Genomic DNA, 113,448 nt, shown 5'->3' on the forward strand with positions numbered 1-113,448 from the left:
CTAGGACAGCAAGGCTACACAGAGAAACCCTGTCTCTGTATAGATGGTTGTGAGCCACCATGTGGTCGCTAGGAATTGACTTCAGACGGTGCTCTTAACCTCTGAGCCATCTCTCTAGCCCCAGAATAGAATGTTTTACCTCTCTTTACAACATCCTGTATCTTAAGGAGTAAGGAGCTTCCCTCCAAGATGGAAAGGTATCTCTTAGAAGAACTGGCTATGTCAGGCGTGGTGGCGCACGCCTTTAATCCCAGCACTCAGGAGGCAGAAGCAAGCAGATCTCTGTGAGTTCAAGGCCAGCCTGGTCTACAAAGTGAGTCCAGGACAGCCAAGGCTACACAGAGAAACCCTGTCTTGGGGAGGGGGCACAGTCATCGTTGGCTACACAAAGCCCAGACCTTGGCCTGAGGCTAAGGAAAACCATTGCCACTAGACTTGTAAGCCATCCTGTCTCCCTAGCTGGGGTAGCACCTTATGAGCCCACTGAGATTACTCCCTAAGGAATGTGCAGCTAGGAGATAGTGGGCTCAAGTCCTACCCAATTTTCAGACATCTAATTAGCCACATAGCTTGGTAGAGGGCCCTATCCCTGAGACTTTCAGACTATATAGATCAAAAGCCAGTAGACCCAAATTTCAACTTAAAACCAAAAGCTAAAGAGCTAGGGTTTTAGTTTGATGCTGACCTGACAGCCTGTGTTCCAGATACTGGAATACCACAAGGATATAGAGGTATCTATATCTGTAGCTGCTAAGGCAAGCAGTTTAGAGTGGATTTCATGTAGTAAGGAACCCCAACAGACTTCTCTGAGAAGTGCTGTCTCAAGATGGCTCCGGGTTTCCAGCTTTCCACCACCCTGCTGATAATGAAGGACTGCTGTGGACCATGGTACACACACCACCAGCACAGACACTTGATAAAAGCTCAGTGCATAAAGCCGAGGTTAAGCCAGGGGTAGTGGTGCACTCCTGTAATCCCAGCCCAGGTGGATCTCCAAGTATGAGGCCAGCCTGGTCTACAAAGTCAGTCCAGAACAGCCAAGTCCGCACAGAGAAACCCTGTCTTTAGAAACCAAAAAATTAAAAACAGGTTAAGTAGACCATTTCAAGTCAAGCCGCAATCAGGGTTAGTACCTCAGAAGAAAGAACCCATCATGTGTGCTACCCTGGCCTTGTAGTACAAGAGTGGGGCTAGGGACACAGTGTGGTGAGGAGTCCTCGACAGGCCCAGGAACTCCACAGAGTCCAGCCTCTCTCTGGTCCTAATCTCAGCTGTGGCCTAGTCGCCTGCTGGGACCAACCAGCAAGAATGCAGAGGAGGTCTGCATGTCTGGGTGGGAGAAAATAAGTACAGCTCATGTTTCCCCAAAAAACTTGCCCTTGCTGTATGGGCTACAGCACAGTGTATGGAGACAGATGTCCAGGCCTATGGTTGAACCTGAGGCAATGTTTCCTCTCAATAGGGAATGAATGTGGGTCCCAACCAGAGAGACCCAAGCCAAGGTCCCCATTCCAGAAGTAAGCACCCTTTAACCAGGCCCACAGTCACAGGACCTGCTGTGAAAACTCCCTGCTAGTCTACAGCCGCAGACTGGAGGTCCTCCTGTAGTTACCAACAGGTGTTAAAGCCAGTCCTGAAGATGGGCATGGTGGCGCACGCCTTTAATCCAGCACTCGGGAGGCAGAGGTAGGCGGATCACTGTCCTGGACTCGCTTTGTAGACCAGGCTGGCCTCAGACTCAGAGTGATGTGTCTGCCAAGCCTACACAGACCCTATGGGGGGTGGGGGGGAGAGCCAGTTGTGGGCCACAATACATGGACAAGAAGGATGATGCTGTGCAGGGTAGGTGGGATTGAGGTCAAGAATCTGGGTGAGCAGCCGGGCGTGGTGGTGCCTGTCTTTAGTCCCAGCACTGGGAGGCAGAGGCAGGTGGATCTCTGAGTTTGAAGCCAGTCTATAAAGAGAAGCCAAGACAACCAAGGCTATTACACAGAGAACCCCTGTCCTGAAAAACCAAAAATAAAAGAATCCGGGTGAGCTGCCATAGAGGTAAATGGGGGCCTTTGCAGAACAGACTCAGAAGCCCAGAGGAGGCCGATGTTGGACCTTTTTGGAGGATAGCATCTTGCCAAGTAGAGCTAGATAAGGCATTCCTAGGGCAGATACCTGACCAGCCTTGTGGGGCTTTAGGCCTCCCTCAGGCCAAGTTACCATGTTCTTCATGTTCTTCCAGATCATGGGACTGCCTGACTAGTCTCTTAGGACCATGCCACTAACCCCTTGCCAAAGACCCCCCTACACACACACACACACACACACACACACACACACACACACACACACACACACACACACACACACACACACACACACACACACACAGAGCAGCCCTAACAAGAGAAGAAGCAGGCAGACTTCCACCCAGAGGCTTCTTAGTTGCTGAGCATGGCAGAGCCAGCCAGGCTCACTTCACAGACAAGGGAGCTGAGTTCCAGTGAAACAGCACTCACTGACTGAGAAAGGCTAACCAGATACAGTACATGGCAGCACTTCTCTCGCCAGGTCGGGTAGGACCTGAAGCCTTGGAGCTGACCTGCTACCCACATGCAGGGCAACAATATGGCTGTAAGGGTTTCCTGTTACTTGGGGATACTGTTATGGAGGCCTTGAGAGGTAGAGCGCTGTAGCCAGGCTGCCTCACTGGGTCCTGTCTGGCCTCTCCAGTCCCTCGCAGAACTGCCCTATCCCCTGCTGGGGCCTCTCCCAGCCAAGCCAGAGTCTACCCAGAGAAAGTCCTGTAGGGCAGCTGGATGCATTAGGGTAGCCAGCCTGGCCTGGGGCCATGCTGAGGACACCGGCAGCCCAGCAGCAGCTTGGGCCGAGCCACTCCAGGACAAAGGAGCCTTGTATGGCTGAATGGGCATTTATCCTGGGGGCTGAAGGGGGCCCTGGCACTGGTCCTCCGTGAGTAAACATGACCCTAGCTGGGCACATAGCAGCAGGGCCAGACTTCCGTAGCCCTGTGTCCCTTGACATTACACAGTGGGTGCTTGTGGGCCTCTTGCCAGGGTAGAACATGGGAACAGGGGAAGCCCTGAGGCAACGGGAAGGACGAGCGTTACCAGTGCACCGAAGGAAAGCACCAGAGCAGCCCTTCCCACCGAGCCACGGTTGCTGTTGAAGATAAAATGAGTTTCCCTAAAAATGTATACGCCAAAGCCCAAGTCCCCAACATGGTGTGAAGAGGTGAGGCCTTAGTAATTTAAGTATCTGAGATCGTGAGAGTAAAAGAGGAGAGTTAACCAGGCACGGTGCACGCCTTTAATCCCAGCACTTGGGAGGCAGCAGCAGGCAGATCTCTTGTGAGCTTGAGGCCAGGCTGGTCTACATAGTGACATCCAGAACAGCCAAAGCCACAAAGTGAGAACTTGTCTCAAACCACTGCACCCTACCGCCCAAAAACGGAGAGCTGAGCTCTGCCATATGACTGTGGGTAGTACAGGCCAGGGAAACTGCTTTCCCAGACATCCCTAGCTTCCAGCCTCAGGGATCGCTGTCCTGTTAAGTCCCCTCCCCAGCCCATGGTGACCTATTTTTGCAAGCCTAGTAAAAGAAGCTCACCATCAGAGGTGCATCCTGGGAGCTTGAGCCCCACCAGTGGAAACCCACTCACCTCTGAGGTTCCAAGACCACATAAGAATGTTGGAGCCACCGGGCGTGGTGGCGCATGCCTTTAATCCCAGCACTTGGGAGGCAGAGGCAGGTGGATCACTGTGAGTTCGAGACCAGCCTGGTCTACAAAGCAAGTCTAGGACAGCCAAGGCTACACAGAGAAACCCTGTCTCAAAAGAAAACCAAACCAAAAAAAAAAAAAAAAAAGAATGTTGGAGCTGCCGGGCGGTGGTGGCACACGCCTTCAATCCTAGCACTCGGGTGGGGTGGGGGGAAGCAGAGGCAGGTGGATCACTATGAGTTTGAGGCCAGCCTGGTCTACAAAGTGAGTCCAGGACAGCCAAGGCTACACAGAGAAACCTTGTCTTTTTTTTTTTTTTTTTTTTAGATTTTTCCGAGACAGGGTTTCTCTGTGTAGCCTTGGCTGTCCTGGACTCGCTTTGTAAACCAGGCTGGCCTCAAACTCACAGCGATCCGCCTGTCTCTGCCTCCCGAGTGCTGGGATTAAAGGTGTGTACCACCACAGCCCGGCCAAAACCTTGTCTTAAAAAAATAAAAAAATAATTTTTTTTAAAAAAAAAGGACACATACAAGTTGGCATGGTGACACACACCTTTAATCCCAGCACTCAGGAGGCAGAGGCAGACAGATCTCTGAGTTCGAGGCCAGCCTGATCTACAAAGTGAGTCCAGGACAGCCAGAGCTACAAAGAGAAACTCTGTCTCGAAAACAAAACAAAAGACACAGACACCTTTTAAATAAGCCTTATTTTACTTGGGGGCTAGGCAGATATTAACCGCCTATCAAAACCACCTTTACCTCCCAGCTCCACATCCCATGCCAATTGCTCTAATAATTTCTTTTTTTTTTTTTTTTTTTTTGGGGGGGGGGTTTCGAGATAGGGTTTCTCTGTGTAGCCTTGGCCATCTTGGACTCACTTTGTAGACCAAACTGGCCTCGAACTCACAGCGATCCGCCTGCCTCTGCCTCCCGAGTGCTGGGATTAAAGGCGTGCGCCACCACGCCCGGCTAATAATTTCTATCTGGGCTACTTCCCATCCATAATTCCATAAATGAGGTAGAGCAAGGTTCACACAACAAGGACAGGTGTACATGAGAATGCGCTCTAGTGGCCAGCAACCAGATCTCAGGGAGCAAAATAACAATCAACACAAAGCACTAGACCATGCTGTTACAGATGTGCTCAAGGATAGATCACAAGGTGAGCTATGTCCAAGGAGTACAGGGACTCCCCGTGGTGGCCCTATGGACATAGGGACAGCCACAAATATGCCAATACTACACCAGTGGCCCCTGTTCCCTGACCCCAGGAATTGATACCAAGCCTTTCAGTTATCAGCCATCAGGTCAGGCAGCCTGCAGGGGGCACCACTGGACAGGCCTGACCCCTCATGAAGCCCATAGGCGTTGTCTCTACCAACCCTACTCCCAGGCTCCTGCACGTGAGTGTCTAGTCTCATACCTTGGGGCACTGAGGACCTCCTAGCCCTCCCATTAGACCCTCACCAGCTAACTGTAGCTCTGATCATGAATGCCCTCGCCAACTCACACCTCCCCTTCATCAGGAAAACCACATGCCAGGCCACAGCGAAGCGGTTCCAGGCCCTGAAGGGTGGGAACCAGTCATAGCAGGCACCATCACATAGAGGTCCAGAAGCAAAGGAAACCTGGCCCAGGGCTCAGTGGTAAGCAAATATGGATACTGCATCTCAATACCCTGAACCACCAGGTCCCCCAAACTCACCCATTCCTCCTCATCTATGCAGGGCTTGCTACCCTGCGCTCCTTCACATTCTGAGGGAGGAGGCCAGAAACCCCAGAAAACCTGGCACCGAGCTCCAGACTGAAAGATCACAAGACACTCACACCCACAAGCTTGTCTCTTCCACTCAGGCCAGCAAGGGTAGGTGAGAACATCATGCCTCAGCAGGTCAGACTCCTAAAAGAGGCCGCCTGAAGGCCAGCATCCCTGTATCCTAGGGGTCCTCAGCATTGGGAGCACAGAGGTCCTTGCACCCACAGACACGCAGGGAAACTAGGAATGCTCACCAGGAAGATAAAATACCTGTACTCTACCCAGAAAGCTGAGAGTGGATATTGTTAACTAGCTGGTGACCTTCTGCTATCTGTGGAGGCAGACCTCACCCATCTTGTGCTATACAAACTGACATCACCCAAATTCCCCAGAATGTTTAACCAGACTCTCCCTCCCTAGCTCCCAGTTAACTCCTAATCTCCTGCCCTAGGGAAGATGTCACACAGAATGCTGACCACACTAGATTCTAGGCCTTTTAGCTACAGAAGCCACCCTCATGGTCACTTGTACTTAGTAAAAGAGTTTCCAAGTAGTCATACCTTAAGCGTCATTGTGCACTTAGACTTGGTATGAGTGTTGCCTGAAAACTTTTCCCCAAGTTGTTCTTTGTTTTAAATACACTGGTGGTGCACACCTTTAATCCCAGCACTTGGGAGACAGAGGCAGGTGGATCACTGTGAGTTTGAGGCCAGCATGGTCTACAGAGTGAGTTCCAGGACAGCCAGAGCTGTTATAAAGAGAAACCCTGTCTCAAAAGACCAAATAAACAAACAAACAAACAAACTGACAATGGCCGGGCACTTGCCTGTAATCCCAGCACTCAGTGAGGCAAAGGCAGGCAGATGGATCTCTGTGAGCTTGAGGCCAGCCTGGTCTACAGAGTGAGTTCCAGGACAGCCAAGGCTATAAAGAGAAACCCTGTCTCAGAAAACAAAAATAAAATAAAAAATACTGACAATGAACTCTACCTGGCATTAGCTGATCCTGGTTGACGAAGTCAGTCTGAACCAAGTTTTCATTCTCATTTCTTCACAGGTCACTTCCTTGTCGTGACCACCTGCAAGGTCTCCCCCACCTCTGTAGCCCTCCACCCATTCTGCCTACCCCTCAAGCCCTCCCAGAGCCAAGAGCCTCAATCTGGGCTAGCCTCAGGCTAAGGAGCTGCCTTCACAAAAAGAGGTGGCAGGGGTGCAGCCAGAGCCATGGGAGGAAGGATAAACTCATGGGACAGTGAGCCCACAGCAAGTGAGCCGAACAAGGGGAGCTGTTAGCTCAGTGTGATATTCACCAGGAGCCTTCTAGAAAAGAACCCCATGTGGTAGACAAGCCACTGCTGATGGCAGCCCTGTGATGAAGGCATTTCTGTCATCTGGCCTCTAGATTGCCAAGGTATATCCTGGAGGACCAGGGGTCTTGTGGGGAGACTTGGGGGGCTATGCCTGAGGGGATGATCTAGCTGCAGTGTGAGCAGAAGCCCAGGCCCTCTCCACGGTGCTTGCTAAGGCACAGAGATTGACAGCATCCTGGAATCCTTTATGTTGAGTAGGATGAGCTAGGGTGGAGCTGGGTTACAGATAATCAGTGGGAATCCCCTAGAGAAAACTCTCTGAGCCTTACTGTAGTACACCATACACCCATCTGACAGGACTATTCCAGAGCAGAGCCCATGAGGCCAGCACTGCATATCTGAAGCCTGGTAGGGCTGGCCCTTCCACCTGGGGTATCTGTCCAGGCCTTGGGCTGTCTGCCCACACAATGCCAGCAGTGTCTTCTACCCAACCTTTAAGCAACTTACCCATAGTCACATAAGGGTAGGACCCAATGACAGGAACTTTGGGACTTCCAGTCTCACAGTGTCTACCACGGACATGCCAGTCCATCTACCATTTAGCTAGTGTTATTAATTCCGCTGGCCGGGAAGACCTGGGCCTGGAGTTTTCAGGAAGTCTTTCTACCCTCCCCCAAGCTCCAGGGTGAATGTCCAGATATTCAGCAGGGCTGGATGAAGATCAGAAAATGACATTCCTTGTCCAGGGCTTGGGTCAGGCAGGGCCAGCCATAGACCCTCACCAGAAACCCAGGTACCTATCATATAATAAGGGCTGGACCTCAAGACTCTAAGAGTCCTGACGTACTTGACCTTTCATTCCCATGCCATGTGTGAGCGCCACGCAAGTGTGAAGGGGGCAGAAGAGAAAAGGAGATACATTTGGGACATGTTCACAGGACATGTCGCAAGGACCAGGGTAGAAAGAAGAGGGCAATTTTAGGTCTCTCTCTTTGTGGCCACTGATGTCCTCAGTCTTCTCCTCATTGTGTCCACTGACCCCAACCAATGCCTACTACTGAAGGCTCATCACTTCTCCACTCTTGGGCTACACTGATGGCTCCTCTACCTGTAACAGCCAACACAGACTCCAAGGCACCTGGGTATTCAAGGCCAGAACAACAGTGGAGCGTAGGAGAGAACTTTCCCAACCAGGGAGAGGCTGGCTGGGGAACCTAGCAAGACCCAGCTTCCCACAGCATGCTGGGAAACAACAGCTCCAATTAGCCCAGGGTCCAAGCAGCAGTGGGTAGGAACGGCAGCTGCTCTCCATCTGGAAGTTCAGCTGGGTAGGGTCCACCCACTTCATACTCTGCCCTGGGATATGTGACGCTTAGGTTCCTCTGGACCAGAGTCCACCCCTACTCCCCACCCTAGACACATAGAGGCCACTGAGTACCAGCCAAAGCAGCCTGGCACTGGGTAGACCCAAGTCAGAGTGCCTCTTGTTTCACTGAGGAGGCACCAGAAATCAGAAACATGTGGCCATCAGTGTCTCCCACCCAGCTCTTGAGCAACTTATCCACAGACACATAAGGGTGGGACCCAATATGACAGGGCTGCTGGGTCTTCCAGTCTCCCAGTGCCTGTCCACCAGGGACACACAAGCCCACCTACCATTGAGCTTATCTTACTAGCTGCCCTGGCCTAGAGGACCTGGGCCTGGAGTCTTCAGGAAGTCTCCCTGCCCTGTGCATTTTTTGTTGTTGTTGTTGTTTGTTTGTTTTTGAGACAGGGTTCCTCTGTGTCACCCTGGCTGTCCTGGATTCACTCAGTAGACTAGGCTGGCCTTGAACTCACAGTGATCCGCCTGCCTCTGCCTCTTGAGTGCTGGGATTAAAGGTGTGTGCCACCATGCTCGGCTTGTTTGTTTGTTTTTTGAGACAGCGTTTCTCTTTACACTAGAGATGAAACACCAGTGGCAGAAACAAGGCCTGTTCTTTACCCACCCTGAACAGGGGACAGGACCAGCCAGACTAGTGTGTAGGAGTTGGGGGGGGGGGGGCGCGCAGTGGGAGCTTCCCAGAGTGGAGAGAAGAAAGCCTGCAGGGTGAGGGCCTTTCTTCTAGAAGAAGCTTGAGGGAAGCCTCACTTGTCCAACCTCTGAGTCTCCAAGGGATCCACTGAGTCTCTGGGAGGCCCTGCCTGGCACCAGGACTGCCCAAGGCAGGAGGGCTGGGCCAGATCTGTGCTGCCCCAACGTGCCTACTTGCTCCCTCAGGAGGCCTGATGCATCAAGTGCTGCTCCTCTGCCAGGAACATGAGCTCACCTTGACCCTGGGGCAGGATGGGAGAGGCGTCCCCACCCCATAGGCAACGTGACTTGCCGGAGGTCACAAAGCCATCTCTTTGGCTCCCCACCCTGCCCTAGATGCCCACCCCCTGCCACTTCCTGGAACACTCCAGGGGGTCTGAACCTGTTAAGTTTCTCATTGAAGTCCTGGCTTCTCATGTGTGGTGGTATTGCCAGTCAGCTCTGACAGGGAGCCAGGGACATCAGGGAGGGTCCTGTAGGCTAACTAAATGGGTCCAGTAAGCTGAGCCCTAACTAAAGATACCAAAAGATGTGAAGGCAGGATGTCCGGTCCAAAGCATGGGATGCCAGGACCCCTTGGATCAGGCATAGGAGCCCAGGCTCCGGCAAAACCACTTCAGGCCCAGTGCAGAGGGGGCTCCGTACAAACACAAGCCAGCAGTTCTGGTTGCTGTTGTTGACACATTTCACCTCTGCTTCTGCTAGCCAAGCAGGAAGTGCCAGGGGCTCTCCCTGCAGGCTGACAGCCAGGCCTCCTTGCTGTTTCTGGGAACCCCCCCCCCCCCGCCGCTCCCCACACACCCAGAAAACAGGAATGTACCCTTGCCCTGAGTCTAGGCTTGTCTGGCTCCAGGTGTCCCACCAGGCCCTGCTGCAGTGTCCCCCTCCTTCAAGCTGGGGACAACTGGGTGAGGCCAGAGCAGCCAGCAGAAAAGGTTTCCTATAATAGGAAGCATCAAACCAAAAAAGAGGTGTAGTGAGAGTTTTGGTTTCTTTAAAACACGCAGATATGTAACCGAGTGCAGTGGTACACGCCTGTAATCCCGGCACTCAGGGAGGCAGAGGCAGGCGGATCGCTGTGAGTTCGAGGCCAGCCTGGTCTACAAAGCGAGTCCAGGACAGCCAGGGCTACACAGAGAAACCCTGTCTGGAAAAAACAAAAACAAGCAAACAGTTATGTGACTATGTTTTTGTTTTAATCCCAGGCGTTGGGTAGGAGGCTGCTCACTGCAGTGGTTATGATTTGCCTCATGCATAGCGGGGCCAGGGCACTCTGAAGGAGGAGGAGGCTGCTGATCCCCTGCTGCTCCTGGCTGTTTCAGTTTGACGAGAAGAAGTTGGAGATGTCCTGAGGAAGATTGGGCTTCCCTTAGGAACCGGAGGACCTTGATCAGCAGAAGTAGTCTAAAGAGGCCTACACCCCCTCTCCCCACTAACCTTCTTTCTCAACTACCTGGTGTTGGGGGGTTGGAAGAGATTAGGGTGGAGAGGGCAATAGATAGAAGGACCCAAATAACTATTTTTTAAAAAAAACCAAACAAACAAACAAAAAAACCCTACACCAACAGAGAGGTGTAGACTGGGCCCATAAAGGACGCTAGAGAGAGGATTGGTTCATACTGAGGAAAGGTGAAAAAGCCAAAGAAATGCAGGTGTGGGGCCTAGACTGGAGCACTTCCTATTTTCCTTAGTAGTTTCCCCGTGTTCTGTAACCCTCCTTCCTAACAATCCCAAACCTCAACCTCAAAATCCAAACCCCTAACCTTTATACAGCCTCTTTTGTTTTTGTTGTTGTTTGGTTGTTTGGTTTTATTCTGTATTTTGTGTTTTGTTTTTTGAGACAGGGTCTCTCTGTGTAGCCTTGGCTGTCCTGGACTCGCTTTTGTAGACCAAGCTGGTCTCCGAACTCACAGGGATCCGCTTGCCTCTGCCTCCCTGAGTGCTGGGGTTACAGGCATGCGCCACCACGCCTGGTTCACGCAGCCTCTTTAGAGCAACAACAGTATGTGGAAAGAAGAGCCAGCACACACGGGGACAACTCCTGTGAGGCTGGACCCACTTCTGGTCACTAGCCTCCATGGGGTGAGGAAGGACCCGCTACCTGTACCTTCAGCACCATGAGAGGTTTCAAGACCCTTGTTGCCAGCCATGTAATCACCTACCAAATAGGTAGCCCTTGGAGGAGCCTGAGTCCAGAACCTTCTCTCTGGCAGAATTCATAGCTTCAGGCCATAAGAGCACTTCCTGCTAAGGAACCTATGGGCGCCTCCTGGCCTTAGACAGGCACTTCCACACAATGGGACCAGAAACTGAGACAGGCTCAGGAACAGACTACAGATAGAAGCTTGAACTTGAGGTAGAAGGGGTTGGGGTGAGCTTTCTGGCGGCAGGTCACAGATGGGACCATAGGGGTGTTCAAACAGGAAGACTTAAGTCCAAAGAGGTGACAGGCCTCAAGGAGCTCCATGGATATGCTAGGAGCCATCTGGGCTGGTCACAGTGGTCCCTGAGGTCTGAACTGTTTGGTGCTGGGAATGGGGGGCGGAGAGCAGTTCCTCTGTGCCCTCTTTAAGTTAAGGAGTCATGAGCCTGAGAGTAGCAGCTGCCAAGAAGCTCTGAGTCTCAAACACTAGGTGGAGCTCTCCTCCTGGCCACGCGGAGCAGGCACCGCAACCCTATAGGGAGGTGGGTGTCCTCACCCCAATCCTTGCTGGGAGAATTGCTCAGTGCTCTGCCATCCAAGGACTTCTTCCTGTGAGGAAAGCCAAGCTCTGGAGCCCTCGGGTTGCTGGAAGGTTAGTGAGGGACACAGCCACTGAGGGTTTGCCACCAGTTCTCTGGTTTGAAAGACAATGGGAGGGGGCTGGAGGGACAGTTCAGCTGTTAAAAGCACTGGACCCAGGTTCAAATCCCAGTACCTACCTGACAGTACCTGTCTGTAATTCCAGTTCCAAGGGATCAGACACCTTCACACAGACATACATAGGGGCAGAACACCAATGTAAATACCTTTTTAAAAGAAAGAAAGGCTGGGCTTGGTGGTGCACGCCTTTAACCCCAGCACTCAGGAGGCAAAGGCAAGCAGGTCGCTGTGAGTTCGAGGCCAGCCTGGTCTACAAAGTGAGTCCAGGATGGCTAAGGCTACACAGGGAAACCCTGTCTCAAAAAAACCAAAAATAAAAAAAAATAAATAAAAAAGAAAGAAAGACAGACTGTGGGAGAAGGATAATAGTCATTTTAGGACTTGCTTCTGAGCCAGGTGACTGGGGAGGAGGGCTGGCATGTGAGGGGAGGAGCTTCACCTGGACACAGTCAGCACTTAGCAGGAATAGCTTTCTCTTTGGGGTCTGGAATTGAGCTAGTTTGTCAACTGCCGCTGTCTGAGGAACACAGGACCAAGGGGAACAAAGCTGTGGAGAGGAACATCTTGGTAAAGATTATACTGGAGGCCTGGTGGTGACACACGCTTTTAATCCCAGCACTCAGGAGGCAGAGGCAGGCGATCTCTGTGAGTTCCAGGACAGAGCGAGTTCTAGGACAGCCAGGGCTACACAGAGAAACCCTGTCCCAAAACAAACAAACTGGAAAGCTGCCCCCAGCAAGAATGGTGATGTCCTCCTGGTCACTCCCTCATGGCCCCGAGTTGAGGGCTGGAGGTTATGAGGGACCATAGACCACTGAAACCTGAGCTAGGGGTCTCATGAGGATGCTGTAGGCTTGAGGGATGGGAAGAACCTTCAGGCTGTTAGGCAACTCAAGAGAGGAGGGTCTGCTAAACACAAGCCAGGATCCTACCAAGCGCCCATTCCTTCAGCTCCCCCAGCAGGTGCTTCCAGTGGTTAAGAAGCACCTAGGGGAGGCTGGAAAGATGGCTCAGAGGTTAAGAGCACTGGCTGCTCATCTAGAGGTCCTGAGTTCAATTCCCAGCACCCACATGGTGGCTCACAACCATCTATAATGTAATATGATGCCCTCTTCTGGCCTGCAGGTGTACATGCAGACAGAGTACTGTATACATAATAAATAAACAAATCTTTATTTTGAAGAAGAAGAAGAAGAAGAAGAAGAAGAAGAAGAAGAAGAAGAAGAAGAAGAAGAAGAAGAAGAAGAAGAAGAAGAAGAAGAAGAAGAAGAAAGAAGAAGAAGAAGAAGAAGAAGAAGGTGCCGCCCAGCCAAAGGCCAGGGGTAGCCATCCCTCCTGATGCTGAGAGTACAGGCTTCCCATAGGGAGCACGGCAACTGCCTCAGATGTTTCAGGCATGAATCCTTGCCCTTGTCCCTGCCGGTGAACACCAGTTTGTTGGGGGCCAGGCCCTTTGTCGCCAAGAAGCCCTGGCTATTCTCCCAGGGGGCATCATAGTAAAAGACAGCCGTGAAGTCAGCCAAGCCAGAAAAGCTCTCTATGTCCGCGTGCCCCTATGCTTGATGTCAGCATGATCTGATTTCATAACTAGTCTGGATTCTGCCCCAGTGGAGAATGGAGCACACAACTCAATATATTTTAATTATATATTTGAACACCACCAGTACAATTGTTTCCAGATGGAGACCCTGAATGGGCACTCTTCCCAGCAAACTAGGGTGGAGGAGGGGACATAGACCACAAACCCACCCCACACTGACCATGGCCCCTGGCACAGAGTTTGCACCAGTGTTTGCCAAGAAGTCTGTGCTGGCTAGGAGTGGCTGTTACCCTCAGTCATACTTTCCATTTGACAGGTGGGGAAACTGAGGCTCAGGGAATCAACTTTGGAGGAGCTGACCCGTCTGGGCAACACAGTTAAGATATGGCAGTTGGTACCCTGACCTCAGGCCAGAGACTGCTAGGGTGAACTAAGCCAGACCCCAGAAAAGTGACAGGCAGAGCCCAAGATAGCATCTCATGCAACCTGCTTAGAAGGACTGACCCAAGGGTTCCATACACAGGTGGATGGCTCCAATTCTCATCTTAGCTGGGCAGGAGGGAGGTCACTAGACAATCAGTAATGGAAACCTCAGAAGACTGTCAGCTAATAAGAGCTGCCCACTTGCCAGGCACCTTTAATCCCAGCACTCGGGAGGCAGAGGCAGGCGGATCGCTGTGAGTTCGAGGCCAGCCTGGTCTACAAAGTGAGTCCAGGATGGCCAAGGCTACACAGAGAAACCCTGTCTCGAAAAAACCAAAAAAAAAAAAAAAAAAAAAAAAAAGAGATCTGCCCACTCTGTCTTCCTGTCACTTCCCATGGAGGGGCTGCCTGGACTAGAGGTGCTTCATCCTGCCTGGCTATACCTCACCCCACTCCAGCCTGACAGGACTGAGGCTGAGCACTGACCCAGTTCTATACACAGAGGATGGACGGACAGTTAGGGACCAGAAGGTCTTCCAGGAGACCCCATCCCAACTCCTGTCCAGAAGAGGGTGGCCAGCTAGGCTAAGGAGGACAGGATAGCTTTGAAGAGTAGAAGGGAACTGGAGCTACAAAGCCTTGGAGGTAGAACTGGTCTGGGGTTCAGGGTGTGACTACTGTGTGCTTGGGGAGTGGAAGAGCCCTGCCCTTAGCCTCAGTCCAATCCTCAGGATGCTAACCCACATAGGGTGGACCAGCTCAGGGTTCAGAGTCAGTGCTGCAGACATCCCTGCCTGCCTCCCCTCCAGTCAGTGATCCTGAGGGCATGGTGGTGCACACCTTTAATCCCAGCACTTGGGAGGCAGAAGCAGGTGGATCGCTGTGAGTTCGAGGCCAGCCTGGTCTACAAAGCGAGTCCAGGACTGACAAGGCTACATAGAGAAACCCTGTCTCAAAAAAACAAAAAACAAAAACAAAGCAAAATAGAAGAGGTAGTCAGGGAACCCAGTGGTACCTTTAGGTTACAAACACAGGGGTCCCCAACAATAACATCTAGGCCATGGCCTTGCTCATGGGGCAAGCTCTGCTGCCCTTGTTTGCCCAAGGCTAGCAACCCTGAAGTAAACTTATCCCTCAGACCTCGTAAGGTCTGGGGCTCCTTATGAGCCTCTACCAGGGGACCAGAGGAGAGAGGAACATTTGGCCATGGTCGACAGGACAACCTGGTGGCGAATTGCGGAGCTCAGCGGTGCCTAGCGCTGCCCACAGTAGGTTTTGGGGGGAGGGAGGGTGGGGTTCCAGCCTGAAGGTGATTGATTGGCTTGTCGGGTGGGTAGGTAGACCCTATTCTATCTCCTTCACGCGGCTCTACTTTCCCTGTGACCCCAAAATGACCTGAGTGAATATTGGCTGCCAGGGTCAAGGCATAGGCACACTGTGCCCTGGGCCCTGGGCTCCAGGCCAGTTCACTCTCTTACCGCCAGGCCCGGGGCACCCACAACAGACATGACTTCATCTTTCTTCAGCCTCACGCCTGCTGGGTGCAGAAGAGGTGGGGGCACCTACTGGACCCACCAAGGCAAGCGTGGGTGCTTCTTTGTACGGGCTTTCCAAGGCAATGACTCATCTCTCTCCACCCACTGAATGCCCCTGTCCTAGGTAGGGGGAGACAGAGGCAATCCTGCCTGTGCCAGGTATCCTCAGGCCAGCCTCTCAGTGTCTCTGAGTGAGACTTCTGCTCTCTGTAGCTTTCCTGAGGCCCCTTTCTACTAATATCAAGAGCACAAGAAGGAGTTGAGTTACACTTGGACTGAGTGGCCTGCCTGCCTCTCCTTGTCCATGGCGAGCAGCTCAGAAACCATACATACCTGCAGGTGCCAGGATCTCTGGAGATGCCAACTCCACCCTCTACAGTCCCATCACCCATCCTCTTATCCCTGTCATAACCTGCAAGTGCCAGCTCCCAGGAACCCCAAAAATGCCAACCCCAGGCCGGGAGAGACGGCTGGGTTAAGAGCACTATCTGCTCTTCCAAAGGTTCTGAGTTCAATTCCCAGCAACCACATCCATCTCACAGCCATCCATCATGAGATATGGTGCCCTTTTCTAGCCTGCAGGGGGCCCATAGAGGTGCAGGTAGAACACTGTATACATAGTAAAATAAATAAATCTTTTTTTAAAATGCCAACTCCATTTCCACTCTGTCCTCCACACCTCCATTTCGCCTTACCCTATGACCCTTCTCCCCATATATGATTCCTAACAGGCGCTCACCCCATCTTCCTTCTAAATCCTCTCTTCCCACATATTTGACCTGTCATGAGTTCTCCCGACCACTTAGGGACATTGAAGACATTTGCCAACTATTGGCTCCTCCAGGCCTCTGGCCACCACACCTGCACTCCAAGCCCCATCCCTATGGAACCTACCCACCATATCCTCCTCTTGTCCCCAGTCTTAGCCAACCTTGTGCATGTCCATCCTGCTCACTCCACCCCCACTCCCAGATCACCCTGTCCACCTGCTGGTGGTCCGTCCATTTATCTGCTGGCAAACATTTACCAACTGTGTATACTGTCCCCACGTTGTTGGGAAGAAGCCAAGTTCTCATTGGAGCTTGCCCCTGCCTGGGTAATGTTGTCAATAAATAAGCCAGATGGAGTGGCCACCAGCTGGCAGTGAGGGGTGTCCTGGGGATCATTATGGGTGGGTGTGGTGGGAGAGTTAAAGAGGACGTCAGGTGTCAGGGGGAGGGAGTCCATGAAGGAACGCATTTAGAGAGATAGTCCTAGGGCAGAACACCTGAGTGTCTACTATATACCCAAAGTCAGGGCTCCCAGGCAAGAGGCTGAGGGCCCACTGGAAAGCTTCTGGGTCTGCAGGAGAAACACTGAACAGAATTCGGGGGGGGGGGGACTTGTACTATATTGGGGCTGCTTGGAGGCATCAGTGATGGAAGGGACACAGGAGCCCTTTGCTCAGTACTATGCAGGTAGAGTGGCAGTTCACACCCGCTCACTGCCACCTCCATCTGCCTTGGCCTTCAACAGCCAGTGAAAGCACCAGCATCTTCACTGTGGCCCCACTTCTGCTGCTGCTGGCCTCCAGCTGGGCGCGAAATTTCAGGGTCCTCGGCCCATCCTCCCTAAATTGCTCATGACACTTAAAACCTGGTACTACTGGTGGATTTCTGGCTTGGGCAAGGAGAACAGCTTTGCACAAACTCAAAAAGCCCTCACCCCTTAGGGGGCCATATGCACCTCTGGTGGCTAGATCTTCTCAGGACATCAGCATCAGATAAGGATGGGCTAGCCTCTGCGTGCTAGCCTGTGTCCTCTGCTTTAGATCTGGCAAAAGGAGAGCATGACTCTGCACAGTCATGTCCGGTGTCCCTCCCCCACCCAGGGTGGTGAGTAGGGTCCAGCCTAACCCAGTACTCTCTACCCACAGTGAGCCTGGGGTAGGGTAAGAAGACTCTCCCTCATCTCATCTTCTCTGGGCATCTCAGCCATGTTCACCTACCTCCCAGGCCGTGGTGATAAGTCACTGAGGCTAAGGTCAAGCTAAGCTGGGATCCTGGGGGCTCTACCATTGCACTCCAGGGGCCTGTTAAGGAGCTGCCGGGCTTTGGCTCCAGTGTCACTACTGGGAGGGAAGAAAGGCTGGCTCAGTCCCACAGAGAGGCTGGAGGCCCTGGAGACCCATCCACACCCCTGCCCACTGACTGACTCCCTTCCCCAACTCCCAAGGCTCTTGCCAGAAGACAGGCTCAGAGATAAGGTCTGAGGGAGAAAACAAAACAAAAAGCTAGTGGCCCGCCCCGGGCCTGATTAGTTGCAAATCCCAGGAAGTTTCCACCCCATCCTGAAACCCCATCTCACTGCTGTAATCCCACTGTCATCATCCCTGTTACCACCCGTCAGCCTCTAGCACCCACCTCCTCTCCAGGAGCTCACAGTCTCACTTTAGAGTGGAACCAAGCAAGGCAGCAACTGACCATATTGGCTTTAAAACATAAGAGAAGTCCCCCTCTATCTCAGCTCTTGCCAGCCCTGCGTGGTCCAGCCAGATGTCTCTGTTGCAGCTTGCTTCCCACCATGTCAGACTCCACAAGTGAGGCAGGGCCTGCAGGGATGAATCTGCTTGACTGGATTGGGGAAACTGGAGATCCTCCAGGTCCCAGAGGTGGACAGGCAGGACTACAGAAAAGACAGATGGGGCCAGATACCTGAACAAAGTGGCTGTGTGCCCACCAGCTGCCCTGCTCAGTCCTCCAGCTTTGGGGGTGACAGCTGTTGAGACAGCAGGGCTGCAGAGCACAGCCAGAGAGCTGCAGACACCTTAGACTTTGGGGATGGCTAGATACTTTCCCCAGCCCATCATGCATCCTGAGCCCTGAGGACATGGGTCCGGTAATGACAGGCATTGGTAGGACACCATGGGCCCTGGGGCCAAGAAGCTACATGGGGACTGAGGAGACAGCTACCTCAGAGAAGGGGACAGAGCTGAGGACCTAGCCCAAGGCAGAAGGCTACACTGGCCACAGGGTGTGGGCAGGCCCAGCCCTCAAGTTGGCTGCACCGTGTGCATGGTGCCGTCGGGCAGATGACTTAATCACAGGCGGGCTTTATCCCTGGGCACTAGCCCCCCTGCCCAGATCCTCTGCCTGGCCTGGCGGCAGGCCGCACTCCCCACCCCCACCCCCTACCCGGGCTCCTAGCAACCTGCAGCCAAGCATGGGCAAATTCAGAAGGGCTGGGGGCTCTCACCAGGCCTGGGAACGATGCGGGGGTGGCCATGGGGTGCGGCCAGGGCGGATCCATCCAGAGCTGGACTCTAGAGACTCCCTCCCAGCCTGGCCCGTGCCAGCCCCAGAGGAGGGCATCCTGGGAGTGGCTATAGCTGGCATTTTAGCAGACAAGGCGCCGGGGCCAGGAGCCGGGGGGCTTTGTATGCTGCAGCCCCTTCTCTTCCTGGGGCCCCCACCCGCCTGATCCTGTCAGAGCCTTAGAAAGAGAGACAAAGGACCTGGGAGGCCCTGGAAGGGCTGGGACAGAAGCAGGAGATGGAGTTTTAATGACCACGCTATAATGGTGGGAGCAGAGGCAGCTAGTTAACCCTGTCAGGCCCTCATACTGGGCCTACCTGGTGCTAGCCAGGCCCCCAGCCAGCTCTTTTGCTGTACCCATCATTGACCAAATGAGACTCAGGAAACAAGGTGCAAATGTCACCTCTAGATACAGGGCCAGGGTCCCACCCTGTGTTTCCCAGCCACTGCCCAGTATAGAGCAGGCTGTGAAGTGGGTGGGTCACGCCTGGACCCAGGCCCAGAACACCGCACACCCATCCGCCATCACTTCCTTCTACACTTGTGACTTTCCCGTTTCCTGACCCTGGAACTCAAGTCCGGCCTGCGTGTCTCCTGTATGTGGGAACCTGCCCTCTTCCAGACTGAAAGCCCTGGCAGAGCCTGCCTGGGTGGGACTTTGAATGCTGGTGTTCCTCCCCCACCCCCGTTCACCCCCCAATCTCTGGAAGATCTGACTCTGGAAGGTAGAAGAAATTCAGATGTGAATGGATTCAAGAAAGTACCAATGCTTGCCACCAGTTTATGCCCCTAGGAGGACTCCAGGCCCTGCCTCACTTTCCCCACCTCTAATAGGGGAGTGTGACCAGGCAGCAGGCAGGTGTCTTAAGGAATGAATGAGAATAGTCCACCTTCAGTGTAGAGTTGGTGGCACAGGACACAGGGCGAGGTCTTGGTGTACATACAAGAAGCACTGGCGATCCTGATAGCCCTGCCTGAGCATGGAAGGCTGTATGGGGGGGGGGGGGGGCATGAGGTAGTTATAGGGGCAGCATTCAGCGACTGGAGGCTAAAAGGGACCAGTGGGTAGGCTGGTGGTGCTTATGGGGAGCCTTATGGGTAAAAGCCCTCAGAGGTGCTGATCTCCCCATACCCAGGACTGCACCCCAGCCAGCAGCCTTGAAATCAACAGCAGACAGGGAGATGAAAGCTCAGACAAAGCCGGGCATGGTGGCTCATACCTTTAATCCCAGTACTCGGGAGGCAGAGGCAGGTGGATTATGGTGAGTTCAAGGCCAGCCTGGTCTCCAAAGTGAGTCCAGGACAGCCAGGGCTGTTACACAGAGAAACTCTGTCTCGAAAAAACAAACAAACAAACAAAAAAAACAACCACCACCACCAACAACAAAAAAGCTCAGACAGAGCTGGGCGTGGTGGCGCACGCCTTTAATCCCAGCATTCGGGAGGCAGAGGCAGGCGGATCGCTGTGAGTTCGAGGCCAGCCTGGTCTACAAAGTGAGTCCAGGATGGCCAAGGCTACACAGAGAAACCCTGTCTTGAAAAACCAAAAAAAAAAAAAAAAAAAAAAAAAAGCTCAGACAGTGTGTGGTGTGCCCCTCGGGTCTTCTGCGTTGGCTTCAGGCACTGGTCTTTGTTCAGGAGGGCTGCTAAATCTGCCTGCCCCTCACACAGACTCAGGAAACAGGGAGAGCTTTGGTTTCTCCAATGTGGCTTGAGGGTCACAGGCCTACGATGATGAGGCCTGAGCAGGCAGCAGATGGTAGAACTATGAACAGCACCTCTGCCCTCAGGACCCCCAGCCTACTGGAGGGTGACCAGTAGGGGACCAGACCATGGGCAGTAAGGATAGACAAGATAAGTAGAGGACACCTGTGGTGGCTCAACAGGGTAGGGGAAGCCAGCCAGCGGAGAGAGGGCTGGAAAGCTGGGTGGGCAAGATTAGAAGAGTCTGGAGAGTAGGAGAACAGACGTGTCAGTGACTGAGTTTGGGACGGGTACACGTGGCAGCCACTTGTTGCTGTTGCAGACGATCTCAGCAGCCAGGTGGTGGCTCATACCTTTCTGTAACTCCAGTTCCGGGAGAGCCAATGTCTTCTTCTGACCTCCATGAGCACTGGGCACACGCTTGGTGCACACACATACATGTAGGCAAGACACTCATGCGCATACTGTAAAATAAAATTTTAAAAAAATCTAAAAGCACTTTTAAAAAACCGATGTCCATTAGTGAGATCCAAGTGCAGAAACTACATGGACAGACATGCTTGTCTGCATGAAGCGGGAAGCCTGTATGTGTCTATGTTAAACCACAGTTATGTGCCCAAATGTGTGACATGGGTAGGCCTTGGTGGCAGGCAACAATATCCAACCATGCCTTCTGGGTACTTGGGAGGTGAGCAATGCCTGTCAAAGGATCACAATGCTGGTTGTCCCTGGAGCTTCCCCAAGTTCTGGATACCCCCCCCCCCCAATTTCCAGGCTTCTCCCTCTGAAAGGAGGCCTGGCCCTAAGATAAGCACCTCACCCCTTCCTCTTTGGGGTGGTAGGTCGTGACACAGGGTGCAGGCCCCCAGGGGACCCAGTGTACATTAACCACTCAAATAGCTTAATTCAGGAAGCAGTACTTCAAAGCTTGGTCTTCTCACCTGTGGAACAAGCCAAGGGGCATCCATGACAAGGGGAGAGGGGTAACAGTGGGCCTCGAGGTCCAGAGGTGTGGCTGACTGCTGCCAAGGCACAAACAGCCAGGTTTGTTTTCACCCACGGGGTTCCGAGGGGTTTCCAAACGCCTGAATAACTAACGCTGCCGGGGAGGGAGCGTGCTGCTGTGAATGGAGCCTGTGAGCCATCCTGGGGCTGGCTGGGGGGCCAGGATAAAGGGCCCCAGTCATGCTGCCGGGCTGGCCCAGCGCGAGTGTGCTAAGTTGAAGCTATAAATTACCCACGGCCTCAGCCAGCGCCACCGCAGGGCGGGCGGGGCAGCCAGGAGGGGGCTCAGGCTCTGTAAATCGGCCCTTTCACCGCTGGAGGCCTCGCACGAAAGAAAAACTTTGTTTTATTAAAGCAACATCAGGGTTGTGGCCGCCAGGCCGAGAGGCGCCGACAGTAAGACTGGGCACCAGGCAGGCGGGGGCTCCTGCCGCACCGGGGCCTCACAGAAAGGCCCCTTCAGGAGTGGCAGGCTTCGAAAGAGGGCCAGGGGGTGCTCCCAGTTACACCACAGCCCAAGAAGCCCATGGCCTCACCCTTGCCCCAACAGGGAAGACCTTCTTTGGGTCTTTCAGTATTTCAAGCCAACCTATGTTTGGCCAGGATATCTAGGCCCAGAGCCACATCTGCCATGGGAGCTGCTGTGTCTCGCTTCTGTCCGAGATGGGTGCTAGAAAGGATGAAGTGAGACGTGAGGGTGGGGGAGTCCGGAGCTCAGCCTGCTGGGTAGTGTAAGCATTTGCCTATCCCAGCATCTGGAGGGACCAAGGGGGCCAGAGGAGGGAAAGTGAGGGTTGGGCACTTAGAATATTTAGACAATTTAAATGAAAATGAGTGAAATAACTATAAGATTTATCCCCGCTCCCCCTGTGGTGACCAGAGTCCTCTAGGATCTTGTAGATCCAGTAAGTAGATGGAGACCCAGGTAAAAGTGTGGCCCAGACCCACCGTTTACATGGTCCACATGCCAAGCCCAGCGTTTATCTCTGCAGCTGCTCTCTCAGAGTAAAGCTAGTCCTGTGCCCATCACCCTCAGTCCCTGCCTTCCTGCCCTACAAGCTAAAACAGGGGTCACTGCCTGTATGTAGCTGATCTCACTGTGGGTGGCATTCATTTGTACCCCTTCTTTCCTGCTTGTGCCACTGTAGGCACAGAAGCCTCGGCCCAGCAAGTGACCAGAGCACAACACTAATACAGAACAGGACGCCAGGGCCTCTCAGTCAAAGAGGATGCTGGTTCTGTGTCCAGTGCCCTAAGTGTGACCTTCTGCTTGCCCCCTCATCGCTCACGGTTCATAATTCACCTCTCCAGAGCCCCTGGTGACTAGGCCCTTCTGGGCTGCAGAGTGTCTTGGAGAAACACTGTCCCCTGGGGGCTTTGGGCTACTCTCCTAAGGAACAGAGAATATAGCATAAGCTGCTACTGTAAGTCAGGAGCAAACTGTGGAGCCAGGAGGGCTTCTGGGAGGAGGAGGCTCTTGGTTGTGTCTTCAGTGATGAGAAGTTAGGGTTGGTGGCTCTTAGGTGCACAGCACTGAGGTATTCTGGCCCTGGTGAGAAGAAAAAAGAAGCTGGCCCATGACTGGTATACAGTGGTATAGGGATGGGAGAGGGCTCTCTTGCCACTGAGCGTCTCTATTGCATAGATCAGGGTATCAGCCAGAGACGAGCAAGTCTTTCTTTTCTTTTCTTTTCTTTTTTTTTTTTTTTTTTTTTTTTTTTTTTTTTTGTTTGTTTTTGAGGCAGGGTCTCTCTGTGTAGCCTTGGCTGTCCTGGACTCGCTTTGTAGACCAGTCTGGTCTCGAACTCACAGCGATCCACCTGCCTCTGCCTCCCGAGTGCTGGGATTAAAGGCGTGAGCCACCATTCCCAGCATGAGAGCAAGTTCTTATGCAGAGCTGGGTGGCTTCTCAGGCTTTAGCAGGCTAGTCCTGGACTACAGTCTCCTACTCTTGTCTTAAGGCCCCTTCCTAATGTGGTAGGCAGAACCCAGGTGGGCTGCAGAGGTAGGAGCAGGTCCTACCAGGACACTAGAGGGCAGGGCCTACGAGGTGGTTATGCCTGTGGGGATCTTCCAGCCCCAGCTGCCACCCGGGAGATGAAAGTGTCTGCCCCACAGTGCCCTTTGAAGGCTGTGGGAATGCCCACAGGGCAGACCATGCTGGGCACAGGGAGGGGGGCTACTGGGGCTGTGACCCATCTGAAATGCCAGCAGGCAGTGGAAGGCAGAAAAGTGCTATCCTTCTTGACTCAGCTACAAAGGCAAAGCCCATAACCAGTGCTTCTGTCTCTAAATCCCATAAGCTGGTAGAGACCTTAGGAATGTGTCAGTAGACAGTTGGGGTTGGTCCCCTCCAGTCGTTGTCCTGAGTGACATGGACTTTAAAGGCTCAGCCAAAACCACAGGACCCAAAAGGCTAGCCCTAGAAGTCTCACCCTATTTACAGATCCAGGGTCCGGCCCCTACGTATGCACTGGCCAGCCCAGAAACATGTCCAGGCCAGGGCATCCCCATACGTATGACCTGGCCAGGGAACCATGGCACTGCTTCTAGCTTTGCCCTGGCTCTGGGCCCAGAGAAGGCTTGAACCCTGCCTGCTTCTAGGGATGGGGTGGGCGCCCGGGCTCCCAAGGACCTGAGGACATGGGCGGGGCCTGTCATTCCTGGGGTGGGGCTGGTATTGGAATGTTTGCACTCAATGTTTGTCCTGGGGGGGGGGGGAGGTATGAGAGCAGGGGGCGGTGCGGGGGTGTTCAGGGCACTGAGGCCCAGCTGGGTCTACAGCTCAGTCAGCCAGGGTTAGACAGAGGGACCCTCAGCCGGGATGGGGAATTCCAGGGCCAAAGACCTGACACAAAAGGGTTCTTCCTGCCTCCACCCGGAGCACTTATGGGCCCTGGCTGTGAGGCCTGCACACAGCCCACACGGACGAGCCCAGCCCGCTCCGCCCCTGTTAGTCGCCCCCTCCCGGGGCTTCCCAGCCCGGCGCGGAGATTATGCAAATCCCCGGCGGCTCCTTAATTAAATCCCTAACGAGGCGCTGGGGCCGGGCCAGGGGCGGCGCTGAAAGCTGGGGTCACGCTCCGGAGGGGCCCCGCCGTCTGTGCCGCGAGGGGCCAGCTCCGGGCCAGGCCTGAGCGCAGCGCGCGGAGGGGCGGCTCAGTCCAGGACCCGCGCGCGGCTTCTCTGGCCTCGTGTGCGCGCCGCTTCACGCCGAGTCCCCGAGCATTGCGCGGGGGGCCAGTCCCCGGCAGGGAGGCCGTGGGCGGAGCGGCCGTCGGGGCCGGGGCCCCCCGCGCCCTGCGCTCCCCTTTCAGCCGCCTGTTGTTGGGCCAACAGCTCGGGCCGCAGCCGCCTGAAAGGCCGGGATTAGCGAACATTAGCGGCCTTTGAGCGGCGCCCGGGGCGCCCCTTCCCGGCCACGCCCCACGCGGCCTAGCCCTCGCCCCCTGGGACTCTGCGCTCTGGGCCGCAGGGGCGTGTCAGGCATAGGGCCGCAGCCAACTCTGCAATCTGGCCGCCCACCCCGGCGGGCAAGTCTTCGGGACAAGCCATACCTTGATCATCTTTGGCTGCCAGGGGGGAGGTCGCAGCCCCTTGGCCACCAGGTTTGCGGGGGAGATGTGTGCTGCCCACCAGGCCTCTGGCTTCCGATTTTCCTCCTTGCGAAACACTGTTTCCTTCAGGCAGCCGGCTGGATTTTCCTAAACTCAGCGCCAACCACTGTCCTTTTCCCTTCGTTCCCTCCCTACCAGCCTGGACTCTGGGGTGTATAGGCAGGTTAGTCCGACTTCCGCTGTGTTACTCTGGTCTGAACCTTTTGTCTCAGTCCTGGGACTCTGAGGCGTGTCTCCTAATGGGAGGACACTTCCCAAAATAGAATTAAGGGCCAATTCCCTTTTTCTGAGTTCTGTCTGTATCCTGGACACAGGACTTGGATTAAAGTAGGGAAAAGAGGTGTTCTTACGGGGGCATTGGTACTCACTTTTTACAAATAAAGTGCCCAGATCACTGTCCAGCTCCACTGGAGCAGGAGTCTGCATCCCTCTAGCCTAGGCCAACTCCCTCTGGCCACCTGTCTTTTAAGGAGTAGGGGTGTGGGTTGCCCTCACAATGGTCCTGCAGCTCCACCCCGCCCCCAAGGCTCCACCAGGGCTGGCCGACCTCTCCTTAATCCTCCGTTCTGTTCTTGCTCAGTGCTGGGCGTGGGGCAGCCTGCTAGCCCACCTGCCTTTTGGGACCTGTTGAGCCACCCAGACTGATAGACATGGGCACACATGCCCCCACATGCACCCCACACACACCTGCAGCTCCAAGTGCCCCCGCCCCAGGAGAGTAAACATCTTCACCTGAGGAAGCAGCAGGCTCTGAGAGAAAAAATGTGGCCAAACCTGACCCAGGCAGGCTGTAGAGAGCTGGCAGCCCCCACTTCTGTACCGACAGAGTTATGTTGGCCTCTCAAATTTGGTGGTAAGTCATTGACAGCCCCACCGCCTTCCACCCATGGGCTGGCACCCACATTGATTCTAGGGCCTGGTAGGTGGGCATCCCTTTCAGGGTAGGACTTGATGTTGGTGTGTGTGTGAACACAAAAGTGGGTTGTTCAGCCAGGCTTGGTGGCGCACGCCTTTAATCCCAGCACTCGGGAAGCAGAGGCAGGCAGATCGATGTGAGTTTGATGCTAGCCTGGTCTACAAAGTGAGTCCAGGATATCCAAGGCTACACAGAGAAACCCTGCCTCGAAAAAAAAAAAAAAGTGGGTTGGTTCTCTTGGAGCATGGACAGTCCCAAGACCACCTCCTCATTTGCCCTGCAGTTTTGTCAAGAGAAGCCAGGCTTGTCCTACCTGTATACTCAAGGTAAATTTTTTTTTCTTTTCTTTTTTTTTTTTTGTTTTTTGAGACAGGGTTTCTCTGTGTAGCCTTGGCTGTCCTGGAACTTGCTTTGTAGACCAGGGTAGCCTCAAACTCACAGCGACCTGCCTGCCTCTGCCTCCCGAGTGCTGGGATTAAAGGCGTGCGCCACCACCGCCCGGCCTCAAGGTAAATTTTGCCATTGTGTTGCTGTGTGTCACTACAGAAGGGTTAGGACCATATGAAGATCTACATGCAGCTTAGGAGAGAAATCTCGCTCTGGTCCCGCTCACAGGGCCTACCAATGCCTAAGGCAGAAAGAAACCTGTGGGCACCTTCTGTCCTGGGCCCCAGCAGGGCAACCCTGTGCCAGGAAGTCTGCCTCTGCCACAGGCAAGCATCTGTGACTAACTCTGACCCCCCCCCTTCAACTTCTGGAACAGCAGAGTGAGGAAGGCTAGGTCCCGGTGGGCCCCCACTACTTTAGCTATGACAAGAACGGGGCCTGGCCAGATCCTATGGCTCTGAAGAAACCACAGGAGCCTGGGGTTTCTTTTGGAAACCCGATCAAGTAATGATAGGGTTGGTGTGGGGCAGCTGACTGAGGGGAGCCATCCACCACCAGCAGCTGAGGACCCTCATGTCCCTGCCCTTCTAGGCTTCTTGCCTAGACCCCTTTTGTACCCCAAATTCTCATCTTCAGTCTGACTGGCTGGCCTCCCTTTGTGAACAGGCAAGCCTGTTTTCCGAACAGAACTTTCGGACGCTCCTGGGTCAGCCGCGACTGCTCTTGTGAGTCTTCTGGGGTAGGTGGGATGTCATACCAAAAAGGCTGTACCCCAGCATTGGTCAACCTGTAGGCCCTGACCTAGACCCCTCTTTGCTTGGTCTAGGTGAGGACCAGGAAGAGCAGCAGATCAGCTAAGGTGAAAAGGAACAGGCCCAAGAGCCCTCGTGTGAAGGGTTCTTCATGCGTGTTAGAGCTCCACAGTCTTAGCTGGGCCGCTCTGGGTCTGCTATCTACCTCCTGGTCAGTCCAGCAGTCCCAGGAGAACCAGCACAGAGATAGTCCAGGGGCATCTGGAGTGGCTTCCCGTACCCTGCCACCCACTGTGAGCCAAGATCTGTTGTTACCCCCAACCATCCCCAAGCACCCTGAGACTGGGCCCTGCGAACTCAGCTCTTAAAAGGAACCATTGAGGAAGGCACCTCATGCACAGATACCATGACTGCCATCTTGCCATGGAGGATGGGGTGGGGTGGGTAGATGTGGCCACACAGGACTCCTAGGCACCAGGGTACACACCACACAAGACAGGCCAGCAACAGAGCCCCCCCCACCCCCCTCAACTGCTTTAGGCCAGGCGGGCAGTTTTAATTACCCTCCTCACCGGGCCCATTGAGCTCTTGCTAATCTGGGGCCTCCTCTGTGGGCAGCTCAGGCGGTCGCCCCCTCCCCCTGCGGGCCGGGCACAGGGTCCCCGGGTTCTCACGTCCAGCCAGCCCCAATTAAAGCGAGCTCCGCAGGGCTGCTGCTGCGCTAATGAGCTCTGTGGGCTGCTGGGCTCAGCGCCAGGGGGCGCAGGGCGGGGGTGGGATGGGGGTTGGAGTCGGCCCTGGAAGGGTGACTTGGGTCCATTCCCAGGGGAGAGGCTCAAAAGACACCCCCCACTTAGCCCACCTGGCAGGATGGGCAAGCAGGATGAGCTTTTTGCCTCTTCCCCCAAGAGAAAGGCCTGTCTGGGTGAGGCCTTGGGAACTGCACTTGGGAGTCAGGGTGCACCCACAGCAGCGTAGGGGCTGAACTTCCTGAAGGCCATGTGGCTGGCTAGCTAGGGGGAGTAGAGTGCAGTGAGAGGGTGGACTTTGGGGTCCCAGGTGCTGGCTCTGAGCCCCTTCAATAGTTGGAGACAGAGTGGCAAGCTCAGGGAGTTGCCAATGGCTTTGAGGCCCACCTGGCGTGCCCATCTGAGACTGGGAGGTTACCCCCTGATAGCCTTGGTGGGTTTTGCAAACTTCCTTCTAGTCCAAGATCTTCTGGCCTCTTGGGGGCTGTGGTCTGGGCAAGGGACCAGGTTTGGCCTTGAGCCCCATGCTAAGGCCCAGCATTCATGGTTAATAGAAGGAAGAGGACATCGGAGGGTCTCTGGGAGAGTCCCTGGCAACACTGAATGCTAGACTAGGATAGATGGTTGTTGATGGCTGCTGGCGAGAGGGCTGTATGTTCATGGATAGGGAAGGCCACTGCCAGGAGCATTCCCCGCCCCCAGCAAGCTTTCCCAGCCCGCTGTACTGTGCCGCTGTATTGTCCTGTGTGGTCTTGGAGTGCCACTTCTCCTGGGCTGAAATCTACAGGCTGAACCCTGAGAAGCCAGCTCTGTGGCCAGGGACTCCTGTGCTCTTTGCCCTGCCCAATGCTGGAGCCTCATGGTATAGTCCCCGGGCTTCCAAATCTGAACCATGGTGCATCCTGGTAGCCCCCTTACACCTACACACTGCCATTTTGGGGGGCTCTAAGCTTCGAAAAAAGTGAACCAGAGCCTTGGCATGCAGATGAACAACAGGTAGCCTTTGGGGCCTCTGAGCAGGCTAGGATATGGCTAAAAACACAGACCTCATCTTTTAGGTGCCAGCAACCTGTATCTGAATCCTGACCCTGCTAATGGTGAGCATGCTTGGGGCCCAGTGTTTGATTGGCAGGGGCTCTGTTGAAGACTGCGGACATGAAAAAGTACACATGAACACGTAGCCCCAGGGAAAGCACAGGCCTCGTGCCTGGGGCAGCGGTGGGCGGTGGGGGGTGTCTTGGCCCAGCTTTGGCTGAGTTGGGGCTCAGTAAATATCTGTGGTGTGTGGCAGTGGAGACCAAATTTATACGCTGGGATTTGGAGGCCACAGGATGACCCAGTTTACTGGGAGAGCCAGAGGAGCTGCACAGGCAAAGGCAGGGCGGGGGGGGCGGTTGACAGAAGCCAACACCGGCCACACAGAGTCATAGGTGCTTCTCACACATGTCCAAAGACCCAGAGGTAATGGGGGACCCAGGGAAGCCCACTGGAACCTGAGAGCTGAGAACATCCCCAGGCTAGTCTCTAGCATGTACATTTCCTTCCCTCCTGCCCCATCTCATATAGTGAGCCCAAGGCCATGAGAATGTGTTAGGTCAACACAAGATGGTTACCTTCTCTGGGCACAAAGCAATGGCTGCAAGCTATGAAAGTGCGTAGAGCTGGCATAGGCCTCCTTTTTGGACACTGTGTGTCTGGACATGAAAGCCAGTGGGTACAAGAGCAATTTGTGTTGTACGATGTAAGCAGTAAGCAGTACACTTCCCCTTCCTGTGTGTCTCCTGGGGCCACGAGGCTCTGTTGAGCTGAGAGTGAGCTAGGGAGGTGCCTGGGACCTGCGGGAGACAGGATCAGTCTGAGTCCTGGAGAAAAGCTGCTGGGACACAGGAAGAGGAATAAGCTGCTGGCTCCCAGCCTTTCTTCCCTTGGGCCTTGGCCCTTAGTACCTCTGCTCTCTCTCGCTCGAGCCTGGTGCCAGCCCTTGTTCCCTGGACAGCCGGTGAGCGCTAGAGGTGTTATCTGTGGCAGCAACAGAATGGACACGTCGCGCCCAAAGGAGGTGTCGGCGCCTGGGAAGAGGCCAACTAGAAATCCAACCTCACTGGCTACAAAACTGGAGGGCTGTCCCGGGAGACACAAAGATAAGCACGACCCTTGTCCCTGCCCCTCCCGAAACTGATCAGTCCCAGATAATGACAGGGGCCTGGAGCGTTTTCCAGAACAAGCAAGCTCTGGGAAGAAAGGCTCTGAGTTGGGGGTAGGGGTGGGGACAGGGATTGATCTTACTGTGGCGCACACACCCAGAACCCAGGCAGGTAAGCTTCCTGATCAGATGGCAGTAGATCTGGGACAGGGCTGGGGAGGAGTGGAAGGGACAGAGATGGCTCTGGTGTTGACTTACCTGGTGTTCTCACACTGCCTCCCCCTGGGCATCCTAGACCCAGACTGTCCCCAGGGGTTAGCCACAGAAGGCTGCCCACAGATTGGCAGCCAGGTTTCTGCTCATCAGCGTCGTCCATCCGCATCCTGCAACCCCTTTACTAACTACATGGTTTTTCGTCACTCAGACCCCGAGTGATGGGGAAGACTGCTTGGGAAGATCATACCTCTAGCTGACCTCAGGTCCTCATCTTGCAAGTAGTCTGGGCCAGCCTGGGCTCACAGGGAAGGCATCTCAGCTTTGGTTTTGTGTGAGGGGGTATGTCTAGGTGGAATTCCAGAATGTTTGCCCGGCCACCTACACCGCCCCCCGCCCCGTCCCCCAGCAGAATTGGCCCTGGGTGTGAGAGGTGGCATGGGGACCTGGTTGGTTGCGGCTCATCTTACTGAAGCACAAAACCCAACTTATTCAGGCCCTTGGGAGTTGAGTTGTGTGCCACAGGCTTCAGAACTCCTGTGTTGGAGCTGTTCTTCATCCCAGGCCCCTCCATGCGTCCGTCCAGAATGTCCCCCAGCTCACCTCTTGTGTCCACACCTCTGCAGATAGCTACCTGCTTGATTCCCATTCTGTACCTTTCGCTCACCCTGCCTCCCTCTTCCTCCTTCTCCTTTCCCTCTTTGAGACGAGGTACCATTATGTTGTCCAAGTTGGTCTTGAACCCTCAGACTCAAGTGATCTTCTGACCTGGTCCTCTTGAGTGGGACTATAGGCTCAACTCCACAGCTAGCCTCAGTTCTTTTTTTTTTTCTTCTCGAAACAGGGTCTTTCTGTGTAGCCTTGACTCTCCCGGACTCGCTCTGTAGACCAGGCTGGCCTCAAACTCACGGCTATCCACCTACCTCTTCCTCCCGAGTGCTGGGATTAAAGGCGTGCGCCACCACGCCCAGCTTAGCCTCTGTTCTTTATATCTGACTGGCTCCCCACTCTTGTCCACGATGGGGCTGTTCCTCTGGGACAGCTCATTCAGGGAGCTGTGTCCTAGCTACCTCAGCAGGAGGTGCGTGTCCTGTACTCAGTCCTCATTTTCTTTTCAACCTGAGCTGATGATAGTTTAAGGAGCCCAAAGCCACGGGTACAATGGGGAGCGATCAGGTGCCCACTGGAGCTCTCCCAGACCTGCTTCAGAGTTACAGGAGCAGGATCACACTGGCACCCTCCAGCACCAAGGGCGAGTGAACCCCAGAGTGAGGCCAGAGGCCAGAGGAGGAGTAGGTGGATCAGTATATCTAAAATGTCCCTATCCTACCTGTGCCTTCTCAAATACCAGCCAGAGGTGTCCCAACCATGTGGCTTTTGGGTTTGTGAAAGCCCCCCCGCCCCCATGGGCCAAGGCTGCTGCTATGGGTTGTGGGAACTGTGGCCTTGGGCCCAGGTCTGATTTGGGAACTCTTGGTAGTTTTTGGAGTGAGCAGCTGAATACAGCTTGAAGCAGAAATTACTGCCTGCAAAAATGCTAGCTAAGCAGATCTGTGGGCAGCAGGATACAAGACTCTGGCCAGGGGACACACTGTGACTGCATGTATGAGCTGTCTCTCACGTCTGGGCTCATTCTCCTAAGGGCAGTGTCATCCCCAGAGGAAGCTACCTTTTGGGATTACTTTGGGGGTTTCTGGGTACAGTGGACCAGTTCTAGGGGCTTTGTGCCAAGCTTCCTGTCTTTGTGGCCTCAGCTGTGGTGACAGTAGCCATAAGGACTGAGGATCCCAGAGTCCTACCTCGAAGAGATATGCTCAGCCAGCCCATCAGGTGTAGACACACAGACACTGGACAGACACCTATCCGAGGCCGCTGATGCCCGTGAAAAGGGCCCTGTTTGTGTGTGAGAGTGCCAGTAGGAGCAGAGCTGGGGTAATGTGGCCAGTGCTGGGTCAGCATTGCCGGGCCTGAGAGCGACAGGAAGCTGCCCCTAGCCCTCCCCAGTCCCCTAGGCCTGGGGCCCAGGACATAACACTGGCGTCACTATTCAACCTGAATGGTCAGTTGTACTCTGTATCCATCCACAGCGTGCCTCCACCAGAAAGTCTCCGGGATCAGAACTACTGGACTTCCTATCCAGTCAAGCCCGCAGCGGATACTAGACTCTGAGGCCCAAGTGGCCCAGTGCTATTAGGACGGGTTATGTTTCATGCCTGTGTGGGGAGGCAGTTGGGGGTCTGCTTGACTGTACTCAAACCTTTTTCCTGAACGTACCCTCACTGGCCTCATACCAGCTAATCTATCAGCAATTGCACACAGTCTACCTTCAAGATACCAGGTTGGCAGCACCAAAATAAAGGGTTTAAATAAGCTAACTAATTTTTTTTTTTCAAGACATGGTTTCTCTGTGTAGCTTTGGCTGTCCTGGACTCACATTGTAGATCAGGCTGGCCTCGAACTCACAGAGATCCACCTGCCTCTGCCTCCCGAGTGCTGGGATTAAAGGTGTGTACCACCACCGCCCGGCCAATGCTAGGGTTAAAGGTGTATGCCACTACCGCCTGGCAGTTAAATAAAAATTTAAAAGCACATTGGATGAGGCACAGTGGATTACACTTGTAGCCCTAGCACTCAGGAGGCTGAGGCAGGATTGCTCTGAATTTAAGGCTACTCCGAGCTACATGGTTAGACACTGTCTATAAAAAGTAACAGCTAAAACGAATGCAAATAAAAAAATAAAATTACAAAAATTGCAAATAAAAAGGCAAAAGCATACACATACTGAAGACCTCTAGTCTCCCTGGCTGCTTCCCAGTCAACTTCCCTCTCCTTGAGGCAAGACCCTGCATTTACCACTTGGCTTGTAGTGAGGCCTTCTGCAACCCCCAAAATAGTTTTATTTTTTATTTTTTTTCCTTTGTCAAGAACGAACTTTTTCAAATTTGTAGAATTAACAAGGTTCTGACTTGCTCAGTAACAATATTCGTCAACCTTCTGAACCCCCAAAATAGTTTTAAACAAACATAGTTAGGGGGTGCTTACCTGGCATTCGGGAAGCCATGCGTTCCATCTCTAGGACCGCATGCACTGAGTAGCACAACACCTGTGATTCTAGTCCTCAGGAGGTGGAGGCAAGAAGGGCAGGGGTTCAAAGCCATCCTCAGTTACACAGCAAACTGGGCAATCAGACTCTGTCCTCCCTCTTCCCCCCCAAACAAACAAACAAAAATATTGTTAGGTCATGTCTTTTTTCAGACATCCTCCAGGGACTGCTGTCTCACTGCATTACAACAAGCTGTCTCCCCTGACCCCTGCCGTGCACGCGCGTGCGCCCCCGTGTGTGTGTGTGTGTGTGTGTGTGTGTGTGTGTGTGTGTGTGTGTGTGTGTGTGTGTGTGTTTGAGACAGGGTTTCATACAGTTCAGGTGTGAGGCTGGGCTTGAACTCCTGATCTTCTGTTTTGCAAATGCTAGGATTTCAGGTCTGTGCCACTGCATTAGCAAGTTTTCAAGCCGGGCCTGGTGGCACACGCCTTTAATCCCAGCACTCAGGAGGCAGAGGCAGGTGGATCGCTGTGAGTTCGAGGCCAGCCTGGTCTACAAAGCGAGTCCATGATGGCCGAGGCTACACAGAGAAACCCTGTCTCAAAAAACCAAAAAAAAAAAAAAAAAAAAAGTTTTCTTGTTTTAAGATTTTATTTATTATTATGTTTACAGTACTCTGCCTGACTGTACACCTGCAGGCCAGAAGAAAACATCAGATCACATAATAGATGCTTGTAAGTCACTATATGGTTGCTGGGAATTGAACTCAGAACCTTTGGAAGAGGAGACAGTGCTCTTAAGCCCCCCCCCTTTTGTTTGTTTGTTTTCAAGACACGGTTTCTCTATGTAACAGCTCTGGCTGTCTTGGAGCTTGCTCTGTAGACCAGGCTAGCCTTGAACTAACAGAGATCCGCCTGCCTCTGCCTCCTGAGTGCTAGCAATCAGTGCTCTTAACCTTTGAGCCATCTCTCCAGCCATGGGTTTGTTTTTTTGTGACAGGGTTTTTCTGGGTAGCCTAGGGTGTCTTGGACTCACTTTGTAGACCAGGTTGGCCTTGAACTCACAGAGATCCACTTGCCTCTGCCTCCCAGAGTGCTAGGATTACAGGCATGCACCACTGCACCCAGCTAGTTTTCTTGTTTTTTTTTTAATAATTCATTTTTAAATGAGTATATACATGCCTGAGTATGTAAGTATGTATAGCACATGCGTGCAGGCACATGAGAAAGTCAGAGGGACTAGACCCTCTGGAGCTGGAATTAAAGAAGGTTGTAAGCTACTATATGGCTGTCAGGAACCAAACCCTGGTCCACTACAAGGACAAGCAAGTGCTTTTAACTGTTGAGCTGTCTCTCTCCAATCCACCAGCAAGTCTTTTTCTTTTTTCTTTTTCTTTCTTTCTTTTCTTTTCTTTTTTTTTTCTTTTCTTTTTTTTTTTTTTTTTTTTTTTTTTTTTTGGTTTTTTTGAGACAGGGTTTCTCTGTGTTGTCTTGGCTGGCCTGGACTTGCTTTGAAGACCAGGCTGGCCTCAAACTCATAGAGATATGCTTGCTTCTGCCTCCCGAGTTGGGATTACAGGTGTGCCACCACCTAGCTCACCAACAAGTTTTAATTGGAACTTGATGAGGGGCAGGTGGGGGGATGTAGGGGGATGCTTTTCCCTTGCCTCTGGGTCCTTATAGGGGCGCTTCTAGAAACATCAGTGTGGTGTAGTCAGGAACCTGGCTATGGGATCATTTCCTGGGTGTCTTCTTTACTCATCCTGTCTAGGTCATTGTGAGGATGGAGCCTCAAGCCTAATCCAGTCTCTGTGAGCGTGAGCGTAGCAGCCACATCCTCTGGGATTGTCTCATTCATTCACAGGTCTGACTGGAGCAGGGGCATGGGTCTGTGGCAGGGCTCATGAGCGTGGGTCATTTCTACAAGACTCCCAGCTTGGCATGGACCAGGCTTGTGTTGGTGTTCTGGAGGACCCCCTCGGCAGACTCCTCACTGGCTGTGCGCCCCACCTCCTGCCTGAACCACTCCCCCACCCCCACAAACACACACCAGACTTTGCTCAAACACAGCTCCGTTTCTATTTGTGCTGATGATTGTCTGCTTGGACAAAGGCGCCTTTCAGGGACGTCAGAGGTTCAGCAAATAAATACATGAATAAAGTCCAAGGGAGGAAGAGGAGAAAGAGGTGGTGGGCAAGGCAGGGGGCAGGCAGCCCCGGGCTCCCATCAACTGGCCCAGTTCTCAGAGGTCCCCAGAGATGAGGGGATGTGCTCACCCTCTGGAGGCTCCAGCTGTTTCTATGAGGGTTTGGAATATGAGGCCAAGGCACAGACAGGGGCTTCTCCCACAGAGGGATGGTCCTGTCGGGAGGCCTGGGGTTGTTTGTGTAGCCAGTATCATCCTGGGTGACATGTGAAGCAGAGAAACAACAGTCCCGTGCCTGGTGCAGTGGGTCTGCGGGCCTGCATATGGCACTCAGTGTGTCCTTAAAAGCCGGGTGTCCTTCATGCACGTCTTCTTGCGGTCCTTATTTGGAACTGGAAAAGGAGGTGATTCTGCTGTTGGAAATGACGTTTGTAATGAATCAGTAGGACTTGGAGGCCTCGATGAGATGCCTTCCAGAGTTAGAGGCCAGAATGACTCCTCTCTTCTTAGGACCCTCCCCCTCCCCGCTCCCCCCCCCCCCACTTGGAGTCCAGATCAGGAGGCCAACCTATAGAAATCTGGGTTTATTTCAGCTCAGCTTGAGTCAGGTCCCTGCAGAGGCCTGAACCATTCTGCCTGTACAGGAAGACACCTCAGGGCGGCCACACCTCAACCTCCTGCTAAGCAGCTCCTCGAGTCTCCAACGTAGTCCCGAGCACCTCTGTCCACTCATCCTTGTCGCCCCTGAAGGACCCTAGTAGGGCCTGGGAAAGCAGACCCTACAGTTAAACCCCTCCCTAGTCCATTGTCCAAACCCATCAAAGCTGGAAAGCCATGGAAGATGGTAGGAACTGTCCTGGAGGGCTGCCTGGAGGAGCGGGGACCGGCCTGCAGGAGTCATTGGCCGGGTCTGGTAGGAGCTGGTTGGCTGGCTGTGAGGCTGGCTAGCCCCTCTAGTCCAAGCCTGGCCAAGCCCCTAGGGCAGAGCTGACTCCTGGCCATTCCCGGGACAACAATGGCCAGCATTTAAATTCCAATTGAGTCGGCCAGAGTGGCCCCAGGCGTGAGAACAGGAGCCCCCACCCCCAGCTCCAGCCCCGCCTGTCACATTCCTGCCTCCCCGGAGATGGCCGTGGCCAGGCCGTCTCCAGGGGGCCGGGAATGCGGCACTCAATGGAAGGGGGACAAGGGCCCATTGAACAGTGACGGGCAGGATTGAGCTGTCAGCCCCCCCCAACTCAGGACCCCTCCTCTGCCCCCACCCTCTCTCCCTGGTGTTACTGATGTTGGCTGCTCCTGGGGACCCCACTCATACCTCCTGTGGCTGTCCCTGAGCAAGCATGAGCCTTGTCCATCTGTCTGACTGCAGGTTCTGCCCTCTTGGCCCCTTCCACCCAGCAGCCACGGAGCTCTCGAAGCCTTAATCATATCATGTCATGCCCCTGCGGAAAGCCTGTTATTGAAGGCAGGCTAGCTGACCCTGCTTTCCCTTGCTCTGCGTGTTCTCTCCCTTTAGCCCCACTGAAACCAGGCCCCCTCTCTCTGGTCTGTGTAGTAACTGTCCCTGCCTAGCGCTAGGGACACCAACACACATTTAAATATTAAAAGTTTGAATGCTGACCTTGTTGCCCATATTTCCCAGGACCTCTAGGTCCCTGAGACCCCAGACAAGGCATGGTGTCTTCAAGGCAGAGTAGCCGTCCCTATACCAGGATCATTAAGTCCCTGTGGCTTGAGGTCAGTGCTCTGAGGCTGGCTGGGAGCCTCGAGAAGCCTGAACCCCAGTTTTTGTTTGGACTTGCCCTCTGTGCTGCCCTGTGGTTCCAGAACTGACCAGGTACCAAGCTGAGCTGTGTCCTTTAGTTTCTCTAGTGCCCCAGGCAGAGCCTGTACTCAGACCCGGGGCTTTTCTGCAATGCTGGTCACGCATACCTGTGTGCAGCCTGTTTTCTCCTGCCAGCCAGGGACAGAGCACCAGAAGGATATCAGGGAACTGGAACCTGGGACTGGCAGTTACCAGGAAGTGCAGAGAGGCTCTGCAGAGTTGCAGGAAGTCCTGGTTCTGATAATAAGGCTGAGTAAGGTCTGAGGACAAGCAGTCTGTCACCCATCTTACATAGACACAAGGTAGCCACCCCTGTAGCTGAGTGTCAGTGATCCCCAGACAGTAAGGTATAACAGGCTGAAAATCCTAGATAGAGCTCCTAATTAGGAACTCTTGGCAACAGCCTTTTCCATCACCATGCCAGGCTTTGGCATCATCTGAAGGACCCTGCTGGTCATCCTAACTCTCAGAGCAGCACAACAGAGAATGGCGGGGTGGGAGGTGGTGGGGCATTGCTGGGCATCACTGAGCCTGGTCTCTGAACAAGGGGTCTGGAGGCCAGCCTCAGGTTAGCCATGGCTCTCAGGCTCTAAGGAGAGCAAGGCCTTAGCCCTGCATAGTTCAGATGAACCCAGGGTCTATAGCAGGTGTGTGGTGGTGGTGGTGGAGTCCACGAACAAGGAAATGAATGACTTCTGATCATACAAATAGAGCTAAAGTGAGATGGGGTGGAAAGAGCCAGTGAGCAGGTGCCCAGGAGGCCTGCAACCCAGACCAGTGAAGTCCCAGGCCTGGACCTGGACCTCCCTTTTCCTGACTTGTCAGAAGCCCAAGAACCTAAACCAAGCCATCTGTACATCTCTCTCTGTCTCTGTCTCTCTGTGGGAAGTCAGGGACATCTAGTTGTAGTTAGCAAAATGTTGATTCTACAACAGGCTGCAGGCATTAGCCTGGCTCCCACTGGGAACCCCTGGCCAGGTTTAGCCCTCCAGGCCTCTGTGTGTGTGTGTGGCCACATATGGTCAACTTCCAAGAACACTTCATCAGACATGTCTTTGGAAAAAAGCCCTCTGTCAGCTGGACCAGCAGAATGGAATGTGGTGTCTTCTGGTAGGCTGGACCCAGGAGCCACCTTCTAGGCCATATCCTTCATAGTTTAGGCTGGGCTGGTGGTAGGAGCCAAGCAGCAGACAAGGCCTACTAGAAGTCAAGTTGTGGGTAAGCAGTCTAGGCACTGTCCGTCCCCTGAGGGTGCTAGCTTCCTTTAGATGCTAAGCTTTGAGGCGTAACCATTCACTCATTGGGTCACTTTATAATTCTGGGTCCAAGCACAGGTGCTGCCCCACATCAGGAGGTCAATCAACCCTGAGGCAGATGGACCCCGAGAGGCCTCTGCCCTATGGATGAAAGTGAGGCAGGAATGTTCCTCTAAGGAATGAGAGAGGGTGCTGGGGAGTGGGGGCAGCTCCAGGCAGAGGAGCAGACTAGCCCTGAGGTGGTCTGAGGAGCTGTGGTGGAAGTGTAGGCAGAGAGAAACTCCAACCTGGCTCAGTGAGGAGCCCAAGAGCCACAGATCTATCGGAGAGAGGCTACACACCCACTCAGGACTGCATAGACTCCTGGACTGCCTGATGGTGTCACCGAATCTGTCAGGAGGCCATGAGGACATCAGCTGGTTTGCGGCAGATGCTACAGCCAACAGCTCTGTGAGCTGCAAGTTCCATCCTACCCAAAGCGGCCACGCATCAGTCACAGGTGCCCCTGCTCAGTGTCCCTTGGCTGTCCTCTGGATGGCGTGTCTTGCCACCTCAGTGCCAGGCTATGATCACACTGTGGAAAGAACACATAAACTCCTAAGGTGGAGATGGGCCCTACATTTTGTCTACAGGACTCAGCTACACTGTTGTTTTGAAACAGGGTGTCGTTGTGTGCCCTAGCTGTCCTGGAACTTGCTTTGTAGATCAAGCTAGATTTGAACTCACAGAGATGCGTCTGCCTCTGCTCAGTGGACTTAAAGCCGTGTGCTGCCATACTCCGCTTGTTGTTGTTGAGATAGGTTCTATTGTGTAGCGCAGGCTGACCTTGAATTTGAGATCCTGGGTCCTGGTATTTTAAGTGTTAGCCATCATGCCTGAACACACTATTCTTTCTTTCTTTTTTGTTTTTTGGTTTTTGAGACAGGGTTTCTCTGTGTAGTCTTGACTGTCCTAGACAAGGCTGGCCTTGAACTCACAGCGATCTGCCTACCTCTGCCTCCCAAGTGCTGGGATTAAAGGCATGCGCCACCACCGCCCAACCCTCTTTCTTTGTTTTTATTTTGTTTTGTTTTTCAGTTTTTGGAGACAGGGTTTGTCTGTGTAACAGCCCTAGCTGTCCTGGACTCACTTTGTTGACCAGGATGGTCTCAAACTCACAGAGATCCCCCTGCCTCTGCCTCTTGAGTGCTGGGATTAAAGGCATGCACCACCATGCCCAGCCCTATTTTGGTTTTTGAGACAAGGTCTAGCTATAGTCATGGCTGGACTGGAACAGGCTAGCTTGGAACTTTTCCAGATCTTCCTGCCTCAGCCTCCTAAATGCTAGAATTATAGGCACACAGTGCCATGCTTGGTTTTATGTCGTGTTGGGAATTGAACTCAGGGCTTCATGCATTTGGGGCAAACACTCTCCCAGCTGGGCTCTACCTCAGCCCTTACCCTGTTCTCCTGTCCTTGTTTTGGCCGCCAGGGGGCACAAAACTAGTCAAAGAGCCAGGTGGTGGTGATACACACCTCTAATCCCACCACGCAGGGGGCAGAGGCAGAAGGGTCTCTGACTTTGAGGGGAGCCTGGTCTATAGAGTTAGTACCAGGACAGCCAAGGCTACACAGAAAGACCCTGCCTCAAAAACAAACAGACACACAGCACCCCCTCTCAACACCCTCTGAGTCCCAAGAGCAATTAACTCTCCCTCTCTGGAGTTCTGGAATGCTTTTGTTTTCTTGGCCTAAATAAATATGATGTGTAAAAGCTGTAAAAGCTGTATTTTCTAGGAAGTGCAAGGCTCGCCCTACACAGCAGCTGCGCCTACTTCCCCAACAAGCACTTTCCTCTCTGGCAGCCTAAGGCCTCAAACAGGCTCAGCAGCCCCACAGCCTCCCCACTACCTCTTGAAGCTCCAACAAAGCCACCTCTTACACTAACTACACTAACTGGCTCTAGACTAGAAAACAGTCTGTGATGAGCCTGGCCAATCGTCTCCTTGTGGGTTCCAGCCCCTAGTACACCACACACACACACACACACACACACACACACACACACACACACACCACACACACACACACACACACACACACACACACACACACACACACACACCTTCCTTCATCATAGTGAATCTAACTGAACTGCTTCCTAGCATGAAGTATCATCCCCTCAAGAGTCTCTAAGCTGCTGGCAAAGACTTCGGCAGGTGCTACTATGGTAGAGATAGTGCACTCAAGAAGGTGTGGCAAGACCAGCTGAGGTATCAGCACCAAAATTTCCAGGAAGCTCCCAGAGATGCACAGGTGGCAAGGTTGGATTTTGAGAGAGCTGGTAGGCAGTAGGCACCCGCCCCCCCCCCCCCAGGTTTCTCTGTGTCACCTTGGCTGTACTGGACTTACTTTGTAGACCAGGCTGGCCTTGAACTCACAGCGATCCGCCTGCCTCGCCTCCCGAGCGCTGGGATTAAAGGCATGCGCCACCACACCGGGCTACTTTAAGACTCTTATGCTTCTTGAGGGCCACAAATCCCTGCTCAGTGGGCAGGACACATTCATGCATGCTGGCTGGCCCCCAGGGGGGACACATTCATGCATGCTGGCTGGCCCCAGAGGGGACACATTCATGCATGCTGGCTGGTCCTAGGTCCCCCTGGTAGCAGGGGTAGGGCCTCTGGACATCGCGTAACAGTATCCTCTGAGATGGAAGCATTATCTCCTCCAGGGAAGCTGCTTAAGCAGGAAGGTAAACAACCCAAAATAGCTTCAGGAAGCCCCTGAAACTGATGAGAAACTAAGCCACTTCCTGCCAAAGTAAGCAATAAAAGGGGAGAGTTCTCCCTCAGACAAGCCAAGCTGCAAAGACAGCTCTTGAGAATCAGACCAGGTGCCTGGAAACAACAGAAACCAGTGCAGCTGTCTGGAAGAGGTTTAGAGCAACCAAAGCACCTGGAAAGGTCACTCACTCTCCAACCTGTGGAGCTGCCTGCAGGATGTACTGTGTGTTCCAGGTTCCCAGCCTTGTGAGCTGTCACCTGTGCTGGAATGGGCTTTGGTGATGGAGCTGTCTTTGAGTCATTTTTGCTTCTATAAGTAAAACCCATGCCAGGCATGGTGGCACATGCCTGTAATCCCATCACTTGGCAGGCAGAGGCAAGCGGATCTCTGTGAGCTCGAGGCCAGCCTGGTCTACAAAGTGAGTCCAGGACAGCCAGGGCTACACAGAGAAGCCCTGGCTTTAAAAACCAAAAAATTAGCTGGGTGTGGTGGCACATGCCTTTACTCCTAGCACTCGGGAGGCAGAGGCAGGCAGATCTTTGAGTTCGAAGCCAGCCTGGTCTACAAAGGAAGTCCAGGACAGCCAGGGCTCTTACATAAAACAACAACAATATATAAACAAAACAAAAATAAATACATTTCACCAAGTTGGACTTGGGTGGTATCCGTGCTTTTGTTTGATGTAGGTTCCCTACATGGACGTTGCATCTCCCCAGGAAAGGTTTGCCACATATCACTGAGTCAGAATCTGGTGTTCTCTTGGATGCTCAAGGGCTCCTTTACAGCGCATTGTTCATGCTCTGTGCCCTGTGCATCTGGCCAACTGTCCTTGGGGCCACGTTTGTTCCCGGAGGACCTGAGCACAGGTAAGGCACTGGTCCAGGCCTCACTCAGCTGCCTCTGATAATCTGATGAGCTGGTCTGGAGTTTTAGGAGCCCCAAGTCATTCCAGTTCAACTTGAAGCCCCGTTCACAGACATCAGAGCACTTCTGAAGAAAGTGTTGATGGACAATGGCTGGACTCAGCTTGTTTCTGTTGACCTTTAGCTCCTGCCCCTTGGTTAGAGACCCCGATGGAGAAAAGCACTGGAGACCTAGGGTGGCAACGGGGACTGGGCTGAGACCCAACAGGAGAATTTCTTCTGCCGACTTGGTGACAGGAAGTCACAGACTCAGATTGGTTTTTTGGTTTGGGTTTTTTTTGTTGTTGTTGTTTTGTTTTTGTTTTTTTGGTTGTTCGTTTTGTTTTTGTTTTTGATTTTTCGAGACAGGGTTTCTCTGTGTAGCCTTGGCTGTCCTGGACTCACTTTGTAGACCAGGCTGACCTCAAATTCAGAGAGATCCTCCTGCCTCTGCCTCCCTGAGTGCTGGGGTTAAAGGTGTGCACCACCACCGCCAAACTACAAACTCAGCTTTGGGCCATAGGGTTCCATCCATAGTGGTGGGGGAGTGTACCATGTGTGCAAGGCCAAGGAAGCACCCACTGCATAGCTCCTGAGCTGTAGTTGGCTAGGAATGCCCTGCATGGATGAGGAGGGGCATATAGAAGCATCCAGGCTGTGCAGATACTACCCCAGCCTGGGTTCTGATGTCCCAACACTACCTGTCTAACATCACAGGCACACAGCCCTGAGAACTCACCTATGGTTTTCTCATGAGTCTCTAAAGTTGACAGAGGCTCTTACCCCTGGCTAGTTTGGGAGACACCATGGGCTGAGGGACGTCAGGTGCCTTCTCTGTGGCATTGGTAGACTCTGGCAGAGGACAGGGGCAGGGCTGACCTCCTTGTGTGACAGAGTGAGGTTGCAGACTCTGAATCTGTCTTATGGTAGGGTTAGAACCGCCCCCCCTTTCCTTCATGGCCTGGGCACGGGCATCAACACAGCTCCTTCGATCACATGTTCATGCTCTGCTGCAGGACCATTCCTGTTGCTAGGCCACAAGTACCCTGTTTGTCTTTGAACCCTGACATAGACTAGGTCTGTCTACCTGCTCAGCACTTATCCCTTCATCTCCATCTGAGCCTCCTGCTCTCACACACATCCCACCTCAGATGCTTTTTGCCACTTGTGCTAAGTAAGCATGTATCTTCCCTCTCTTTGCTCATGGCCAGCTGTTCCAGGGCTGAGGGTGGCTTGAAGGCTGATGGTCATGACTACAGTGTGCCCAAGATCCATCTTGTGCGCTCCAGAAGCCTTCTCCTCTTCCCAAGTCACACTTTTTTGGCCCACATTTTATAAATAGTCGACCTGCCCAAGACATCTCATGAGCTGGGGCCCAACATTGTTCAAAGTGGGAAGCGTAGTTATCTGCTGGAGGCCAAGGCTGGAAGCTAGTAGGAACCCTCTCAGAGCTGGTGTTGATGGGGCTCGTCACCCTGCATATTAGAGACGTTCAGGAGCCTCCAGTGAGGATCTGGGGTGGGGTGCATGTGACACTCAAGAGATCCAGTAGAGGCTTAGGGGCCCATGGTAACAGGGCAGGTGGTCTATCTAACCTTTAACATTGACACAGCTGAGGCAGGTGGGGTTGTCTTCACCCTCCCTTCTCCAGAACAGGAGGCTCAGGGCAGGCTTGGTGAAGCTGAATGGAGAGGCCTTGGGGAGCGGCACCCGTCGAGTCTCCACCTGCCCAACCTGCTGGTTTCTGGCACTACCAGTTTCGTGAGCTCCACAGTAGCAAGCTGTAGAATCCTTTAAGCCCTTTACAAGGAGAGAGAGAGAGAGAGAGAGAGAGAGAGAGAGAGAGAGAGAGAGTGTGTGTGTGTGTGTGTGTGTGTGTGTGTGTGTATAGAAAGGGTTAAGGTGCTGCTCTGGGATCCTTAGGTCTGTGATGCAGGGTGAGATAGGTACATGCCCCTGGGAGCAGAAGTGGGGGCTCAGAGTGACAGGGAGCCTCACCCCTGGGCAGGTACAGCCCGTGAATGAATGTAGCAAGGATCCTGGGCAGAACTTCCCGGTCTTAGGAGCTAGAAGCTGGTCTTCTAATGCTGGTAGGTGGCTGGATGGGTGGTCATGATTTTGGGGGACTTGTCCCCGCTAATAAACTCAGCAAGAAGGAGCAGGACTGACTTCATTTGGTGGGGTGTGAAGACAGGGAGGACTGGGGGAACCCAGGTCTCTCTGGGGCCAGAGGCTATCACAGAGATGGATTAAGGGAATGGAGGAGGGTACCTGATAGGGGCAGCTGCAGCCCTGCCCCTTTGTGTCCCACCTTCTGTGAGCCGGGCCAAGGTTGCCCCTTGTACATCAAAATGAACATTGGGCACAGAGGAGACCCGCCGGATGAGGCTGGCCCTATAGCCGTGGGATAGCTCTTGCAGATCCTGGAATCTTCTCTAGGGTTGCCCCAGGTGAAGCTGGCTGTCCTGGGTGCCCTGAAAAATCCTTGGGTGGGAGGATGTGCTGCCCCAGGGGGAATCTGGGATCGATTTTTCTGGGGCAGGCAGAAGGGGTGGTTCTTGACTTGCTGTGTGCCTCAGGGCAGGAGGCTGGCTGCCTTTTTGTAAGCCTTATTTTCTTTTTCTTTCTTTCTTTCTTATTTTATTTATTTATTTATTTATTTTTGAGGCAAGGTTTCTCTGTGTAGCCTTGGCTTTCCTGGGCTTGCTTTGTAGACCAGGCTGGCCTTAGATTCACAGATACTGCCTGCCTCTGTTTCTCTGAGTGCTGGGATTACAGGCATGCACCACTGTGCCCTTCTAAGGCTTCAATTTTTCATCAACTACCTTGTCTCAAGGAGCCCAAGAGGTTCAGTGCCTCAGCAGGGAGTCTGTTCCTGAGGACAGTGGTCACTTTGGTAGGCTAGCCTGGGAAGTAGAACAGGCTGCAGCTCTTCTGAGCTAGCCTAGGCATATGTGGCGCTGGAGGAAGCCTATAGCTGTAGCTGAGGCTCTTGTGGCTTTCAGATGGTAGCACCTAAGTGTACACAGGACTGGGCCAGGTGTGCCCAGACGGTGGTGTGGGTCCTAGGCTTAATCCATGAGAGTCCCTGTCCTGCTGTAGGCATGTGCTCTGCTGGGTGAGATGAGGTGGTGCTGGCACAGGGGCTTGCCCAGCCTTGCTCTGACCCAGTTTTCCAGGCCCAACCCAGTCCTCTGCACCCCGGCAGGCAGGCAGACAGGCAGGCAGGCAGGCAGGCAAGAGGCAGTGGGAGCTCATAGAACTTATCTCCTCCAGGAATACCAGTGCCCTGGCTCACAGCAGCTTTCCTGTCCAGGGCATTTAACTGTCTGTCACTATAGTTAGTCCCCTAAGGACACAGGCATCCTTAGGACTCGAGTTGCCAATGATCCTACCTGGTCCTGCCTTGGAGTCTCTGTTCTGTGCCTCAGCCTTCAGATGAGCTGACGCACTGTCCAGAGACAGACCCTGAAGTCCTCTACTGCAGACCTGGAGGTGCTTTCTTTCACCCCCTCCTAGAAGTCAGTTATGGCCTTCCTTAGGATGGGGACCCTGAGGTGACAGTTACATGTGGGGATAAGCCATAGAGACCCAAGAGTCGGTGTATAAAGGTTCAGGAACACATTCCAGGGAAGGGGAGGGTCCCTGTGGATAAGGAGGCTGGGGCAGCAAAGCCTGCATGAAGCCTGCTGGGAAGTGGGGAGGGGGAGAGAGGGTGGAAGTGACTGTGGGAATCCAGCTCTGGTAGCAGTCTGGGTAAGCCGCTTTGATCCACACTGAGGCAACCCAGACCCTAGTTCTGAGATAACTTGGGCTTGGGAACCTAGGCTCTGGCCCCAGCTGCCCTCCAGGGCCCTGCACTGAAGAGACACTGCTCTAGGTGGTGACTGGCTCTCTGGGGAGGCTCTCCTGAATGCTGGGGCCTGGTTTTGTTTTGTTCTCCGAGACAGGGTTTCACTATGTAGCCCTGGCTGTTGGTGGAACTCGCTCTGTAAACCAGGCTCAAACTCACAGAGGTCTGCTTGCCTCTGCCTCTTGAGTGCCCAGCTAGGGCATGGTTCTTTTCTTTCTTTCTTTCTTTTTTTTTTTAATTTAAATTTAAATTTATTTTATTATTTATTTATTTATTTTGGTTTTTCAAGACAGGATTCGCTTTGTAGCCTTGGCTGTCCTGGACTCACTGTGTAGACCAGGCTGGCCTCAAACTCACAGTGATCTGCCTGCCTCTGCCTCCTGAGTGCTGGGATTAAAGGTGTGCGCCACCACGCCCGGCCTCTAGGGCATGGTTTTGAAACTGAGTTGACAAGACAACTTGAGGCCCACCAGGCTTCAAGGAAATGAGTTTGGGTGCCCACTTTAGGAATAGACAGGCTCTCCCTTTGACCCTGTTCCTCTGTACTAAATTTTTTTGTATTCCTTTTCCAGCCAGTTTTAAGTGTCTTTGACTTGAGTCTGAGAGACCTTGGGACCAAATACTTCCTATCTGGGGCCTAAAAGGACAGCCTAGTTTGACCAGGGGTCAGCATGGACACAGGAGTGGACTCTTGTTGGGAGAGGGGTAGTTGGGCACACTGCTTGGGAAGCTCCTATCAGACTCCTAACCTCTCTCAGTGATACTCAGTGCTCTCACATCCCAGAGGGCTGACTCACCACACCCTCAGTCCCTATCCTTCCCCAGACTAGTGGACAATAAAGCTGTCAGCAGCCAGGGCTAGGGCTGGCAATGGGCGTGGCCAGGCGAGGGCCTCCATAAGCACGGACGTCTCTATTAGGGGCTGTAGACCCTGCCTGTCCATCCTACTCAGTGCTAGGACCTTGGGGGATGGGAGCAAGTGGTGTCTCAGGGAGAAGGGGCTAGCCAGAATAGTTAGCAAGGTCAGTAAGGAGCTGGGAGCCATGTGGAGACAGATGCCGGTCCATCCCTTAGGCCTCTTACTGTACCTGAACTCTACATGTGCCCTGTGGGCAGGAATATCCTGAGTGAACATTCTGTTCAGGCCCTGAGAAGACCCTGAGAAAAGGGATTCTCACAGAAAAGAGACGGTCCCAGAACATGCCTCAGGTTTCCTGCCTGTGATGGAGTGTAGGGCTTACACAGACAGCACTGTGTGCCTAAGCCAAGGAGCTGAATAGCATCAATCAGGCACCCCTCTCCACCCCCATGGAGACCAGCAGACAGTAAAAGCACCTCCAGATGTGGACTGAAGAGAGCTGGCCTCTGCCCTTCACTTCTCTGTCTCCCTTCACTTAACTCCCAGGCCTAGCCTGCCTAGTTTGTGAATAGGACAGAGACTAGCTTAGGGACCCAGGTCCACTGCCAGGCAGGCTGTATCCTCTTACTGGCTCCTGCTAGACACTTAGGTGCTGAAAGTTGGGCCTATGGCTCTTGGGCCCTAGCTGGGACACTCCTGGAGAGTGTGGCTCCTGAAGTGGCTATGGGTCGTGAGTTGGCAGCCTCTATCTGGTGAGTTCTCTGCAAACAGCTGCTTCTTCCAATTAGCTGTGAGCAGCCTGTGTGCTAGCTAGCGTCTCCAGCATCCCCCAGGATCCCCAGCTCCCCCAGCATCCTCAGAGTCTCACCACAGGCCTTGTGGGTGGGCTGGTTTCTCCCTCAGGCTGATGGGAGTACCTAGCCCAGGGTTAGTGGGGGTCCTGACTGCTCTGAGGGCTCCCTGGACATTTCACTCTTCTCAAGCTCAGCTGAAACATCTCTGAGAGCCACATGGTCACCTATGGTGGCTGAGTACTAGGACAGTGCCTCCTCATCCCCCATGTGTCAAATGGGGGCTGCTGTGAGGGGCTACCAATACTTACTACTTACCACACAGGACTGGATTGCCCGGCCCAAGCCATCTGCAGGAGCATTAGGAACTGGGCAGTGTGTGTGTGTGCGCGTGTGTACACACACCCAAGCTGGCTCCTCTAAACTCAAGAGACTGGAGCTGGACGCTTGGCTGAAGGTCACACATGGATGATGGGTGTGAGGGCCAACCAGTAGAAGGGGGACAAAGCAAGACTGCCATAGGCGGTGCCAGTGGACTGAGAAGAAGGGGTGCTGTGCAATAGAGACCCACTGGGATGGAGGAGGAGGGTGTGGCAAGGTCTGCTGGGCCCTGGGGCTTAGATTCCTAGTTCTGCCGGAGCCTGCAGAGTTAGGACCTGTTTATTCTTGGCAGGAAGGCTAGTCCTGGGGAGTTGGGAGGGGGGGGCAAGGCCTTTTCAAAAAAAAAAAAATAATAAAACATTCATTTAGAAGGCTTCCAAGGCGTGCTGAACTGCAAAAGGGTCCTGGAAAAAATGCTGAGAGGGTTTAAGTGTAAATGGACCCAAAACACCATAATTAAATTTCCCTTAAATTTACCAGAGTTTGGGGTCAAAGAAAAAATAAAACTTAGGGAAAATACACTTGAGGTTTCAGGCCAAGAGCTTAGGAAAATAGATTTCTGAACTGCTCAGCAGCTACTGGCCTGGCCCTGCCAGTCCCTTGAGCTGTCGAGGCCTTAACCCCTCTCTGCTCCGCATTGCCCTGTGTACACGCTGCTCCTAGGAGCTTTTGAGGTACCCTGGTTGCCCCTTGCCAATTCTTCCTGCTTTGTGCTAAGCTCTTCTACGCCAGATAACCTTACCCTTGCCCAGCATCTGTCCAGAGCTCTGATCTCCACTCTTTGTTCATCCAGGCACATTTTCCAAACCAAAAGTTAGGATTTGCTGTCTAGTGGTCTGAGTGAACCAAGGGGCAAAAAGGCCAGAAAGTTCGGTCTGGAATATCACAGCATTTCCAAGCTCCCAACGGTGCATGACTCATGTGATTGCCCTTTTTGCTCCACCTGCCAGGAAGCTCACAGCTAAAATTAAGAATCTTACATAGTAGCTAGTATTGACTGAAGGCTTTTGGAATATTTTCTCTTCTTGTTCATGTTCCTTAAAGCCCCATTTCTGTTATAATGTGCAAATCAAATGTACTTTTAATTTGAACCCTCAAGTCCTGAGACTAAATATGAAAGGCAGAAGTTACCCACCCACTTTTCACAGCCACATCTCTCTTCAAACCTGCCCACTTTTTTCTTCTGTTGGGGAACCAGGTCAGGCCAGCCCTCTAAGACGTTTCCCAGTAGATGGGGCAATGGGGACTTCTAGGAGGCAGAGCAGCTCGGGTGGGGGGGCTCCGAAAGCCTTCGGTCCCTCCATCCAGTGAAGTCCACTGGGGCTCAGTTTCCCTTATCTCTTCACTCAGTGTCATGGCAACAGCGGCACCCGCCCCCCCCCCAACCAGGCAACCTTCCTGAGGGCAACCTAGACAGGATCCCAGGGTTCCTTCTACCTCAGTTCCAGGCCCACGGTGACATAAAGCAGCTGCCACCTGCCAGGAACCCTGTGGGTAAAAAGTGAGTTGTGAATTCACATATGGTGACAGTGCCTCATAGCCATTTTCCCAGCCTCAGCCCCGGTGTGGCTGCAGAGGTCAGGGAAGGGCAAGCATCTGGCTGCCCACTGCCAGCCTGTAGAGATTCCCTTTCAGGGCACATGCAGCCGGTGTCCCTCCATGGTCTCTCTCCTTGTTGCTCAGCAGCATAGGCCCCAGAAAGCCAGAGCCACTCAACTCTGAGTCTTTGAGTTGTCCCTAGTGTGCCTGACTTGGCTTCTGCCCTCCTCCACTCTTGTTCGCTGAAGACTCCGTCCATTTGTGTAAGCTTTAGAAAGCTGGTGGCACTCAGGAGGTGGGCAAAGAGGTGTAGCAGGCAAGGGGACTTTACCATTAGGAGGGCTAGCTGTTGGCAGGCTCCAACCCTTGTCCCCTGGGACTCTGCCATAGGCCAAAGAGAACCACCTCCTCAGAGCCTGGTTGTAGTAACTGCCTGGAGTTCAACTGAGGGGCCTGGGGGTAAAATAGCAGCTAAGTTAGATATTTAAACCATGGAGATTTAAGGGCTGACACCATCCTCGCACAGATGACAGAGTGGTGGGCTCAGCCTCATCTTGTGGAGGTCTCTGACTTGGGAAGAATTACATCATGTAAGAAAATCACACTGGGGCTGGGTATGGTAGTACACACCTTTAAACCCAACACTCAGGAAGCAGAGGCAGGTGAGTTCGAGGCCAGCCTAGTCTACAAAGTGAGTCTAGGACAGCCGAGGCTACACAGAGAAACCCAAAAAAGAAAAAGAAAAAAAAAAAAAAAAAAAAAAAAAAAAAAAAAGAAAGAAAGAAATCAAATAAAATAAAATCACACTGAGTCAGGCATAGTAGTGCACGCCTTTAACCCCCAGCACTCCAGAGGCAGAGGCAGGTAGATCTTGAGTTAAAGGCCAGCCTGCTTTATGAAGTGAGTCCAGGACATCCAAGGTGGCTACACAGAGACACCCTGTCTACAAAAACAAAAAAAGAAAGACCACAGAACATGACTTCCAGGAATTATGTTGAGGTATCCAGGGTCAGGTGAAGTGAGCCACAGCTACTTTGAGATCAGCTCCCACAGAATCAGTGGAGTCTCAGAAACGTGTGCCCCTTCACTGTAAGGGCCCCCAGACAGTGGCAGCCATGTTGGAGGGTCTGTTAACACCTAGGCCATGTCAGGATGGGCATGATGTCAAAGGGCCAGGAGCTGCCAGGTGTGCAGTGGGCAGCAGGAAGCTCCCCCAAAGGCAAGTCTGTGTGCTGTCTACTGGGATCTCTGAATGTGATCTTTTTGTTTGTTTGTTTCTTTTTTGAGACAGGGTTTTTTGTTTTGTTTTTTTTGTTTTTTCGAGACAGAGTTTCTCTGTGTAGCCTTGGCTGTCCTGGATTCCCTTTGTAGACCAGGCTGGTCTCGAACTCACAGCAATCCACCTGCCTCTGCCTCCTGAGTGCTGGGATTAAAGGCATGTGCCACCACGCCCGGCCTGAATGTGATCTTATCTGGATAAAAGAGTCTTGCAGAGCCGGGCGTGGTGGCGCACGCCTTTAATCCCAGCACTCGGGAGGCAGAGGCAGGTGGATCGCTGTGAGTTCGAGGCCAGCCTGGTCTACAAAGTGAGTCCAGGATGACCAAGGCTACACAGAGAAACCCTGTCTCGAAAAACCAAAAAAACAAAAACAAAAACAAAAGAGTCTTGCAGATAGAACGGTGGGAAGAAGTTTGAGGTGAGGCCATCCCGCACTTTACAGACAACCCCAAATTCAACCACAGGTGTCCTCATGAGAGATGGAAGATGAGGTGACAAAGGGACAGAAGCCATGTGGAGGTGACCAGACTGAGATAGCCATAAATCAAGGACGCCTGGAGGCACCAGGACTGTATGAGGCAGGAAGACACCACTCCAGGGCCCACAGCTGGCCCATCTTGACCTCAGATTTCTGTTGTCCTGAATTGTGAAAGTTAATCTGGCAGTAGGCTCAGGCCAGGATTACAAGGTGTGAACCTCACACAGCTGATTTTTGATGAAGGTGGCTAGTCGTCCCTGCATCCTGCACTCTGCAGTTGAGCAGGGGTCCACATGAGTTGGCCAATGTCAGGCCACAGAGTTAGCGGAGGAGCAGAGGAGTAGAAGTACCCCCCAGTTTGGAGTCCTCTTTTCTCCACAGACCACCTGCTAGGCCCTGATGCAGGGCGCGGCCTGCCCCCTACCTAGGGCGGGACTTCCCCTCTCCCAGAGACTTTCTATAGAAACCAGACATCTTGGTTCCACGGCCCCACTTTTTGCCCTTTTCCCACCTCCATGCCCTCTCTCCTTCCCCTTCCGTTCCCCCATCCCGTACCACTTCCAATAGACCTACGTTTATATAGTATAGCGTTGTCACCAATTAGCTCATTCCGCTTATGTAATCAATCATCACCCATTGGCCAAATCTACCCTGAAGTCAGAAAGCAAGGTATCCTGGGAGATGTGGTCTATTGGGCCATGGGGCTCAGAGAGCAGTCAGCACTGGTTTGGGATTTCTGACTGGATGTTTCTACCAAGGAGGTCATGCCAGAAATAAAGAAGTACTGCTGCTTGGATGGATGCTTTGCTCCTAGTTGGTATGGAGTGTGGAGGGTTCTGGTAAATCCTCCAGAAGTAGGGGGTGGGATGGAAGAGGGGTTAGAGCTCACACTCTGTTTCATTTACTGAACTAATCTGCCAATAGATTAGGGGAGAATTACTGCTATGGCCCCCCTGGGGCAGCATCCTGGGAGGACACCCGTGGGCAGCTGGGGGGTGCCATAGGGACCCAGGACTGAATCCTAGCAGTCTGTAGGGAGGTGTGCTTGCCTAGAGCAGGGAACACTAGTGAGAGCAGGCAGAGCTGCCCAGCTCTAGGGTGAACACAGAGGGATAGCATGAGTGCTCTGGGGGCAGGGCCCTGCTCAGCTATCTGGGAAAGATAAGGGGTGATCAGTGAGTCACTGAAGGGTTTTCATAGACCACTTGCGGTTTTTTTGTTTGTTTGTTTTGTTTTGTTTTTCTGATGAGCAGTTTGAGTCCTTCAAAGCTGCACACAGCCAGACTAGGCAGAAGCATTGAGCCAAGACCTCACCTATCTGCCTCCCACAGGCCTCAGACCTTGGGGAGCTTGGCTGAAAGTGAGGCAACTTTGCCTGCCTTGTGAAGATAGGTACGGAAGCCACCAGTCACAGGGTGGTGGTGGTGGGTGCTGTTCCAGAAGGTCTGCAAAGCAGCACCTACAGCTTGCCAGCATGATGGGGTGGCCAGGCTGATCCTCCAGGGACCAGCTGTCAGTGTGACATTGGCCAGATGGGCTGCGTTCCCAGGATGGATGTGCAGTGCTGGGACCTCCACAGACTGGAGCTCAGGCAACTCTAGGGCAGGGCAGGCCGCTCCACCTCCTATCCCCAGCTCTTCTTGTTATTCCGAGGCTGGGCAGTAAGTTACTTGCAAACTTGTGTCTTCTTGGGGAAGTGTGCAGCTGAGCTCATGCTGGGCGGCCACTGGTTGGTTTGGTAAATACAGCAGCATTCCCCTCCTTTTCTAGGGTGCCATCCATCCTGTAAACTTTGCTCCATCCTCCATCGAAAGGCCGTTTGCTTCACATGCGTTTGTCCTTCTGGAATTCTGTCAGGTTCTGCACCTGAGGAATTACAGCTCTTTGCACAGGGTTCAGCTCAGGGGCTGGTTCACTGTGAAATCACCCTAACACCTGGACCCCCCACGGCAGTCAGCCCTCTGAGGCCCTGAGCACAGTCTTACTGGACGAAGGAGCGTGTGGTAGACAGTCCTGAGCTCAGCATTGCTTCGAGGGGTCGAGTGTGCGACCCCGGCCTCGCCTGCCCCGCCCCAGCTGGGCTCCCACGCCCTTCGGGACCGCCCGGCGCCCCCGCCTGACCACGCCTCCTCGGGTCCCCCGCCCCTTGGCCGCCAGAGAAGGGGAGTGTTCGGGGCGTGGCGGGAGCAGGCCGTACCCCCCCACAACCCCCCCCCCCCCACTGGCTGCTGCTGCGCGCCGGGCAGCCCCAGTTCAGTGCACGGTGGCAGCGGGGGTGGCGGGAGCAGCTGGCGCCGTGCGGTCCGCTCTGGCGCAGGGACTCACCGGTGGGCGGGCGGCCCCTGGGACAGAGCTGTCCCTGGGAGAGCGGGCTGAGTTCCGAAGTCGGAGCTGCTCGTGGTGAGCTGGGCTCTAGCGGCCACCAGGTTGGTGTGGACCCGGCTAGCGCTCGGAGGGGCCGGGCGGGCACTGAAGCAGTCGGGCGCGCGGCGGGCTGGAACTGGAGCGGTCCGAGAATGCAGCGAGGCCGGGCTAGGCGCGGGCTCCTCTCTCTGGAAAGTTTGCGGCTATTGCCGCCGTCCTGGGAGGGCTCTGCGAACTGCGGCAACCAGGGAGGGAAGGAGGAGGGAGGGACCGCGGCTGGGAGGAGGCGACCGGCGCCAGGCGGCCCGGGAGGGCTAGGAGGCGGCGGGCGGGGCGGCCGGGGATCCGGGCTGGGGAGCAAGGCCGAGTTTCCTCGCTGCCCTCCTGAATAACTCAGTGCTCTCCTCCGGTAGACTCCGGAGCGGCGCCCTCCCACCGGCGCCGGAGCCGGGCGTGGGGGGTGCAGCATGCCCGCGTCCGGCGCTTGAGGACGCCGCTGCCTTTGCTCTGGAGCCATGGTAGTCCCAGCCTGCGTGTTAGCGTTCTGCGTGGCGGTAGTGGCCGGAGCTACCTCCGAGCCTCCTGGGCCAGAGCAGCGAGTTGTGCGGAGAGCAGCAGGTAAGAACTGAGCCAAGGTGTCTTTTCTTGGGGGCCGGCCCTGGCCCACAGAGGCTTTGGAAACAGCGAACGACCCTTGGGTGAGGAAGGGGCGTCAGGTTGAGTAGCACCACCCGGGCCAGTGCGCTTGGGTTCTGTACTCCGTCCCATAGACCGCTGTCAGATCGGACGCGGCTGTTTATAGGGTGTCTGGAGTCTCAGCGTCACCACCCAAGTACGAGGCGCCACGGGTAGAGATGCGCGGTAGCCGTGGTCCCTGGCCCTGACGGGTCGGGAGGGCGTGCGAGCTGACTTCCTACATTTCCATTGTTGCTTCTCAGATCTGCGGGGACGAAAAGTGCCTGTTGTTGTTTCCCCGGTCCTCTCGGAACAGTTCTTGCTCTGCTTCGGCCAAAGAAAGGCTGGACTTTGGGGGTGGATAGGACTATCTCAGCGAGTCAGTCCCTCGCATGACAAGGTGACAGCTTCAGTGCAGCCGCTCCCCTCTCATCCTGTAGGCGGCCTGAGGGGTCGGTTCCCAGGGGCGCGCACGGACCGCCCTGCAGGCCGCACACTGGGAGGTGAGAGGCGGTTGTCCTAGGGTGGTGGTGCCGCCTACCGTAGCCCGGCTAGCCGCCAGAGTCCGATGGGGCATAGAGTGCCGTGGAACGAAGATACTGGAGGGAGCCACGGTCCGCCTTGCGTTCCGCGGCCGCCCGGGAGGTGCGACGCGCGCAGCCCCCGGGTGTGCCCGGTGGCAGCGTGGCAAAGCAGAGCAGTGGTCTGGCGGGAGGCCGCGCGGAGAGAGGCTTTCGCTCGGTAAGCTGTCGCCCCACCCGAGCTGAGGCCCGAACAGCCGCTCCTTTGTACCCCGACGGCCACAGACCGCGCATTGATGGCGGCGCAGCCTCTCGGGGAGGTGCGAGCGCGGCGGGCGCAGCGGGAGGAGGCAGATGGCGGCCTGCCCCTCCCGGCGCCCCCGCGCCCCTTTCTCCTTTAGCGCTTGCAGTCTCCCGGAACAATGTCATTTTTTTTCTTTTTTTATGAATGAAAGTGGGCCGGGAGCTTGAATGTGCGTGTCTTTCAGTGGCGTGACAGAGGCGGTCGGGAGGTCAGCGCGCGCTTTTAGCGCCTGCTAGGATGGCCGGGCTTCCCGGGCGCCGAATGGCCGGCGTTGGGGCTGCATTAGCATGTGCATTCAGATGAAGATATTTCTTGCGTCGGGTGTCAGTGAGCTTGGGTAAGGGCAGCGGGGCGGCGAGCTTCAGGCAGTGACGGTGGCCTGGCACGACCCTGCTGCAGGAACCGAAGCTGAGCCAGGCAGCCAGGGATCGGTGGGATGTGCTCCCGCCCCTCGCTTCTGCGTTCGAGCTGGTGAGACAGGTAGGGAATTGATAGGCCAATAAACTTAATCCGGTTCCTTAACGAGATGGGACGGGCAGTAAAAATACAAAGACTTGGTGAAGTTTACAGAGGTCCGGCTTGGCGCTTTCCTCGGGAACATAAATTACTAAACTGGAGCTGGCTGGGGTCAAGGGCTGTGGGCCAGTGGCCACCCTTGGTGGGGCAAGCCCTGCTGGTGTGCGCAGTTGTTGCGGGGGAGGGGGGGAGGCGGACGGAAGGGGGTAAGGAGAGTAACTCGCCGGGGTCCAGAGGTTGACTCCCACTCCGGCATGTAGCAAATGGGAAACTGGGACATGGCTTTCCACCTCTCTGGGCGTTGCCTGCTCCCCCCCCCCGCCCCCCTCCCTCAGGGCTGGACTTTGAGCCCTGAAGGCCTTCCAGGTGGTTCATTAACCTGGGCTGGTTTTAGACCCTGAAGCTTTGGGTCCTATGCTGAGATGCTGAGTTTTTGAAGCTCCTCGTCCTCCAGGCCTCGGGTTTCACTTGGGCCTGACGCTGGGAGCTGGAACACCTCTTTCAAGTTTCTCCCCCCCCCCCCATTGTCTCTGAAAGGGAAACTAGTACCCAGGGTGGGTTGGGGGAAAATGAGGTTTTGGGGAAGAGGTGGCCCGAGAACTGACTGAGGTATGAGCAAACCCACCTGGGGTTGAGGCCTGCCTAGGCTTGGGTACCCGTCCTAGAGCCTAAGTTTCCTCACCTGTCCTGCTAAAGAGGACTGGTAATGGCAGAGTTGTTTCGGGGGGATTAAACCAGACAATCCCTCAGTAAGCCCTCATTAGCCCGCCCAACCTTTGAATTTTTCTTTCTTTCCTGACTTTGTTATGAAACTCTGGAAACTGGAATGTCTCCTGGTGGGATGGCTGGGAGTCGGGAAGAAGAGGGAGACGAAGGGAGACCTTGGCTTCAGGGCCCCTTCAGGCATCCACCTTTCTCTTGGGCTATTTTAGTTACACACCTAGCCGTACCTCCCATACCAGCTGTGTTCACTAACAAAGCAGATATTTTGCAGATCCGTGTCCTGGTCTCGCTCCAAAGGGGTGGGGTGGGGTGGTGTCCAACCTCAGCAACAGGTCTGGATTTGATGCTAGTTCTATGGAGGTGCACTTGTGTCTCAACAGTAGTGACCAGAACTGGGATATCAGATCTCTCAGCCAGGGGATGCCTCCCTCCCTCCCAGTAGCTGCTCAGCTGTGGTCTGACTATATTGGTTGATTCCAGAGGCCCAGGCAGAGATTTCCCCCTTAGCCCCACACCTCTTTTTACAAGCTTTAGACACATAACCAGGGCTATCTGGACCTTAGGTCTGCAAGTTGGGATTTGTCCACTGTGCCATAGTGGAGAAAACTGAGGCAATCTGGGAGACCCTAGGCCCAGCACAGCCTTCCTGGGACAACAGTATCTCTTAGTCTGCACCTGTGAGAATGTGGTACTCAGGTCCATGTCAGTGCCATGTGACAGTGGGGATAGGTGCTGGGGGGGGGGTCTGTGTAGGGGGACATTACCCCCTCAGTGGGCGCAGCAGAAGTATCAATGCTTTTGTGTTGCATTTGGCTCTTTTGGTTTTTTTAAGGCAGGGTTTCTCTGTGTAGCCCTGGCTGTCCTGGACTCGCTTTGTAGACCAGGCTGGCCTCGAACTCACAGCGATCCACCTGCCTCTGCCTCCCGAGTGCTGGGATTAAAGGCCTGCGCTACCACTGCCAGGCTCACATTTGGCCCTTTTGGTTGATGGGGCCTAGGGAGTTATCTGCGCACTCCTGGAGGCTGAAGATGTGGGAGCTCTGTTGTCCAGTGCTCTGCTGCTGCCTTAGAACATGGTGTGCCGTGCTCAGTGTTGTCTCAAGTACCTTCCCTTATACCTGCCTGATTTATGACACAAGTTCCTCTAAGCCCTGTGACCCTGGGGTGATGGTTATTGGTGAGGTACCTTATTGTCTGAAGCCTCCGAAGTCTAGGTGTCTGGTTTCTGCTAGCTCCTAGTGGACAAGGTCAGAGGTTAGCTCTGAGCTAACTGAGACTTTCTTTCCCTCAGCACCCTGCATCTCCAAGCCAGTTCATCTTTGGATTAGCTTAAACCAAATACTTGTGCGAATGGCTTGACCTGTTGTCTTGTCCAGACCAAACCGGAACCAACTGCCTGTTGGCCTTGGGTCAATGGCCTGGACTGAGGCTTTTGACCAGCCTGTTCTTCTGTTAAAGTAGCTTCCAGCATTGGGTGGTCCCATAGGACATAGCAGCGTGACTGGAGAGCTGGAAGTCGGGATAGAAGGACCCTGGCTGTGGGACCTGCCCAGGACAGCTTAAAGCTGTGAGAGTCTGAAGGACATGAGCTTTGTGAATGCTCCGGGGACATACCGGTCCCTCTGGGTGTCAGAGTTGTGGTGGACTTTGAGCTTGTGGGCTGACTCTGGGATGGGCGGAATTGGGCCTGACTAAGGGCTGGTGTGTCCAGAGTGGACAGCTGGGCCTCGAATCTAGGCCATGCGACGGCAGAATGACAAGTGACATTATAGCCAGTCCAGCTGGATCTGAGGAAGGAGGTCTGCTCAGCAGGACCACCCACTCCTGTCCTGGGCCCTGAGCCCAGCTGCTCTGTGATGGGCATTGTCAGGTCCTGGCAGGGAGGCCTGAGGGAGATAGCCCAGCTAGTGGTGTGTGTCCCCGAGGGTGAGGTCTTTGGGCCCCATCATCAGCTGGGCAGCACCTGGGCAGGGGAGAGGTGTCCTACCTGTGTCTGCCCAATGGAGGAGCATTTCTCAGCCCTCAGGGTGGGTGGTTTGCTCCATTTGGCTCACATGGCCACTCCAACAGCCCCTCCAAACCTGGTCCTCATTTGTGAAATGGAGGTCCCATGTCCTCAGCCACCCACCTTGTTATGAGCTTATATGGGCCCCTTAGCCCACTTACTAGAGACCGAAGTTTCCAGACTGGTGTCCTTAGTGTATATTTGTTCTGTTTTCCTAACTGGCTGCTATGTGGAATAAGTTGCAAGGCGCAGACTGCCCAGCCCAAGGATTCCCCAACCCGGTATACTTGGGGCACTGGTGGAAGTGCACAGCTCCTGTGAACAGCAGCCCCTGTGGTGTGTGTAAGGAGGGGCTCGCGCACCCATGTTCATTGTTCATGGATGACCTTGTGCTGTCTTCTCTCTTTTATCTTGATTCTGTTTTTTGAGACAGTCTATAGCCATGCCTGGCTTTGAGCTTGGGGCAATCCTCCGCCTCAAGTCTTCTGAGTGTATGAGCCACCATAGTCAGGTTTCTCCTTCTTACTGCTGAAGTGTGTTCTGTTCTCTGTCTCTCTACCCAAACTGTTTCAGAAGCCAAGATGAGGGTTGGGTGCTAAGAGGGCCCTGAAAGGCCTCCCTATTCTTTCTCTGAGCTTTGAGCCAAGGGCCAAGGAAGGACAGCCTGTCCCCAACCTGCTTTTGTTGCTTCCCTGTGAGCTAAGGATTGATTCTACATTTCCAAATGGTGGCAGGATCAGAGGAGGAGGAATTGGTGGCTTTTTCCTGGTGCTGGGAATGAACTTAGGGTCCTAGGCATTCCAGGCAGGAGCTGGACCACGGAATTGACCCCCCCCCCCTTCTTGGCACTTGAGATTTTTCTGTTGGTGGTAGGGCTGCTGTATGTGCCTCTCGGAGCTGGTTGTTGGAAGATGGCTTCTTCCTACGGGACAGAGCCAGAAGCCTTAGCTTGGACCGTTGACAGAGCTGATACTGACACCCCTGGGCTCTATTTTTTTTTTTTTTTAAAGATTTATTTATTTATTGTGTGTGAGTGCTCTGTCTGTAGAAGAGAGCATCAGCTCACATTATAGATGGTTGTGAGCCACCATGTGGTTGCTAGGAATTGAACTCAGGACCTCTGGAAGAGCAGGTGGAGCTCTTAACCACCTGTTTTTTGTTTTTTGAGACGGGGTTTCTCTGTGTAGCCTTGGCAGTCCTAGACTCGCTTTGTAGACCAGGCTGGCCTCGAACTCAGTGATCTGCCTGCCTCTGCCTCCCGAGTGCTGGGATCAAAGGCGTGTGCCACCATGCCCGGCCCACGCCTGGGCTCTTAACGAAAACAGCCTCCCACCCTTGGTTTGAACATTGTCTGGCAGGATCCCAGGCCCCATACTCCTTGCTTGTCTACTACAGCCTTTGTTAGTGTTTTCGAAGTAAAGCGCTGGGCCCCCAGCATGCTGCTTTGGAGAACTCATTTACAGCTTTCCACTTCTTCCACAGAGGTTCCAGGGCCTGAACCTAGCCAGCAGGAGCGGGTGGCCTTTGGCAGTGGGGACACTGTGGAGCTGAGCTGCTATCCACCCGGAGGTGTCCCCATAGGCCCCACTGTCTGGGCTAAAGATGGGGCAGTGCTGGTGGCCTCCCACCGCATCCTGGTGGGGCCACAGAGGCTCCAAGTGCTGAACGCCTCCCAGGAGGATGCAGGGGTCTATAGCTACCAGCAGCGGCCCACTCAGCGTGTGCTGTGCCACTTCAGTGTGCGTGTGATAGGTAAGTCCTTGGTGGGTCTGGCTGCCAAATGTGTTGAGCAGCCAGAGAGCTCTGGACATTCCTGGGCAGGGTAGCTGCAGCATCCCTGGCCTAAGTAAGACTGTTGCTGGCGGGGGGGGGGGGGGGGGGCGGACGGATGGCTCAGAGGTTAAGAGCACTGACTGCTCTTCCAAAGGTCCTGAGTTCAATTCCCAGCAACCACATGGTGGCTCACAGCCATCTACAATGAGATCTAGTGCCCTCTTCTGGCCTACAGTTGCACTGGCAGGCAGAGCACTGTATACATAATAAATTAAATAAATCTTAAAAAAAAAAAAAAAGACTGTTGCTGGCTATAGATAGAGAGGAGGGGATACCCCCAAGTAGATGCTGTCCAAAAGAATGGCCTTGTGAAAGCAGGACCCTAAAGGTGAGGGAGTAGTGGGCCCCCAGATATGGGAAGCAGCAGGTCTCCGGATGTGGGAATGTCAAAGAACCACTGCCCACTTGATAACTATTGCAGATGCTCCGTCCTCAGGAGATGATGAAGATGGGGAGGATGTGGCTGAAGACACAGGTGAGAGCGAGTCCAGGCGCACTGAGCTGTTAGGGCGGGTGTGGGGTGTGGTGGTGGGGTGGTGGGGGTTCTTAGAGACACTGCTACAGGCCCATGGACCGGAGAGCACAGTGCTCCAGGAGCAGTGGATGGGAGGGTCTAGTCTGCAGGGATTTTGGTATGGACTCTGGTGGGACGGGCAATCAGTGGTGTGAGTACAGCCAGGTCAGGGGCTCAAGTTGCTGTCCAGGAGCAGGTAGACCCAGGGATTAAGGGTTAAGTGGTTGTTGATTTAGGCATCAGGAAAAGAGTGGCTGTGCCATGCTGAGGCTTATACTGTAAAGGGATGTAACAGAGTGCAAGCACCATCATGGGTCAAGACATTGTGTGTGTGGGCGGGGAGGCTATAACTTGGAGACTAGGCCGTGTGGCCTCAGCCCTTGGACCACTTGGAGAATTCTGAGGCAGAGTTAGGCAAGGTGTTGAGGAGAATCAAAGACAGGTTATGGGAAGACAGAGGAATTAGTTTCAGGGGTGAATGGGGGTAAGGAGTGTGGGATAGGGGCTTGTGTGAGACTTTAGATTGGAATCTACACAGAAACAGGTTTAGAATCTAGAACTGAAGCCAACAGAGGCTACTGTCCTGAGGAGAGGTTTGACTTCTTTCCCCTTTCCCTTTGGCTCAGGTTGTTCAGAGCAAAATTCCTAACCCAGTTGCCCTACGGCTCGTGCCCCGGCCACATTGCCAGTGCCCAGTGCCCTGCTCTGAGTTTGTGTTTGCTTCTGCCTTCCTGGCCTTCCCAGGCTGTATTTATTTATCTATTTATTTATTTATTTATTTTGGTTTTTCAAGCCAGGGTTTCTCTGTGTAGCCTTGGCTGGCCTGGACTCACTTTGTAGACCAGGCTGGCTTTGAACCCACAGCGATCCGCTGCCTCTGCCTGCCAGAGGGCTGGGATTAAAGGTGTGGGCCACCACCGCCCGGCTCCCAGACTGTATTTAGTGTCTGTGCTTCACATGGGCTTTTCCCCACATGGCCTTTGGCTATGAGGTAACTAAAGGGTCACCTTTTGGACCTTGCCTGGCAGCAGGCAGCATTCGGTCGCTGTAGTCTCCGAGTATGGCAGTCTCTGCTATGCCTGCTGGCCACTGTGGGAACCTGGGAGAGCGGCTTAGCTTGAGGGGGGGCGAGGAGGGCCCCTCACCAGTGCCTGCACACTGTTCTCTCTCCAACCCTGTGCTGTGGCCGCTCCTCCCACAGACACACATGGTCCAGTGATGAGTGTAATGAGGTCACTGCCTCCCTGTTTTGTCCTGGACCCTGCTCTGTCCCTCACCAGCCTCACGAGGGAGCTCAGTGGAGGGGGAGGCAGGACCTGAAGGGGAGCCTGAGCGCTGGCGGAGGCTAGCTCAGGTTTTGTAGACTAGTGGGATGACCTGGCCGAGCCGGGGACCTGAACCTGTGGGCCTGCACCAAAGGGTGAGGAGAAGATGTGTCCAAATCCTGAGAGTAGGGTAGCTGTAAATGCGTAGTATAGAGGCGTCAGGGGAGCCTGTCAGGACAAAGTAAATGACTCTCAGTACAGAAGGGGAAATAGAGGTCAGAGGGTGGGCAGGCAGGGAAGTTTCGGAAGGGTGCACTGATGACAGCTGTTACGGGCGCTTCTGTCATCAGGGGCTCCTTACTGGACCCGACCTGAGCGTATGGATAAGAAACTGCTAGCTGTGCCAGCTGCCAACACCGTACGCTTCCGCTGCCCAGCTGCCGGCAACCCTACCCCCTCCATCTCCTGGCTGAAGAATGGCAAAGAATTCCGAGGGGAGCACCGTATAGGGGGCATCAAGGTGGGTCTGGGGAAGGGGCCTGGAGGGCCGGGTGGTGCCTGGACGCAACGTCTAGCCTGCATTCACTCACAGACCAACTTCACCTGCAGCTTCGGCACCAGCAGTGGAGCTTGGTCATGGAGAGCGTGGTGCCCTCTGATCGTGGCAACTATACCTGCGTGGTAGAGAACAAGTTTGGCAGCATCCGGCAGACGTACACCCTGGATGTGCTGGGTGAGGGCCAGGATGGGTGGTTAAGGCAGGGTATCGCCGGGACCCCTTGGCCCACGGCCCCTGACCTGGCTGCCTTTTGCAGAGCGCTCCCCACACCGCCCCATCCTCCAGGCTGGGCTGCCGGCCAACCAGACGGCCGTCCTGGGCAGCGACGTGGAGTTCCACTGCAAGGTGTACAGTGACGCACAGCCACACATCCAGTGGCTGAAGCACGTGGAAGTGAATGGCAGCAAGGTGGGCCCTGATGGCACGCCCTACGTCACTGTACTCAAGGTGGGCTCTGCTGCCTTCTGGTGCGGGGAGTAGGGTGAGGTGGATGGGCCAGTGGGGGAATGCCTTGGCTCTGGTCCACAAGTCCCTCTTCGCTGAGGGATATTTTGGGATTTAGGCCCCAGGTGTTGGAGTTTCTGAGATGGGACAGCTGAGTCCCAGAGTTTCTCAGCTGCTCTGAGCTCTAAGCAGGCTCTGTGTCTCTTGTGCCCTGCCATGGGAATTAGTCTGCTCCAAGGGCTGGGCCTGCAGGTGTCTTCTTTTGGGTGACAGTTAATGGTGGCCCAGGGCTGGAGGATGACTGCCGAGTTAGTATCCGCTGGGCCCCAGAGCATAGGCTAGACTAGACACTCCCCAGCTGGCCTGGATTGGCCGGTGTCATCTGCTGGCAGTGTAGCACTGGCTCTGTACTGCCTTCCTCTGGGTGCACCTTTGTCCCATGGCTTCGGGTGGGGGCGCCACCTGAGTTGGGACTTTGTGAGCCTGGAAACCCAAAGAGAAACAGCTCTTCAGAGACAAGGAAGTCTGGTGCTAGAGGGGAGCAGGCACTGGCTGGGACAGGAATCCTGGCTGTTGAGGTCCTGTCGAGTGTGCCTCTCACCATGGGTGTGGGCGTTCATGAGAATAAGGTAGTTGCCCTAACATGACTCCTGGGGTGAGGATTTGGAGGCTGTGGGTTCATATTCTCTACCTCTCTTCCCCCTTCTCTGTCCATACATACGTGTGTGTGTGTGTTGGGCATGGAGAAAGCCTCTTTTCCGAAACCATGCCTACCACTGCCGTGATGTGCCTCTCCTCCAAGCAGCCTTCCAGGTGTTGCCGCCCAGCCCCCAGCCCGTCCTTGGGGGTCTCCCCTTGCCCTGCCTCATCCTCATGTTGTTCTGGAGCTGGCTCGGGGTGTGCCTGAGCCCAGTCTCTTGTCCCCGCAGTCCTGGATCAGTGAGAATGTGGAGGCAGACGCACGCCTCCGCCTGGCCAATGTGTCGGAGCGGGACGGGGGCGAGTACCTCTGTCGAGCCACCAATTTCATAGGCGTGGCTGAGAAGGCCTTTTGGCTGCGTGTTCACGGGCCGCAAGCAGGTAACGACTCTGTCCCATGCCTGCCTGGCACGCTGAGCTCCAGCTCCAACGCCCCCAGCCGTGCACCTGCCTGCATGCCCTGCACGACCCCTGTCCTGCTTGATCCCACCCACCCATGGCTCACACTTTACTGGTGATGCCTCAGCACTGTTGGTAGCCCCCAGCTACCACGGACTGACCACCTGCTTCAAAGCCCCCCAGGTCTGTGCTGTCCTCTTGCATCCCCCACTTGCAAGCTTAGAAGATCCTTAGAGCTTGCCAGGAGCCGAGTCCTGTGCTGTTTGCGAGCCTTGACCTACCCCATCTCTGGCTGACGTTGATGCCTTCTGGCTTCCCGTTCACACATCTATCTGCCCATCCTTTCATCCGCACCTCTCCTGTTTCTGCACTAACTCTGAATGCTGCCTCTGTGTGGCACCATGCTGCCCACCTGCAAGTTGCTCACATTGGGACAGAGGACTCGCCACCGGTGGAGGGACTGGCTTCAGGCTCAGTGCCTCGGTGCAGGAGGCAGAGGGCCCTGGGCCTCCGTGGCTGTGGCAGGGCCATGGTGGTGGCCAAGGTTGTGGTTGTGGTGGTGGTGGCAGCGGCGTCTTCCTTGCAGCCTGGCTGGATCATCTCCGTGTGGACTGCTGTGATACCCAGAGGGGGGTGCTGGCGCCTGCCTAGCGCGCCCTGTTCTCTTCTTTGTAGACGGCAGGCGCTAACACCACCGACAAGGAGCTAGAGGTTCTGTCCTTGCACAATGTCACCTTTGAGGATGCTGGGGAGTACACCTGCCTGGCGGGCAATTCTATCGGGTTTTCTCATCACTCTGCGTGGCTGGTGGTGCTGCCAGGTACTGGTTTCTGCGCTGCTCACGCCGCACCTGTCTTCTTGGGGTGCTGGCTCAGGATATGCCAAAGCTTCCAGGAACCATAAGGGGGCCCCTTACTGCTTATTGCCCCCCCCAATCCTGTGAAACTTAACCTGGCCTTGTGCTTGGTATTGAAACATCAACCTGGCCCCATCTTGGTCCTGCAAGATCCTCCTCTTTTCAGCTGTGCTCCCACAGTCCTGATCTGAGGCTCTGGCATTTCCTGGGCGCCTGGGTGGCGGTATGGGTGCTTCTGGCTCTGCTGGGCTTTTCTCCTGGGTCTGGCTAACTCACAGATTTTTTTTTTTTTTTTTTTTTTTTTTAACTACACTACCAAGGCGAGTGGGGGCGGGCACAGCTGCCCCTGCCCCCAATCTCCAAATGTCCCAGGCCCTTCCCTTCCTCGCTGGTACCTGTAGTTCTGGCCGGTGGGAAGTTGGAAGAGGCTGGATGAGGCCCCAAAATTTGTGTCTCTGCAGCTGAGGAGGAGCTGATGGAGGCTGGCGAGGCTGGCAGCATGTACACAGGCATCCTCAGCTTGGGGATGGTCTTCTTGCTCTTCATCCCAATGGTGGTAGCAGTGACTTCCTGTTGCCTGTGCAGTCCTCCAAAGAAGGGCCTGGGCTCGCCCACCGTGCACAAGGTCTCCCGCTTCCCGCTTAAGCGACAGGTAACAGAAAGTAGATACCAGGTTTTGAGCTCCCTGTCCTGCCTTGGGTCTCCTAGAATCCCAGCAGGGCCCGGGACACATTGCTCTGCCGTTAGGTGGGCTGACCTCTCCCTATCTCTTCTCTCCATTTGGAGCCCAAGTTACTCTGAGGTGCAGAGCAACTTTTACTAGTCTTCAGTCACCACTGTATAGAAGTCAGAGCAGCCAGCCTACCCTTTCCTTGGCCCCACACCTTGCCCTACGAAGACTTGACCTTGCCATTCTTGGGGGCTATACATACCCCTTTTCCAATGCTCAGCCTACATTGCGTGGTACCAACCTGTCCCTGATGACCCAAGCAGGTGTCCTTGGAGTCCAACTCCTCTATGAACTCCAACACACCCCTCGTCCGGATCGCCCGGCTGTCTTCAGGAGAAGGTCCTGTGCTGGCCAATGTTTCTGAACTTGAGCTGCCTGCAGACCCCAAGTGGGAGCTCTCCAGGACCCGGTCAGTGGTGGTGAGGGACAATATGTACTTGGTGGGGTTTGGTATATGGCTGGTAGTGGGGCTAGGCAGGGGCCTGTTGGAGGTGCCTCTGAGGTGGAGTGCAGGGTGAGATCTGAGAGGTTACTATTGGTCTCCATCAGCAAATGCCCCTAGGGCTTCCAGGATACAGCTGTGCATGACCATGAGGGTTGGGGCTGTTGGGCTCGTATTTATCACCTCTGTTTCTGTGGCCAGGCTGACTCTCGGTAAGCCTCTTGGAGAAGGCTGCTTTGGCCAGGTTGTCATGGCAGAAGCTATCGGCATTGACAAAGAGCGCACTGCCAAGCCGGTCACCGTGGCTGTGAAGATGCTGAAAGGTGAGGGGGCAGAGAAGTAGAAGGGGAGCCGGGCATGGGTGGCGCACGCCTTTAATCCCAGCACTCGGGAGGCAGAGGCAGGTGGCTCGCTGTGAGTTCAAGGCCAGCCTGGTCTACAAAGTAGTGAGTCTGGGACAGCCAAGGCTACACAGAGAGACCCTGTCTCAAAAAAACCAGAGAGAGAGAGAGAGAGAGAGAGAGAGAGAGTGTGTGTGTGTGTGTAGAAGGGGCGTTCGAAGGCCGTGGGGCCATCAGTTGACACCCCCCATTCCCTTCCCGCGCAGATGATGCCACTGACAAGGATCTGTCGGACCTGGTGTCCGAGATGGAGATGATGAAAATGATCGGCAAGCACAAGAACATCATCAACCTGCTGGGGGCCTGCACACAGGGCGGTAGGTGCAGCAGGTGCAGCAGGGGGGTGGACTGGTGAACGGGGCTCCCGAGTCACACAGCAGCATCTCTAAAGGCCCCTGTGCTCCCAGGGCCCTTGTATGTCCTGGTGGAGTATGCAGCCAAGGGCAACCTACGAGAGTTCCTGCGGGCACGGCGGCCTCCGGGCATGGACTACTCCTTTGACACCTGCAGGCTGCCGGAAGAGCAGCTTACCTGCAAGGATCTCGTGTCCTGTGCCTACCAGGTGGCACGGGGCATGGAATACCTGGCTTCCCAGAAGGTGAGCAGAGGCAAGGCCCAGGCGCCGGGTCGGGGGGGGGGGGGGCTCTCTGGGTGGAAGAGTGGCTGACCGGTTCGCCTAGCCTGGAGAGGGGTCAGCTCAGCCCAGGTTTCTTTTCTTTTATGTCTCCTTAGTGCATACACAGAGATTTGGCTGCCCGAAATGTGCTGGTGACCGAGGACAATGTGATGAAGATTGCAGACTTTGGCCTGGCCCGTGACGTGCACAACCTGGACTACTACAAGAAGACCACAAATGTGAGCCCTGGTTCTGTGTGTTTGGGGGTTTAGGGCCCCATCAGGGGGACACCCGAGAACCAACACCTCTCCCTCTGTCCAGGGCCGGCTACCTGTGAAGTGGATGGCACCAGAAGCCCTATTTGACCGAGTCTACACCCACCAGAGTGATGTGTATGTGTCCCCATGTAGGGTGGGGGTAGGGAGACCTGGGGACAGACAGGATGCAAATTGCACCTCTCACAGCTTTTCAGGGTCTTGGACCCCTCCTTGGGCCCCACCTTGCCCATTGGTCGTGTGTCAATGGCCCAGGAATAACAGGCCTTTCGTCCTCACTCCCTTGCAGCTGGTCCTTTGGGGTCCTCCTCTGGGAGATCTTTACGCTGGGGGGCTCACCGTATCCTGGCATCCCAGTGGAAGAGCTTTTCAAGTTACTGAAAGAGGGCCATCGCATGGACAAGCCAGCCAACTGCACACATGACCTGTGAGCAGACTGTCTCTTGCTCATACTCCTACGTGGCAGGGTTCCTATCCCAGGCCCTTGGGATGAGTAGGGGACGTGGTGGCCTGGGATGGTAGGGATGGGCATCAGGCCAGGGACCCACAGCTACGCTTGCCGCAGGTACATGATCATGCGGGAATGTTGGCATGCGGTGCCGTCCCAGAGGCCCACTTTCAAGCAGTTGGTAGAGGATTTAGATCGCATACTCACTGTGACATCAACTGATGTAAGTGCCTCTCAGTCCTGCTCGCCCCTGTGGCTGCTTTGCTTCCTGTGGGTGTGGCTCCCTGGAGCTCCTGCGGTGGTGGGACTGGCCTTTAGGGACATAGCCTGATGGCCATGGGATTGAAGAGGGTGTGTGCCAAGGCACAGTCCTGACAGCCTTGTCCACCAACAGGAGTACCTGGACCTATCAGTGCCTTTTGAGCAGTACTCTCCAGGTGGCCAAGATACTCCTAGCTCCAGCTCCTCCGGGGATGACTCTGTGTTCACTCATGACCTGCTACCCCCAGGCCCACCCAGTAATGGGGGACCTCGGACGTGAGAGACCCAACGGACCCACAGACCAAGTCCCAGGCAATGTTTACGCGGACCCTGGCCCGCCCTGCTACTGCCGGTGCGCAGTGGACCCCAACCAGCCCAGTGCAATGGGCCAGCAACAGATAGGAGTTTCCTGCGTGTGCATCCTTGACTCCTGGGTGCAGAGGCCCCTTGGGAACACGCACTGCTGAATCGTGATCTCCTGACTGGTCAGGGCCAGGAGCACCAAATGTAGAATGTAAGAGGGCCCAGCCTGTGCAGCCTTGGGGGTCTGGCTCCCTCGCTCCCCACTGCCACCTTGCAGGAACCATTGCAGAGGGCTAGACTCTATGTCCAGGGATGGCCTTGGCTTTTTTGGTGCCCAAAGCTGAGCCTGCAGGGAAGCTCTGCCCTATGTGGCGACCCTCTCTCCTACATGGCACCTGGTGCCTTGGGGGGGGGGGCGGTGAGTCACAGCTCTCCACCTCCAGGCCGTCTACTTCCCACCCTGCCCCTCAGAGACTGAAATTACGGGTACCTGAAGTTGGGAGCCATAACTTCTATCAGAAAGGTTTATTCCAGAGGCAAATGTACATTGATATAAATAGATGTATGATATATTTACATATATATAAGAATATCTATATGGAGGAAGGTAAAGCTGAGGTCCAGGGGGGCAAAGCGTACCCCATGGGGCTCAGTCGTTAAATGGCAAGAACAAGCCGAGAAGCAAGGGGCTTTTCAGGCACAGCAATTTCGTTTGTACCTGGACCCTGTATATTTGTAAAGCTATTTATCAGCCCTCAGAGCTCCAGTCCCCCACCCCAGGCTCATAGCCTTTAGCCCCAGGATATTGCAGAGATTTAAGTGGTAACTTATTAACAGCTGAAGAGGTTTATGCTGAATGTAGGGGCTGCTGAGACTGTGAAGGCGGCCCTTGGAAGCTTGGGTGGCCCTCATAGTTGGAGGTGGCTCCAGCAAACAGTTTCTATTGCCTTTGGCCCTCTTTTGTGGGGGGATTAGATTTACATAGGAACTTTCTTTAGGAGATGTTTTAAAATTTCAAGGTGAACTGATATTTTTCATACAGATTCTTCTAATTGCTATGTATTCCAGGCAGGAGCCTGTAGCCAGGGAGGGGCCGGCCCTGTGTGAAGGTTCAGATGTTAATAGATACGATACAAGTTTATCTAGCTATAATTTATTGAGTCTTTACAAGTTGTTTTGCTGTAGGCTTAACACTTCCTATGCAGTTCTTCTAGACTTGTAGAGCCCAGACTGCTACCTTTCAAGGCCTGGGAGAGAGTGGTGAATGCAATTTTGTTACTTTGTACTGTTACTAGGCCCTAGGCTTTGATGGCTGTCCCTTGCCTATCCATCATCAGGGCCAGGACAGTGGCTCAGGGTGACTCTTGGGGCCCAGCACAAGGTTGTCAGCCCACACTGGCAGATGTGGTTTTGTTAATGCTGCCGACTTAACTTTCCAAAAAAATAAAATAAATAAATAAAAAGAGATAACTCGTTTTAACTTCCTTGAGTGCCTCACCTTCTGTTCTGGGACATGTGCAGCATGCAGCTGTGTCCTTACTGCCTGTGGGGGCAGGTTCTGAGGTTCATCCCCAATGGAAAGAGGGGTAATAGCCTCTGGCTGGTCCCTAGAGCAAGCTGCTGGTCTCAGGCTCCAAGGGGATAGTCTTGGTTTTTCCTTCCCAGAGTAAGGGCAGCTGAGCTTGTGGTCACCTTTCTGTGGCCAATGGAACTTCAAGGTCAGCAGAGGTGCCAAGGACAGGATGCGAGAAAGTTGTGTCCATGGGAGGGGGCCCTGGGTATGTAAGAGGACATGGCTGTCTTGATAAGGGAAGAGATTTCTCGAGGACATCCTTAAGAATGTAGGGGTAGGGCTGGAGAGATGGCTCAGAGGTTAAGGACACCGACTGTTCCTCCAGAGGTCCTGAGTACAATTCCCAGCAACCACATGGTGGCTCACAGCCATCTATAATATGATCTGATGCCCTCTTCTGGCCTGCAGGTGTAAATGCAGGCAGAACACTGAATACATAATAATAAATAAATACATTTTAAAAAAGAATGAGCACGCCTTTAATCCCAGCACTCGGGAGGCAGAGGCAGGCGGATCGCTGTGAGTTCGAGGCCAGCCTGGTCTACAAAGTGAGTCCAGGATGGCCAAGGCTACACAGAGAAACCCTGTCTTGAAAAACCAAAAAAAAAAAAGAATGTATGGGTAACCTCTTGGGGCCGGGCAGGTAGCCAAACCCTTAGTTTAAGCAATCTTTACTGGGTCAGGCATGGTGCAGGCAATTTCTGAGTTCAAGGTAAGCCTGTTCTACATAGTGAGTTCCAGGACAATGTAGAGAAAACTCGAGTGTCTCCTTCCTATGTCCATGTTGTCTGTCATATTTTCTAGCCTTGGGAGAAGACGGGCTGAATGAACTTTCATCTTGGCTCCCACCTTAGGTGAGGGGCCATTTTTATAGCCAAGGTGGCTGGAGTCTTGGTTCTAGACTGAAATAGGAACTTCAGGGAGGTTCTGGGTTTTAGAAGAACCCATAGCTGGGTGTGGTGGTGCACGCCTGTAATCCCGGCACTTGCGAGGCAGGGGCTGGCATATCACTGTGAGTTCGAGGCCAGCCTGGTCTACAAATTGAGTCCAGGACAGCCAGAGCTACACAAAGAAACCCTGTCTCAAAAAACAAAACAAAACAAAAAAAGAGAAGAACCTATAGGCCTGAGTCTGTTGGTTACCCACAGCAACTTAAGGGATACCAGGGTTTCATGCCAGGGACTCAGAGCCACACACACAGGATGATAGTGACTAGGCAGGAGGCAGCTAAAGGATCTGACTAAAACCTGGAGAGTGCAGAGAGGGAGAGAGAGAGAGAGAGTGTGTGTGTGGTGGGGCATATGCTGCGTGCAAGTGTGCGTAGGGACGTGGCACCAGAAAGATACATTCTTATCCCTGAAACAGGCTTGGCATTACCTGAGCCAGCTATGTGCTGGCATATAGTGCCCCCTAGTGGCAAGCCAAGCATAGCTCTGAATGGCAACCTGGAGGCCCTTTTCAAGTCCAGGGCCCTTGTAGATCAAGGAAAGATAACACCAAGGGGTTGGTTGGTCCAGTGGGAGAGAAGTGGTCCTGAGAGGGGTGGAGCCATAGGTCAGGCCACTCTTGCCCCTGACATTGCCATTGTCTCCTTGGAAGAGGTAAAGTTTGGGCCTTGAGCTGCACCACCAGGGTTTCCTGTGTGGCCACACTGCCCAGTGAGAACACAGTGGCTCCATGCCACCAAACTGGATTTGTGCTCAGATTTTCCATGCCTAATGAAGTCTGTTTTCTTCTGCCGTGTCTAATCTCCTGGAGGAATATCTACCCAACTGCCTTGCCTTTTGGACATGGGTGGCGGTTACCCGGCTCGTTCTGGCTAGCATCAGGGACAGGCTGGCTCCCAGGACACCCCTGTGGCTATCATTCTGGGTTGGGGTGGGCCCTAGTGTTCTGAGGACCAGCAATGAGAATTGGATGGCTTAGTGGTCAGTCACTGCTGCTCTTGCAGAGGACCTGGGTTTAACAACACCCACATGAGGGTCACTGCATAACTCCAGTTCCAGGGTATATGACAACCTCTTCTGGTCTCTGTGGGCACCAGGCAAAAAAACTGATACTGAGTGTTAAATATCCTATTTTTGCAGTGACTCAGGCAGTCACACCCCCAACTCCCTGGCACATAAGGTTCTTCCCTCAAAAGTCACTTGGGGACTAGCCTGGACCTTGCTGACTCCACCTCATCTGAATGTTTGCTCTGTACTTGCTATAGGCAGTGGGCACGCAGTGTCCTTTGAATGGCTGTCCTTCCTCACCAACAAGCAGTCTACCCCTTCCCCTGAGGCTTCTGTGTCTTGAGCCTGGGGACCAGTGTGATCTTAAGCATATTTTTTTTTTTTTTTTTTGATCTTAAGCATTCTTAAAGACACCAAGAATGGTTATAGGAGGCCACCCACAGCAAGCTGGTGTCCTGGGACTAGGGCAGTGGTCGTTGCCCTCCTCCAGCTGAGCCACCGCAGAGTAAGCACCAAGGTGGGGGCCCGGGAAGCTGCCTCTACCAGGCCCACTACCCTCTACACATTCCTGTGGCTGGATCCTGGCCCTGGACTGAGTAGTAGACATGGTGTGGGCACAGGCCCTGTCTCCCTGGGCAGCTACCTCAAGACAGGCACAACACAGGGCTGTGAGGTGACTAGTGACTAGTCTTTGGCCCTCTAAGGACCCACAGCCTGTTTAGGTGTCAAGCTACCAACCTGGACAAACCATTACACAGCAGACAAGTCATCAGTGGCACTTTATTCAGTCACTTCATTATATCAAGTTGTTCAGAAAACGACTCCACACAGCCTGCTAGCCCCACAGGGCCCTGGGTCAGCTGAGAGTCTTTGCTTGTCAGCCTCTACAAAGCGGGGCTGTCACAGGGTGCAGGGATATGGGCCTGCTCAGATGTCCCATAAGGCATAACCTGGAACCCAGGCTTGAGCCCCCAAATGTGAGCTGGCACTCACTGAGGAACTGAGGGGAAGGTGAAGCCCCTCTAAAAGCTGAGGACACCTGGTGCCCACAGCACAGCCATTAGAGCTTACAGTGCTGAGTTTCCATTCGGTTTCTCGGCTAGTCAGACTGCTCAGGGTTCTGAAGCATCACTGTTACATGAACATGGACGATGTTTACACGTGACCCAGCTGGAGGCTCTGGGACCCAGGAGGCCCAGCGCACGGCCATGCTGAGGATGGCTTTTCAGAACTGCAAGGTGTTCTTCACATGATGCAAGAGGAACCTGCACTTCAGGTGCCAACTTCCCAAATCCTGTGTGCGAAGGTGGTTTGGAGTGGAGTGAGGAATCCCAAAGTCCTGTGTTGAAACCTTAACTTCCTTTCTTTTTCTTTTGGAGGAGGGGCTGGGTGGTTCAAGATAGGGTTCCTCTGTGACAGCCCTGGCTGTCCTGGAATTCAAGAGCCTTACCTGCCTCTGCTTCCTGAGTGCTGGGTTAAAGGCGTGCATCAGCACCACTGCTGGGTGGATCTGCCAGCTCTAAACCGGACCCAGCTGTACTAAGTAAGGTCAGTGAAACAAACAGATGCAGGGACAACTCCAAAACCAAGCACTACTAGGCCTTCTAGAAGACATGTGTCTAAGGCCCTGCAACAGGGTGATAGTGCGACCTGTGAGGGCAGAGTCCAGAGTAGAGGGACAGCAGGGAATCCGAGTCAGCAATGGTCAACACAGTGCACTGACAGTACCCAGTAATACAAGAAAGACTCAGGACGACGGGCGCACACAGGGCAGGCTCCAGAATGCTGGTCACAGGAAATACCCTCCACAGTGGGGACACATTTGCAACCACAGTCTTGTTCTCAGAAGTATACCTGACAGCTGGAGCCAGACTGCCAGGATGCACCAGCATTCCCGGATGTGACCGTGCATCCACTAGGCTCCTTCACTGTTACTCTGCACAGGTTTACATGTAAGATTCACTGTGTTCCTGCTTAGCATCATATGCTTCCTTAACACTCAAGAAAGAAGTGTCAACACACCAACAAAGTTCTTTCTAGTTGCTTGCTACTTCTCTGTACATCTTCCAAATCTTGTCTGGAGTCAAGAAGGATTTTTTTTTTTTCCTGGACAGGGCCTGGCTAAGTAGTCCAAGCTGACCTCACCATCTTCCTCCCTCTATGCTTCTAGGATGGGGCTACAGTGGGAGGGTGAGGCCACAGGGCACCCAGCCCTGGCCTGCCCAAGTGAAAAGGGCTGCTGGCAGGCAGGGAACACATTGCTGAAAGCTCTGTGGCACCACAGGACTGCTTCCTCACTCCCTGGGGGCAGGAGCACAGCCACGGGGGGCAGCTTTTGCTAGAAAAGCCGAAGCCTGAGCCTGTAGCATGCTGAGACTCCCTCATGAAGCCCCATCTTGGCCACTGTCCTGTGACAGCACTTAAAAGCCACATAAAGCCTCAGGTATATCCAGGTTGCAGGCGTCAGTGCTATCCTCCAGGCCTGTTCAGCAACATGGACTGCCCAATAGGAAATACTTCATTTTAAAGGCCTCTTCAGTGTGTCACTCACTGTATCAGGAATTACTCATGAATTAGGCGGAAGGTCATGTATGAAAATTGAGTACTAGTCCATTAAACAATTATTAGGTGGAGATCAATGGTAAATTGAGAAAGATCCAGTCACCATGCCTCAGAATCCATGCAGGACAGACACTGCTGCCAGGGACCTGTAGTTAAGACAGCTGTGGAGGTGTGAGCACACAGATCTTTGTACACTGGCATTTAGGAATCCCAAGTCCTCAGACTGACTGCGTCTTCAGAGCAGAGGAGTCCTGCGTTTGTGTTTGTCTAACTCCTAGCCAAGGCCTCCGTGGGACACACAGGCACAGCCACAGGCTCTGCACAGGTGCTGGGAGTCCAGTGGTCCTCACTCTCTTCTCAAGGGACCCTGAGCCAGTAAGGATACATACACAGAAATGCCTTCCTACCAAGCCTGGCCAGAGCTCTCTTTGAAGCCATAGGTCAGTGTGGGGCTACAATCCCATTGGTGGCTATAGCCTTAACCGAAGGGTTGCGGCCATTTGCTTGTCACTCATGGCGTGAGTCCAGGCAGTCACCCAGAGGGCTCCAGGGCTCTGGCCTGACTGAATCTTCGTGGAATGATGAAATTAAAATTTACTTGATTATGGAAGTTTCTGATTTATTCCAGACAAAAATATTAGATTTGCCACTAAGAATCACCGCAAAGCAGTCACTCTTGTGTCGCTCCCACTGTGGCTGGCGCAGCATGATGAAAGCAGGCCCTGTGGGGCTGGAAGCCAGGCAGCTCTAATTCTTCACCTCTGCGGCTTCTTTCTCAGCCTTCTCCTTGGCTTTCTCCTTCTCTTCCACCTTTTCCTCCTTCTCTAGTGTGGCCACAATTTCAGCTACTTGGGTGGTAGAGATCTGAACGTCCTCTTTATCCACCAAGTCGATTACCTGCACGCACAGGAGACAAGACTTAGGAGGCGTCCTACCGCTGCGCTTATCTGTTGTCCCGTGACAGCTCTGGGCACTCGCCGCCATTTTACAGCATGCCGTGGGTGCCTGGGCGGCTCCTGCTGCTCTAGCACTCAAGAACCTCAGCCCTCCACGGGCCACAAGCTTCACAGCAAGGCTGTGCCATCAGTTCCCTATCCCAGCCAGCATGACCCTGCCAACTGCTGGAGGCTAGGATCTGCCCTGAATGTGGCTTCCCCGGTACAGCAAGGGGTGAGCGCTGGAGTACATCTGCTCCTGCAGTGTGGACTGAGGAGAAAGCATGGAAAATGTTCAGCATGGGTGTCTGATAGTGCCTGTTTAAAGATGGAACTAAAGGTAATTACCCAATATCTTGTCAGGTGTGCTGAGAACCCTGAAGACAGTGGGCAGAGATTTTTTTTCCCCCCCTCAAAACATGTCTTAGGATTTAAGTAGGTCCATGACAATTTGCAGTCTGAAATCTAGACCTCCCCTAGAAGCTAGATCCCGAATCAGGTCTTGTGGGCTGACGTACCTGGAGCTTAGCCACCATCCCTACAAGTTCTACCCACTCAGCATCTCTCAGTTTTCAAGCGGCCTCAGGGGTCTTGGTAGAGCTGTTTACCCTGCTCCCCAGATCTAGCAGGGATGCAGAAACAGTGCAAGGGGGTGCGCTAGAGTGGGCCTATGACAGGGCAGGGACTCATTTTGTTATCTCACCAACGTTTGTGACTTTAGTAACTTAATTACAGTGTAATTTCAAATGAGAGCAAAGGGCTGAGGCACTTGGGCCTGCAGACCTGACCTCCTGATAAAGTCTTTTTTTATTTTTAAGGATTTATTTTTATTATGGGCATTGGTGTTTTGCCTGTCTCCATCTGTGTAATGGTGTCAGATCCCCTGGAGCCAGAGTTACAAAAAGTTATGAGCTGCCATGTGGGGGTAAGAATTGAACCCTAGTCCTCTGTAAGAACAGCCAGTATGCAGGATGGAGAGATGGCTCAGTGGTTAAAAGCACTGATTGCTCTTCCAGAGGACCAGGGTTCAATTTCCAGTACCTACATGGCAGCTCACAACTGTCTGTAACTGCAAGATCTGACACCTTCACACGGACATACATTCAGATAAAATACCAATGTAAATAATTAAACCAAGAAACAAACAAACAAAAAACCCAAAACAGGAGCTGGGTGTGGTGGCGCACGCCTTTAATCCCAGCACTCAGGAGGCAGAGGCAGAGGCAGGTGGATCACTGTGAGTTCGAGGCCAGCCTGGTCTACAAAGTGAGTCCAGGACAGCCAAGGCCACACAGAGAAACCCTGTCTCAAAACAAAACAAAACAAAACAAAACAAAAAACACAAAAAACCCCCCAAAACAGCCAATGAGCCATCTCTCCAGCCCCCTCCTGATAGTCCGAGGGTTCTGAATAAGCAGCCCCTCCCCACTCCCTGGGCCCTAAAGCAGGAAAGCAGCCATGCCGGCCCGCCTGGCTCAGCCCTCACCTTGACAAGGTCATCGATGTTGACGTTGCCATCCTTGTTCTCATCCAGGGCCGAGGCCAAACTGACCAGCTTGTGTTCTGGAATGTGCTTGATTTGCTTCATGGCGCTGATGAGCTCACTGACGCTGATGACACTCTCCCTGGGGAGTACAGTTTGCATGGGATACTGGCCAGGGGCTTGGTCTCAGGCCTCACTCACAGCTCTTCCCGTAGGCTCTGATCCTGGAGCCAAGCATGAACTGGGAACATCAGCATGACTTCTCCCACAGTGAGATCCTAAGGCTCTTTCCCTTTAAGAAGCAAGGCCAGCATGGGCACTGATAGAAAGCATCCTAGATGCTGGAGAGATTGTTCAGCAGTTGCTATCAGTGCTCTTTCTGCATGAGGACCTGACTTTAAATCCTCAGAACATACGTAAAAAGCTGGGAGTGGTCATAGGTGTGCCTATTATAACCCCAGTGCTATTGGGTGGGGGCACAAATAGGAAGACTTGTAGGTTGACAGCCTCCATGTGCACACAAGTGTGTATACTAGCACACACACACTTGTTCATACATACTATACACACACACACACACACACACACACACACACACACACTTAAAAAAAAACTTGAGGGCCGGAGAGATGGTTCTCTTCAAAGACGTGCAGAAAAAACATTAATACATTAAAAAAAAAAAAAAGTGAAAAAAAAGAAAAAAAAAAAAACCCTTGAGGCTGGAGATGGTTCAGTGGTTAAAAGCAATTACTGCTCTTGTAGAGGACTTGAGTCCATGGAAACCACACACATGTGCACATCCTCACAGCGGGGAGCACCACAGTCTTCCAGAGAGCCAATGGCCAATTCAAAAGAGCAGACATCCTCACCTGGAGGTAACAAGAGTCCCCGGACACAGGCTTGGAGCAGAGTCAGAGCCCAGCTGCAGCCACCTGCCCTCACTGAAGACTCTATGGTCAGGACTTGTGCCAAGTAGCTGAGCCACAGTCTGCAGTGTGTCACTGTTTTCTGCTAGCTACTCAGGAAGGCAGACTGCCCACAACAGTATCATAATACTAGGGTTAGAAATGGGAGGAAGCAGGAGAAAACCTGAAGGTTTGAAGAACCAGGAGCCAAGTGACGTTATGACTACAGTGGAAGGGGATGGCCCCATGGAAGGGAAGGTGGACCAGGGGACAAGGATAGGGAGCAGGCACATCTGAACTACCTAGGCAAAACAAAAACAGGGATACAGAAAGGAAAATCAGAGTGAGGGCCTCTTGTGATCCTGGCTGCCCCTGGCCCTCGGTGGGGTGGGCAGGCACAGGCCAAAGAGATATGCTTTGGAATTCGATTGCAGCCTAGCAGCCTGTCTGCTGCAGGCCAGGCGAGATGAGCTTGTGGCTCACTTACCCTGTTGGAGAGCTCTCCTTGGGGCCCAGTTTGCCATTCTGTTGACTGGTCTCCAGCTGTGCAATTAGGCCATCGATCTGCCCAATCATCTGCTGGACTCGCTTTGTCAGTCTCTTGCTAGCTTTGGATTCTTCTATGTATTTCTCATCACCCGTCTTTGAAAGCTCCTTCTTGATCTCCTGTAAGTCCTAATTTAAAAAGGTTTATCCCAAAAAACAGGGAGGCTCTAAATTAATTTGAACTTGAAAAAGAATTAGTTTGTGCTGGGGCGTGCTCAGTGGTACAATGCATCCTACCACGCAGAGGGTCCTGTGTCAGATCCCTAGCAACTCAGAACAAAAGTCAGGCAAACAAAAGAATTAAACTCAGCCTCAGAAGGTTGGAAGATCATATGTCTATCATGCAAATTTGTTGTTATTAACTTAGTTTTGTAAGTGCAAACTTTTTTTTTTATTAGAGGGAAAAAAATGTATTCTGAACTTCAACTTCCTTTGTAGTTACTAAAGAATAAATATAAAGGCTCCAGGAGGGCTGGAGAGATGGCTCAGAGGTTAAGAGCACTGACTGTTCTTCCAGAGGTCCTGAATTCAATTCCCAGGAACCACATGGTAGCTCACAACCATCTATAATGTGATCTAATGTCCTCTTCTGGCCTGCAGGTATACATGCAGAGCATTGTCTACATAATAATAAATAAATAAAATATTAAAAAAAAAAAAAAAGGCTCCAGGAAACCTGAAGATCTGCTTTCTTTACATGGGTGACCAATCACAGGGACATAAGCAGGGTGAGGAGCAGAGGGATTGGGGCACTGTCTTGTCTGTCTGGTGAAAAATGTGGCTTCGGTTGTCGGGTATGGTGGGGTACACCTGTAATCCCAGCACTTGGGAGGCAGAGGCAAGAGGATCTCTGAGTTCGAGGCCAGCCAGGTCTACAAAGTTAAGTCCAGGACAGTCAACGCTACACAGAGCTTGCCTCGAGAAAAAAAAAAAATGGCTTCTGTGGAGAAGTCATACAGCCAGAGGGAGCTACCACAGGGAAGGTGAGATTTTTTAAAATTGATTTTTAACAATCTCTAAATCATTACTGTCCCAATATAGTGAGGATAATGGCACTGTTACCTCAGATCAGAAAACAATGTGTGATGGGGCTGAGGGTATGTCTTAGAGGAACAGCTCTAGTCTAGCACACTCAAGGCCCTGGGTCAGTCCTGGCACTATGAAAGAAAGAAAAGGAGGGAGGGAAAGAGGGAAAGGAGGGACAACCACTAGATAGGAAAAGAAAGAAGAATCTTGGAGGGTCATGAATGAAAGTAAGAGCTCAAGTATGAAGTGGCCAAGCCGCTTATGTGGCACCTAGGTTTTGATGCCCATCACTATCTACTTAGCCACAGCAAAGGTCATTTATGACAAGGTGACCCAGTTAGAGTCACAGTGGAAGCGCTCTGGGATGACCTTTCTTCTCTGGTGCTGGGTCTAATCTCAGGGCTTGTCCAAGCCTTGTGCTCTACTGCTCAACTAGATCCCGGGTCAAAATTTACATTCCATTTGATTCTCTCCAAATTCTCTCTGGCCAGCTTGTTATATATGTGACAGGAATGTTTCTCCATGATTTGGGGTCTGATAAAGCTGTATTCCCCACCCCCCTCTTCAGTGTCAGCCCAGGCCCTGAGCGGCGGATGGAGAGCCACCCACCTCACTGTAGTCCTGGACGTCCTCTTTCAGCAGCTCCAGCTCCTCCTTCTCCTTGGTCAGGGACTTCTTCTGCTCCTGCAGCTTAGAGCAGGCATCGCTGAGGATGTCAATCTCCTCCTTGGTTATCTCTTCTCCCTGGAAGAAATGCATAAGTACATAAATCCAGGTCAAGGGAACAAAGAGCTTCTGTTTCTAAACGTTGAAAGCCTTTCTGCTCACACCACATAGGCAAGCACCCGAGGAAACCTCAAGTGAGCTGCAACTCGGCTGTGCTGGCTGTGGCATGGCTGTCGGTGTCTTCTTGGTGTGCCAGCAGACTGAGTACACTGGTCGTCCCCAGACGCTCCCTTATAGTCCCCAGGATTCCATCCCCAGGCATGACTGACTTGCCTTCTGCTCTGTAGGACAGCCTTTATTTTACAGAACTTTATAAGAGAAGAAAAACCAGCTCTGCCTCTTTTGATCAACTCACCTATTTTGACAGTATTCTAATCTGGACAGCAACATCAAAGCACATCTTCCTCCTTCCTATTGGCTTTCAGTGACCATAATGACAACTGCTGTGAATGTCTGTGTATTGGAGTAAAGCAAACTCACAGGGTATGAGTTTGCTGTTTTAAAAAAACCATCAAAGTTGTACTGGAGAGATGGCTCAGAGGTTAAGAGCAGTGGCTACTCTTCCAAAGGTCCTGAGTTTAATTCCCAGCAACCACAGGGTGGCTCACAGCCATCTATAATGAGATTTGGTGCCCTCTTCTGGTGTGCAGGCATACATGCAGGCAGAACACGGCATACATAATAAATAAATAAATCTTTTTTTTGTTTTTTGTTTTTCTGTGTTTCAGGGTTTCTCTGTGTAGCCTTGGCTGCCCTGGACTCTTTTTGTAGACCAGGCTAGCCTCCACCTCTCAGCGATCCACCTGCCTCTGTCTCCCAAGTGCTGGGATTAAAGGTGTGTGCCACCATGCCCGGCTAAATAAATAAATCTTAAGAAAAAAGAAAGAAGAAATAGAAAGGGGCCGGGCAGGTGGCACATCCCTTTAATCTCAGCACTCGGAAGCAGAGGCAGGTGGATCACTGTGAGTTAGAGGCCAGCCTGGTCTACAGAGCAAATCCAGGACAGCCAAGGCTACACAGAGAAACCCTGTCTCGACAAAAACAAACACCCAAACAAAAAACAAAACAACAACAAAAAACAAAAAAAAGAAAGAAAGAAAAAGAAACCACAAAAGTGATATCCATATCCTCACCAACACTGGATGGACTCTGAGCATGCTATGCAAGCACTCTAATGGAATCACATCCTCAACCTTATTTTACATTTTAAAAGTTGTTTGTTTCTATATGTATCTGTACAGGTGTGTTTTGCCTACATGTATGTCTGTGCACCACATGTCTGCTTTACTCCTGAGGAGACCAGAAGAGGGCACTGGACCCCCTGAGGCTGGAGTTACAGACAGTTGTGAGCTACCCAGTGGCTGCTGAGAATCAAACCTTGTCTTATGGAAGAACTGTCAGTGCTCCCCCCGCCCTTTTTAAAAAAGATTTATTTATTTATTTATTTATTTATTATGTTTACAGTGTTCTGCCTGCAGTCCAGATGAGGGCACCAGATCTCATTACAGATGGTTGTGAGCTACCATGTGGTTGCTGGGAATTGAACTCAGAACCTCTGGAAGAGCAGGCGGTGTTCTTAGCCTCTGAGCCATCTCTCCAGGCCCCAGTCAGTGCTCTTAACCTCTGAGCTGTTTCCCTAACTCTGCTATTTTACTTTTTATTTGGATACAGGCTTTCCCTAATTTGCCCTGCCTGTCTTTGAACTTGAGAGCCTCTTGAGAAGCTGAGCCATCTGGCTCAGTCTTCACAATTCCAAAATATATTCTTGTTTACTAAGTGGTGAGAAGTGTACTTACTATCTTTATTTGTTGTCATGGTTACTGTTGCTGTTGTTACTATTACTATTAGCGGCAGCAGCAGTACTAGTACTCATACTAGCACTAGTAGTAGCAGTGTGTGTCTGCCTCCTGAGTACTGGAGTTGAAGGCATGAGCTGCTTTGCTAGGTCTGAGCTTTTTTAGAGTTACCCTTTTAACTGTATGTGTGTGTGGTAATGTGCACGTGAGTGCAGGTGCTCAAGGTGAGCAGAGGTGTCAGGCCCTGCAGCTAGAGCTAAAGAGAACAGGACCTGAAGTCCTCTGCAAGAACAGTGCAGCTGGTAAGCCGTCTCACCACCTCCACTTTGTTCTGCAGGGTAGGACTTGGAGGTTATCAACTCAGCTAGTTGGCCATCAACCCCCAAGGGTCGCCCTGCCTCTGCCTCACAGTCTGCTTCTGCAGCAATGTCCAGGCCTGACCTTGAGTCCAGGTTTTGTGGACTTCTGCCACTACTTAGCCTTGATCATGCCATATGTCTGTTCTGGGGTCTCCTGGGCCACACAGCAGTCCCCCCGTCCCCCCCACAATAGGGTTTCTTTCTCTTGTCCTGGCTGCCCTTACTTTGTAGACCAGGCTGTCCTCGAATGCACAGAAATCCTACCTCTGCCTTGGCAGTGCTGGGATTAAAGGCTCAGCCTGCTTTTTATAGGCCAATTTTCAGAGGAACCCTCTAGGCTCTGCTGGGCCCGCCCATGCTTGCTTCCCCTTCTCAGCACGGCAGAGTATCAGTAGCCAGGCCAGGGTCAGAAACTTCCTCCTATCTCTTGCAAAGGCCAAGTGTGAAGCAGAGGCAGCCCTTCACACTTCTGCTCGCATCAAGAACGAGTCTTACCCCTTCTCTGAGCCCTGCATGTGATCCTGATCATCTATTCTCTTCAAGACATTCAGGGCTTTTGCTATACAAGACCCCAGGCAGAGACCTTCTTGAACTCACAGCTTCATCTAGATGTCTGTCTGTCTGTCTGTCTGTCTGTCTCTGTCTCTCAGCTACCAAGTTGTCCCCATCCACTTAGGAGAGTTTTCATCTGCCCAGCACACCTGAACATCTGCTCCTGCATGTGGAATCATCTGACATACCAGGACAGAAGGTCCCTGAAGGCTTTTCATGTTCTGACCAGTTCACTGACAACAAGCTGACAGGGGTGTCTCAAGAAGAATCACACCTAATCACCCAACAAATGACACCAGGGTGGGCCTCTGCAGAGGAAGCTCGGATGTGAAGGCCCAGCCCTCATCTCCTCCCACTGGCCAACAGAGGGACAAAGGCCTAGAAACCCTGGAGTGGCATGGCAGCCTAAGCTCAGTGTCAGAGGCTCTAAGCTTCTCATACTCCTGAACATTCTGTACTCCAGGCCACCACTACACCTCACCAGAGGCTCCAAGTATTCCTGGGGGCTCCGCGGCTGTGGAGGAGAGGCCCACCTCCATACCCCAATACATAGAATGAATGAGTCAAAGGGGCTTTCCGACAAAACATACTGTGATCTCTGGGAGGGTCTGAGTGTGGACTGGTAGGAGGGTAAGAGGGTGCCCTGCCCAGCAAGACCTCTTTAGGAAATAAGGGACCACACAGCCCAGCCCTCCCCCTCCCCTAGTCAGGTGTGACTCACCTTCAAACCTTCCAGCACAGGTGCTGTATCCTTCAGTACCTCTGAGGGGCAGGATCACATCAGACACCTCTGGCTGAAGCTCGGCCCCTGGCTTCGCAGGGATGGTGGCTTCTGCTACTTCTGGCCGGATGTCCTTCTGAAATGTAAGCAGTACCACAGTCACCCTGGTCACTAGGCTTTGGCTCTAAGCTCAGCAGGTGGCCTTGACAGGTCAGACCTGGAATCCTCCGCTAAGTGGTAAAGGAGACCTACTGATCGCTGCCCAGAAGCAGCAGTTCCCACGCCAGGATGAGCAGGCCACAGATTCAGTCAGAGCATGCTCCTCATCTCTGAATGGAGTCTAGGTGAAGGTATGCGCATTAATAACCCAGGCAACTCCAAGCCCCAGTCACAGCACAGCTTGCTGCAGCTTCTGAGACCAGAGAGCCAAGAGGTGAGTACCCACACACCCATCACAGGGAAGCAGCAACTCTTAGGAAAACGACCCTGAGAAGCTGGGTCCCTTGATGACTCCTGCTTGGGTGCTAAGCTGGCCGCTCCTATGGCAATGGTGACCAGGGTTAGAAGCACATCATGTCTTCTATTGCACTGTCCCTGACAGCTGTAGCTCTACAGTCAAGCACTCCTGTGTTGTACTATTTGACCCCTGCAGGGAAAGACGAGATCGGACCGAGAGCACATGCATCGCCACAAGGCAGGCTCTAAGGAGCTTGGACGGGACCGCCCTGAGTCCCAGAGTGTCAGCCAGTGCAGCCTGCTCACCACAGCCTCAGCAGCCCTCTGCAGCTCTTCCAGGTGTTCCTGCTGGATGGCCGCCTCCTCCTGCAGCGTGGCCTCCAGCTTTGCCTTGTTGTCTACCTGTTCGCCCTCCACCTCTGCCGCTTTCACCTGGGCTTCCTTTGCCTTCAGAGGAGACAGGAGAAAGGAGAAGGTAACTGCAGAGAGCCTGAAGTGCCAGACATGCTGCCCTTACCTCTGAGCAATGTTACCACCTGGAAGGCCTTCCCACAAAGCAAGAAAGTAACTAATGACATGTTGCCTCCTAATTGTTTAGAGGTCCCAAGCTCCCCAAGCTCCACCAGAGCACTGTTGAGTTACATCATAAGCAGAACTCAAATACACTACCTTGGCACTGCTGTGCCTGAGACTGCGCCATATAGGGGCAGGGCAGGGAGACAGCAGGGAGCTAAGGAAGAGGACAAGAAGACCAAGGTCTCCTGGAGGTCATGGTCCCAATCCCAACCCCACAGAGATAACAAGCCAAAGGTCTTCTGACAACACATACCACAATTTCTGGAAGGGTCTGCAAGGTGGACTTGAGCTGGTCAGCAGGTGAAAGGGTGTCTGGGAGGTACATAGCCCGGGACAGTATGAGCAGTGATGTGGGGATCTCGTGATGCAGGTGCAAGTCCAGCCACTGTAACCAAAGCACATTCATTGCCCAGGCTGTCCTTGCCTGACCCCGCAGCCCCATGTCTCTTGTGAGGCGCTGGGCTGCTCACCCCAGGGTTCCCTTCTGTTGCTTAGCTGACAGATACAGATTCTGAGTGCCACAAGCAAATGTGACGTGAGTAAATATTTCATTAAGTCACTAAAATGCATTTCCCAAAAGTGAAATTTCAAAAATATCTTTTGGGGGCTGAAAATAGCACTTGCTGCTCCTTCAGAGGAGCAACATTCACATAGCAGCTTACAACTATTTTTAACTCCAGTTCCAGGGGATCTGACACCCTCTTCTGGCCTCCATGGGCACCTGCATGCATGAGGTACACAAACATATACACAATACCCATACAAGTAAAATATATATTTAAAAATTCAATATATATATAATATAAAGTACACACACATACAAACCCACCCTTCAGTAAACTGAACAACTGAGTATCAGCTCCAGGTACCTTGAGAATGGTTAGTGTGTTCTGTTCTTAAAAACAGCCAGGCGAAGCCCGGCGGTGGTGGTGGTGCACGCCTCTAATCCCAGAACTCGGGAGGCAGAGGCTGGTGGTCTGCAAAGTGAGTCCAGCCCAGCCAAGGCTACACAGAGAAACTATATCTCGAAAAAACAAAAAACAAAACAAAACAAAACAAAACAAACCCCAGCCAGGCATGGTAGCACACACCTGTGATCCCAGGGAGACTGAGGCAGGTAGACTGCTGTGAGTTTAAGGCCAGCCTGGTGGCTTCTACGAAGTAAGTCCAGGACAGCCAAGACTACACAGAGAAAGTCTATCTAGAAAAAACCCAAACCCAAAACCCCTGGCTGGCATACTGGCCCAGGAACGGTGTGCTTCTCTGTAATCCCTGTGCTAGCTGAGGCAGGAGAACCACACATTTCATGGCAGCCTGGGCTATATAACCCGATGCTTTAAAAAAATTAAAAAAAAAAAAAAAAGAGCCAGGTGGCGGCACACGCCTTTAATCCCAGCACTCTGGAGGCAGAGGCAGGCGGATCTCTGTGAGTTCAAGGCCAGCCTGGTCTACAAAGTGAGTCCAAGACAGGCAAGGTTACACAGAGAAACCCTGTCTTGAAAAACCAAATAAAATAAAATAAATAAATAATTAATTAAAAAGGCATAGGATATGATACACATATATCACATGGTACCCATTACTATTTGTAACATTTATGTCTTTATTCATTTGAAAGGAGGGTAGCAACACACTGTCACAGAGGCATATGAATGAAGTCAGAGACTCAGTTCTTCCTATCACATGGGCTCTGGGAATCAAACTTGGAAGCAAGCACCTTTACTCATGGAGCCATCTTACTGTTTCATGTGTTTAGATATAAGGCAGGTGGATCGCTGTGAGTTCGAGGCCAGCCCAGTCTACAAAGTGAGTCCAGGACAGCCAGGGCTACATGGAGAAACCCTGTCTCGGAAAAAAAAAAAAAAATGTTATAACAAAGAACTCACTCTGTAGACCAGGCTGGCCTTGAACTCAGAGATTTGCCTGCCTCTGCCTCCCAAGTGCTGGGATTAAAGGTGTGTGCCACCACAACTGGCTTCATGAGTTTGTTTATAGATTTCACAACTTGAGTTTGATTCCCAGATTCCATTGGTGGCATGAGAGAACAGATTACTGACAATTGTCCTCTGACGTTCACACAAGAACATAAAATGAGTTTACACTCATGTGCAGGCATGTCATGGATTCATGCCTATCAGGGTACTTTAGTGACACCAAGACAGCCTTTCAAGTGGACAGAAAAGGCTGTTATGTTTTGTTCACACACTGAACACAGGGTAATAGATGAGAAGAGGGGCTAGAGAGACAGCTCAGCTGTTAGCAGCACTTGATCTGATAGAGGTCCTGGGTTCAGTTCCCAGATGCATGCTTACAATTGTCTGTAACTCTAGTTCCAGGGGACCCAACACCTTCTCTTAACCTCTGAGAGCACCAGGAATGCAAGTGATACATACACATACATGCAGGCAAAACACTCATACACATAAACATACAGTAAATAAATCTTTAAAGACCTCTTTCTTTCTCTCTGTTTGCTTGTTCTGGGACAAAACTCAGTGATCCCTCTGTTTCAGCATGCATGCTTCCATGTGTTGAGGATGGAATTCTGGGCATTACGTGTGCCAGATATGCATTCACTTGGACCATTCCCCTACCTTTTCTAGTTTGAAGATACCTCCTCCCTGCAAAACACACACACACACACACACACACACACACACACACACACACACACACACACACACACACACACACACACACAGCCTGTGCTGGTCTGGAGCAAAGGTAGGCAAGAGGAGAAAGCTATGAACCTACTGCCACCAGCCACTAAGGCCACATACCTGTTTTAACTGGCCTTTCAGACGGTCTTCTGTGACACCAAGTGCTCGCATGCCTCGTGCTCGACATGCTGCCTGCAATTCCTTGACAGTCAGACTGTTCACTCCTTCCTCGGAAATCAGCTGGGAAAGAAAGTAAGCAAGCCATGACTGATTTTCAAGATCATGCCAGATCTACAACACGGCTGTTAACACAACTTGGGTAAAAAAAAGTATTGAATTAGAAACCATTTTCCTGGCTCTAGAGAGATGGCTCATCAGTTATGAGCACTTGTTGCCCTTGCAGAAGACCTGGATTTGGTTCCCAGCACCCACATGTTAGCTTACAAGCATCTATAGTTCCAGGTGGTCTGATGCCCTCTTCTGACATCCATGGGCACCAGGCACTCAGGTGGGTAAAACATTCATACACATACAATTTTAAAAGCTAAAAGGGGAGGCTTGGTGGCACTCAGAGAAAGAATAAGCAGGCTACCAAGATGAGACTTGATAGCCTATGACCATATAGTGGGGGAGGAGGTCCCCTCTGTCATAGACCTAGGGGAGGGGAATAGGGTGAAAGCGGGAGGGAGGGAGGAATGGGAGGATATAAGTGATGGGACGGCAGTTGAGTTGTAATTTGAATAAATTAATTTAAAAAAAAAAGCTAAAAGAAGAGCAGGAAGAGGAGTGGCAGGAGGAAGAAGAGGAAGCAGCAGCAGCAGCCATTTTCCTGATGGTCTCTCCCTGGCACCAGAAAAAAGGAAAAAAACAAGGCAGTGCCACCAGAGCAAGTTCTGAGTCTCAATGGCCTGAGCCATCCACAGAAGATAAGGATACAATGGCCAGACTTGACCCCAAGATGTCAAAAAGCCCCCTAGATGTGATGCTAGGAAGGACCTGCTCCTTCCTGTGACAGAACTTTGTCCTGTCAGCAGAACCAGCCCTGCCCTGCCTGCCCATGACCTGCCACAGACTCTTCAGTGCCCACATACTGAGAGAGGCCCATGACCGTGAGGGCACCTTGGCCTCATACTCAGGTGTTTCCTCTGCTTCAGTTTGTGGTTCTGCAGGTCACAGTGACCTCAGTGTGCAATACAGGAGACCTGCAGACCAGAGGAAGCAACAGGTGAGAGAGAGAAGAAATGAGGCAAACACTGGGGCAACTCCGAGCCCTTGTACAGCTATCCTACTGCACCACTGCTCCACAGTCACGGACACCTGCACGCCCCTTCTCACTCTAGGCAGGACGGACCTCGTGCCTCTGAATAAGGATTCCTTATGCTGCCTTTTGTACACACCTGACTCCCATGGCTCTCACCTGTTATTTAAAGAATACCATCCATGTGGAAACACAGAAACCACACGGTAAGAACCTCTGGAGTTCCTGAGGACACATCTGGCTGCTGTGGGCATCAAAGATGGCTCCTGACTGACAGACAGCTTCTCACAGGCTGGGTAGATAATTCTGCTTACCTGTTCTCCCAGTAAGATGGGGCTATTTCTAGTTTATTAACTATGGAAAAACCTATTTTTTTGGTTGGTTTTCTTGCATCTGTTTCCCTCTGGCTACTGCAGCATTTTCTGGGAATATAGGAATGCTCTTGGAATAGAGCACATATTTGTCACAACATACAGAGTGGACCAACGGGCAGACACTCGCCTTCCTTTGCCTTCTCCCATTCCTCATCTGGGCATCTTATCTATTTTCTCTTCTCTCAGAGAACCACACCACAAGCTCTGCAGGCCTCCAACTCACTACAAAGTAGTAGTGAAGGCTGACCTGCCTCTTCTGATACTCACTTCAAAGGCTCATCTTCCATTGTATAATAATTTTGGGTAGAAAACTTTCCTTGGCATTTATGTGTATGAGTGTATGAGTGAGTGAGTGAGTGTGTGTGTGTGTACACTGTGTTGTACACATTTACAAATGTTTATACCCATTAATGTGTATACATATGTATGCACATGGATTTGGAGGCCAGAATTATATGTGGGGTGTCTTTCCTTGATCACTCTGTTTCTTTGGGGACAAGAGTCTAACTGAACCTTAAGCTCATCAATTCAGCTAGACTGCCTGGCTAATAAGCTTCAGGGAGCCACTGCCTCTGCCTACACCAGTGCTGGGCTTACAGGCTCAGACCTCGGTGCCACACTTTTCATGTGAGTTCTGTGGATCTCAACCTTTATACTCCCGTGTTCTTTCACCTGAGACCGTCTTGGTTGTGCGCATTCCTTTCTGTTTTGGTTTTTCAAAACAGGGTTTCTCTGTGTAGCCCTGGCTGTCATGAACTCACAAAGATCCGCCTGCCTCTGTTTACCAAATACTGGGATTAAAGGCGTGCACCACTACTGTTTGGTACTGTTCCTCATTCCTATGGGACTTTTTGGCTGCAAACAGAAGTCAGTATGGGAAAAGTCATCCAGCTTTCCTAGGCTCCTCAGCTTCTTTGAGGAAACCACTGTCCCTGTGCTCTTTCCCTCCAGGGAGACACATCCCTTCCTCTTACTGCTCTCCACTCTGTGCTTGTTAGTTCGAACTGGAGCATCATGGTAGGGATTTGTTCAGATGTACCGTTAGAGGTTTACTCCTCCTCCACCTCCTTCTTTTTTCTTCCCTGAGACAGGGTTTCTCTGTATAGCCCTGGCTGTTCTGGAACTTACATTGTAGACCAGGCTGTCCTTACACTCAGATCCACTTGCTTCTGCCTCCCGAGTCCTGGGGTAAAAGGCATGCACCACTACCACTAAGTTCACGCTGTCTCTTAATGTCATAAATGCATATATTCTGTTGAATTTGGAAAGCTTAAGGTCATTATTTCTTCCAGGTTCTTGTGGTCCTGGTCACCCTGTTTCTCAAGTCTTCTGGGTTCTTCCAACATAAACACTGGACATTGTGCTGTGAACAGAGAGAGTGCTGCTGTTCATATTTCACCGTCTTCTGCCTGCCACCCAGAGGCAACTCCTGCCCATGGTCCCACCACTGCTGCACCCCACCACCAGGCTTCTTGTGTGGCTGTAGCTTTTCCTGCGACTCTCTACATCCTTCTGCACTTGAGGAGACTTTCCCTTCGTTCAGTTTGTAAGGTATGTTTAAACATTTATATAATGGCTGCGTCAAGGTCTCTATCAGAAGCTCGGTACAGTGGTATGTGTCTGTGGTTCTTGAAGCCTGAGGCTGGAGTTTAGTCTTGGCCTGGGCAGCAAAGCAAGACTGCTCTCTCAAAACAAAAAAAGAGCAAAACCTCTCCAGTTTGTCCAGCATCCACCACTGGCATCCACTCATTGCCTTTCTCTACCTATGGACCACTTCCTGGTTCTTGGCATGACAAGTGATTTTTCTTCCTTTTTTCTTTCTTAATAATTTTTATTACTTTTTTTTTTAAGATTTGTTTATTTATTTTAAGTATACATTGCTCTGTCTGCATATACACTGACAGGACAGAAGAGGGCATCCAATCGCATTATAGATGGTTGTGAGCCACCATGTGGTTGCTGGAAATGAACTCCAGACCTCTAGAACAGTCAGTGTGCTCGTAACTGTTGAGCCACCTCTCCAGCCCCCTTTTTAATTCTTTTTTTTTTTTTTTAAATATATTTTATTTAACTTTAATCTATGTACATTGGTGTGAGGGTGTCAGATCTTGGAGTTACAGACAGTTGTGAGTTGCCATGTGGGTGCTGGGAATTGAACCCGGGTCCTTCGGAAGAGCAGGCAGTGCTCTTAACCACTGAGCCATCTCTCCAGGCCCCCCTTTTTAATTCTTAAAGACTTATTTTATGTGCATGAGTGTTTTGCCTGCATATATGTATGTGTATTACATGTGTGCCTGGTGCCTAAAGAGGTCAGAAGAGGTATTGAATCTTCTGGAGCTAGGTGGTGGTGGCACATGCCTTTAATTCCAGCAGCAGAGGCAGAGGATCTTTGAGTTCGAGGCTAACCTGATCTACAGAGCAAGATCCAGGACAGGTAGAACTACACAGAGAATCCTTTTGAAAAGCCAAGAAGGAAAAAGAAAACCTGGATCAGGAGGTGCAGATAGCTGTGAGCCACCATGTGAGTGTTAAGCCAAACTCACATTCAATGTAAAGACAGCAAGGGCCTTAACCACAGAGTCATCTCTCCAGCCCGACAGGTGGTTTTTCAATGAAACCCAGACACACGGGGACAAGGCAGAAGAATCTGGGTGGGATTCAATTTCTGCCTCCCTGGCTTGCTCTGACACTGAGAAGTCTGGGGTACCATTTTCACAGATGCCATGGTTGCTCTATGATCTAGTTTTCTCAACCAAACACAAACTTTCATCTCTCTGTTTCATGTCCTACAGTCAAAACCACCCTGTCTGCTCCCCACAGGGAAGAAAGGCATGGTGCAGTTCCTCATGCTCTCTATCCCTACTCCACAGCCAGTTTCCATGTGGCCCAGGTGCTACAAGTCGCATAGGTATCTCTCCACAGTGCTACTTGGCCTATCTCCAAGTTAAAGAGTGAGTTTTAGAAAAAGTGAGGGCATAGGTTCCCCATTTTGCACTGGCTGACTCGCTAAGGTAAACACACCTCTAGTATGACTATAGGGGTGGTTTGCAACCCCTACTCCACTTCTGCAGACACCCTGGGAGCCAGGGCAGAAGTTCCTCATTATCGCTTCCCACCTAGCTCCAAGTGATACCACAGAAGCTGGTCTTGTTCCTGCTGGACAAGTGTAAGGTCCTGACTCCACTGGGCCTCTGCTGACCCCTCCTGACACTGTCTCTAATGACACCTGGATGGAGAGGAGGTACAACACGGTACTGCCTGCAGAGTCAGCTCCTTGCTAGCTTCCTTCTTCCTAGTTCCCTGACTCCTTCCCAGTCCAAGGCCATCCTGGTAAGAGTGGAGGTTGCTAGCCTCTGCGCTTGCTCACCAAGCCCTTTCTGATAGAAGAATCTCCAACAGTACAGTCAGTGCCTGTATTTCAGAAACATGAAATACAGCAAACAAAACCAAGAAGGACAACAAAGGCGAAGAGCCACAGATCCCCAGTCCTGTGTAGTGAATGGGAGCTATAATTAGTATATCTGGGAAATAAAAAGGGCCAGGCATGGTAACGCACGCCTTAATATCAGAGGGAGAGGTAGGCAGATCTCTGTAAAGTCAAAGCCAGCCTGGGCTACATAGTGAGTTCTAGGACAGCCAGGGCTAAGTAGAGAGCCCTTGCCTGTCTCAAAATAGATGGATAGATAAGATAGAAGAGGGGAGAGGAGGGGAAGGGAGGGGAGGAAAGGAGAGGAGAGGAGAGAAAATGAGGCAGGCAGGCAGGCAGGCAGGCAAGCCAGGCCTGGTTGTCTACCAATGTAATCTGATGATTTAGGAGACAGAGGCAGGAAGATTAAAAGATCAAGGTTGGGCTGTAACTGAGACCCTGTCCAAAATAAAAAGTAAAGAAAGAGTGCTGGGGCTAGGTGTGGTGGGACATGCCTGCAATCCTAGCTCTTAGCACTCACAGGGTGGAAGCAAGAGGATTGAGAGTCGACGGCCAAGTAGCAAAATGGCACTTCCTACAAAGTGTGCTAACCTGAGTTTGATGCCTGAGACCAATAGGAGAAAATTAAAAGAACTGACTCATGCGAATATAACTGACTCCATACATACACTGGGATGCCCATACCCGTCTGTACACACACAGATACATTAAATGAGTAAATGTTTTACAAAGTTAAATGCTGAGCTGGGCGGTGGTGGCGCACGCCTTTAATTGCAGCACCCAGGAGGCAGAGGCATGCGGATCACTTTGAGTTCGAGGCCAGCCTGGTCTACAAAGTGAGTCTAGGGAAAAAAAAATTAAATGCTAATCTTGGCCACACAGTGAGCTGGTGGCTAGCCTGGGCTACATGACACCCAGCCTTGGAAGACAAGAGGACTCCACACAGCAAGCTGGTGAGGAAAGTAGTCATAGTGGTGAGCTTGGGTTTGACTGGAAGAGCCTGCTGCACTGAGTAAGATGGAGAAACAATCAAGGATGATTCCCGACACCATCCTTGGGCTTCCACGTGCATGTGAACCCACTACACATACACCCCAGACACATTCGAACATACCTACACACATAAATACTACACACACGTGAAAAAATGGTGGGAAATGTAAAAAAAAAAAAAATGGTGGAGGGCTTGTAAGATGTGTCTCAACAGATGCCCTCTCCTGAACTGATGGCACCAGGCACACACAGACATATGCAGGCAAAACATCCATACATATAAAGTAAATAAATCTAAAGAGGTAAAGGAAAAAGAAAAGAGGGCTGAGGATACAGCTCAGGGCTAGAGTGCTGACACAGCATGTGAGACTCAGGGCTCAAGCCTCAGGACAAAGGAAAAAACAAACCAGGTATGTTTATAATCTTAGCACTGAGGAGCCTGGGGACAGGAGGATTGACACAAATGTGGGGCTAGCCTGGGCCATTCAGTAAGTTCTAGGCCAGCCTGAGCTATGTGAGACAGAGAATGTGAAAGAAAAACAAGAAGACAGAGTATTGCAGACAGAAAGTGTAAACAGGACACATGTGCACAAAACAAAGACAAGAAGGTACCTCACACAGCCACGACAGTACTACAGTAGGTTCAACCTTTGGCCCAACTCACTTTATCATCGGCCTTTATGGACCTCAGGCGCATGGTGAGCTGGAAACGCAGGAAGTTGTTGGTGCCAATGGACTGAAGCTCCAGCAGCTTGCACAGCGCCACCAGCTGAGGCCTTGTGAGGTTATCCAGAGTCAGTTCATCCTCAAATAATTTGGAAAAGCGCATGATTTCTTCATTGCTGGGTCTCTCTCCTGTCTCCCGGATCTGCAGAAGCAATTCCAAGTATTATACACTGGGTCCAAACTATGCATTCTCCTGCTCCCAGAGGTAGCCTCTGGTCCCAGTGGGAAGGAACCGACAGAGAGCGAATGCAGGGGGCTGGACCAGCTACCTCTCACCGGCTCTCTAGGGAGCTGTCGCAGCCTGTGCTATGCCCTAGCATACACAGCATCAAGCCCTGGGCTCTCATGCCACACCCAGGTTTCTCCTTGCCAAACGTGGCAAGAAGAGGCCATGTTTTTATATACCTACAGCTCTCTTGAAAGGGACTGAGCACAGGGAGTAGGCAGTTAGCTTAAGCTCTGTCCTTGCAGCTTGGACCTTTATTTTGCTGAGTATACAAAAAAAGTAAAGGAAGGAAGAGGGAAGAAAGCACCTAATAGTGCTTGACACCCAAACTGTCCTCTGACAGAGGAGTACTACACCTTCTGGAAGAATGCAGAGAAATCTTTGGTGGCGTTCCCCTTGGCTGCCTTGTTCTTCAGGGCCATCTCCTCTATGGTGTCCTGGAGGAACTTGGCTAGCTCCAGCTTCACGCGAAGCTCCTTCTTGAGCCTCTCCTCCTGTGAGACAAAGTGAGGCTGTGCTCCAGCCCCGCCCTGCCCCGCCCTCCCCTGCGGAGCCCCGCCTGCATCCCACCACTACCTGCCTGGAAAGCAGTCTCGAAGCCTGCTTAGACTGCTGCCTACTGCAAGGCAAGTCTCCCACATCCTGTACCCTTCAAGGAACACAATCTAAGTGTGATACATCCTCAAACTCTAGCTCATGTTTTTAAAAATAAATACGTCGGTGTGAAACCCCAACCCTATCTCAATAGCAGAAGTGGTAAACTTGTTTCACGAGGGGCCAGCCAGTGAGGCTCTGGGACCTCACGGGTCACTTGGTCTGACATACTTGACTCAGCTGGTGCTTCACAAAAGAGCCAGTCAACACATAGGTAACAGTGTGAGGTCTAGGAGGAGTTTTAGATTCCCTTTCTTTCTTTCTGTTATGTGTGTGTGTGTGTGTACTTACTGAGTGTAGACATTGTGTGTGGAAGATCAGAGGGCACCTTGGCCCTCACCATACCATCCACCTGCTTGAGACAGGGTCTCTTCTTTGTTGTCTGACACTAGCTGGCACGCGATCTTTGGGAATTGTCCTGACTCTACCTTACATTTCGCCACAGGAGCACAGATGCACTACCCAGTACACAGTTCCAGGGATTTAATTCAAGGCCTTGTGTTTCTGTGCAAGTGCTTTCTTTACCCACTCAGCCATCTCCCCAGTTCTCAGACTCATTGTCAAGCGTACTCGAAGCCCCAGTACCCTCACCTTGATGGACTGCGTCTCAAACGTGGACGGCAGCATGTTGGGGAAGAGCTTCACAACCACAGGCAGCAGGAATTCCATGAAGGGCACCACCACGAACACCAGGAAGGGCACTAGGCGGAAGAGGTCCGCACAAATCCGGAGAAACTGGAAAGACACAGGAACATCAGCAGGACAGAAGAGGGCAGGAGCATTTCTCCTACCATCACTACAGACCGAGCCACAGGGTGCCTCAAGAGCTCTTAGCAGATCCCTTCAGAAACCCAGTTCTTTCTCAGAGTCTAAACTACTATACACCAGTGGTGGTGCATGCCTTTAATCCCAGCACTTGGGAGGCAGAGACAGGTGTATTTCCAAGTTCAAGGCCAGCCTGATCTACAGGATAGCCAGGGTTACACAGAGAAACCTTGTCTTGAAAAACAACAAAACAAGAAACAAACAAACAAAAAACTCCCAAACCACCACAACAAAACCAAAAGCAAAAGTTTAACTACTTGTAGCTGGGTGGCGCATGCCTATAATCCCAGCACTCAGGAGGCAGGGGCAGGTGGATCGCTGTGAGTTTGAGGCCAGCCTGGTCTACAGAGTGAGTCTAGGACAGCCAAAGCTACACAGAGAAACCTTGTCTCAAAAAACAAACAAACAAACAAAAAAGACTGAATTCCAGGCCAACATCAGCTATCTCTGTCTCAAAAATAAATTGAAAGGTTGGGGCTGGGGCTAAAGAAATGGCTCAGTGGTTAAATGCCCATCTATGTTTCTTTTTTCTTTCTTTAGTTTATTTCTAGTTTCTTTTCTTTTTCATTTATTTGTTGTCTGTTTATTGCGTCTCACTATATACCCCTCAAAGGCCTGGAACTCATTATGTAGACCAGCCTGGCCTTGAGCTCACAGAGATCCTCCTGCCCCCTTCCAAGCTCTGAGATTAAAGGTGTGTTTGCCATCATCCTGGGCTACCTCTTCCCATTTATGCTAGTCCTGTGGGGATCTGCAAGTGCCAATCAGGCTGTAATAAACACACAAGCACTGGGTCTTCAGCCTGCCTACTGGAGAGGTCTGACAAGATGGTAGAGTCCGTCTTTGAACAGCACAAAAGCACACCCAGGACCTGACATGGGGCAACTGGCCGAAAAAGTAAGGTCAGGCTAAGGCTGGGGCAGGTGGTCGGACTGCTGCTTAGAGGGTTGCCTTCACCTAGGAAGAGGACCCCGCAGTACACATCTTACCAGTTTAAAAGCCTGCTGCTGCTAGGGTGCACAGACAGGCAGCCCCTCTGCCCACAATGCAGGGCAACAGGGGTAAGCATTATGAAACACTGGCCCTGGGTTCTATTTGAGAGTTTGGATAGCTGCTAGGCACCTGAGAAGGACCCTGGTTTTCAGGGCTGGCACAGCTTCACCCTGAGCGCCAGCAAGGACTGACTGCTATGCTGAGATGACAGTGGCAGAGGCTTCCCAGAGGCATACAGGAGTTGGGGGGGAGGACCCAAGTATGTTCTGCACATCCATTCTGACCCTGAGACGACACAGAGAGCAGTATGCATGGTGGGGGCAGAGGCCAGGCTGGGGCCGACACAGGTGTAAGGACATCAGCTGCAGATGGGGTTTCTGTATCCTAAGAAGGAAGGCGATGCCACCTGGGCCAAACGCCCTGTTATGTCCCACTCTAGGAGGTGTAAAAAGTCACCTGCCTGTGCTTCAGACAAATGCCAAATAAGCCCCAAATGAACTCAGGACACTAGCAAGTGTTCCCCACAGGGCGTGGAGCCCTTAGGACACAATGTGAGGTCCTGGACCAGGAGAAGATTATCAGTGGGAAAGCTGGAAAACTGAATCAAGTCTGGAGTTTTAGCGAAGTAGGCAGCTAAGCCATGACCATGAGGGGACTGAGGTGAGGGGTCCAAGCACAGCACCGTCACTAAGATTTTGCTATAAATCTAAAGTTATTCTAAAGTTAGAGATTTATTTAAGAATAAAACTAAAGGAGCTGGAGAGATGGATCTGCTGACCTCCTCTGGCATGCGGGCAAATGGGCATGATAATAAATCTTTGGGATGGGCATGCTAGCATGCCTTTAATCCCAGCACTCAGGAGGCAGAGGCAGGTGATCGCTGTGAGTTCGAGGCCAGCCTGAGCTACAAAGCGAGTCCAGGATAGCCAAGGCTACACAGAGAAACCCTGTCTCAAACCCCCCCACCCCACAAAGAGTTTATTAATAAATAAAACTAAAGCCTATGAAAAAAGGATTGGAGATCCCCAGGAGCTAGAAACAAGCAGATATTAAGGGGGTCAGGAGAATGCATGTGTGGGGGAGCAGATGCACTTCCCACCGAGGGCTGCTTCCTCCACAGCCCCAGAGATCTCACAGCACTCAGAGAAAACAGCAGCTACACTGGAGGAAGGGCTTAGCTCTTAAACCACGCAGGGTTCCCCTAACTAAGACTCCTTTGAAAATAAACTCATAGCACAGAATCACTAAACAGGGCGGAGAATATAGCAGTTGATAGAGTGCTTGCCTGGAGAGTAAGAATGGACCCCTAGGCTCAGGTACTTGAATGCTTATGCACTACTTAAGATTAGGAGGTATGGCCTTGTTGGAGGAACTGTGTCACTGGGGGGGTGGGCTTTAAAGTTTCAAAAGCCCTCCTCATTAAATGGCATTCTCTTAGAATGAAAAAAAATTTTTCTTTTTTTTTCAAAAGCCAATGTGTGTGTGTGTGTCTCTCTCTCTCTTTGCTGTCTGTGGATCTAGATATGGGGCTCTCAGCTCCTTCCTCCAGCACCATGTCTGCCTGCACGCTGCCATGCTTCCCACCATGATGACAATGGACTAAACCTCTGAAACTGTAAGCAGGCCCCAATTAAATGTGTTCTTTTTACAAGAGTTGAGGTAGCCAGGTGGTGGTGGCGGTGCAGGCCTTTAATCCCAGCACTCAGGAGGCAGAGGCAAGCGGATTACTGTTGAGTTCAAGGCTAGCCTGGTCTACAAAGTCCAGGACAGCCAAGGATACACAGAGAAACCCTGTAAATGTTTTACCTGCATGTATGTGAGGGCACTACATGTGTGCCTGGCTTGGTAGGCCAGAAGAAGGTATGGGATTCCCTGGAACTGGAGTTACACACACAGTGCAATTGGACCCAGGTCCTCTGAAAAATCATTAAAAGCATTTGCTTTTAGAGAGCCATCTCTCTAGCCCCAGGAAGGGCCTTTTCAGAGCATTAAGGTCAAAAGCAACTATACACCAGGTCCACAGGGCCAAAGAAATAACTTTAAGAGACTTCCCTAGAGAGACACTGTGTTTCTGTTTTGTTTTTGGTAGTTTTCGAGACAGGGTCTCTCTGTGTAGCCTTGGCTGTCCTAGACTCACTTTGTAGACCAGGCTGGCCTGGTCACAGAGATCCACCTGCCTCTGCCTCCCAAGTGCTGGGATTAAAGCCGTGTGTCACCACACGTAGCATCTGTGTCTCTGAAGACATACTAGAAGCAGCAAAACAGGGACAAAGGGCAAGGCCGCAGGAAACCACCAAAGGAGGAAGCAGCACGTCAAGCACTGAAATTACAACTCACTAGTAATATGAGACAGTTTCTATAAACTTTCATTGACTTTTTATCAAAAGAAGTAAGAAGAAGAGTATGGTGTGTCCCATACCTGCCTGCGCTCCCGGCGGGTCAGTGTGTGGCCATTGAGGATGCGCCACAGCATGCGGGCGGCTATCTTGGTGTCAATCCAGAGCAGGCGGAAGCCATGGTAGTAGTGCTTCAGCTCGTCCAGGACCTTCTGCCCAAGGGACTTCTTCACCACCACCTGCGCTGGCGGGCTGTACACGGGGCCACCCTCCTCCAGCTTCTTGTTCTTGTCCTTTAAAGACTTGAGGGACTTCTCTATCACAGAGTCCTCTCCTAGGGGGGGTGATGAGTGCCAGCCACGCACAGGAAGGTACTGAGTTCCTGTAACAACCAATCTTGCAGAGGCAGGTGTCCATGTTGCCCTTGCCAAGGGGCCCTGGCACTCAGGCCTCTGAGTCCAAGAGCTGAGCGGCTCACCTTTGAAGCAGAGGTACACAGGGTTGGCTGGAGTACAACAGCGAGACAGAACACTCCTTGAAAAGAAAAGAAAAAAAAAAAACAAAACAAAACAGAAAAGCAGTGATGAGAATTTCCCACCTATCTGACCACTCAGAACCAAACACCAAACTATACTTTACGGTGGCTCAAATTCTGTATCCCACCTACTTCCTTGGAAGGAGCCTTTGGGAGGGTTACACATGAGGCTAGGCCCAAGCCTTGATGGCCTAACTCTTAAGTCCCCAAAGACACACGTCAGTCATGTGGACAAGCACACTCGGTGGAGTCTGACATAGGAAATGATATTCATGACTTTGGGGCTTGGTGATATGGGGTGCAAAGTCAAGACTCTGTCCAGTTTGCACATTCTCACTCAACAGGTGACTCCTGGTTGACAGAAGGCACTGGAACAAATGAGAAGCCTCAAAGGAGCGTCCAGGGCCCATTCCCTTACCTGGCTTTAGCATGACTCCCCACTCTGTCCACTTCCCCCTTAATATATATATACACACTCTTTGAGGCATGTACCTATGCAACACCTGCCACAGAGAGGTGAGGGACACATGTGTCATCAGGTCTACACCCTTTTACCACAAGAGTCCTAAAAAGGTGAGGCCACAGCCAGAAGCTGTTAGCTAAAAGCAGACTTCTTCTGCACTGGACATGTGACATTAGAGATATTGCTCAGCTCTGCACATGGGACAAGTGCATCATCAGGTTAAATATCAGTTTTCCATCTTCAGTGAGGAAGAGTGTGGCCTCTACAGAAGGCTTGATGCCTGCAGGCGCAAGGGCAGCCAACAGGCCAAGGCAAAGACATATATACAAAGATGAAGCAGGCAACACAGCATTCTGGGTAAGGGCTGGGCCAAGACCTTGCTCTTCTTAAACTCATTAGGGAGTTTGTTGCTGTTGGGGGAAGATGGGGTGTAAGAGCCTCCTGGGTCAGAGGATAATTTTCAGGAGTCCTATCTTTCCTTTCCTCATGTGGCTCTCAGGGATCAAACTCAGCTCAACAGGTTTTGTGTGAGAGGCCTCTACCCCCTGAACCATCATCACAGAGCCATCAGAGAGGTTACTAACTAGCATTACCAACAACTTACACATAATGTTTTGCCATTTTCTTTTTTGGTTTTTCAAGGCAGGGTCTCTCTGTGTAGCCTTGGCTGTCCTGGACTCACTTTGTAGACCAAGCTGGCCTTGAACTCACAGCAATCCACCTGCCTCTACCTCCTGAGTGCTGGGATCAAAGGCGTGCACCACCACGGCCCAGCGTGTTTTGCCATTTTCTTCTTCTTTTTTAAAAATATTTATTTATTTATTATATATACAGTGCTTTGCTTGCTTGTACCCCTGCAGGCCAGAAGAGGGCATCAGATCACATTATAGATGGTTGCAAGCCACCACATGGTTGCTGGAAATTGAACCCAGGACCTTTGGAAGAACCGAAAGTGCTCTTAGCCACTGAGCCATCTCTCCAGCCCGTTTTACCATTTTCTTTCTTTCTTTCTTTCTTTTTTTTGGTTTTTCGAGACAGAGTTTCTCTGTGTAGCCTTGGCCATCCTGGACTCACTTTGTAGACCAGGCTGGCCTCGAACTCACAGCGATCCGCCTGCCTCTGCCTCCCGAGTGCTGGGATTAAAGGCGTGCGCCACCACGCCCGGCTTTGTTTTACCATTTTCAATCAGTGGAAAACCAAGTAATCTCTCTCTCTCTCTCTCTCTCTCTCTCTCTCTCTCTCTCTCTCTCTCTCTCTCTCTCGCCCATTTTTTTTTGGGGGGGGGCCAGTGCTAAGAATAGAACCTAGGGCCTCCCACATGCTAGGCTAAGTGCTGACCACTGAACTACACTACAGCCCAAATTATATAATATTCTTAAGTTTTCTACCAATACAGAACTAATCATGGTCCTGCTGGTGCTCAACTAGCACTAACCAAGGGGCCAGACTAGGGGCTCAGCTTCCATCACCCTGCCCGTGACTTCCTCTTGTTTTTGTCTTTCCCTTTTGGAAATCACCCTCCAAGTGGAGTGAAACAGCACCAACTAAGCACAGTACACCACTGAGGCTGGCAGGATGGCTCAGTGGGTAAGGGTGCTGCGTGCCATCAGGTCTCATGACCTCAGTTTAATCCCTGAGATCCATGGTAGAAGATAACTGACTTCCAGTTTGTCCTCTGGTCTCCACATATGCACCATACCACAGGTTCACCCACATACATGTCACTCCCCTCCAAACATATAAAGAATAAATAAATGCCAAAGACACATGCACATGCGCACATGCGCACATGCGCACATGCGCGCTAGGATGGCTGACCACACAGCACCCATCTACCTATGTTATGAGGTTGGGAATCTTACCAAGGATGACCATTTACGTAACGATCCTGAGCCTACATCCTGCCCAGCTTGAATGTCCAACCTTCGTGTTTGGAGCAGGAAGACTAAAGACCACCTAACAAAAGAGGGCTGTGTGTGATCCTTATAATATCAGCTACATATTCTCAGCTGTCTGGCAGTCAGGAACAGGAATGGGACACAAGGACTGACATAAACACACACACACACACACACACACACACACACACACACACACACGCACGCACACACACACTCACACAGACACGGACACAGATACCTCTTCTTCTGTCGGTGTTTCTAACTCTAAACAGCATTACACCAATGTCAGAGGTATGCCTATATGGCCACTCCCACAAGGAAAACTCCCTTGAGGCACCTCAGAGCCCCCACTACAGGTGACCCCTAGAAAGGCATAAAGCAAGCTAATAACCTACTGACCAGGATAAGTCACCCTGTTTTTCACGAAAGTGATGTCAAGGAACCAAGCCATCCTCAGCAAAAAGGAAGAACAATGGAGCAACAGCCTCCAAAAACAAGAGATGTTTCCAGAACAACTATAACTTAGAGGCCTGTGGTTATGCCACATCAGACCACACTTGCTTCTTGGCTGAGAAACTAGATGACACAGATAAAACCAGTAAAATATAATAGAATCTACAGCACCTGGTCCAGCCCATGACATGAGGTTTTGAGCTTGACTTATGCTCTGCAGGGATACCCATTAGCATCGTACAATTTCCCAAAGCAGATTTTTGCCACCGAGAGCACTAAATGTAGTGTAGGAGTTGGCTAGATGGCTCACCAGAAACAGGCACTTGCTACTAAGCCAGGGATCTTCATGGTGGAGGGAAAGATCTAAATCCCACCAAGTTGTCCTCCGACCTCACACCTGCACTTTAACATGTACGTACACACATGCTCCCTCTCTCCCTCCCCCCGCCCCCACACACGCTGAAGAACTAAAACTGGGAGCTGGCAGGAAGGCTCAATGGGTAAAGCCTGAAGGCGCAAGTTCAATCCCTCGGACCCATGAAGTGGAAGAACCAATTCCCAAAAGCTGTTCTCTGACTTTCATACACATCATGACACATGAGCACTCACACACACAGGTGTGGCGTATGGATATAAATATGAATATAGCCAGCCAGGTGAGGCGGCACACTCTTTATTCCTTTAATCCTACCACGCAGGAGGCAGAGGCTGGTGAATTTCTTACCCTGCAAAGCTAAAATGAGTATTTTTGCTGCTCGTCCATAAGTGTTCATTTAAAATGTATAAGTTGCTCAACAGAACTTCACAGTTATTACTGTTAGCTTTTAAAGCAAATGTCCAACATGGTTAATTTACAAGAAAAAAGTTTAAGCTGGGCATGGTGGCACGTGTCTGTAATCCCAGTGCTGTAATGTAGGGTTGAGTTTGAGACTGACCTGGATTACATAGTGAGACTGTCTCACACCAAACAAGGCCTGAGGATGGAGAGCACCTGTCTAGCAGTACAAGACCCTGGTTTTGATTCCCAGCACTGAAAATAAAAACATTTTTTAATTAATAAAGTACAACTCTTTATATTTTAATGAATCTTAAATGCTAAAAAGGTACTTGACAAATGTACCATCTGTTTCTGATGAGAACGCTTTAATAAGAACAAGCAGCTGGGTAGACAGGAATGACACCTCAATGCTAACACTCAGCAAGATCAGCACTGCTAAGCTGGCTGTGAGGCTGCCATGCTGGGCCGATGGCTGAAGCTGGCCTGGGGTGGAACTTGCTGCTGAGGCAGGCCCTGAAATTACAGAGACACAGGCACTACTCGAGGAGAGACGAGCACTGTTGGGGCCATCAATATTCCAGCCATAACCTGAGCCGGTGCTGCCATGTGAGCTGAGCAGAAAGCAAACACAGTGATGTGACGTGGCCCGACTCTAGACAATTAGACAGACTGGCAGCAGCAGCAGCACTTGGCAAGGCAGTAGGAAAGAATAATGAGGGCTGCCTCAAAGGCCAAGCTCATGACCTAAAAGAAGCAACACCACTTTTTCTGGAAAAAAAAAGGGAAAAGTATTTTTTTGGGGGGTGGGGAGTTGGGGGAGACAGAGTCTGACTATATAGCTCTGGGTGTCCTGGAACTCATAGAGATCTGCCTGCCTCTGTTGGGATCAAAGTTGTGTGCCACCATGCCCAGCTACCATCCTTACTTTTAAACTACAAATCCTGGAAGATGGGGTGGCAGGACCAAGAGTTAAAGGCCAGGCTTAGCTATAGGAGGCTCTGTTTTTAAACAGAACAAGAAGTTGCTAATCTTGGCGCTGTGGATGTACTTGCTGGTACCGTACTCATCCAGCAAGCCCAAGGCTTTAGGTTCTATTCCCAACTCCACAATATGAAACAAAAAGCTGCCAATCTCAAGGGGTTTGGCATTGTTTCAGCCACAAGGTTGTTTTGTTAGACTGAAGAACTAGCGAGTTCATCTAGAACACTCAAATTCTCAGAGGAATAAAGACGAGGAACTGTCCCTTACACAAGTGCTAACTAGAGAACTCAGTCAGGATCTCAGTACTAGCCATGTGTACTGCCATCTGCAAAGACTAACGTTAGGCCAGTTCAGTCAGAAATCATAGTACCTACACCCCACACCTTCATGGACTTATGAAGGGAAACTGAGTCCACAGAGCACTCCACTAATCTTCCTTTAGTGTTGGCTTTCTGTTTTGTTTGTTTGTTTGTTTTTCGAGACAAGGTCTCTCTGTGTTAACCCTGGTTGTCCTGGACTCGCTTTGTTGACCAGGCTGGCCTAGAACTCACAGCAATCCACCTGCCTCTGCCTCCCGAGTGCTGGGATTAAAGGCGTGCGCCACCACGCCCAGCTAGTGTTGGCACTTTAAAACCAGAGACTCCTTGAAAACAAAACAAACAAAAACCAGAGACTTCATAACAAATCCTATTCTAACTTCTCCTGAGCCTCAAAGCAGGGTGTATGAGGCCCCACAGCAAATTTTGGGGAGAGCAAAGGAAGCTAAGCTAGGCATGGTGGTATATGCTTTAATCCCAGAACTCAGGAGGCAAAAACAGGCAGAGGCAGGTGGATCTATGTGAGTTTGAGGCCAGCCTGGTCTACAAACAAATTCCAGGACAGCCAGGGCTGTAGCACAGTGAAACCCAGTCTTGAAAAACAAGCAAATAAACAAACAAACAAGAATGAAAGAAGCTCTGTACACAGACATTGATACATTACTGGCACAAAGAAGATTCCATAACAGAGGTCTTGAGACCATCCAAAGAGAAATGTAATGAACACACAAGGACTCTCTAAGTCAGCTGTGTGGGAGGGAATCTGACCAAATGATGTGTGTGCAGTTCAGTCGCAGAAATGCTGCCTTGTCCAAGAAGCCTGCAGGTCTTCCTATTCACCCTAGCACTCCACAATGTGCTGTAACAGAAACCAAGTCTCCACAGATGACTTGCCTTTATTTTAGGGACTTATACCTGTCTCAAGAAGCACCACCGGTATGTTTCAGAGCTGAGTAATTAGTTAACAGCTTTATGTGAACACAGCCACCTCCAGAGATGAGAGCTCAAGAGGCAGGGAAGTGCACAGAAGGTAGTGCTGGTACCCAGCTCTCCAGAGGAAGGGACAGGGACAGGGAAGTGGGACGAGATGAACCCCCTTTCAGTGATCTGAACTGACAGAGAGCAGCTCCTGGCATGCCCTTACAGTAAGACAGGGCTGAGGCAGAGACCTGGGGTGCAGGACAGTGCAAGAAGTACAGCAACCCTGGGGGAAGCCCAAGTCTACAATACAACAGAGTGCAGGCGCCACTTTCTTGAAGAAGTTCCACTGAGCCTGGCCTTGCAATGCCATCAAAGCTTCACTTGAGAAGCTGCTACCATCTCATAGGCACTGCCATCTTGTAGGCTAAATACACCATACTCTCTTAGGCATCCAGAGTGAGGCGAGGAGCATGCCGTGAGCATCCCGAGGCAGGTGCCCTTGAGAGAGCAAAGTATTCAAGAGAAGGTTGGCCTTGTCATGGACAGATCCTAACAGTCCTAACACTTCCACAAACAGCTGAGAAGAGTTAGGCAGGATTCTGTGGAAAGCCAATAAAGAGGACCGCTGTGTAAGCACGGGAACATTAGTCATTCTGAGTAGACAAAACTACAGTGGTAACAACTATACCAAAACCCAGCTACCTAAGTAAAAATGTCAGGCTGGACATGCTGGAGCACGTGTATAATTCCAGCACATGGAAGGCTAGGCAGGAGGGTTGTCAAAAACTCAAGGCCAGCCTAAGCCGCATATTCTATGGAGACTCTGTCTCACAAAACAAAACAAACAAACAAAATCGAACCAACCAGACAGAAACAACAACCAAAAGGAAAGTACACCAGAATGCCAGCAGTGCGCATAACTGGTGCTGGGATTGTCAGTACTTACTCTCTTAAAATTCACCAGCATTATGTGTTTATAACCACCAAAGTAAACACAGAGAGATTTAAAAGAAACAAGAACAAGGAATAAGGAGAAAGTAGTTGCCGGTTCCCTGACAAAGCAAAAGTCCAGGTGCACCGGTAATGTCCTCAAGCAGACATGAACGGTGACACATTCGGTGATGGGCTTACTTACTCATGGCTTTTCAACCTCACGGTCCTGGTACAACTGAGACAAGCTCGGTCCCTCAGACTACCTACGACAGAAACAAAGAGAAGGTAAGCAACAGGTGTCAACCAGGCATCTTTCGAAGGTAAGTTTCTGGCGGACTGCTGTGAATGACGGAGGAGCACGGTGAGACACAGCATCTGCTCTCCCCAGGTTGGGAACTGGTCCTCAGGTTAAGGCCCCAGGAGGGAACACTGAAGGCCCATGGGCTTCTCCCAGTGTGAGACCCCTTACAACTATAGTTGGTGTTGGTAGGCAGGGGCAAGTTCACACTGACTCCTAGCAAACTGATAGCTATCCTACAAACAAACAAACAAACAATTCCAAGGGACAAGGGCTGACAACTACTGGGAAAACAAATGCCAAGAAGACCCTACAGGGCATGCAAAATGGCTCAGAGGATAAAAGCACTTGCCAACAAGATCTGAGTTCAATTCCAGAGCCCACATGGTAGGTAAAACAATTCCCAACAAATTGTCTTGTGGCCTACATAAGCATGTCGTGGCATGTCCAGGCACACATGCACATACACAAACAATAAATGTAATTAAAGTAGTAATTTTGAAAGAAGGCATTTCTGAAAAAACAGTAGTGATAAAATACACTTTTGATGCTTTCCCTAATCTACTCTAATTCTCCAAATACACGAAGTTGAGAGTTTACTCACACCACTGTTGTGTGAGGCAGGAAGGAAGGGGGGAGAAAGAAGGCTCCCTGCAGTAGGAGCCAGAGGTACCATTCTCAACAGAGGCCATGTGGCCCATGTAGATTTCAGGCAAGAAGACCACAAGGCAGTAGGTGATGCTCTGCCCCAGTCCTCCAAGCAGAAGGAGTAGCAGTAATGGCATTTACCATTTTATGTCAGGAGGGAGCTCTTCTGGCTCTATGGGGAAAGAGGTCACACTCAGGGTCTGGGAGCACTGGGAGAACTCTAGTTCTTTCACCGCTATTCACAAATCATAACAAAGATTTTGGATAAATGCTTTTTTTCTTTAATAAAAATCATGTTTTTAACTTTTATTTTGCATTTATTTATTGTGTATACACTGATTCAGAGGCCAGAGGACAACTCACAAGATTTGGTTCTCTCCTTCCAGCACATGGGGCCTGGGATTTTCAGTCAAAAAATGTGAACCTGAGCCTCTAGCTGGCACTCAGCTACATTCTTACAAGCAGCAAGTGTTACTCCCGCCCCCCCCACTTCGAGACAGAGTTTTTCTGTGTAGCCTTTGCTACCCTAAACTCACTTTGTAGACCAGGCTGGCTCACAGCAATCCACCTACCTCTGCCTCTCTGCTGGAATTAAAGGCGTGCACCACCACACCCTGCCCTTAGGCACAAACCAAGGTCACCCAAGCCTTTCTAGACTTTTCTTAATCCAAAGAGGCCCAGAACTTCCTCTCTGCCCCTTCCAATCCTACTCCTATAGGATTTGGCTCAGAAACACCCCACAGCACCCAGAGGTAGATCTTATTCAGATGTTTCTGCCCTACCAGGTCCCTTCCTGGGCTCTCCTCCAAATAACATCTGAAGGCTGTTCCTGCTCCATTGTCAAAGTCATGCAGGGTGATAGGTTCACAGGTCCATACTCCACTAGAGCTGCCCAGGCTGCCTGCATTTCTGCTCTCTGTAAACTTGGGATTTGGGCTGAAGAGATGGCCCAACAGTTAAAAGCACTTGCTGCTCTTGCAGAGGACTTGGATTTAGTTCCCAACACTTCTATTGGCTGGTTCATAACTGCCTATAAGTCCAGGTCTATAACTTCTTCTTCTGGCCTCCATGGGCACCTGAAGTCATACAGCACACATACCCACACAGATACACAAGTATACATACATTTAAAAAACTAAAATAAATAAATTTGAGCCAGGTGATGGTGGCCCATACCTTTAATCCCAACCCTCAGGAGGCAGAGGCAGGTGGATCTCTGTAAGTTCGAGGCCAGCCTGGTCTACAGAGTGAACTCCAAGATAACCAAGCTATACAGAGAAACCCTGTCTTGAAAAACCAAAAATAAATAAATAAAATAAATAAAACACATTTAGCCGGGTGTGGTGGGACACACCTGTAATCCCAGCACTTGGGAGGCAGAGGCAGGTGGATCTCTTTGAGCCCGGTCTACAAAGGACAGCCAAGGAGACACAGAGAAATCCTGTCTTGTGGGAAAAAAACAAAAAACAAAAACAAATTTGAAGGGTTCTCAAGAGGCTCTTGGTTTTGCTAAATTGCTAGAACAAGTCACAGGCCCCAGAAAAGTCAGTTTATCATAAAGGACACAAGTATGTAGCCAGAGAAGGGGACAAGGAAGGTGACCAGGAGGGTCTGTTCTGTGTTCTTTCCTCTGGCCCACCAACCACTCTATACTCTGCACCTCCCTGGAGTTTAAGCTCAAGTTCCAGCCTTCTAATGACACTATAGCAGACCTCTCCTCACCTAGCTGGGCTGATGCCCCACTTTTCAGGTGGGATAGAAAGGGCTAAGAGCAACAAACCCATTGCTACCTATCGCTCCAAACGCTTTAGGAGCTCAGTGTCAGGAACAGGGATAAAGACCAAATGCCTTCCCCTGCTTTCCTGGACTCCAGGAGACCTTTACACCCAGACCCTGTCTTCCCTGACCTTCACGCAAAGCCTCCAGGTCTGGTGCACCTTGCGGCTGTCAACAGCTGCAGGACCGTGTCTCACTCCAAGCCAGTCCTCTTTTACTTTTTCCTGAGCTTTGACTAGTCCTCACAGGTTTACAAAATGGCACTGTGGCCTCTGGACTGGATGCTTCTGTCCCACAAACTCCAGGATCGGTCAGTATATTCCTTTCATAGAGAACAGCACAGGAAGGGGAAGGGACTTCACAGTGGACACCTGACAAGCACACTCCAGCCAGGGACCCATGTCAACATCAACAACGATGAGTTTAACCTGAACTGTGGAGCCTGGGCAGCATGTGATTAGCGAAACACCCATGGCCTTCCGCTCCAGAACTCATTAACAAAACACCGACGAAGAATCCTACAATACACCTTGACCTACGTACTCCTTAGAACTGTCAAAGTCATGGAAAACAAAGTCCCGGAAACTGCTACATTTTGAACATTACAAGGACTAATGTAGTGTGGTATCTCCTAAGAAGGCAGAGAGACAGAGAACCTCAGGATAAAGTATGTCACACAAAAGTGTAGAATGAGGCCGGGCGTGGTGGCGCACGCCTTTAATCCCAGCACTCGGGAGGCAGAGGCAGGCGGATCGCTGTGAGTTCGAGGCCAGCCTGGTCTACAAAGTGAGTCCAGGATGGCCAAGGCTACACAGAGAAACCCTGTCTCGAAAAACCAAAAAAAAAAAAAAAAAAAAAGTGTAGAATGAGGTAAGTATCAAGAATAAAGAGAATTTTGATACAACGTTGGCCTCAATTTAGTCACTATGACTAAAAAGTAGGACGTTCATCCTATGCGTGTTGTCTCTGCCAGTGCATCATCCCAGGGTATGCAGGGACCTGCTACCCAGTCCAGCCCTGTCCGGGCCACAATTAAGCAGCTGAGTAACCCACTGCCAGAGAAGCAGTTATTTTTGTTCAGGGGAATTAAGTTAACTACAGAAAAGATTCTTGTGCCTTGAATAATAAGAACACACACACACAATATCAGCTAATTTTTAAGCCATAAACATGCCACAGAAGTAAGGGCAGAAGTGCTTTACGGCATGCTGTACAAGTCAACAGGTACACAGCTCTTACGGCAGAGGCAGCTTGAAAAACCGCACCAAACCCGGGCATACCTTGCTGTCTTTTCACTAATCATAACTGGTTTTGTTCTTTGTTTTCTGAGACAGTTGTGCCATTCCTGGCCTGAAACTCGAAATGCAGACCAGGGTGGCCCGGAACTGAGTTCCACCTGTCTCTGCCTCCAGGGTGCTGGGATTAAAGGCGTGTGCCCCACGCCTGGCTCTCCAATACTGTTAAGGTGGTAAGAACTGGCTTCTGCCAGGAAGTCATGAAGTCTTGGGTCCCACTCTCATAGACCAAGTTTCATCCTTACCGTAACTTACAAACAGGACACATACAAGTTTCCTTAGGAAGCCTAGTCAGCGGTCACCCCACCCCAAGGAGCAGCCCACTATGCTGGCATCACCCACAACCTAATCTCCCTGTCCCGGAGTTCCGGCTTCTAGGCCTGAACTGGCCAAAGGGCACGCCTAGGCTCGGTTCATCAACGAAAGGAGCGCCAGGGAAGCCACAGCCCTAAGGAACTTTCCCAACGCCTCTGTCGGTAGCGGTGACCTGCGGCGACCAGGGCAAGTAAGGTCACAGCGAAGCTGCCCAGTCCAGGCGGCGCAAAGCAGCCGAGTGCTTGTCATCGCCGCGCTGCCTCGGAGCTGCACCGGAGGGTCCCCATGCGGGCGCGTGGTCGCCCTACAACAGGTCCCGTGCACGGCGGCAGCTTACCCCGCGGGGAGGCGGCGCGGGGCGGCGCGAGGCGAGCAGGCCCCCGGCCGCGGCAGCTCCTGAGCAAGATGGACGCCATGCGCCCGCCGCGGCGGCGTCCTACAGCGGCCTCCGCTTCCTCGGTAGCTCTCCGCCGTCCCGGTGTCTGAGCCCGGCCGGCCCGGACGGTTGACGGCCGCGGTTGGTTCCGGCAGCAGGCGCTCAGCTCAAGGACCCGGTATTAGCAGCGGCCAAGTCTAGGCACAGACGTCCCGAGGCGCGGGGCGGGGCGGGGCGGGGCGGGGCGGGGCGGGCCAGCCGGCCGGCAAGGCTCCCATTGGCCCGGGTGCACCAGCCCCGGCCAGGTGAGGGGCGAGCCCGGCCAATGGACTACCAGTCCCAGCGTGCCACCGGTGGTTTTCCTCCAGGAACCACAAGTCCCAGCATGTGTAGCGCCTTCTCAAGGGATGAATGGAGTCCAGTCTCTCGGCTGCAAATGAAAGCAGGCCCCAGCGCTTTTAAAGGCAAGCCTAAGAGATGGATGAGGTGTTGTCTTGCTGCTGATTGGTTCAGATTGGAATATGGTTATTTGTATAATAAAGAGCTGAGGGCAAGAGCTGGGGCAGGAAATAGGAAAGGAGGCGGGACTTCCGGGCAGGCAGGAATACAGGCAGAGAGACACAAGAGTTCTGCCTGGGAGCCGGACTGAGCTGGAAGGAAGCCGTGAGAAGCCGGGATGGTGGAGAAGTCAGGATAAGTTTTGATAGCTAAGAGAAGATCTCAGCAAAACTTAAACTATATAGATACTTCTGTGTCTTAATTAAACCTCAAGCAAGATCCGCGAAAGCCTGGCTGTAAGTGTTGCAGCTCTGCTTTGGCGAAAGTGTAACTGCTCTGCTCTGCTAGGAAGAGTGTAACAGTTTTGCTCTGCTCTAATGAAAGTGTTACAGCTTCCATGAAGTCACACTCCACAGCAAATCTCACACAGGAGAATGGTTGAGAAGGAAAAATTCGAGGCTGTTGCTACCTCTGATCCCGGGAGAAACAGCAGGGAATTGAAAAGTAGGCAGAGCTTATATAGGATTTTTCGGGGGGCGGAGCTTTCCAGAAAAGAGATTTCCATAGAGGATTGGTGGGGTTTCAGAAGCCTTGGCGGGTTTTCCTGTTGAGGGTATTGGTGGAGGTTGTGCTCAAGGATTAGTGGGTTTTCCTGCACAGGGATTGTTGGCTTTTCCTCACCCTCTTTTTTCCCGAATGGGGCTCATTGAAGACCTTTCTGGCTGCAGGACATAGCAGCTCAGGGAGACTGGAGAGGAGTTACTGTCACCATGGCAACTCTGTGGCGGTATTTTATGGCAGCGGCTGCAGGCTGTGTCTGGAGAGGGAGGTGCCGCCATCTTCACAGCTCACGTAGCACTTAACCGGACAGAGGCTGAGGCAGGAAAGGAGGTGCTGCCATCTTGACAGCACCTCAGTGGGCGGAGGCGGTGGCCGTCTCTACAGCACGCCACTCTCTACTCAGGGACTACACTCACAATATTTGGCCCAACAATGTAAGGCACGAGATTCAGGTTAAGGTTATGAGTTCCAGACATGAGACATGGACGAGAGAGTCCAGGCACGAGATCATCCCAGATACACAAGTATAGAGTGGAGACGGAGGCAGGAGGCACAAGACAGAGAAGCTGAAATGCCAGAGCGGGCAGCCCAGAGAGGACAGAGTTTAGGGAATCTCAAGTGCCGAAATAATACATTTGGAAGTAGAAATGTTTTTGTAAGTGTACATAGGCACTTACGAAAGGAAAGAAACGGTGCAGACAGTCTTAGAAAAAAATATTAAAGTTTGAATATAATAAAGTGAAGTCTCCTAAGGATGGAGAGACTTAGCAAGATTAAAAAAGAAGACAGTTTTTTGTGTTGAACAATGTAAAACACTGTAGCAGAGGGCCCCTGGCCCCTGTACACTTTTGTTTTAGTTATCGTCATGGAGCTAAATAAAATAGGTTTAGTAATGATTGCAGTTTTTTGTGCCTTCTTGGGGTGATCTTTTTGTGCACTGTGTAAAAGTTGTCTTTGTATATTCAAATGCTGATTTCTTTCTTTCTTTCTTTCTTTTTTTTTTTTCTTTTTTTTTGGTTTTTCGAGACAGGGTTTCTCTGTGTAGCCTTGGCTGTCCTGGACTCACTTTGTAGACCAGGCTGGCCTCAAACTCACAGCGATCCGCCTGCCTCTGCCTCCCAAGTGCTGGGATTAAAGGCGTGTGCCACCACGCCCGGCCAAATGCTGATTTCTTTACTAGCAGAAATCTGAGTACAGACCGACCATGTTGTTAGGCATTACCTGTCTTAGGGTTTTGTAAACACACACTTTTGTAGCTTTCTGATTCGTTTACTAAAGAGCTGGGTGAACAATCGTACAGGCAGGAGAGCTAGGCAGGACATCCAGACAGATAAGAACCCTGGGAAAAACTCAGAGGCGGGACAGAGGAAGTCGCACGTACGCAACTGAGGAGAGGTAATGAGCCGTGCGGCAGAGCACAGATACGAATGGGTGCAGAGGCCATGCGAGCTGGCTGTGAACAAGCTAAGGCCTAA

General features: G+C 52.1%; 2 protein-coding genes across 7 annotated transcripts; one reads left to right on the forward strand and one right to left on the reverse strand.

Annotated features, from left to right (window-relative positions):
- The first annotated feature begins 53,371 nt into the window (after positions 1–53,371).
- Fgfr3 (fibroblast growth factor receptor 3) lies at positions 53,372–69,743 on the forward strand. Of its 6 annotated transcripts, none has more exons than XM_051164737.1 (18): positions 53,372–53,554; positions 53,906–54,110; positions 59,719–59,988; positions 60,491–60,544; positions 62,199–62,368; positions 62,458–62,581; positions 62,664–62,854; positions 63,781–63,931; positions 65,267–65,457; positions 65,796–65,944; positions 66,179–66,300; positions 66,585–66,695; positions 66,786–66,976; positions 67,111–67,233; positions 67,316–67,386; positions 67,559–67,696; positions 67,835–67,940; positions 68,112–69,743. In XM_051164737.1, the coding sequence occupies exons 2-18, from the start codon at positions 54,008–54,010 to the stop codon at positions 68,256–68,258; spliced, it is 2,412 nt and encodes an 803-aa protein (XP_051020694.1). In that variant the 5' UTR covers positions 53,372–53,554; positions 53,906–54,007; the 3' UTR covers positions 68,259–69,743. The 6 variants fall into 6 exon arrangements, with proteins under 6 accessions (XP_051020694.1, XP_051020695.1, XP_051020696.1 ...); XM_051164738.1 differs by having other exon boundaries at positions 65,799–65,944; XM_051164739.1 differs by lacking the exon at positions 63,781–63,931 and adding an exon at positions 64,625–64,769.
- A 4,430-nt stretch (positions 69,744–74,173) lies between these two features.
- On the reverse strand, positions 74,174–111,149 carry Letm1 (leucine zipper and EF-hand containing transmembrane protein 1). Its single transcript, XM_051164769.1, is given in 15 exon segments — positions 74,174–75,268; positions 76,793–76,931; positions 78,182–78,369; positions 79,876–80,010; positions 83,421–83,468; positions 83,470–83,556; positions 84,183–84,323; positions 84,706–84,837; positions 87,233–87,352; positions 93,829–94,032; positions 94,473–94,610; positions 95,362–95,505; positions 99,008–99,458; positions 106,409–106,469; positions 110,876–111,149. Coding segments are annotated over 15 exon segments (2,217 nt in total). The 5' UTR covers positions 110,955–111,149; the 3' UTR covers positions 74,174–75,118.
- Between the last annotated feature and the right edge of the window lie 2,299 nt (positions 111,150–113,448).

Source organism: Acomys russatus, chromosome 22, assembly GCF_903995435.1.
Source record: "Acomys russatus chromosome 22, mAcoRus1.1, whole genome shotgun sequence".
Taxonomy (NCBI): Eukaryota; Metazoa; Chordata; class Mammalia; order Rodentia; family Muridae; genus Acomys; species Acomys russatus.

Bases quoted from the DNA above. Each gene is read 5' to 3' on its own strand.
- Fgfr3 (XM_051164737.1), top strand. From the start codon at position 54,008: ATGGTAGTCCCAGCCTGCGTGTTAGCGTTCTGCGTGGCGGTAGTGGCC. The intron at 62,582-62,663 runs GTGAGGGCCAGG...TGCCTTTTGCAG, and splicing joins GTACACCCTGGATGTGCTGG to AGCGCTCCCCACACCGCCCC. The intron at 62,855-63,780 runs GTGGGCTCTGCT...TTGTCCCCGCAG, and splicing joins CCTACGTCACTGTACTCAAG to TCCTGGATCAGTGAGAATGT.